Raw genomic sequence first — 141,691 nt, forward strand, 5'->3', positions numbered from 1 at the left:
TGTGTGCGTGCAACGTACAGTTAGTTGAACAAAAACCTGATTTTATATCGATACGCACGTGGCTTCGTGTGCTACTGCCCGCTGTACGAGTGAATTTACAGAATTTTTGTGTACAAAGTTTGCACTTAACATATGTTCGTTGCATTTTCTATTTTTCATGTGTTTCTGGTGAGTCAATATATCTCTCTTGCTCTCGCTCACAGTTTTTTCTCTTGCTATCTCGCTTTTACTTTGAAAGCGTTTTAGTTTTGTAAGCACTTTTTACATGGGGCCAAAATTTGCTCCAAGGCGCCATCCATTTAGTTCGTGGGATAAAATTTGATACTTAATTTCAGCTTTATAATTGGAAAACTTCATAAGGCGATCCATTTCAGAAAAAATAGGGCCTTTTTCTACCCCCCCCCCCCCCCTAAATCGTAAACCGTCAAAATTAAAAATTCAGTGGAAATTCAGAACATTCGAACAGAACATTCAGATTTTAACATTCGTTTTTTAGAACCAATATCAAAAAGCCTCATTTTTTAAGAAATGACATCTAAAAATTCAGTGGAAATTCGAAGAATATTTAAAAATTCAATGAATGCCCTTCCAAATTTTTTTCGATGTTTTTGTCTCAAAAGACAAAATTTTAACAATTTTTGATCATTAATTAAAATTTTAGTTGTTTTACGGTAAAAATATTGAGAATTGATAATTTAAAATTGATCTTAGACAAAAAAAATTCACAAAAATAACTGTCAAAAAATTTTGAAAAATGATCTTTTTGAAAATATTTTTAGAGAAGAAAATGTATGTTAAATTTCGTTTTTCAATACAAAAATTTTTGAAAATTAAAAATATTTTGAAAACTTTTAGGAATTTTTTTTTTATTAAATATGGAATAAGACCAAAAAACAATTCAATTTTGATGAAATTTTCAACTTTTTTTTAAATTTTCCCGAATGAATTTTCGACTCTTAAATGGGATAAAAACCTCGATAAATTTTGAAATAGTCTAATTTCAAAACAAAAATAAAGTTAAACTCAATATAAAACTTTTAAAACGTTGTTCAATTTACTGACGCAGTAAATGGATGACGCCCAAGCAGTTTTTTGTAACAACAAGCAGTTTTAACGGACATTTGTATGGAAATTCAAAATCAAAAAATGTAAGCATTTTTAAACTGCTTATTTACCAAAAGCGAACCTTCGAGCAAAAAATCGATTTTCAAAAACTTTTGAATATTTCTTCAACTACAACCCCTTCAATGATCCGAAAATTTCCAGTTAGTTTTTCAATGGAATCATTTTTATTTTGAATTTTGTAATTTATTTCTCTCAATTTTTCAAATAGATGACGACAAATTTCCGCTAATACCTAAAAAGTTGAACACAATTTATTTGCATGATTGCAATACTCCAGCTTTTCGCATGCGTTCGAAGGCAGCGTTGTCATCGTAGGTCCTAAAAACAAAAGCAAAAAAAATCATAAAAACTCTCCGATAAAAAAAAACCCTCAACACTCACTTGTAGAATTCAGCATAATCCCGTTTGCGTGGCTCATTGTGACCGAATTTCAAAGCAAGACCGAGAGCTGTACAAACAAGTGTGGTAATACCCAAGCTCTTTTTAATAAATTCAACGTGCAAGCCACGCAATTTGGGCTTTGGGATTCTTCCAACTTCGGACATTTTCGGAGCTGCAAGAAAAACACAAAAAATTACGTAATTTATTTAGAGTTAAATGGAAGATTTATCACGAGTGCCGGCAAGAAATTTGTTGATAAATTCAAAGACGGGCAAGAAAAATGATTAAATTAGATGAAAAACGGAAAAATAGACGGAAAATTAGGTACAAACCTTTTGAAAATAGATTTTCCTTCACAATGCGACTGAAAAAAGTAAAGACAAATGCGGATTGCCTACTAGGACTCACAGTTGTCAAATGAAAAAAAGTCAGAGGGGAGAATCGTTACCTCATTAAATCGGTTATTCAAATAATTTTTAATTTTTTTTTTATGAAAAATTTGATTTTAAACATTCAAAATATTATTGAAATCCTATTAAAATTTGATAAATTTCAAAAATTTTCGAAAATCTGGCCAAAATTTATTAATTTTAAAATTAAACGTTCAGTTTAAAAATCAACCAAACCGTGAATTTTAAGACGACTCCCTCATGAATCGGTTTTCCGGTATAATTGTCAAATTTTTACTGGGAATTTTCCCGTTAATACACTTTTGAACGCCATCTGCCGGGATTTTTGTTGTAAATGTGCACTAGGCTGACAGCCAATCATACCAAATTACATGGAAATCCGGCACGCTCATTGGATACGCCGGAAAACGACTCGTGATTGGTCGAAAGTTGCGCGTGAAAACGAATCGGTGCATGGTTCGCGTGAGAAATTACTCACCGGGCACAAAGTTGGCCCACCGCGCATTTTGTTTAGTCAGTAAAGAAAAAGAAAATGGAGAGGAAAGATGTTATTGTACAAAATTAAACTCCATCATTTCGTCTAAACGGTATTTTATAGATGAAATTAACTGCTAAAATCGGAAAATTATGTTAAAAGACATTGAATTAAGTGTATTTAAATTAATTAATCATAATTTCTAAGTGTTTAAACAGTTGATTTCGTGGCATAATAAAATCAGTTTTTTGCATACTACACCAACCAACCAACCAACCGTACATACACACACACACATACGGGTGTACACGCGACGACATGTGTGTCTGTATATGTCGTGCAGCATACATATGAAGAAAAAACTGAGTGTGTTTCTCCGTTTCATCGCAATGTCAAAAGAATTATATTCGAAAAAAGGTTAGCAAGAAAAACCTATGAAAACTTGCGTGAAACCCAGCAAAAGTATGTGAAAAATGCGGCACGGAGTCTCAGCTGCGACATTTGCATAGTTTTGCCCGGAATTTGGCAACATTTGACTCGAAATTCGGGCATTTTCGCCGACCATTTCCCGAGTAATTTTTTCCTCAAAACAAGATGGCCGCGTTCATACGCCGTACGTACGTACGAGACGCACGCACACTATCACACCACGTATATACGTCGACGTACGACGCGCTGCTGTAAACATGCATGACATACGATCCTTTTGAGGTTTTCAATTATTATTACAATCTTTTTCTTTTTTTGATAATTCTCTGGCCTCGCCTCCAAAAGTCGAACGAAAATCGCGGAAGGGCATGCAAAGCGGTCTGAATTCACGCAACCGGGGACCAAATGGCGGAAATTTCCACGCGATACACGCGAATTATGTAATTTTTGAGCAGTGGCCGTTTGATTTGACTCCGTTTCTGACTCGGTGCTTCATATTGCTCGCATCACAATGACAACTCGGAATTTCGGTCAAAAACTATGCAAAATTTCAGCTTTTTCTCCGATCGAACACAGTAACAATAAACAAACAAACAACAGAATTCTAATCACGATGCTTTTTTTCAAAATATTTACAGAGTAAAATGAAACGTTTAAAAATAAATAACAATAAAAAGCAGAAAATTTCAACGGAATCTTGTTAAAAAGAATTAATAAGAGAAGAAAAGTGAAGGAAATTCATAAAATTGAAGAAGTAACAACAACAACACAGTAAAAAATATAAATATTTTGTGAAATAATAAACCTTAAAGTCCATTGGAAAGGCATGTGAAATAATAAAAAGGTAAAAAATGTGAAATTCTCGAGTTCCGAAGCAAAAATGGTGTCAATATCTGTTTATTAAAACAAAAAAAAAATAAATCTGCTTAGTAATTGTGTGCTCAACGCAATTGGTGTCACACAAGAAGAAGTGTATATGCCCATAAAATAACAAATAAATTCAAGAGTGTGACGACCGACAACTCCGCGCGCGGAAATCGGGTGAAAAATGTCGCGCGGTGTCAGAGCACTGTGGTGGATAAATATTTTTTTACTGCTGCTTCCAGTCATACCATCCATCGGAGCAGCCATGTTATTATTATTATTGTTATAAGCCAACAACATGCGAAGTGAAATTGCGTAGAAAACTTCGTACACGGAGCGCGCGATGTGTGTTTAGCCCACGATATACACTCGCAGCAGCAATATGAGAGTGTATATAAGTAAATATTAAAAAAAAAACACAACATGTTGTATATAAACAAGAGTCATATCATATTTTTTTCGTTCGTTTTTTTTTTCGAAGCACTACTTCCCCGCATAGACTCGCTGCTAGTGCTGCGGCTGCTGCCTCTGTAGCGACCCATGGAGTATATCGGTGTATGCGTATGTGTGTTCTCATGTGTGGATCATAGCTGAATGAAGTGTATATGAATGAAGTCAATTTCATATACACTCACTCACACATGAAATGGAAATCACACCAAAAAAAATCGTGAATGAACGTGTGTGAGAGGACTGTGGACTTCAAATGGGTCAAAATCAAAAAACGATTCTGATTTACTTCAAAAAATACTCAATAGGATCTTGAGATCCGCGGAGGAGCCATCCATATCTATCTATCTACTTCAGCAGAGCTTGAATCTTTGGATTAATTGATTCATTAGTTCATCGAGCTCTGAATCGAGTTTATCAATAAGCGCCATAGAAAGAAGAAACGATCACGAAACTATTCTAAATAGCTGTTTTTGAAGATCGCGGTGATGCCATTCTCAAACCTAACCTAGAAAATTAAACAAAAGTCAACATCCATTAGACAGAAGTTTCATATCATCGATTAAAATTCTCAGCATGTGAACGAACATAAACAAGCTGTAATATTTCTTGTAACGAAATTTTAAAGAAACTTCGAAAGAACTAAAAAATTTTAAACACTTTAAAATAATGAACTTTAGCTCTCATGATATTTGAAATATTTGCATTAACGATGTAGAATCTTTGGAACATATATTCTATTTTCTTACCCGGGATTAGACAACGAAATATTTTTTAACAGAATTGATGGCCAAATTAACCCAACTGAACTGAAACCACAATAGGATCATAGAGGTCCGCGGTGGTGTCGTGTCATATCTATCTAAGCCAACGGAATCCCTGGAATACAATATAATTGAAATCTGGAATTGAAAGTAGAGCGTTAAAGACTATTGTAAGAGTAAACAATGTGAATGACATTACACAAGAAGTCCAATCTAAAGGACTAAAAAACTAAGAATCATCGTCATCTTCAATGCACTTTTTAAGAATTAAATACTGAAGTGACCTTACCGAAGTGAAACTCTATAAGCCAACCAAAAGTCAAAAATACTCTGTGGAAGGATTTGCATAGTAGTAAAGATTTTAATCTCAATCCTGAGTCTCGTTCTAGTAGATCACACTGATTGTGGAGTTAGTAGCTACATATTCGAACAATTTGTTCTTCTTTTCTACCTGGAAAACTTTTTTTCTCTTGAACCAAACTTTCATTTCTTAAAATTGAATTTTTAATTTTATTCCTGAACTTTTATAAACCTTACAAAATAAGTTGTTTAAAACTTTTGGTTTTGTTTCGTTAAAAACAAGCTCAATTCGTAATGATTTTTCTAAGAAAACTACAAAAGTTCAAAACTTATAATGTCAATATGAGAAAACTTTACACTTTTCCCAATAAAAAAAAATAGAAGAAGATTATTAATATTATTATTTTGTTTTTGATGAAAATTAAACATTCATCCACAAATAAAATCAGATAAAATTTTAATTTTAAAACCGGTAAAAAAAAGTTAATTAATGGTTCCCAAAAACTCCAGGTACACAAGCCTATTTTTTTGTCAGTTGAAATTTACATGAGGAAACAGAAAATAAAAACCGTTTTCTTGGCGCGATCTTGTAACAAAACCTTAATAAATAAACGAACACAACATACAATGTTGCTGTCACACATCCACTACCAATACTCGCCTTCATATACTAGGGCACACACATATGATTCTAGAACGCCAAGTGTATCTCGCGTACCGAACTATGTACAATTTTTTTTTTCATTCATATTCTATTTATTAACGTTTAAAATTACATATACACGCGACACGATCACTACCACACACGAATGCGCCGCACAACACGGCATGACGAAATAGAACAACAACAAAAATAATGGTGGATGCTTGCCTCCAAAACGGCGAACCATGCGTTGTGATTGATGCACATCTAAACATGCTTGCTTCCTCGTTTGTTTGTTATGATTTTTTTTTTGTATTTTATGACGTGCCTATCTTTATTAGGTATATATGACAACAATCATCATAAACAGTTTGCAGTAAATAAAAATACTGATTGGTGGTTGACATGAACGAAAAATGCGTCCCTTATCAAAAAAAATATTGAAAAAAAAGTTCAAAAAAATAATAACAACATTGTTGTTGGCGCATTATCGAGAAAAAATATACAATTAGGTAGAAAAAAAATAATAATCATTAGTCAATTTCAGTAAATAAGGGCCTCTATTGCAGAGTAATTGTATATGCATTGCACATGATAATGCTAGAGAGCGAAAAAAATAGACAATTGGCCCCTGTTTAACGTTGTTCGTGGTCGTCGCGCAATTGTGTACGGCGAATATAATAACAACAATTATTTACCTAATAAATAATAAAATAAATAAAATTAGACAAATTACTATCATTTATATTTATCTTGCAACCTCAAACAGGCACAACGACAACGATGAGAGGTCTTGAGTCAACTTTTGGAAAAAAAATAATTTCGCATGAGAAACGTTCTCAATGACGTCATGTTGTGAAGCTTTTTGTGAATATTTCTTATATCTTGATCTTGCAAAAAAAAGATAAAGAATACGATTTTTTTCTATTCATAAAAGAAGATAAATCATTTAATTTAATAATAAATTAAAAACTTTTGAAATATTATTTTAAAATATTTATTTAATTTTTAAAAATTATTTTTGAATTAAATTTTTATTTAGGTCCTTAACTAATTTTCAATTTTCTATTGCATATTTTTTGAGAAATTTCCAAGAGAAATATTTTTACTAAAATTTAAAAAAAGATAAAAATTTTGGTACAATTTTTTACCTCAATTTTTTGAAAAAAGTAATAAAATAAAATATACATATAATAATTTATTTTACTTATTATTTTATTATAATTTAATTATACCTATTTAAAAATAAAAATTCCCTTAAAATAATTTAAAAAAAAAATAATTTTTAGTTTTTAATTATTTTTTGTTAAAAATGTGGGGAAAATAATATTTTTTTTAAGAAAAATGTTCATTATTTTAATTTTTTAAATTAAATTTTTTTTTTATTTTTATGATATTTTAAAATTAGAAAATTTTTACATGCAAAATATTCCTTATTTTTATCAACGAATTTTATTTTTTAGGGAAACTTTGAACTTTCGTTAGATGTCTCTGAAATTAAAATTAAATTAATAAATAACTTGACGTAACTTCAAAGAAGTTGTCAAAAAAATTAAAATTTCGATCAAAAACTGTCATTTTCATAAAAAAAATTACAAGAAATTTTTACATCACACGACACGAAATCATATGTTTCTGTCATAAATTGAGAAAAAAGTACCTTTTGTGATCTCCCCAGTTGTCGAGTAGCAGCAGTTGATCATTAATAAAAAGAAATAATAATAATAATCGTCGTTTTCTTCAGCAATAATGACTACCAGCACGACAATACGTGATGAAAGAAAAGAAACTTTCCATTATTATGACGAATGAACCGCGCGAGACTCGAACATTAGCGTGTAAATATGTGCCGAATAAACATTAACGATCAATTTTTAGCAGTAACGAAGGGTCGTCATGTCACTTCCTTCTCACTTTTGACCTTTTTAAGACGAAAAATTCTTTCGAAATCAGTAAAATTAATTTTTATTTATTTTTTGGATGTCATTTTTTTCGTTTTTTCTGTAAATGATGACCGATATTGCTTATCACGAGTCAGAGAGGAGAAAGAGAATGAAAAACCAAGACGTTGATCGATGTCTGAATAAACAACGGAAAAAATGTTGCCGGCATAGAGATGCCATTGGCTGATAAGATGCGAGCGAGTCCAAACAATGCGCGCTAGAGCGTCACGTTTTCTCTCGTGTAACGTAACGTAACGCGTCGTTATCAGTGTTGACACGATGTTTGCTTCAATTTCAAATCGTAAAATTTTTATTGTGACCCATTTATTAACCTACAACTCGTTTGTTTTTTTAGGATGGTGGCAGATAGTGATGGACAAACATTGACAGCAGTCGTTATCTGTGAAGGGAATATAAGTGATCCCGATTTTCCGGACAGACTAAATGATATTGTCGGGAAATTATCGTCTCTAATAACGCCGGAGGACGAGGAGGGATATGATTCGGATTCTTCCGCGTCGTCCGCATCATCCTCCGCTACGGCGGGCGATGAAAAAGCCAAGAGCAAACGAGTAAAAGTAGCAAAAGTGAGTTTTTTTTTTAAATTTTTTCCGTAGAATTTTTAATAATTTTAATTTTTTTTCGCAGGTTGAGCCATGGAACAGTGTGCGAGTGACACTTTCCATTCCAAAGGAGGCAGCAACGAAGCTGAGAGAGCTTGCGTCTGCTGGCAACAATGCACTGCGAGCATTAGGCATTTTATCCGTGCAACTTGAGGGCGATTCTGTGATATCATTACGACTAGTAGGAAGAGAAATTGTGTTAAGAACAGGTAATTTTCGGATTTTTTTCTGTTTTAACCCTTATCTTGGCCCTAGCAGTGTTTTGTCAAACTGTGAAGGGAATGCTAATGAGGGAAAAGAAATTTTGGAAATACCATTCGTTGATCAAAAATTTGTTTCTATCACTTTAGACGTTTTCTTTTGGTCAGATCCTCACATTTCCAACATTTTCTTATGATTTAATTTGTTTTAAATTAATTATTAATTCCAATTTTATTTATTTTAAACTTAAAAAAAATAAATAAAATAAAAAATATATAAATAAATAAAATAAAAATAAAATAAATAATTAATTAATTTAAATTAAACTAAAATTAATAAGAATTAATGAAATAAAAAAAGCTTAATAATTAAAAAAGAAAATAATAATTTTTTGATAAAAATAATATTTTTTTTTGACAATTCTTTCGGAAGAAATTACAAAAAAATAATTAAATTGAATTTTTAATTAAATTTTTTTTTAAAAAAAAATAATAAATATCAAATATATGAACTCAAATATTTATGAATTTTTAAAAAATAATAAAATAATGAAAAAATATTTTTAAAAAATTTTATTTTTAATTGAATATTTTTCATTTTATTTTATTTTTTTTTTAATTAAAAGAAAGGCAAAATTTAATTTTTAATCAAATTTTTATTTAAAAAAAAAAATAAAATTTAAAATAAATTTATTATGTTAAATTTTGAAAAAAATGTGCATTTTTTAAATTTTTTCCTCAATTTCTCCTCTTTACAGACGGTGCACCCAGCACTTCAAACACACAACAAAGCAGTTCCGCGACAAGCGAACTCGCAAAAATCTTTCAACAACAATCCAGTAGCAACAGTGGACCGATTCACGACCCAGTGCCAGGTACTTCAAAAGTAATTCCGCAACAAAATGGTCCGTTATCGGCGCAACAAGCAGCCGCCGTCGCAGTGCAACAACAACAAGCGATATTCAAGTCACCAAATACCGTGTGCCCAATGGACGGAAAGTTGCCGGTGCACGTACCGACGAATCTCGGCGCCGCGGAAAATGCCGCTGAATATCCGTTCGAAAGCATGATTCAAGCACGTGTGATTCAACGACGCGAAAATACGCTCGGCATGAGTCCGGCGTCGTCGCCAGCGACAACAACGTCTCCGAATGCCGCAGCGGGAACGTCATCATCATCGCAAACATTTGTGCAACCAGCTCCTCCGCCGCCATATCCAGCCAAGGGAGTTCTGGGATCGCCAAATGCCGCAACGAATGCGGGCAATAACAACATCGCGATATCGAGCCCGCTGCTCGTGAATTTGCTGCAAAATGAGGGAGCGGGTCCGAGTAACGGCAAGCAGCAAGTGACGCCGCAAGATCGTGTAAATAGCGCTAACATTAGTAATAGTAGTGGTAATGGTGGTAATAAATGTACAGTTAATAATAAGGGTTTAATGTCAAAGTCGACGCTAGTTACATCACAACAACAGCAGCAGCAGCAGGTGGCTGGTACACATGATAAACAAGCAATTGTTATCAACAATAATTTACTACTGAACAAGTCTCCAAACAGTAACGAGTTAAGTAATTCGCCTTTGCAACAACAACAACAACAACATGGAGTCGTCGTCGCGCAATCATCTCCAGTGCCTTTACCAACAAACGCAAATAATGCTGGACAGATGCGCCGTCAAATGTCTGGCAATCAAATTTCGTCACTTCCAATGCAGCAACAGCAAGTGCGAGCGCAGCAATTGTACTTTGCTCGTGCGCCGAACAGCAATCAGCAGCAATTTGTCGTGCCAAATGCGCTACGACAGCAATTACCGCAGCAGCAGCCAGGCATGAACGCCACTTACGGCAATGTGCGATGGAAGATGGAGCAGCAGCAACTGGATCCGGACTGCCAGGAATTCGATCGGTTCCAAAAAATGTACAATCATAGTCAGCAACAGCAAGAAAATACTCAAGGAACTGCAGATTTGCCACCGAGCTACGGGCAGCAACAAGCCTCCAGATCTGCCGTTTCGCAACAACAACAACAAAACGCCGATCCGCTGGGCTTGGGCAATCTCGCCGACCTGGCAGACCTCACCAAGAACGATCTAGACTCGTTATTGCCTTCCTTACATCCACACGACCTGGATTCCGCCTTACTTGCCTTCGACACGAAAGGCACCTCATTAGACTCACTCCTAGACATAGATTTGATAAGTAGCTTAGACACGACGACGACGACGACGCCGATGTCGGGGAACTCCGCGGCTAATCATTCGCAGCAACTCACAAATGGTCCAATCGTAGAAACTAATCACATCTCATCATCATCATCATCCAACAACTCACCTCAAGTGCAATTGAAACAACAACAACAACAACCAGCAGCAGCGACTCGCGTGACGAACGAAAATCCGCCGCCGCAGCGATTTCTCATCAACCCCCTAACTGGCGACATGGAGATCACACAAGTGGAGGACACGAGTGAGCAAGACGCTAACAATGTGGCTTTAGTAGGGGCAGATTTTCACGAGACATACAAGAGTGACGGCGACGCCGACGACTACGACGACGAGAGTTCACGCGGCACAAATTTCTCCGCGAAATATCTCACCTCGGACATGAGTGACACGGAAAAATCCAACCAGTCCGGCGACATGTTCTTGCAGGCGCAAGCGAAAACGGGCGCCAAAAAGGGCGGGCGCACGAAAAAGGAGAAAGTTTTGAATCCGGATGGCACGGTGGTGAAAGTGGTCAAGGAGAAACCGGCAAAAACGCGCGTGAGTAAGGTGAAAAAGGCCGTTATTACGCCGGTTCCGTCGCCAACGGGAGGCGCGAATGCCGAGTTGAAGTTGCGATTGAAACTTGAGACGAGCGGAAGTGGAACGCCGACAGCGAAGAAACCGATAGCGTCGAAACCCACGGCAATGGTAGCGCAACAATACAATTTTAATGCGAGTATTGCGCAGCAATTTATGCAACAGTCGCAAACGACGCAGCAGACAGCGACGACGGCGGGAAATGCGGTAAATTCTGTGGGTAATGTCGCTCCTGCCAGTGCTGGAGAACAATCTTCGACGGAGGAGCCGCGAGTTCCGCCATTGCACATTAGCATAAAGAACAAATCGGTTGTTATCAAGTCGGGAGCGTCGGGACATAAGAAGGAGAAGAAACGATTTCTAAGCGTAAGTTTTTATTTATTTATTTTTTTTTTAATTTAAAGTCGTTACAAATTTTTTTCAAAAATTTTTGTTCTGTAAAATATGAAAATTCAGGGAATAATTTTAAAAAAATATTGAAATATTTTTTTAATACAAATTGACTAAGAATAGTCGAAATTTTTTTTGCAATTATCAGGAATAATTAAAAAATTATTTAAAATTAAAAAAATTTAATGTATGAAAAGTTTAATTTTTTCAAATCAGTGAAAAGTTTAATTTTTTCTTAATTTAAAAAATTTTCTGCGAAAAATATGCGTTGTAAAAATTTAAAAAAAAAGTTAAAAATTTCGTTTCATTTTTTTACTTAATATCTAAAGTTATCGATTTTATCTAATTTTTTGAATATTTCCGCTAAAATGTGAAAAATTATTGAAAAAATAATTTAAATAAAAAAAATTAATTGAACTGAAATGAAAATAAAACTTAATTTTTTTTTTATTTAAAAAAAATTAGAAAAATTTAAAAATTAAGATTCATTAATTTAAAGTTAAATTACAAATATTAAAAATAAAATTGAATTCATTTTAAATTTAATATGAAATTAGTGAAATAAATCTATGAAAAAAAAAAACATGAGAAAAATCTATATGTAAAAAAAATTATTTTTTACCAAAATACATTTTTGGATAAAAAAAATCCTTGAAATTTTAAATTCTCAAAAAATTTATAAAAAATCAAAATTTTTTCAAAAAAATTCTTGAAATATTATGAAAAATAGCAATTTTTGGTCAATTTTAAATTAAAAAGGACACAGAAGAAAAAAGTTTGAATTAAATTTGGAACGACCTTATAAACCCTTATCTTGGCCCTAGCAGTGTATTACCAAACTGTAAAGGGAATGCTAATGAGGGAAAAGAAAATTTTTGGAAATACCTTCATTGATCAAAAATTTGTTTCTATCACTTTAGAACGTCTTGTTTTGATCAGATCCTCACATTTCCAACAAAATATAATTTTTTTTTCAAACATTTTAAACTAAAATTATTTTTAAAATTTTTTTTTAGCAATCGGGAAGTGAATCTGGAGATGATGCAACACTACGACTGAAGAAGAAAAATTCTGAATTGCTGAAAATGATGAATGAGGAAGGAGATGCAAAACGTTCGACGACAACACATGAGATATCTAGTCCAAATGGGATGTTGGGTCCGGATGGTAGCAAAAAACGACGCTTAAGTACAGCAGCAGCTGACACCGCCGACAATCAATCCGTTGTTGGTTCCACAAATATCGGCACCATCGGTTCCTATTCCCTGATAAATCATCTAAAGGAGAAAAGTAACCTGCGAACGTTACTGAAAACGGGCTCGATGACGAATTCGGCGACAAATCCAGTCACGACGGCGCAAAAAGTCGACGCGTCTCAAGAACAACCAGCTCAACAAACAGCGAGTCCAGTGAAAAGTATAATAGTGAATTCGATGACGGCGACGACGACGACGGCGCCCGTTGCCAGTAGTAAGACGACTTTGAAGGCGTTGTTGACGCACGGCAGCGACAGCATGATAAACGAGGAAAAATTTAAGCAAAAGTTGTTGGAAAATAGTGAGGTGGCGGATGCGGGCGGTGGTGGAATTACGGAAACGTCAAAAGCGTCGACGGATGGGACATTTCAGAACAACGTCGCGACTAAAGAATGCGTAAAAACGACGCCAAGTGATACTTCGACGAATGCCGGTACGAATATGCAACGACCGGTGCAAAGTTCGCCGAAGCGCGAAACAATCGGAAGTGGCGGCGGCGTGTTAATTGATCCGTCGTTGTTGCAGCAAAATGTCCGCGGATCGCCAGGATCTCAGGCACAAGGCGAGGACAGCGGGATCGAGTCGATGGATGCGTTGTCGGAAAAATCGCCGCACCAAAACAGTCACAGCCCCCAGGGAGGCACCAACGAAAATCTGTTGCTGAGTAGTCGTGCGCCCGACGCGACAAACGCTGCAGCCAACAGTGCGCCAAGCGGCGTCGGAAATAGTACAAATAACAACAAAGTGAGTGTATCGGACATGCACTCGAGTGTCGGAGGCGACGCTGGTGCGCCAGACGATTACTACGAGCCAAATGATATTGAAGCAGCTCTCGCCAACATGGAAGGCATAGACGAAATTGTCGCGAACGAAGTTTCCAGTTACGAAAAAGAGACGAAAATCAACGGGGATCACAGTGCAATAGTCACATCCAAGTCCAATCTGCTAGCGGATCTCGGCGAACCGAAAGAAGACAAATACGAATTTCACGATTCGCCGCAGACGCAAACGCTTCTACGCCCAAGCAAAGATCTGAACGAGAACAAAAACGAAGTTATCACGAAAGACGAGTGTTGTAATGTGACGCCAAGTGGCACGGCAGCAAATCCAGGCACAAAACCGACGATCAAGAAGGAAGAAAAGCCGGAAACGATCAAAGATGAGTTACTGGAGCCATGCCCGGTGCGAACAACACCCGCTTTGTACACCTACTCGAATAGTGATAAATATCGCGGTGACATGAACGACACGCCAGACATCAAAATCGAGACCCCATCGCCCTCGGATAAGATGTTACAGCAACTTTCGATCGAAATTCCGCAAAATAACGAGAACGACAACTCAACTCGAATACGTACTAGAGCCAGCAGCAAGCTCGAGAGTCCCCTCGATTCGGTGGGTGCCAAGCAAAGTCCGCAAGACTCGCCCGCTGCCAATCTGAAAGCGACTCTCTCGAAACTGAATGCGGCGGCAATCGATCGATTAAGTCCCAAGGGCGGCAATCAGGTGAACAAGAAGCGAAAACGTGCCGGCTCCGAAAGTTCAAATCAATCCTGCGTAAGTGATGACTTGCAAACACGAACAAAAAAATCGAAAAAGACGGAAAATGACACGAGCACCGCGCAAAATGCGACTCCAGCGAAAGTGGCAGCGAAACCTGTCGTTAATGCCGTTAAAGCTGCTGTGACGAACCAAAAATCCGCTGTAATTGATGGCACCCCGGCAAAAACAGTTGTTGGTCGAACCCTCAAACGGAGCGAATGTTCGTCGGATAGTGACGAGCCACTAATTGAAATTGCCGGCAAAGTAAGGAATTCGAAATTGAATCGTTCAGCGTCGTCATCGACGTCGTCTTTAACGGGCGATTGCGAAAAAGTGCTGCGAAATCATCGAGTTGTGAATGCGAATAATGTTCAGCCACAAACGCCGAATAAAGTTGCGACGAAAGCTGTTGCCGCGCCAACGACTCCCGTCAATTCGACGATCGGAGGAGGCGAAGAAAAGATCAGTACGAGAAGGAGTGTTCGAATGACAAGTTCTGCATTGTCGACGACGGCAATCAATCAAAAGGCGAAAATACAACAACAGAATCCGGGATTGCAAAATGTGACGAATACGCCAAATAAGCAGGGAAATGGAACGTTGGGTGCTGGCGTGAAGGAAGTTGCTGTTGAAGGGACACCAGAAGCACGTCGCAAGACACGCAGTGCAGGTAATTATCAAATTTTCTTAAAAAATAATTCAAAAATTTGTTCAATTTTAAATTTTTGTTCTAAAAATTTTTACTAAATTTTTTAAAAATATAAAAAAAATTAAAAATTTTAGAGTTTTCAAAAATGCGAAAATTTAAAAAAAAATCATTGGAACTTTTTTTAAATTTAATTTTCGTCAAAAAATGGTTAAAAAGCTCACTAAACTTAAAAAAACTTTTTTCTGATTTTTTTTTATTTCAAAGTTAAATTTATTAAATTAAATTAATTTTAAAATTTTTCTTCGATTATTTTTTTTACGAACAGAGGAGAAAAAAACATATACCCATTTAAATTTTTTTCAATATGAAACGATTAATTTCAAGTTTTGAGAAATTTTGAGGTTGAAATTTCTTAATTTTAAATAAAATTTTAAATTTTTTAATTAAAAAAAAAAAAACATAAAATACGTTTAGTAGTTTAATTCGAGTTTAATAATTTTTTAAAATATCATGTATAATTTTTTAAAATTATATATTTAAAATTAATCAAATAAAATCTTCTTAAAGCTAAAAAAAAAAATTATAAAAAAAATTACACATTATTAATCAAAAGAAATTTTTTAAATAAATTTAATTTTATATTTCAGCAGGACTCGATGGCACCGAAGGACGTCGCCGCAGAAATTCGCGTGACGGAAAGTGACCTTCAGAGTTTGGCTCCTCATCCTCTCCGCTCTCGCCAAATTCACCGACATCGCCATCGTCCTCAATATCAATATCATCCGCATCATCGACGATGGACAGCATGGGTGAGGTGCCATTAGCATCTTTTGCAGCCGCTGCCAACAACAAGCGATTACAAGCGCCCACAACGAGCGCCACTGCGAACGACAACAACAACATTTCGAACAACAACAACTTCACCAACAGCGATTGCAGCTTGGACGAATTCGTCTCCAGTGACGACAGTAATCTCGAAGTGTCCGTAGTTACAATTTCAATGTATTAGTGAGCAAATAGGAAGAAAAGCAGAAGACGCGACAATGAAATCATCCTCCTCCTCCTTTTTAAGTGTACCAAAATTTTCCTCAACTTCTTAAAATAACTAGAAATAATACTTTAGAACTCTATTACTTTATTACTGCAAGAAAAATAAGAAGAAAACATGAAAATAGGCAAGTGACAGAAAAACACACAAGAGAAAAATGAATAAAAAAGTGTCTTACTATTTATTATTATTATCAACATATTAAATAATAATAACATAAAAACAAGTCGTTTAGTCTGTAAAATGTACTGAAAAAATATTAAAATAGTGAATATAGTTGTTAACAAAAACAAACAAAATATAATAATACAAAATAATAGCAAAACACAAAAAAAAATATTAGGACTCATAAAATAATCAAGAGAAAGGTACAAGAACACATTTTTAAAAATTAATTAAATTTCGATGAATTTTTTCAAAAATTATAATTTTTTTCAAAAATACTTACTTTTTCTTCTAATTTTTATTTTTACAAATTTCTTTCAACTTACAAAAAACAACATATACAATTAATACTATATAAAAACGAATGAATTGATTTTATTACCAGAAGTATTATTATTAAAACATTTATATATCATATATCTTTTATCAATTACTTTAACAATAATAATCACTTATGTTAATAATTAAAAAAAATAATAATCATACAAACTTCATATTTTACTTTCCTCACTTACTCATATATTCACTCAAGAAAAAAAAAGATTTTGGTATTTTATTAGTAGGAAATGGACGCTGTAATCGATTATTATTATATTAAATTGATAACAAACTGCTTAAAAAAATATAATAATAATTATAAAGCTTACAAAACAGCAAAGTTGCTTATAAAAACATGAGAGCTTCTATGTTATATATAATTATTTTATTTCTTTTTAAATGAAATGATTACTACACAAATTAAAAAAAAAATACGCAGATATTGACTTGTGTAAATAAATATAATTTTTTTGTATATTTTAGACTTTTTTAAATTTCATTAAGATTTATTATTAAAAATAAACAAGAAAAAAAAAAGAAAAATTATATAAGTTATAATCAAATATAATTATTAATAATGTTAATGTTGTAGAGAAGAAACTTGCTTATATTCTGTGTAAATATTAATTTTTAAGGTTCTTTATATATTTAATTATTATACGAATCGCTTTCATTTTCTTTCTTTTTTCAAAATTAAAAAAAAATATAGAAAAATTTAAAATAATAGAACAAATTCTCTTTGATAAGTTTTGGCTCAAAGCTAAATAAATTTAATTTTGAATATCATAGATATTTTTTGGACAATATTTTTTTGGAAAATGGTTTATTTAAAAATTAACACTTAAATATTATTAAAAAAAAATATATAAAAAATAATAGAAATGGAGAAGTGGTAATTTTTTTCTATAATTTTTAACATTTTATGCATAAACACAACAACATTATAAAATAACATTATAAATGAAAGAAACTGAATAAAATTAGTATATAAATAAATAAAGTAAGTGAGTAAGTTCTCTGATTATAAATATATATTAAATATAATATAAACTTTAAATAAAACAAAAAAAAATATTAATAAATAATATAATGATTAAAAATTGTTGAAAGCATAGATTTATCAAGAAAAATAATAATAATAATTATGAAAAAATGGTAATAAATTGAATAAAAATTATTATTATTATTAAAGTCTAAGAACATAATAATGATAATAATAAATGCAAAAAAAACTGAAGAAAAAAATAAATATTGTGTTAAATAAATTAATTATTAATATTAACTAAAAAGATAATAGAATGAAATGAAACATTTTCAAATTCGTGAAATTTGGAAGAAAAAAATTCAAAAAATAATAAAAAGAAGTTGTTTTATTTTAAAATACACAAAGAAAAATAAAAATCTGGATAAAATAATAAAAAAAAATATTTGTTTTATTTTCAAAAAATTTTCTTTCTGATGAAATCCATTCGATATTGCTCGGGGGCAGTGGTGATAGCTGTTGTGACCATTTTTTTCACACAACCAGCTAACCACACTGCCAATGTGCAATATCATTGCACTTTTTTATTTATTTTTTTTTGATCGATTTTTTTATTTATTTATTTTAATTATACGCACGTGTTTGGTGATGGATGTTTCCCCTGCTTTATTAAGGCAATGCCGATAGCCGTTGTGACTTTTGACTTAACACACAACCAGCTAACCACACTGCCAGAACACCGCAAGGATCTACAAAAAACAGCATCAAAAGGAGAAAAATTACACATTTTTGTGGATTTTTTATTAAGTTATCGCGGCAATGCAAGTAGCGGTTGTGATCTTCAGTTTTGTGAACTTGTGAAAATATTTTTTTTCAATTTTTTAAATGAAAATTAACATGAAGCTAACAACACAACCAGCTAACCACACTGCCAAAATACCATAATTAGAATTTTTGAAGAAGATTTATAAAAAAAAAATAATTAAAATTAAAAACTTACCCAAAAACTGAATTTTCTGTTAAAAAAGTGCGAATGATTGATTAAAAGAATGATATTTTTAATGAAATTTCCAATTTATTTGTACAAAATTTACGGTTCTGGCAGTAGAAATATTCAACAGTCTTCAAAAAATTTTAATCCTAATAAATTTTGCGTATGACTTAAATGACTATCAAGTTCTGATTTCAAGCGAAGCCTGATCAGTACTGAGAATGTTATGTAATAAAGACTCTTCAATGGTGTTGGTGAGCTGCGAGACTTGCGTTGAACGTATGGAAGAAAAAAAAATATAATACAATCGAAATTATTTCTTAGATTCATTTTTTTGTGTACTGTGTTGTAAATCATCATCGTCATTATTATAATTTGTGAAGAAAAAAATTCCGTGGAACTCACAGTGGGATGATTTTTTATTATTATTTTTTTTTTTTTTGCAAAATTTTTAATATTTTTTTTATTTTTTTTTTTTATTAAATTTTTAAGGATTTTTTGCTTAATTAATTCATATAAATAAATTAAAATTAATTTTTGAAATATTCACTTCAACATTTTTAAAAGTGGGCAAAGTGGAAATTTTTGTATTTTTTACGAAATTTAATTTTATTAAATTGAATTTAGTTTAAAAAAAAATATTTTTTGAAATTTTATTTTTTAAAAAATTAATTAAAATAATTTTTAAATTTACTCTCTGAATGATTTTTGAATTTTTTTTAAAGAAATACTTTAAATTTTTTTTTATTTTTTTTAATCTCAAAATAATTCAAAAGATTAAAGTTTCAGACAAATTTTTTTTTTATAAATTAGGCTTTAAATTTTTAATTAATTTTTTTTTTTTAATTTTTTAACATTTTTTTTTTATTTTCAAAAATTATCCCACTGTGTCCGTACTCCTTCAACCTTAGCCACGCATGATAGAAAAAAATCGCTAACAATACATTCGTGAGTCTACTTCCCGCGTATCTATTCAAGTAGGAGAAGCAACAAGAAGGAAGTTTTTTTCAGTTCTAATTTAACCGTTCAGGAATTCGGCAAAAAAAACTTTTTTTTTTAAATCACCAACACCATCAAAGTCTTCTTAAAGTTAAATTGAGATGAACTGATGAATGAAATAGTAAAGTGAAGAAGTGAGAATTAAATGAGTGAATTTCCTTATTCCGTCTGAATGAGACCCTTCATCTCCAGAATCGCATTAATTTTTGCCTTTTTCGTGTCCTCATCCACGTTCTCGAGCACCGCCTTGAGCGCTTTGATGATATCGCTGGCCTCGCACAAAAGTCGCATCTTTTCCACATGATTGAGCTGCACTTTTTCTGGAAATATTCCAATTTAACTTAATTAACAAAACATCGGTCTGGGACTACTTAGCATTTACAACATTATTGTTGTTCGGATTGATTGTTATCATTATCATGCATTAGCAAATTTAATTAAGTTTTTTTAATGTAATTATCCAATCTGGTCTATATTTGTCTATTTATAGCGTTGTAGCGTCGTCGTGTGACAAAATTTGTACGGCTCGACGGTGTAAATCTACGAATTTGTAGAGTAATACGGAGGATTAGTCATGTTTTTGTTTTGTCATGTCCTAATATTGATTATATCGTGAACGGATTTTGAACCGCAGCGAAGGATAAATTATTAGAATTAAATGAATTCCGGGAAATTTACACGAGGGCGGGTAACGAGGTCAAAACTTAGTTATCTAGTTGAGGTTAAATGGATTTTTTTTCTGTTTTTGGATCAAAACTTGTTAATTGACGATGTGAAAATTGACAAAAATGATAAAATCACTGAAATTTTATGGCAAAAATTCAAAAACTAATTGAATTTTTACTTTTTTTAAGAAACAAATTAAAAGAAAAAAATTTTAAGTTAAAATTGTCTCTGCCTTTTCAAATTTTCTTAGTGAAAATCATAAAATTAGTCGAAATTAGGAAAGAAAATAAAAAAAATCATAAAAATTATTGCAAATATTGATATTACAAAAATATTATTGGCTTTGTATGAACGTCAAAAAACTTTTAAAAATTCGAATTTTTAAAATTTTTATTTTAATGAATTATTGCTCGTTATCTATAATAACTTTTTTTGTAAAAAGTCATGAAAATTAATTAAAAATGCGGTAATAAAAATTTTTTGAAAAATTAGAAAAAACATTTGGCTAAAAAAAAATGAAATTAAAATTAATAATTTTTAATAAAATATAGAATTAATTTTTATTAAAATAATTTAAAAAAAAATTATTAAAATTAATTAGACAAAATTAATTTAATCGTAAAAAAAAATAAAATTTCTGTCTTTTTGATCAAAATTCTCTAAAAATTATCTCACTGTGTCATCAAAAAGGACCAATTTCGCGATAAAATCGTTTGGTGGTCCAATAAAACGACAAAAAATCTACATCTTCCATGTAATCGAAAACTAATAAGTCACAGTTGACGGCAAAAAAAAGTCGATCAATATATCATTTTTCCTCCATATTCTCTCGATACATGAATAAAAACGACAAATTTCCGTACCAGATTACGACAAACGAAAAAAATTGCAATAACTCACCTATGGCAGTTGTGGATGATGTAAATAACATCTGTTTCTCATTTTCCGATGCCAATAAAATTTTCATCCGTTCTGTAATGACACAAAATAGGTTACAGCACAAAATGTTACAACAAAATCGCAAAACAGGCTTTAATAAGTCATGTAACTAACTCTCCATATCACCACATCGCAGCAATTATTATTATGAATCATCCAAAACGCGCGCGCAAACATGTTCTTGAATCGAATTGAATTTGAGATGTAATTAACGAGATTAAACTTTGTGGAGGCGTCTTGTTAGCGAAAAAAACCGGTTCAGGGATGCAAACGCGACTTGAATAAAATTTTCCGATTGAGCTGTTTTCTGCAGAAACAATGGTCGTACGTAGAAAAATCCGATAAATTGTGACCGTACAAGGCACGTCGTTGCCGTCTTCATCTCAAATTACAAAAAAAAATTGCATATAAAGTCATGGCACGAGTATTTGTGTCTCCACCTATAAAACTGCATTAAATTGCATTCGATATAATTTTAAATAAAAATTTATAAGGCAGGCAGGCTTCGAGATTCAACGATAACGATGACTTGATGTTAGTTAGAACGAGAGAGAGACGATAAAAATCAAATGATAATGGCTCATAAAAAAAGGATTTAAAAGTGCAGTAATGGCATCCTTTCATGGTGTTGCATGGAGACGCCGAGCATTTTTTAAAAATTTTCTTTACCTCCTTAAAAAAGATTAATGAACCGTTCTTTTGAACTTTGGAAACAAAATTGGTTTTCCCAAAAGAAATTCTCTTTTGCGGAAATTTAATGAAAAATTTTTTTCAAGGTCGACTTTACTTACATCTCCACTACAAACACACTAATTGCTCATTTTTCCTACAGATAGACCTTTTTGTAGACTCGCAAGCTATAGATATTGTTTCATTTATTGTATAATTTTTTGCTGCATGAATACCTCTTCTTTTCAGTCGTTCCGTGTATTTATATTAATTTTACTTTTGTGTGTTTGAGTATAACTTTGATACACATTACTTAACAATTTTTTTATTATTTTTTTTGTTCGTATCGTTCGAGTTACAATTTGTGTTCTAACGACTAACATCCAGGGGTTTGGATAGGATGTCCCTTTAAAAAAATTATTTATTTTTTTTTTTGCTGGACACATTTTTCACATTTTAAAAAAAATATTCAATTATTTTTTTTAGTTTTAAGAAAAAAAAAAAACATTAAAATAATGATGAAAATTAAATTCAATTTGAAATGTAATTTAATTTTTTACTGTTTATCAATTTATATTTTTTTTTTTTGTTTAAAAAAAAAAAATATTTTGAAAATATTATAAAAATTTGAATTAACCTAAATGTATGAAAAATGTTAAAGTAATCGAAATAAATTAGGTAAATAATAATTTTATTTTTTTTTTGAAAATCCTTTTTTTTTCATTTTTTTTTTAAATTGGTCAGACGATTAAAATTTAAGAAAATATTTTTAAAAAATTAAAAAGATTTTAAAATAAAAATTTTAATAAAAAAAAATCTATTTTGCCAAAATTTAGTATTTTCAAATTTTCTTCAAAATTTGAGTTGAAATTTCAATAAAATTTATTTTACATTTTTTTTTTTTTGAGTTATGATGATAAGAAAAAACGAAAATTGCAATGAAAAGTACTAGGTATAAAAATTTCTATTTACTGAACTTGATTTTTTTAAATTTCAAAAAACAATTTTTTGTTTTACAAAACTGTTTTTTCAATTAATTATTTTTAATTATTAATTTAAATAAATTTAATAAATAATTTTAATAAATTAATTTTAATAAATAATTGTAAACTAAATTTGTTTTTGAAACCAAAGTTATTTTTTAAAAATCTTAATATTTATAAATTTTAATTTAATTTTGCAATAATTTTCATAATATTTTTTTTTAATTTTTAACTAAAAAATGCTGAATTTTTTTTAACAATTAAATTTTTGAAAATTTTTTAACAGTTTTTTTTTTTATCAAAAATACATTTTTTATAATAATATTTATGAATTTTTAATTTTTTTTCTAAGCAGAAAATTTTCAAATCAAGTCCACCCTACAAAGTTCCAAGCCCAACAATTTAGTAAAAAGTATGACTTGTCAATTTTTTTTCGCTTCATTTTTTCATTTCATAACAGCAAAAATAATAAAAAAAAAACTACATACATCATCAACACTCAGAACAAACAATTGAACCGATGAGCAACGATGATTGTTCCTCCAAGCTAAGCTCATATGATGACTTTTTTCTGCTCCAAGTACTCGCAGCTACAAAAATTCTGGCATCATTCGGGTATCATTCTGTCGTCGGTCGCTTACGAACACATGTAAGTGTGTATTATTATAACCTTTTATGATCTTCACCTATTCGCAGAGCGATGTGTTGAGTAATGAGTGCTTGAGTATTTGTTATTATTCAATATTTTGTACTTGTACCAGCATTTGAACGGAACAAAGAGAAAAAGACGTCACTACTTTGGGATAAATTCTGTGTGTGGGTCGATTCGTGATTCTGAATAGAAAAGAAACTCGAGTGACGTCAATTTTAATCAAAAAATCTAGTTTAGTACAAACTTTTTTTTATCTTTTTTTTTTAAGAAACATGCAATTTCTTTATATTGCCTCATTGTCTAATAGCACGTTTTTTTGTGCAGCACTTTTATATACGTTTGCTTAATAGATTAGCGCAACAATACTAATAATAATACTTTTTGCAGCAAAAAAGTGTTTTATAATAAAATATTGCGATAAACATATGACTCAAAGCCAAAATATTCTCGCTGTATGTCTATGTGGATGGCATTGACAATGAAATTTTCATTTTTTAATGAAACTAGGTGAAAATTTCTTTTTTTCTAGGGTGGTGATGAAATACTGAGGTGAGGTTTCGTATTGATTTTTCTTTGTCCTTCACGATTTTTTTCTTTGTTTGATTTTGTTAATTTTTTTTTGCAAATTTTTGAAAATTTTCTGTCCACTCTATTTATTTATAAATGAAAACAACGAACGAACGTCAATATATTCACGTTAAAATACGAAAATTTCTCCCTGAACTTGAACGGATAACTCTTGTACATGTGTTTTGGGTCTGTATAGCTAGCGCAACTACAAGCAAAATTCTTTATTTGTGCAATAATTAAATTGATGTACTTTCGCATGCCTCTTGCATATTTTTATGGAACCTTTCCAAAAAAACCGACGTTCATTTTCAAGATCATGGCAATATTTTTTATTGAAAAAAAAAAAGAATTTTTTTATGGTTTGTCGTTTTTTTTTCGAAAATGCTGCCTTTTTTCAAAAATAAATGATAAATGTTCCGAGCTCGAAATTGCTGCGTTATAGCTATAGCTGTTTAAAAAGCGGTCGGATTGCATTCTGATGGCACGTGTTTTAAATTATTATTATTGCATTTCGTGCTCATTTCGTGTACGAGTTCTGTTTGTGTGAAAATACAAAAAAAAAACGTGAACCAGGCGTCGTCACTTGTTTATTTTGTAAGCGGATCAGCTGTTTAAATTTAATGTTTATAAATAACAAAGACGAATATTGTTACTTTTCGAGCGTCAAAAGTGATTGGGAAGTAATTTGAATCGCATATTCGTATCGATTTACGGTGCAGATTGATTTGCAAAAGAAAAAAATAAATAATTTGCTTTGTGAGCGTGCCTTATCCGTTTTATTTTAATGCATGGTGATTTTTTTTTCGAGGTAAGAAAAATCCAAATGAAATTTATTTTTATATTTTTCCAATTTAATATTTTTAATTTTTGAAGAATTTTTAAAAAGAGTAAAACGAAAAAAATCTTTAAAATGCCAAATTATGACAAAACTTATAGTTTTCAGCCATTTTAATTTTTTTCTGAATTTTTTCTATTTTTTTAGTAAACTTTTTTAAATCATTAAAATTGTCAGTAAAAAAATTAATTTGTTAAAAATAAAAGATTCAAAATTTTTGAATTTTTTTAAAAAATCAAATTTTTGAAAAATTTATAAAAAAAAATTATAGGGACGAAGAAAAAAAACTTTCATAAAGAAAAATCACTTTCCTGGAAAGTAAAAAAAAAACGAATAATTTGGTAAAAACTTTAATATTTATAGAGGAAATACTTTTAAATTTTGTGAGGCAAAAATTTTGAATTTAAATAATTTTTTTTTTTTTGTAAATTGAAGTTTTAAAAACAAAATTAGTTTGAATAAGAATTTTTAAAAAATTGTCTTGTGATGAAAAATTAATAATCTTATTTTTGAAGGAAATTTTCATGGGTCTCTCAAAAATACACTTTTTTCAATTCTGCCTATGAAAAATATTGAAAAAAATATTTTTTAGAAGAAAATTTTAAAAAAATCATTTAAAGTCATTTTTCTTAAAAATTTTTCTCAGAAAAAATATTTTTTCACTTTTTATATAATTTTTTTTAGTTGATTTTCTTTTGGTACAGCCTAAGTTTAATTTTATTTATTTCTCAAGTAATTTAAATTACTCGGAAAACTTTTCTAGAAATTAATTAAACTCACTTTTTATGCATTCAAATTGAATGCCTTTGCTAGAAATGGACTGTAATCAATCAACTTTTCTGTCTTAATTTGATTAAAAGCATGAGTAATGTGTCCTTAAGCGACCTCTTTCATCGTTTCTCGCTTATTGTGACACTTTTCAGTGGAAATCAACAAAGGTACATTTTTTTCCTCATCATAACATATGTGTTAAAAGTAATGTTTCTAGCTTTCCCTTTGCAATATTCATACATCACAAATTGTACAAAATGAAATATGAATTCATTTCGGAGAGGCGCAATACATTCTTGTGCGCAGTTAATACACAAAATCTCGCTCTACTTGGTGCACACAGCACTTACCTATCCCTATAATTATATGACGACGACTCTCGCAGTAATAATAACAACAATAAAAAAAAGTACAAAGAATTTCATAATACAAGCTGGAAATGGGAGAAATGATGATGCAATGGGGGAAAGAGTTACTGACAAAGAAAAGCCTTTCTTTTCTCGATTAAACTAGTTTTCCTACCTTGATCGATGGCAGTTTTGAGTGCTTCGGATGAAACGGGCTTTGGTGTGTACTTTAACGTGGTGCTCGATGAACTGGCAGAATCTAAAAATTGAGGTTTTTTTTGTGTCAGAGAGAGAGGTACAAGTTAGCTTTTCACAAGTTATGGGTGCAAATTTAGCTATTATTAGGTATAACGTTTTATCACACATCAATATATATCGCTAGAAGGTAGTCATCATCATCATCGCAGCAGTACAAACCGCTAGATAGATGCCAGAGAGGCACACACAAGCACACGACAGGCACCCGTGTCGTAGAAAATCCGTCGTATGCTTAGTGTATATATGGAAATTTGTTACAACTGCGCCATATTTTATTTTTCAAGTTCAAGATCAATATTTTCATTTTTCTTTTTTTTCTATTCGCAGTTCGTTTGTTTGCCTTTACATAATTTTTCGCCCGTTTTGATCCGTTTAGCGATATTTATTGGTTTAGGACTTTCGTAATGTGTTGATAAATGTCAATATTGATTGCGATTTCCTTTTTTTCCGTTGAAACATAAGGAATATTTTTTTGGATTTTAAACACCTGATCAAAAATATGTTTGTTTTTAATAGAAATTACCTTCACTCTTTTCACTGCTAATTATTTTCGTTAATTGCTTATCTAAATATTCGATGCAGTGTTTGTTATTATTTGTATTTTTGTTGCCATCTGAGTTATTTTCACTGCAATTTTTGTTGTTGTTGCCAAATAAAGTCAGTTCGTTCAGTCCAAGTTGGGCAATCAGATGATTTTCGTCGATAATTTCACCTACATCGGAATTGATTGCCGTCGATGGATTAAAAAGATCTTTTAAGGCACCACACTCATCGCCATTTATGTTGTAAAATTTATTTCCCAAGAGTTCTAGCGCAATTTCCGTCAATAAAAATGGGACTGACATCGTGATTTGTGATTTTGGCGTTTGTTTACTTGCACTTTTTTCACTATTTTGCAATGAAATTGCGGATTTTCGCGTGGATTTATTGATATTTTTACCTTTGTTCTTTTGGCTTTAGCACAATTATAATAATATCAACACTTCCAAGTCTCACAATAACACAAGTTTTTACTTAAAACGCAATTATCAAAACACGAGAAAACAGTGTTTTCGAGAAGACGGCTGCCGATACTCTACTACTGCCGAATGTTTGTTGGCTTTGCTTCCATATGTTTTTCGGTGAGAATGTGTGTGTATGCGCGGTACATGCGAATAGGCAATGTGAGTGTGTGTTTGTGCATTAGAGTGGAACGTTTTGAGAATTCAGATGAATCATTCTTAGGCAAAATATTATGAAATCAATATTAGAAAAGTTCGAAAGGAATTTTTAAAATAATTTTTAAATTTTAATTCTTTTATTTTTTTTTTAGATAAACAAAAATGAAAGTTAAAGGAAATTAAAATTAATGGGAACTAAAAAAAAATCTTATAAGAATTCATTGAAAAATACATTCCCTTGTGAAATAATGAATTTATTTGGAGATTGTGTTAATTGCAATAGATTATTACTCTAAAATAGTAGAATTCTTTTGAACGTTTTTTTAAGGACATGATCCAACCAGGCTTTTGTACAGTATCAGCTTTGTCTACCTTCAATATTTCTATTTCTTGTTAGGAAGCCGTTATTTATTTTATTTATTTATTGCAACAATAGGTTTAAAAACCCTTGGTTACATAAAAATTAATTTTCATTTGGGGCGAAAAAGCCATTGGAGAATTCGCCGGCATAAAAAACACATCTTTTCAAAAAACATTTATTCATAGTGTCATCCTTCTCAGAGTTATAAGTTCTATTTAGTTTTATCGTATGTAAAAATTATATTTGTGAGAAAATATCTATCTTTGCAGGCGAAATTCATTCTTCCTGATAATTTTCTTTCCACTTGTTACTTACTTAAAAAATTTTTAGGATCATGTTCATTTTACTTTTATTGTTTGAACTGCGAAAAATTTCTCTGGGCACGTACTTAGCACTTTAATTTAACTTTGAAGTCTCAAAAATAAGCTCCATATCTTTAACTTATCGTATTTCATATAAGGAAATGAATTCCTTCTATTTTTTAAAATCAACTGCTTTTGTTTTTTTTTTGTAATCTTAAAATCCATAAATCCAATGTTTTTTGACAGCGAAGCCTTTTGTAAATTCTTTCGATAGGATTATCTTCTGTGAAATTTAACCCTGTAACTTCGGAGATATCAATGAAAAATCCACTAGAAAATGAATTTGATAAGCTTTCACATAATTTTCATGCGACATGAAAATACTTACCAAAACATTATTACTTTGATCCAGTCTAACGTTCTATATTTGATCTAATCCATGTATACTTTTGCGGCTTCTTACCCACACTCACACACGAGCTAAATAATAAAATTATTGGTTTATTGATGTAATATCACAATTTCTGCCAAAAACAAAAAAAAAATCTTTTCGTCAACACACCCAAATCTATTTTGCCCTAAAAATCACAAAACGCAACCATACCGTTAATTTTACTTTTCCCTTTTCAAGGTCGCTCATTTTCCTGAACGTTACTTTTTTTCGCGAATTTTCCTCAACGAAAATTTTTCACGACGATCGCAATACTTTTTAGTTGCAAGCCCCGAGCCTGCAATGGACGCGCAGCAAGAATCTTTTTCACAAGGCCAAGGTCAGGATGTGCATATATAGTTGTGAAATTGAAATTTTGTATGTCCGTAGCGTCGTCATCGCTTATGCATATCTCCGCGCGCCATATGAGAGAGATCCGAACAAGTGTATACCGAAATAAATGCACATTTATAGATATGTATGGCCAGCTCTTTTTCAAAAGTGCCACACATGCGCACAACTGCGGAAAACCCAAACATGTATTGGAATTTCGTGCATCTACGGAGAGATCAGCGACAGCAAAAACCAACAACTAACTTACATGGATGCAAAATTGCTTTGATGAAATCTATATAAAAAGATGTATAGACGTCGTAAATTCTAGAAAAAGTCGGAAAAATGAGATTTTCAAGACATTTTGGAAGGCGACAAGCACCTGTCAGGGCTTCCAAGGCGATCTTTGATGTTTTTTGCTTTCGAGTACAGCATAGAACAATAACACCCACCCATCTTCGTGAAAAGTTCAAGTTCATGGCAACATTTTTTTTTTCGTACAACTATCGTCGTTATTCGTTCAACTAACCAAGTGACGTACTTGTGTGTTAGTTTTTGCACTCGTTTTCCGCTGCTTGCGTCCCCCTGCCGTCCAAATACTTATCTCTCTCTATCGATTTGTTTGTATTTACACTGCTGATGCTTTGTTTTTGTTTTGTTTTTAGCAATTTTAGTTTTGACAACAACATGAGTCACTCTCAGCGATGCCTTCTCGTCGAATGTTCGGTCTCCACATGCAAAAAAGGGAGAGATATCATATGTTGACTCATAGATAAAATTTTTGGAATAAATTAAATTGTTTATTGTTGACGTAATAAAAACATTCCGGACGACCTAAAAGTTCGTTTCAAACGAACATTACTGACTAGCGACTGTTTTTTAACTGCCATATCCACAAAGTTTCTCGACCATCTTGTAGTAACAGTATCTCGCATCGTAGTCCATGTCGTACCAGAAATTGAGACTGATATTTTTGTGACTTTGTCGAACGTGATGATACCACATACTTGGCAGGTACAACATGTCGCCAGCATTTAAGCGAACTTCGTATTTGATTGCTTCGTCATACGAGGGATATTCATCCAAATCGGGGTTTAAGGGGTCTATTGAGACCCATTCAATGACAATTGGCTTCTTGTGGTCTGGAAAAAGAAATAAATTTCATCAGGACTGAAACAATTTTTAATTTTAACTTAACTTTAGCTTAAGTTTGAGTAAAAATTTTAAAAATAATTTTACTTAAGAGCTAAATTTTTGGCATAATATGGCATAAGTTTAGTTTTAATTTAAAAATTAAGACACATTTCAAGAATATTAATTTTTTTTTTATGGAAAATAAGTTTTTTGTATATATGATTTGCTTGATTTTTCTAAAACTTAAACTTATTCCATTTTTACCTTATTTTTTTTTGGTTCTAAATTTCATAATAAAAATAATTTTTTGAAGCAAAAAAATTACCATCAAAAATTGGTTCAACCTCCATTTGGCCATTTCGATTCGTTTTGTACACTGCTGACTGATATTTCTTCCTTGGCACGTTCGGAACGTCTGTTGGCGGGATCAATATGAAGTCCTTATGTCCCGATACAACGAAGTAAATGTTTTCGTAGGGATCTTTGTGCATGGAAGTCACTGCCCGTTCATCGCCCATCCAAAAATTACAAGCGTCAGGTGATTTGTTGAACGCTTCCTTGGCGAAATTTAATAAAGAATCGTCGATATCCACTAAAAGCTCTTCAAAATCCATTATGAGGTTGTTGTTCTGTGTCTGGATGTAATTCACAGGAATACTAAAAATTAAAAAAAAAGTTAATAAAATATCAAATTTCAATTTTAAAAATTAAAATAAAATTTAAAAGCTGCTACAAATTAAATTTATTAATTACTAATGACTTCTAATGAAATGAGAAAATTTTACAAAATTAAAATTTAAAATTAGAACAAAAAATTTTGAAAATTTAAAATACTCGAATTTAAAAAAAATAATTTAAAATCAAAATTAAAAATAAACTGAAATGTTTTTTTGAATAGAATTAATTTTAAATAAATAAATTCAAAATAAATCTGCAATTTAACAAAATTGCTTGAATTAAAAAATTTAATTTAATTTAAATATTTGCAAGTTTTTTTTTTATTTTATTCGATTCTTGGATTCCAAAAATTTAGAATTTTTAAATTTAATTTGAAGCGGATTAAAAATTGAAAAAAAAATTACCTCCTTTCGTTCAAATTATCCAAAAATTGTCCCATTGTCATCGTCTTCTCTTCCGGCATGACAAAATACTCGATTCCCTTGTACTCGGCAATCCCGTCTGCGTAACCATTTGGCGTCAGTGCCACCTTTACCGGTTTATTCTCCATCGTTTCTCTGCCGAAGGACTAATGTTTAAAATGAAGCAAAAATTCAAGTTCATTCACAATCAAAAAACCGATTTGTTTTTCAGGTGAGCCAATTAAATTGCATCAAAATCACAGCAAGTGCATTTATTGTGTTCCAAAAACGCCACACGCCTTACCTAAAATACTGCGAACTCCATTTCGTGATGCAAGGCCACGTGCATCCCTCGCGAATGATCAACGGAATATTTTTGCTGACATAATCTCGCAGAAACTCCATCGCCGTGGGCACTTCGTAGAGTTCGGGAATTGATCGCGGCAAAAACAAGTCTGTGAATTACAAAAATTTTTTTCGGGTAAGTAATAAATTTTACATTAATTTACATGTTCAAGGTCTCGCAAGCTATTTTTAGAATTATGTAATTTTTGCAAGGCGCGATTTAATGAGATTTTGAGTTTTCTTACCTCGAGACTCCTCGTTGAGCACGGCGAAAGACTCCTCGATCGTCTTCTCCATTTTTAGCAAGTCAATTACGGAATCTTTCATCCGTTGTAGTTGGACAACGACTACAGGAAAAAAATTTGGATGGCTTTCAGGAAAATTATTTTAATAAACTGTTGGGCGAGACGTTAAAAACACAAGTAAAAGCACGCTAAATTTAGTGTTCGTGTCGTTTAAATGCTTAGGGCTGCCATAAAATGTTTTTCTTTGATTCATGTGTGAATGATTTCAAATAATTTTTAACTTGGAGGACTAATTCAGGTATTTTAAATAAGAAATCGTCGTAAAATAAAGTTAAAAACTTGTAAAATTCGTCAAAAATGATGAGAAAATCGCAGTAACCCTATCGCGTGTTGTTTTGATGTACCACCTGATTTTGACGTTTGAACCCTCTGGGACAATTTAATTCGACAATTTTTGATAGGCGCCATTCATTTATGGCGTCAAAAATTTTTTCAAGCAATTTTTGGTGAAAATTGAGTAAAGTTGTCTTCAAAAAAGTATTTTTCTTGCTTCGGATTATCAAAATATAAGTAAAAATAAAAATAAATAAGAAATTTTTTAGTATTAATCATGTTGAAAATTTCATCAAATTTAAAGAAAAAATTATTGAAAATTTATGAAATTATTTGAAATTTACGAAATTTTTAAAACTTATGAAACTTCTCTAAAAATTTTCTTAAATTGTTCGAAAATTGATTTTTTTTTTAAAATCCAATCATTTATTATTTTAAATTTTTGTCAATTTCATACGAAAAAGTTTAAAAAATGTTTTGAATTTTTCAATTTGGAAAATTTTACTTTTGAATTTTTAGACAAAAAATTTTTGAAAAATGTCAAAATTCATGTGACGTCATTTATGAATGGCGCCCTAATGATTAATTTTTGATAATTTTTTATTTTGGATTTAATCATAATTTCTAATGAAATTTCGTATAAAAATTAAAATCTAATACACTCACAAATTTTCATAAAATTTAGACCGAAAATTGACAAATATTTCATTCATAAAAATTAATTTTAATACAAAAAATTAGAAATTTCGCTCAAATTCTGCATTTGTCATGCATTCAAATGTTCGTTAGGGTCACGAACTGCTAGGTGACGTGGAAATCGTTTTCGTCAAGAATCACTTTCCATCGCTATTTGTTCGAAAAAGTCCTTAAAACTCCACGATTTTGTCTCCAAATTATGATAAAATTGTGAATTGCGAGACGAGGATACCAATAAAACTGTGAGTGTCACGTGAAATGCTTTAAAATTGCGTAAAAATAACTTTTTCCGTGTGTGATTATTTTGCTTTCGAAAAAAATGGATTATGTGGCTAAATGTTAATTTGTATTTTTGTGTCTGGAATTTTTTTGTAGATACGAACGACTGCATCAAAAAGCAAGACAGAGAGGATGAATCCGCCGCAACCAAACTTTTACAATCCGCAACAACAGCAACAAAGTTGGGGAGCTCCTCCACCAATGACATCAGCTGCAGGTCAAGTACCTTTTCAGAATGGAAATCAAAATGGGGCAAATGTAAGATTATCTCGCGTTATCACCAAAATTTTTAAATTTTAATTTTTTTTCTTGAATTTTTTTAGTTCATGACCCAACAAATGGCTGGAATGAATTTAAATGGACCGCCAGCACAATCGCCTGGACAATTTCCGCCTCCAATGAATAATGCGGGAGGTCCTCCGCCACCCATGAATGCAGGACCGCCAAAACAAATGCCTCCAATGGGCTTTCAAGCGCCTCCGCCAATGTCGGCGAATCAACAACAAGCACCTGCTCCTCCCCAACAAACTGCCCCGATGCCGCCAATGGCAAATCAACAGAAAGTTGCGCCTCCCCCAATGGCAAACAATAATTTTCCGGCACCAGCAACTGGCGCGATGCCTCCAAGTAATAATTTTAACAATAATTTGCCGCCTTCTGGACCGCCACCAATGAATTCAAGACCTCCTCCAGCAGTCAATGGAGCCAGTTCACCTCCGTCAATGAATCAAAATCAATTTTCACCGCCGCCGCAACAACAAACGGCGATGGGAGGACAACAGGCAACGATGAGCCCTCCGCCGGCGATGGGAAGTCAACCTCCTTCGATGGGAAATTTGCCGCCGCCGATGGGAAATCAATCGCCGATGACGAATCAAGGTCCTCCAATGGGAAATTTACCTCCTCCGATGGGAAATCAAGCTCCCCCGATGGGAAATCAAGCTCCCCCGATGGGAAATCAAGCTCCCCCGATGGGAAATCAGCCACCTTCGATGGGAAATTTGCCTCCACCGATGGGAAATCAATCGCCGATGACGAATCAAGCTCCTCCAATGGGAAATCAAGCTGGTCAACCTCCAATGGGCAATGCAATGATGGGAAAACCTCCAATGGCGAGTCAACCCCCGATGGCAAATCAACAACAGCCTCCAATGGGACAACCACCAATGCCAGGAAAGCCTCCGATGATGAATCAACAGCCCCCGATGATGGGTCAACAGCCTCCAATGCCGGGACAACAGCCTCCAATGCCCGGACAACCGCAAATGATGAGTCCCCCGATGTCAAATCAACATCCCCCGATGCCAGGACAACCTCCAATGATGGCTCAACAACCAGGAATGTATCCAAATCAACCCCCAATGTCGCAATATCCTCCCATGCCCGGAGCTCAACCACCATTCCAACAGCAAAACGCCTACAATCAGCCGCAACAACAAATGTATCCGGGTCAACAGATGCAAACGCCTCCCTTCCCAGGTCAACAACGCCCCGGACAGATGCAATACAACCAAATGCCTGGGCAGCAATATCCCGGAAGTCCCCAATATCCCCAACAACCAGCTCAACCGCAACGACGTCTCGATCCCGATCAAATGCCGAATCCCATTCAAGTCATGAGCGAGAATCAGCGCACGGCTGGCGGTGTCTTTTCGACAAATCAAGCAGGACTCGTTCCTCCATTGGTGACAACGAAGTTCGTGACGCAAGATCAAGGGCAGTCAGGTCCGCGTTACATTCGTTCGACAATGTACAATGTTCCCGTCAACTCGGATATGATGAAACAAGCTGCAGTTCCGTTTTCGTTGATCATCTCGCCCTTGGCGAAGACCGTGGAGAACGAATATCCGCCACCAATTGTCGATTTTGGCGAAATTGGTCCCATTAGGTGTATTCGGTGCAAGGCTTATATGTGCCCGAATATGCAGTTTATCGATGCGGGACGTAGATTCCAGTGTTTGTTGTGCAAGGCAACGACGGAAGTTCCCGCGGAATATTTCCAGCATTTGGATCACACGGGACAACGTGTCGATAAGTACGAGAGACCCGAATTGGTGTTGGGAACTTATGAGTTTGTCGCTACGAAGGATTATTGTCGGGTAAATACTTTTTTTTTATTTTTTGAAGAAAAATCTAAATTTATTTAAAACTTTTCCCCGGAAAAAAAAATTTTTTTGACTTCGGATTATTTTAAATGAAATTCGGACAAAAATTTTTTGAAATTTTTTCAAAAAAAATTTGAACATTTATGAATATTTTTCTTAATTTCTTTTAAAAAAATATTTTTTTATTCACAAAAGATTTTAATAAAAGTCGAAAAAATATTTTAAAAAATTTTAAATAATTTTGTGAAAAATATTTTTGGAAAAAAAATTAATGCTAAGTTTTAAAAGAATTAATTTTTTACAAAATTTTTATTGAAAAATTATGAAAAATAATTATTTATCATTTTTAGAACAACACTCCGCCAAATCCTCCAGCAATTGTGTTTGTCATCGATGTTTCGTATAACAACATCAAATCCGGACTTGTTCATCTCTTGTGCAGTCAAATGAAGGAAATTGTCAGGAATTTGCCCAAAGATCAAGGTTACGACAAATCCGTGATGAAAGTTGGATTTATCACGTATAACAATACTGTTCACTTTTACAACATCAAGAGCTCATTGGCGCAACCCCAGATGATGGTTGTTGGTGATTTGCAAGTAAGTCTCCTTATGACATTAAATTAATTTTCTAAAAAAATTAAAAAATTATTAAATTTTTGATAAAAAAAAAATACAAAAATATTCAAAATTAATCAAAATTGTTGTCAAAATCAGTTTAAAATTCAATATTTTCTTCCGTTTTTTAATTTTTTAGAAAAAAAATAATAAATTTTGAAAAAAAAATAATTATTCTTATAAAACTTAAAAAAAAATTTCAAAAAAAAAAACAATGAAAGGTCTCTAAAATTCCAAAAATTTTCTGCTAAATTATTGCCCGGGACTTAAATTAATTTTTTAAATTAAAAATATAAACTTTTGAAAACCATAAAAACTCAAAAACTTCAAATATTTGTCAAACTTTTACTTTTTTGAGCAATTTTACCTCAAAAATCAAATATTTTCATCAATTTGTCTAATTATTACCATTTTTGACTCTAAAACTAATAATTTTTTAAAAATAATTTCAGGAAATGTTCATGCCATTATTGGATGGATTCTTATGCGATCCCGAAGAATCGAGCGCCGTCATTGACGCTCTCATGGAACAAATTCCCAAAATGTTCGCCGAAACACGCGAAACAGAAACAATTTTGTTGCCTGCAATTCAAGCGGGCTTGGAGGCATTAAAAGCTTCCGAAACTACAGGAAAACTTCTTATATTCCATTCAACGTTGCCCGTTGCCGAAGCACCAGGCAAGTTGAAAAATCGTGATGACCGCAAATTGCTTGGAACTGAAAAGGAGAAGACTGTTCTCAGTAAGTTTTTTTGAATTTTAACAAAAAATTAGAAAAAAAAAATTAAAAATTGTATTTTTTGAACAGCTCCTCAATGCACCGTTTACAATAACGTGGGACAAGATTGCGTTCAAGCAGGCTGCTCGGTGGATCTGTTCGTCTTCAATAATTCCTACATCGATTTGGCTACAATTGGACAAGTTTCGCGTCTCACTGGCGGTGAAATCTATAAATACACATATTTCCAGGTGAATTTTTGATAATTTTAATAAAATTTCGGGGTTTTTATGATTTTTTTGTTTCAGGCTGATATCGATGGTCAACGTTTAATTCAAGATATTATCAAGAATGTCTCGAGAAATGTCGCATTTGATGGCGTTATGCGTGTTCGAACATCCGCTGGCGTTCGTCCAACTGACTTTTACGGGCATTTCTTCATGTCAAATACGACTGATATGGAAATTGCTGGAATTGGTGAGTTTTTGTTCAATTTGAGTCAATTAAAGTTGTTTTTTAATCGATTTTTTGTAGATTCATCGAAATCTATCGCCATCGAGATCAAGCATGACGATAAATTGTCACCCGATGAGAACGTTTACATCCAAGTTGCCCTTCTCTACACATCGTGCAGCGGTCAGCGTCGTCTCCGCATTCTAAATTTGAGTCTGAAATCGTGTACGCAGCTCGCCGACTTGTTCCGCAGCTGCGATCTCGACACCACGATCTTGTTCCTCGCGAAACAGGGACTCTTCAAGTTGCTCGAGAACACACCGCGTCAAATTAAGGATGCCCTGGTGCAACGTGCGGCGCAAATTCTCGCCTGTTACCGCAAAAACTGTGCAACGCCATCATCCGCGGGTCAACTCATTCTGCCGGAATGCATGAAGCTGTTGCCATTGTATATTAATTGCTTGCTAAAGAACGACGCCTTCTCCGGTGGCTCGGACATCACACTCGACGACAGATCGTACGCCATTTATTTCGTTCTCTCTATGGATCTGCCAATTTCCGTGGCGTTCTTCTATCCGCGTTTGATACCCATTCACGACGTCGATACCGACACGGACGACATTCCGGATGCCATTCGGTGTACGGGCGAGAAAATTTTGGACGATGGCGCTTACATACTCGAAAATGGCGTTTACATGTTCTTGTGGCTTGGGTTGGCGTTGTCGCCGGAATTTACGCAGCAAGTTTTCGGAGTGCCGTCCGCACAACAAATTGACACGACAAGGAATGTGTTGCCGGTGTTGGACACGAAATTGTCGCATCGTGTCAGAGGCATCGTTGATCGGATACAGAATGAACATAATCGATGCATGAGGGTAATTTTTCTTAAATTTTGTATAAAAAAACTGAAAAATTATCGAAAATTTTTATTTTAGTTAACAATCGTTCTCCAACGTGACAAATTAGAAAATGTGTTGCGTCACTTCTTGGTTGAAGATCGTGGTTCTGATGGATCTGCCAGCTATGTTGACTTTTTGTGTCACATGCATAAGGAAATAAGAGCACTTTTGTAAGTCATTCACTCCTAAAAAACGTTCCAAATTAATTTTAAACTTTTTTTTCAATTGGCCTACTTTCCCAAATTCAGATTTTTATTATATAATTTAGATAATTTATTAGAAAAAATTGTCCTTTTTTAAAAAATTTTCCAAAATTTCTAAAAAAAAAAAAATAAAATTTTTGAATTGAAATTAGAATTTTAAGAGATTTTTTTTTATAAAAGTATTTTTTTTACAAATTTTCTGAACATATTTTTTTGTATTATGAATTTGTTTGACAATTTTAGCATTTCTAGTATTTTTTCATTATAAATTGTTAAATTTTTTTGTTTAAAAAAAAATCATAAAATTTATTTTTAAATGCCAAAAAATTTTTGATCTTTGAATTTTAATTTCTTTTATTTTTTAATATTTTTTTTTTGTTTTAAAAAATTTATTTATAAATTTTAATTATTTTAAAAATTTTGAACATTAAAATTGAATTTAATTTTGCTTAAGAAAAAAATTAATCTTGAGCAATTTCCTTTATAAAAACTTCAAATATAAAATCTAAAATTTTTTTCAGACCTTCCTAGCCACAAACTGAACGCTGGGTACCGCCACCAATAAACAACAATCGCGGCAATGGCAGTGGCGTCGACAACAGAAGTATATCTCAAAAACAATTTCATCGAAATCGGTATCGAAAGGCTTTGTCTGGCAAGTGGTAACAGTTGTATGGGAAGTGAAAACTTGTGTATTAAAAAAAATAAATAAACAAATAAAATATTAAAAATTATATAAATATATCGCTAAATACTACATACATAAAGAAAACACATTAGGGTACTTTTTCTAATAAAAAATAAAAAAAAATAATTAATTAAAAAAAATCAATTGTTACAAGTAGCAGGAAGAAATTTTAGAAATATGAATTAAGAAGGAAGCTTATAAAAATGTTCCAATGCAATTGACAGAAAAATCTTTATATATTTTTTTTTGAAATGAGTTTTTATTTTTTTATTATTTCTAATATTACTCTATTAAATATTACAATTATATGTTGTTGTGGTAATTTTACGTACACTTTAGTAATGATGATAGTTGATAATAATACAAATAAATTTTTGTTTTTTCCATATATCAATATATATTTTTTCATATATTTTAATGAAAAAAAAAATGTTAAAATTCCTTTAACTTTTTGTGTTTGGCGATTCTTTTGAAGAATCGTCTGCGAAGAGCTCTGATTAAATTCTATATCTCTTAAAGTTAAGCCTTAATTGTATTTTAATAGTATTTTGACGATCGATTCATTAATTTTATTTTTTAGGAGATTGGATGAAAATTAAAAACTTATAGAACATTCATGTCATTTTTATGTCACTTATTAATATTATCATCTTCAAAACTAATTAAAAATATACAAACTTGATATATACTTAGAAATTTTTTTCCTTAGATTTAAGTTTTTTTTTCTACAATTTTTTTCAAGAATTTTCTTTTTTTTTAATAAATTTGATCGTTAGATATGTAAAAATTACAAAAAAAAAAATGAGATGAGGTCGCTTTAATTTTTGTTTTTTATTGAACTTTTTGCCCCAATTTCAAAATTTTAAAAAATTAATAAGACAAAAAAATTTTAAAATTTTCACGTAAATATTTGGCCTTTTTTAATTTTCTAGATTTTTTTTTTAATAATTTCTACCAAAATTATTATTTTTACTTTTTTTTAAATACTTATTTTATCACAAAATTATTTTTATTGACTGAACTCAATTTTTGAAAATTTTTTACTGTTATTTTTTTTTCTTTAAATTCTTAAATTATCAAAAATATTAATTTTCGTTCAAAAATTGTTTGAATTCAGTTATTTTTTATTTCAGTTATTTCAAAACTTATTTTTTTTTTTAAATTTCATATTATAATTCCCATTCAGAAAAAATTAATTTTTAAAATTTTGGGAAAAAAATTCAAAAATTTAATTTGAAGCGACCCAATTTTTGTAAAAAAATGAAAATTCTTGAAAAATTGCAGTTAAGTGTCTCTCTTTTCCTATTCTCTACTACGTAAATATTTCAAATATTTGTTCTTTCGTTATTTTTTTGCTCTCGAAGATTAATGAATATTGCATCTTAGAAGATTCTTTGTCGTGAGGACGAATGACAAATGGGTTTCATGGAGATCTATACGTTAATGATTGCTTTTGTCGACAAGAAACAATTAAAATTTTGATTGGTGGGCGCGAGATCGCGATAATGATCAAAAAAATAAAAAAAAATTTTCAAAAAAAAATTTAACGCGGAGGTCTCCGTTCGTTCTAGGGATTATACGAGGTTTTTCGTCGTCTCTTGTTGGCATTAAGAACGTCATCGTTGCCTCCCTTGTGCACCGTCTGCAGATGCATATTCAAGTCGGTGGCATCGCAAAAAATCCCGCCGTTGCACAAATCGCACGAATACGTGTTCATACTGCGACACGAGTGCTTGATGTGATAAACGAGCTGCTTCGTCGTTTCGTATGTGCGCAGACAGATGCCGCATGCCAGATGCAGAAACCCGTTGTGTTTGTTCTTGCAGTGCGACTTGAGGTTGCCGAGTTGCGTAAAGGACTGTTTGCAGTCGGAACACGCGAACGCCCGGAACGTCTGATGAATGGCAAGATGTGTCTGGAGATTTCCGGGCTGCGAGAAGCTCTTCTGGCACACGGCACACACAAAGGGCTTCTTGTTTTCGTGCGCTGCAATTATGTGGTACTTGAGGTTCGCTTGTTGCACGTAGCATTTGGAGCAGTAACTACATCGATGTTGTTTCTTGTTCAAGTGCAGCAGGTAATGTGTGTCCAATGTAGCTGTAAATGAGAGAAAAAAAATTATTTAGACACGAAAAAGCGAAAAATGATGAATTTAGTTCCGGGAAACGCTCGCTTTACCTTTAGTCTTGAATTTTCGCGGGCACTGCGGACAAATGAATGCATATTCACCTGGCAATGTCTCGGTCGGCTTCACATCCAGTGCCAATGGCGGAATGTGATAGCTCGGCTCTGGCTTGATGATAGACATTTTTCGCCTTTGTCGTTTTTCCTCGTCGTCTTTATTGTTATTTTAATCGACCCGAAATTGGTTTTGCGCTTTTTGCGTTTTTCTCACGCGTTTGCCCAGGTCCAAGTGCTCCGAATGAATCCCAGGCCCGAAAACTCGCAATTTCACAGGAATTTCCTTAGTTTTGAGTTATTTTTGTCACGTTTTTTGGCAAAATATTCAGCTTCGTCGCTGGCTTGTTTATTTTACGGATCCCCAGTGTGCGTCATTTACAAGAATGTGCCTTGGGTCAAATGCATCCCAAGGTAAATTGTTAAAATTTTAATTTCGCATCGGGTTTTTGGCCAAAAAATTTCAAAACAAACCGAAATTACGCCAAAAATCGCTTGAATCCGGTCACTTGGAGCAATCAACTTCGTCTCCAAAGATGATTCACGACATTCTCTTATCGCTCATCAGTGCCGATACGGAACCCTTGCCAATTCTCGAGTTCACAGTGAGTATTTTTCGCGTCTAACATGATTTTGCATAAATTATTCGATGATTTTTTTGTAGATTTCAGAGCTCTCGAGTAACTTTATTCATCCGGGAGAGGCCAAAATTCTCGAGGATATTGTCAAAATTGCCGGTCAGTACAAGGATATCCGGAAATTCATCACGAAATACAATGGATCGTCGCCAGCCGGGTTGTCGCACAACGAAAACGCGAATGGGAGTGTCGAGGAACCGTTGAGCAAGGGCTTGTATTTGCAGGCGTTCTGCGATGGCATGGATGCGTCGCTGGAAAAGTATCGACAGCTGGTGATTGATTTGGAGAAGCGTTACTTGCGGGCACCAACGAACTCGTTGCTGTTCATTTTTCATCAAATTGATCGGTATCAGCCGCTTTTGTGTTTTTTGTTGAAGCTCATCAGTGGGATTCGATCACAGCGGTTGCATGGATGCATGATTTTGGATTATTTGCAGCGGAATTCGCTTCATGGGAATAAGACTATTTGTGAAGCTGTGCAAATGTGAGTGATTTAAAAAAGTGTAAAATTGGGGTATTTTTGAAATTATGAAAATTTTAAATAGTTTTAAAATTTTAATTCAAATTTTTAAATTTATTTTTTCTAATCTAAATTAAAAATTCGGTTAAAATTAGGTTAAAAATTCAAAATCTTCAAAATTAAAAAAAATATTTCTTTTAAATTTAATTGTATATATTTGATACATTTTTTATACATTTGCGAATTAATTTTATGCATTTGATTTTTTTTTTAAATTTCAAGTCAATATTATTTATATTTTGATTTTTTTAGTTTTTTATAAATTTTTTGAACTTTTATTTTTTCCAAATTTTATTTAAAAACTTTTATTTATTTTTTTTAAATTTAAAATGAATTTTTGATATTTTATCCCAATATTTTAATATTTTATTGAATTTAATTTTAATTTTTTTTTTTTTAATTTTTTAAATTTTACTTTTTTAAAATTTATTTTGAACTTTTTTTTTATTTTGAAATTTTTATTCATAAAAAATTTTCTTTTAATTAATTTCCATTCCTTTAAATTTTTTATATTTTTTCTAAAAATTAATTTTTAATAATTTTTTAAAATTTATAAATTTATTTTTCTAATTTTTAATTATTTTTTTTCCAGAATCCAACGATCAGTTTACGTCGTCTTCATCAAACACTTGTATCAATGGCTCTTATACGGGCGTTTCGTCGATCCATATGGCGAATTTTTCATCCAGCACGTCGGCGACTCGATTTCTCACACTTCCACTGTCAATCATTCGTCTTCGATGAGCGCTCAAGCAGCGCACGACAGTCATTCCATCCAAGCAACGATTGCTTCCGACACCAACAGCATCAACACCGAGTTATGGCGCTACGAGGTGGCAGTTTCGATGCTTCCGTACTACTTTCCGTACACCTGGGCCGAAAATGTCCTCATGACTGGTCAAACTGTCCTCACTTTCAACTCGAACCCAAAAGATATGGCCAAAAAATTGGATTTTCTCGATGACTCGAACGACAAACCGCTCGAACATGCCTCGTTGTGGGGCGATCAGGAGTACGAAATCTTCCGAAAGTTCTATGAGTTGCAAAATGAGGAAGTAATTAACGTCAGCAAGTTGGAACAGATCGTAAATGTGATAAAAACGTGCGTTACGGAGCATTTATTTGTTATTGCCATGCACGAAGCGAACTTGAGTCACCAAATGCGACTCATCAAGGACTTTTACTTGCTGGGACGCGGCGAACTCTTCCACGAATTTATCAAATACACGAAAACTTTGATGTCCAATCCGATTAACGAGGCATCCACGCGAGATTTGAATCGCGCTTTTAGCTCTGCCGGCAACATGGTCGGCATTTCGGAGGATATCGAGCAATTTTCCATGTATGTGCCCAAAGATAATGCCAGTAGCTTCACCTACGAAGCCAATAATTACATAAATTTCATCACACTCAAGTACAAAGTGAAATTCCCCTTACATCTGCTTTTCGCGCCCAAAGTTCTCGATCGTTACAATGAAATGTTCCGATTTTTGTTGAAAATCAAAAAGACGCAGTTCGATTTGGAGCAAGTTTGGACGCATCATCGCGAAATTAAATTCGAATCCAACACGAAAATCGTGCAATTTCGCAATAAATTGCTCTTTTTGATCGATAATTTGCAGTATTATTTGCAAGTGGACGTCCTCGAAAGTCAGTTTAGTATCCTGATGAATGCGATACAGGAAGCGAAGGATTTCGAACATATCCACAAGGCACATTCGAAATTCCAATCGAGTATTTTGGGACTTTGTTTCCTCATACCGCAGACAAATGCGGAAACGAACACCACAAAAGTCGATTTTAATGGGTCAGTTTACGTCGATAATCCAGTGTTGACCATATTGAACAAAATTTTGGCCTGTATTCATCTTTTTTGTACGCTTTGCATGTCGATCGAGGATGAGGTCAATAATGCGCAGGAATTTGAGTTCCAGAAACAGGAAGAAGCGTAAGTTTTATTATTTTTTTTTAATTATTTAGGTTTGCACTGATCGATTAAAAAATTTGCGATGTCTAAAAAATTATTTAAAAAAAAAAAATTAAAAAATGGGAAATTTTGATCAAAATGATCGATTTAAAAAAAAAAAATTACTTAAGGCCGCTCCAAATTTTTTTCGAACTTTTTGTCCCAAAACTTTTTTTCAAAATGGGGGGGGGGCAAAATAAAAAAAAAAAAATTTTGAAATACTTTTTCATACAAAATGACAAAATTTTACAGTTTTTTGTTTTTAATCATAATGAATTTTAAATATTTTTTTATTTTTATGGCATCTACATTAAGATTTGATAATTTTTTTAAATTTATCTCAGTATTCCAACAAAAAAATTTCGAAAAAAAATTCATCAAAAAAATTTTCTTCGTTAAAAATTTTCAAAAAAATTTTTTTTGTTAAAATACGATTTTTAAATTTTTTGACAGTTTTTTTACGAAATTTTTAAATAATTGTCAAAAAAATTATTTAAAAATTTTTGAAAATTTCTTGAAAAAATATGAAAAAAAGACCAAAAAAACGGTCAATTTTGATGAAATTTTTAACTTTTTTTTTTTATTTTGCCCCATTGGATTTTCGACTTTTGAAATGGGGCATGGGACAAAAAGTTCAAAAAAAATTTGGAGCGGCCTAATTTACAAAAAAAAAAAAAAAAAAAATTAGTTTTTAACATTAATTAATTGAATTGAATTGAAATAATATTAAAATTTTTAATTTTTATTTTCAAATTTTTACTTAAAATTAAAGGAAATTAAGATAAATTTAAATTTTTTAAAATTCATTTTTGAAAAATTAAAAAAAAATAGGTAAATCAATAATTGTAAGAAAAATATTTTTAGAGGAGAAATGATTTTGTTGAAAATTTTCAACAAAAAAATTATTATAAACTAAAATTTTATTTTTTAATTTTTTAAAAAAATTTGAAAATAGAAGCAGCCTAAAATATTTTTAAAAAAATAATTTTCGTTAAATCCATGAAAAATCGAAAAATTAAAAAAAAAATTAATTCCCACCAAAATTTCTAATTACTTTGAAAAATTGAATTTTTTTTTTGAAGCGGCTTTAAAAAAAAATTTTTTTTTCTTTACAGATTCGACGAATTGATGGACTCACTCTTGAAACTATTGGTCGGCATGAGAGTTGGACCGCTTTCCCAGTTACTCTTGAGATTGGATTTCAACTATTGGTTCAGTTTGCGAACGAAATCTAACAAAATTCACACTTCTAGCATCACTGTTTAAAGTTTTTTAACGTTTTTCCGTCACAATCGTACTAACGTCATTGGCATTATTAATAAAAATTTTGTTATTTTAAATTTGTTTATTTTTATTACATCCGTATTTACAGTTTTAGTGCTTTTGCCGTTAATCCATTCGACGTTTCCATAAATTTCTTCTTTTTCTGGTTTTTCTTTTTGTTGCCCAGTGCCGTGTTTTCCTCCTGCAGCTTCGAAAAGAATGTCGATGACGAGGTGATATTCACTCCTTTTGTTTCTTTCATTTTTTCTACATTTCGATTCTTCATGACCTCCTTCATGGCCTTCTTTTGTTCCAATTTTTTGTTTGTTTTTCCAGCCTTTTCGAGTTCCGCTTGTTTCTCTTCCTGCATTTTTCGCTTCAACTTTGCTTTGGCTTTCTTTTCGCGTCGCATGCGATTTTTGTCGGTCTTGCTCATCTCCTCCTTCGCTAAAATCGTTTCGCCCTTTGTCTTTTGCTTGACTTCTTCGGGTGCCAGCAAGGCTGCTGTGCTCATCGTGACCGGCGCAACTTCTTCCATCGAGATCGCCGGCGTGTTTGTGATAATTTTAACTTCGGGTGCGGCAGCTCGTGGAGTAATGTGGTAATTTGACAAGGCATCGAGCTTCGCGAAGAGCGATTTCAGTGATTTTCGGATTTCTTGGTGTTCCTTTGGCTCGTCGTCGGGCTTGTCATCGGCATCCGGATCGAGTTTTTCTTGCTGTTTGAGGAATTCTTTTTCGTAAATTTGCGCGAGAGACTCTTTGCTCTTCTCCGAGTCCAAAACGAGCGTTTTTCGGTACTCTTGAACGGATTGCGCCGGTTTTACTTTACGGACGACATCGTCGAAGGCACGATCTTTCACGCGTTGCTTGATAATTTCCTCGAGTTCCATCGTCGTTTGTTCCGTGATGATTGGGGCGGGACGCGTTGCCGAGTCAAATTCCAAAAATTCTTCAAGAAGAGCATTTTCGGGACGAGTTTGAGCGGAAATTTCACCCTTGAGCTGCCAAGTTTTCTCTTGAATCGCTTTTTCTTCGAGTTTTTCGATTTTTTTCCGCAACGCAGCTTGATGTTTTTCATAGGAAGATTTTTCGGTGTCGTCTTCTTCGTCATTTTCTTCATAATTTTCATTTTCTTCCTCTTCCTGATCGTCCTCTGAATATTCATCTCGCTCAAAAGTCGTTTCTTGATTTTTCGAAAGGTCAAATTTGACTTTTCTCGATGAATTTTCGTCATTTTCCTCTTCGTCTTCTTCATTTTCTTCAGAATCCTCGTCGTCGTCTTCAGATTGATCGAAATATTCCGAATATTTTAAATTTTCTTCCTTTTCAGCCTCCGAGTCGTCAGTCTCTCCAGGGTCTTCGAAGTAATCAATTTCACTTTCATCGTCCTCATCTGGAACTTTTTTGCCTTTGCGCATTTCTTTCTTGTCTTCTTGCTCCAGGAATGCTTCCATTTCCGATAAATTGAAGAATTTATCGTCGACTATTGAGGATTTTTCTACAATTTAAAAAAAAATGTCAGAATTTCATTAAAAATTGATTTGAAAACTCACTTTTTCCAGCTTTTTTCGTCTTTTTCTTAGATTTTTTGACTTTTTCTTCAACCTCTTCTTGTTCAAAGTCTTCATTTTCGGACTCTGCATGACCATTTGTCGGTTCTTCTTCTTCCTCAACTTTCTCGTATGGCAAATCCAGCTTTAATTGATTGATCGACAGCAGATTTGAGGTCAAACTGAGACAATTTGAGAGAAATTCTTCATTCTACGAACGAAAAAAGGTCAATTTTTGTTGAAAAAATTAAATTTTAAATGAAAACTCACATTAATTTCCATTTGTTGCCATATCTGCTCCTCATCCATTTGATCGATGATCAATTCATTTAACGCTGACGACTTGTTTTCGCTCTCCACTTGAACTGTCCTGCCAAAATCATAGAGTTGCTTGACCGTTTCCTTCAATTTTTCGGCCTTTTCGTTCTGGATTCTGTAAAAAATATTTCCTGAGTTAAAAAAAATCAAATTTTTCATGGAATTTACTTACATCAGGAACTGTTCGGGGCTCGATGTGAGCTTCTTAAGCTTTTTTGTCGTTTTGTGCAGCATTTTGGGGTCCATTTAACTAGAATTACTCGAAAAATCTGTCTTAAATTGCCAAGGAATCAACACTGCATGCAATAATAAACAAATACACGAGGGCTGGACAACCTAGCACGCATTTGCCGTTACCGAGGGATGTTGGACCACGGCACAAACGCAAATCGCGTCGACTGTCAATATTACCAAAAGTGTTGTAAAGTGAAAATAATTCGTGTTTTTGGACGGATTTTGTGTAAAATAGTGAGCGAAAGTGATTTTTCTGACAAATTAAGAGACTCTTGTATCTCGTGAGACAACTACAAATTGGTTCAAGTGCGGAAATACATGGCATTAGCACATTATCCAGGTTCGATTGCTTCCACTACTCGACCTAAATATATTTGTTTGGTCCGTTTACGGTGTATTTTCCGATTTTTTCCGCAAAAAATGTCCGACTGCGAAGCAAAAGTCCCCAAGTCATGACTAAAAGTGCCGAATAATGCGACTTTCCAGTGCAAAAGCGATAATTCGAGCGAGAAATATCGCTCCAATGTCATTGTACATTCTCCATCTTTAAAAAATTATTATGCAAATGTGAAACACACACAAACGTACGGGCCCGTTGCATACAGAAAACACAAAGTGAAAGACGGCGAGATTTTCGGAAAATTGATTTTCCGGCATTTTTGCTGCGTACTTTGACTTTTTCCGCTTGTGACGATGAAAAAAGTCAGAAATTTTCATTTTCTAATTGAAGAAAAGAATTTCAGAATAAAACTGAAATGCAATAAACAATGAAATATTCATTCATTCAAGTCATTCATAGAAAGAACCACACAAATACACATGCAAGCAAACAAAAAAAATAGTTGAATGAATGTAACAGTAGGTGGTTCATAAACAATTCTGTTGATTTTTTGTCTGCGATTGGGAAATGAAAGTCAATTTTTGTCCTTTTCTGGTGAAAAAAGGTACAATCGATCATTAAAAGGACCGTAAATTGGGAAGTTTAATGCAGGAAATTTGCATTAGAATGGCACCATAGTCAATCCGGAATTTGTTTCTTCGTTTTTTCGGATCAAAATTTATATTTTTGAGTTACTTGACGAATCCAGGGACTAATGAATGATATTTTTTCTTATAGGAGCTGAACCAAGTAGAGAGATTGTAAAGCGTCGCAGCACTAGTTTTGGGTGAGTAACTCAAATTTATTATAAAATATTTGTGGATTTTTGAGTTTTAAGTGATTATTTTAAAAATCTGGACGTCGAAGGTGTATTTAGAAAGAGAAAATTTGTGAAAAATTATATTTTTGATAAACGAAAATTTTGATTTTTGAGCAATTTTGAGTGATTTTATTTTTGACAATTTTCAAGGATTTTAATTTTTTTAATTAATTTTATCCTGATTTAAAAAAAACACGAAAAATTATTAGAATATTTATTTATTAAATATTTATTAAATATTTATTTATTCAATGCCAAATTCTGGCAGCATCATTACAAAATTAATATACATTCATATTTTAAAAAACATATTTTACATTTAAAAATGCCAAATATACAATAAAAAAAATTTAGAAACAAAAAATTTAAAAAGTTAAAAAATTTGCAAAATTATTTAATAGACAAATTTGGAAAAGTTATTTGATGTTTCTTATCTTCGCCTTCGAAATTTTGCGGAATTTAAAAAAAAAATTCAATTTAAAAAAAGGGAAATTAAAACTTTTTCATTTCGATCTCGGATAAAAAGTTGGCTCCCGTAAAAACAGCGAATAAAATCTTTCTTTTCAAAATTGAAAATTAAAAATAAAAACGAAAATTTCAAATAAAATTTCTTTCAATTGAAAATTATTGATATAAGGAATGTAAAAAAAAATTAAAAAATTTTAAAAAATATAAAAAAAATTATAAATAAATAAAAAAATAAAATCGTGAAATTTTTTATATTAATTCATAATGACTTTTTATCAAAAATATTTCGAAATTAATTTAATTGTTTAATTTACTTCTGAAATTAAAATAATTTTTTGTAAAATTTTATTAATATATTTATTTTATAAATTTATTTTTAAAATTTAAAATAACCTAAAAACGAGAAATTTATTATTTAAAAAAATAGTCTATAATTTATGTAATGTAAAAATATCACTCACCTACTATTTATTCAATTGCAATTAAAGTTCCATAATTTTCCATGAATTATCGAGAAATGTCTCGATACCGACTGAAAAAAAATCCAATAAGGAAGCATTGATAACGTTAAAATGCTTTTTATCTTTAACAATTTTTTTGCTTGCATTCCTCATCAAAGTCTTAATTGACAAATTAATCTATGTTGATATGAGGTTGCTATTTTTTTTTTGTTCTTTATCTCTTATCAGTGGAACGTGATTTTTTTCAAGTTGATTAACGCGCACCTCGATGTACTTTAAAATGACATAAAATCTTGTTGGCGACAACATTTCGTCCTCAAAACTTTTTTGTTATATGCCTTTAAACTCTCATTAACGATTAATTTCGTAATCCCTTAATGTTGATGTCTTCCTTTTGCGTATTTGCATAAACAAACATGAAAATCCACACATGAAACGTTCCTCGTCCTCGTGTTGAAATGGGATGCATGTTCCTCTTATTGAAATAATAATAAAAGATTTTTATTACTCTGGCATTTCGTGCATGTTCTAAGGAGCATTTCCCCCTCTTTTGTTGTAATCTCTGATAGTGGTAATGATTATAACTTTACTAAAAAGACGAAATTCAGTCGCTAACATTTTTGGCGAAATTGGATTAAAAATCGAAGAGACGGAATTTTAGCATGCAGAATATTTAGGTCATAAAATACGGAATCAGCTTCGGTTTTTTTTTTTTTTATTAAATTAAACTAGAAAGGGAGACACTTGTTCAATCATCACTTCGTTATATTACGTTCGGAATTGGAGCTTATGTTATGGCTTTTACTGGTAATTGAAACAAGAAGAAAGTCAACGCCGCGTCATAAAATGTCTCAAAACGTCGCAAAAAAATAAAGAAAAATAAAGTGCTAAACAAATACAAATAATAAAAAAACGAGAGAAAAATCAAACATGACTTCAACGACGACGTCGACGACGACGGGAAAAAGAGAAAAAGTTAAAGCGACTCACAGGAAAATTCAATTTTAAATTCAAAGCAAATAATGCATTTATATTTTTTTTTTGTGCCTTGTCGTCGTCGTGTTTATCTTCCAAACAAATTTCCTTTTATTTTTTTCCTGCTGCGAAAGGAGTGTCGCGTCTTTAAAAATCATTTTTGCCCCATTCTGACCGACATTCATCACCATCAATTTTATTTTCATCAAACACATATCACAAAGTTTACGAGCGCCGCTCGAAGATGATGATGAATCGCCATCTCAATCAATCTCAGGCACTTCATAAAAACTGATAGTTTGAATAGGCAAGACATGTCGACGTCTCGTATTTGAGCAGAAAAGCAAAAAAAAAATAACAAAATATCGAGAAAATGAAAGAAACGAAAAACGTAAAACCAAAGTCGTAAAAATTGAATGAATGACGGAGCCAAGGAACTGGAAATATTTTTAGTTTTACGATTATTATTACACTTTTTGATGGTTGTTTGAGTTGTATTTGACGTGCGGCGTAAGGATGTGTGGAATTTTTGGTGGAGGGAAGGAATTTTATGCAGACTGAGACTTGGTAAGGAGGTTTTTTGATTGAGTTCTGCGATTTTTTTGTTTGTGAAGGATTTTTATGGCAGTTAATATTGACTAAAGGCCTTTAATGGCTTAATTTTCTCAACTTTGAAGTATTTCAAAATATTAAAAAAAATACTTGCACATATTAAAAAATACTTTTTTTAAAAAAAATATATTTAAAAATTTTTTTTAAAAATTAATAATAATTTTTATTTCAAATTAAAAAAAATTAAATATTTTAAAAAAATATTCAAAAATTAAAAAAATGTTAAAAATATCAATTTTACTCTAAAAAATAATTAATTAATTTAATTTTAAATTAGTCACATCTTTAAAAATAAAATAAAATTTTAATAAATTTTAATTTAAATTTTTTACATACTTTTTTAATTTTTTTTCCCACGAAATTTTATTGATGAACCAAAAAATTTAAATACCTATTTATTATTTTGTATATAAAAAGACTACAAAAATAATTTCTAACCGTCATTGGATATTTTTGCTAAATTTAAAAATTGTTAATTTTATATGTATTATTTTTTGTGGATTTTATTAAAATTCGGTGGATTTTTTGTCAAAAAAAAATTGTGTAGTGGAATTTCTTTATTTGAGCAAAATAATTTTTAGAAAAAAGCTTTTGTTAAATTACAAATTTTATTACATTTTTTTTTTAATAAGGAAAAAATAAAAATTGAAATGCGGTAAAAATATTTTTATTTATTAAAAACTATAATTTTTAAAAATAATTATTTTGTTCAGCATTTTTGCTGAAAAAAAATTTTTTTTTGATAAAAAGTTTGAAATAAATTTGAAGCAATAAAAAAAATTAAATTTAACTAAAAATTAAAAAATAATTAAGTTAAAATTTTAAAAATCGACCAAATCAAAAAATTTGATTAAAAATCAAAAGTTAAACTTTAATTACCTGAAAATTCGTTCAAATTAACCCACTTCTGCCACTTGATATTACACTTTCAACCGAAATTGGCACGAAAACATCTTCCAAGCACCCTTCAAACTTTTTTAAAACTCAACTTTAACCCTTGACCTTCAAACTCCAGCCAAAAATAACGAAACATCTTCCCACACACTTTCTAATTGTTACTCCAGACACCTCATCATGTAAATTAAACCCTTTTCAACGATCGCCCGATGACTGACATCCACCTGAAATGCTCTTGAAATCCACTTGTGCACTAAAAGCGGACATAAAATGAACAAAAACTCTCTCCACTTGCATCTTTTCTAACATTTTCTGTTTATTTATATTTTTTTTTCTTACTTTTTATCGTAAGAAGTTCCCCAACTCACACACACACTTTGATGTCGAGAGTAACTCATTTTCATTCATTCATTCTTCACTTATACAAACACGACGCGCACTCAACTCCGATACGACGTCGACGACGACGTGTTTTTGTTGTGCTTGTTGTCGGTTGCATGAGTTGTTCAGTCGTGTTAATACTTTCATTCGTGGCGGACGTGAATTTTAATTCGGATTAATACATTTTTTTTTGCCTTGTAGATTATTTATTATTGTAACTGTGGCAAGAAAAAATAATAAATAAAAAAAAATTAAATAAAAGTAGAAAAAATTGAAGTTCAAGTTTACTCGTGTGCCACGACGAAGGACTGTGTCCACGGTGTCAGTGTCTCGTTATCGCTTCGGAATTAAAAGTGAATCCAACAAGTGGCAAATTTATCAAAATAATGAAAAATTCCGATTAAATAATTAAAATAATAATAATAAAAAATATTTTGAACCGTGTCAAAAAATTTTTCTGTCAAACAATTTTTGAGGAATGTAAAAAATACGAAAGAAGTGTAAATAAATAATCGTCAAAGAAAATAAAAATAATTGAAACAAAAAAATTTCAAACGCAACATTGTAATATTTTTAACATAACGTTCCGTTTCAAATAATAAAAAAAAATAATATATAAAAAGAGCACAAGAAGCATTTTGTATTTACATTTAATTTTCTTTTTTAATATTTTCTGCTGCTGACGACGAGAACGACCGCGAGTGTGCACTACAGTATTTTTTTTTATGACTCTCTGACATTATTTTTAATGTTAATTCACGAATAAACTGTACAGTTTGTTGTCGCTATAAGTCATGCAATTAAACATTTAGATTTTTTTCTCCCGTTCAGTGTGACAAAGAAGCTTTAAGCAGAAAAAAATAAAATAAAAAAAAACTTTCGTGATGTCCTTTTAGTTTGTGGCTTCTAATTAAATTAAAGTGCTCCACGCCAAAAAAAAAAAACGAAAAAAAAAATCGGCAAATTTTCTACTTCTTCCCGCAATTAATTCGTCATAAAAACCGTCAAACTGGAACCCTATGACGTTAGTACGATGTATGCGTACGCGCAAGCAGGGGCCACATCGCATCACTACGGGCCAACTGCCCCGACGTACCTTACGCCGCACCATCAGCTAGCAGCCGGGCCCGTCGCCGATCCCACCGGCTTAAATAGTTCCTTGACGACACTCGGGGCTGCCAGCATGGGCGGCATGTCGCAACATCATCCCGCCGCCGCCGCCGCAATGCACATGGGCGGCTTACACCATTTGCCCGATGCCGCACAATTGACAGAATTAACGGCGCAAAGTAAACGACGGAGGTGAGTCGATATCGGTTGGCATTCAAAATAAATTTGGCACTGTGGAGGAAAAATTGGTTAAATTAAGTCCTTAGGAGTGAATTTTAACTGCAGGAATTTATTTGACTCCTAAAAAGGTTTTTCCGACTCCTTTTGGAATTTACAATTTCCAGCAATCCCAAAAAAGTAATTTATTCAGAGGTCAATTTGATCCCTTGAGATGTTATTTAATCAATAATAATTAAATCAGCCTCTCAAGGGATCAAATTATCCTCATTCTTAACGAAATTTGTGGGATCTGGAAATGGTAAATTTTAAAAAGGGGTCAAATTAACCTCTTTAGGGGTCAGATTAGTTCCTTAATGAGTTAATTTACCTTCAAAGGACTTATTTTGACTCCTAAAGGACTAAATTTGATCCGTTTTTTGTCCCTGGGATAAGTTCGTCCAAAAACATCGAGCGAGAGAGAGAGACATCCCAATCAAAAACAACGGCCGAATGAACTCATGCAAATCCTTTAAACGTGATTTGTTGTGTTGATTGAGGGTTCATTAGCAGGTGTACGATACGCAATTCAAAATGCGATATTTGCTTTAAAATATACGAGCTACGGGATAATTGTTGTTATTAAATGCATTTGTTTATTTTAAATAAAATATACAGATGATGTTATTTATCTTTCTAAAAACTTTTACCTCGGCACCGCTCGTTCGTTGTGGTTCTGTTCCTCTTTTTATCGCTTGATGGATGTCATAATATAATGTCTATAATTAACATCTCATCACTCTCCATTGTCACTCAACACTGAAAAATGAATGAAAAGATGAAAAATATGTTATTTCTTTAATACAACAAAAGTCTTCTTTTGAGGTGATTTACAACCATCTGGATGCAGATTTTTTTTTTTTCATAAAAGTTGACTTACAAGACATTGAGTTGATAGTAAAAATGAAGTTTACGTCGCTCGGTTTTTTGGTCGTGTTCTTGAGTGATAAATTTAATTGCTTGGTAATTGAGGGACAGAGAGACAAAGAAAAAATAAAAAAGGGGCAAAAAGTCGAGTCAATCGATTAATATTATATTGAAATGAATGAACTACGAAATTAATTAAAAACGTAATTTTTATTATTATTGAGACACGATAAGTTTTTACTAATTGCCAGTTTTTTGGTGTTGCTAAGTAGGTCTTTAGTGGGTTTTGGGGAAGCTTTTTGACTGATTTTTTTTTTAATTAATTTTTTCTGATAGAAAATCTTATATTTAAAAAAAAATAATAATAATAAAATAAAATAAAATAAAAATTTTATTAAAAAAAAAATATTTAAAAAATAAATAAATATTTTATTTAAAAAAAAATAAAAATTCAAGATTTATTAAATAAATTAATTTGAATCCCTAATTAAAAATAAGTCATGATTTTCTGAGAAAAATATTATTATTTTGGTAAAAAAATTATTTAAAATAACAAAATCAAATAATAAAAAAATTAGAAATTTTTTTGGTCGAAATTATATTACGATTTTTTTAATTTTTGAAAAAATGATTCTATGAACATTTTTATTTGAGAAATTCTATTGGTTTTGAAATATTTTAAATTTTCTTTTAAAAATTTTATTATTTATATTTGATTTTAATTTTATTTATTTCAATTATTTTATTTTAAAAAAATTAATTCGTAATTAAAAGAATAATAATTTTTTTAAATTAACAAAATAAATTATTTTTGCAGAATTTGAAAGATTTGAAATAATTCTAAAGTAAAATCTCTAAAATAAAAATCTAAAAATTCATGCAAAACTTTAATTTTTACATCGAAACCATGAAAAAATACTCCGAACTCGTAAAAAAAGCTCATTAATTTTTTGTTTCGTAAAGCTTCCTCAATTATCGCATTTTAAGTGATAATAAACACACTTTTTATTGCTGCCATAATTAATATCAAACAACGATGACTTCTGCATACAAAAAATAAAAGTCTTTTACAGCAAAAAAAATGTGTCTTCTCCTCCACTAAAGGAGTTATTTAATCAACAATCAATAAAATTTTTCCTAGTATTTTTTTTTGTTTCTTTTCGTAACCAAAAAGTCAAGAACACAGAAAAAAATGAAATTAATGCGGCAACCAATAGATCTTCTTCCAAAGATAAATGAAGAGAAAAAAGGTAAAAACGAACATTTAGAAACGACGTCGAGAGAAAAATACAACCAAGATATTGTCTTTATGAATAAATAATGCGGAAAATTGTGTGTACGACGAAATAGAGGAAAAAAAGAAGTGAGTTTGTTCCGACAAAGATTTATTCTCCTACAACAAGTTTGCTATATATTTTTTCTTGTTCCGACATTATTTTAACACAGGATTGTACAAAAAAACGGCAAAAATGATTTTTTTCGGTTGTATTTTATTAAATAAAAGCGAAACAACAGACACTAAATCGATTTGAATAAATACGATACGGGCATGAACATGCCAAAGACGATCGACGACCGACAAACTAGACAAATTATTGGCAAGCAGCACCTGAGAAATTGCCGAATGACGCAAAATGTTTCCTTGCTAATCGTTCGAGGATGACAACGGGCGTGAGAAATATTAATAAACTTCACTCTCGTGTGATGGGAAAATTCATTTTGTTCCGGTTTCGGTGGCAGATAGGAACTGAATTCGAAGAAAAAAATCTAAAGTGGATGCAATTTATGCGGGATTATTGGTACGTGTCGTCAAATCTTGCGATGAAAAGTGATTGAGCGTGTGAATTTTGTTAATTTGATCGACAATTACTCCTTAAAATAGGACAAAAAAGTTCCAATAAGAAAAAAAAGTTGAAAATATAGGAAGAGGAAACATTAAATTTGTGCCCAAAGTGTTAATCTCAACTGTTTCAACAACAAATCAGTCGCTTATTTGCCCATAAATCACAAAATATCACCGAAAGTGTCCCTTTGCTCGGAAGTCTTGTCAACCAAAAGTCGATTTTTCAAAAAAAGAAAAATATTTCATCAACACCTGTACGTCATAATTTACACACAACAACAAAAATAACATGAAAACAGATGTTCCTTAAAATAAATTTAACTTTTACAAGGAACAAGCATCAGGGGATCTCGTCTTGTTTTTTTTTTCTTACACATCCGAAGTCAAGTCATTAATCAAGAATTGCCTTGACTTCGAAATAATTTTTTAAGTAAGCATCAAGTGTGTTGCTAAAATTCCAATAAAGTCATAAAAATATTAAAAATTTGTAAAAATAATAAAAAAATTTAGGACCTCCCATTGTTTGTTTGTTAGAAGAAAGAATCTACAGGTACGTTGTTCGGGGTATTTCCTTAAAAAAAAAAATAAATCATAAATAATAAATGCAATTTTACAACTTTGTACGAAAAGTCTCTTTAAATGGACATCCAACAAACACTTGCAGCTGGAGACCAATAAAAATTATTATTTTGCTACGAGTGCAGCTAACACGTAGATAATTGTTTTGTTGCATCGAATAATAATAAAATAAAAAATATTAAAATGATTCATTTATATTAATATTTAGTGGCATTAGAGCTCATGTACCTACAATTACAGAAAATTATTTTATTTTAAACTCTAAACAAATAAATGGGCGTGATTATCGGTCGAGTCGTACTCGTAAAATAAATAAATATTTAATAATTTATAATGAAATTGTCATCTATATTTCATTTATTTTATTTTATTACATGCTTTTTGTTGAGAATTATTTAAATATTGTCACGTTTTTTGTTTTAAATATTTTATTGATTAGTTTAAAAAATATTTAAAATATTTCTAATGTTTTTAAAGCTTCTAAAATTAAAAAAAAAATAAATTATTTAAATTTCATAAGGTATTGAAAAAAATTATTAAAATAAAAAATTAAAATTTTTAATTTTTTTAAATAAAAAAAAATTATTTTATTATTTATTTATTAAAATTATTTAAAATAAAATTAAATAAAAAATATTTTTTTTATATTATTTTTATTTTATAGATTAATAATATTTTTTTAAATTAAAAATAATGAAAAAATAAAATAAAATTTTTAAATTATTTAAATCATTATTTTAAACTTGTAAATCATTATTTCACATTCTATGATTTTTTAAGTATTTAAAAAAAAATACTTTTTTATAATTTTTATTTTATTTATATTAATATCATTAGTAAAAAATACGTAATAATTACAATTCGTGTCCCTATTTTATTTATTTATTTTTATATTTTACAGACACAAACCGTGCACTTGTGTTATGGTCATAAATAATTTTTTTTTCTTAATGATAATAATAGCACAAAAATTGCATTTTATTATAAATATTACCATTATGCAACTAACAATAGTAGAGGAACGTTAGATAGTACGCGACATCGTGCTCCGTTCAATTACAATCAATTTTATCAATTTCAATATTATTATTATTAGTTATCATTATTTATGTAAAAAAAATCTCGTTAAATTCTGCATTCTACGCGAGACAACTACTTGCGAGTCCAACTATTCAACCAAATTCGAAAAATAAACGTCCCAGAGTCATTTGAGCATAAAATCGAAACAATATGTGATTATCATCATTCGCCGAGAGTAGCGCAGCGCAATGTGTTCGCATTAGTAATTAGTAATCAAATGATTGGAAGCAGTATAATAGTAGTAATAATGATGGAATTGGTCGAAGCGAACCGTCTAATTGCTAATTGTAGAGTGCGGTGCTTGTGTGGTGTATGGGATATTTGTTCGTTGGCTAGTTTAACTAATTATAGGTTTATGTGTGCAAATTATGTGAGTAAAGTTTTTATTTTTTAAAAGTTTTCAAGATGAAAATGTGGTTTTTAATTAATTTTAAAGAAATAAAAAATTATTTGAGAAGAAATTTATTTGAAATTTTTAAATTTGCCTAAAAATTTTTGTTTTTCTAACGAAAAATTAATAAAAAAAACTAATGTCAAAAAAATTTTACTTTTAATATTTTGTATTGAAGAAAATATGTAAATGTTTTTTTTTAATTTTTGGTAAATTTTTAAAATTTGAAATGCTAAAAATTTTTTAAAAAATAATTTATAAAAAATTAATTTTAAAAAAAAAATTCATAAAAAAAATTCAAATAAAAAAATTAAATTAAAATTAATTTTAAAATTATTTAATTAATTATGAATTATTTAAAATTAATTTTAAAATAATTGTAAAATAATTTCTTATGATGATTAATTTTACTCAAATTTGTTCTCATTAGTAGATTTTTTTTTTAAAAAATCTGAAATTAATTTTCGAGATTTCGTGATTCTTAATTTTTTTTTAATATTTTAATTATTTTTTAAAGCCACAAGTTAACATTTTAACATTCTAAATATTTTTCTGCAACACAAACTTTTATAAAACTATAAAAAAAAATCAAGCAACACTATCAACTTTAAAACATCAAGAAGTTACGAGACTTGCCTCTGCACGATTTCACTCGACATTCATTACAAATATTAAAACTACAATTTAATTTAAAACTAATCTCGCATCGCTTCCCATGCCGCCCAATCACTCGTACTCGTAGCACATTAAAAATCACTGATGTTGTCCTTCTTAATTTTCACTTATGGATTATTACTATTTTTGCTCCCCATTAAAAGTAAACTTGTGCCGAATGTGTCCTCCGGCCAAAACACAATAACTTCTTCTTCTTTCTCGTCGTCGTCGTTGTTGTTGTTGCTTCGGAGGAAAATCAAAACGAAATCAATATTGATCACACTTCTCACGTACTAAATCCTTTTGTTTTGTTTTAATGTGCCCGCTGCTGAGACACTGCGATTGGCCAGTTGTTATTTTAACATCGAATTTTTTTCTGTTGTTTTCCGTTTCATTTCGAATCTGAAGGAAAAACAACAAAAAAAAAGTTTTATCCTATTATCATGACTTTGTTTTTGTTCTTGTAGTACATCTGTTGAACAAGTCTTGTCTTTTGTTGTAAAAAATAGATAAACTCTTATTATTAGGAGAATACGCGTCGTAATAGTTGATGAATGTTTATCACTCTAATCTGTGAACAAAAGAAAGAAAAAAAGATGAGAAAAGTTTATTACTTTGCCATTATATCGATGTTTTTCATTGAAGTGTTTACTTGTTATACGACGACCGGTGTAAGCATAAAATAATAATTAATTGAGAAAAAAGGAGAGAGAAGAAAATAAAAGGAAATCTACTGATTGTAGATGTTACAAGTGTCTTTCTAATGTTTGTTGTTGTTGTGGAAAAGGCTGCTAGAAAAGTCACATCCATTGATCATTATCGATATTTTTAATCACTGTGGTTCGAAAGAGGACGAAATTTATTCATAAAAAAATTTAAAAATTAAAATTATTTTTTTTCAACCAAAATTATTATTATTTGTTTTAATTTAATTTTTTTCTAGTTTTTATATTTTAATTTATTTTTTTTTATTTTTGAATTTTTTTATTTATTATTTGGTTGATTTTTTTTATTTTATTTTAAAAATTAAATTTTGATCAAAAATTGACCTAAATTTGTCAAAAAATTAAAATTTTTTCTAAAAAATTTGTAAATGTCAATTCAAAAAATTGCCGTTAAAAATTTGAAATTCTCTTTTTGCTAATTCAAAAATTTTTAATTTACAAATTTTTCAAAAATCTTTTGATTTTTTGTTAAAATTCACATTTAGTAACATTTAAGACGTGAAATTTCGCAAATTCTGACCAAAGAGTCGTAAATTGAAAATTAATTCAGAGAATGGGGAAAATCAAAGAAAGGAAAAAAACAGGAAACACATGTGGTAGGAAGACACTAATTGAGACAAATTATTAGCCATAATCCACTTTGTTTATTATTCGCATGCGTTGGTTGAAAATAAAATAAATTGAACTACTGTGCAAGGTGATTTATTCTGTAAAAATTTTCTTCTGAGATAAATTTTCGTACAAAACTTGAAATTTCAAGAATTTTTATAAAAAAAAAAAATAATTAAAATAAAACAATAAATTAATAAAATTATAAATAAAAAAATAACGAAAAATTAGCAAAATTTTTAATTTAAAAAATAGAAAAACAAATTTCGAAAATATTTTTTTTACGTTTTTTAGTCACTTTTGACACAAAACATTAGCTACTTATCACTTTTGTTTTATTGAACTTTAACCTCTAAATCGTTTAGCATTAACATATTACTTCAATTTATCCCTTCTTTCGTCTCTTTCATGCAAAGATTATCAGTTACAAGTTACCGAAAAAAATAAAAAGTCGGCAAGTATCCGACAAAAAAGACAAATTGGACACATGAATGAAAGGTTGATAGGGCAAGTACCATAACATGTCATATTATTTACTACAAAAATATCTTCGTCTTCATCATCATCAACATCTTCTTTTTTTTTGCTCACTTCCTTTGTGAGTAAGAACTCTCGTATTAAAAATAAAGCGTCCGGACAGGTTTTGACTAAAAGATTATTTTGGATAATTCAGTCCATTACGTGCTCCGTAAAAAAATAAGATAAATAAGCAACAAACATTTCTTTAGCTTTTTTCTCTTTTCTACATATTTAACATATTACGACGCTTCAAACACTCACCACTCCGTTTTTTTGCTGCTTCTTGCAAGTAAAAAGGTAGACTTTGATAAATGAATATCGCAAGTAGTTCGGTCCTTGTTCCTGCTCTGCAAAAATAAATGAATATGCAAAGTAAATTCTTTCACACTTCTTTCGAGGAGTTTTCATTCTTGCACTTTTCCTCTCTCGCTTTCTCTGTTTCGCATTAAAAATGCAATTTTTTGCGCTGTACTTTGATGCCACACGTTCTTCCTCCTTGTCGTCGTGTCCTGATGAAGTGCAGGAAACGATAAATGTACAATAAGTTGTATATTATTATTTGAATCTCACGACAAAAAAAAACGAGTACGAGGAAAAGATTTTGTAAACAGAAGATTTTCGTGTTGGGCTTATATGCAGGTGTCTGTCAGAAGAAAAAAAAATGTATGCAAAGATGGCAACACGTCGGAAAAAGTACGTTTTTCATCTCATAGACGTTTTCGGAGGAAAAAAAAGGGAAGAAAAAACGTAGAAAATGTGCATTTTTTTCATTATACGTTGAATTTAAATAGCTTTTCGATACATGTTTCGTGAATAAAAGGGGCAAAAATGTACATTTTAGTGCAAGCTGTTTATTTCAATATCTTTGTAAGTTTTTCAAAGTAGCTCGTTTTTCATCAGAGAAAGATTAAAAAACAGTGTGAGTGAGAGAAGTTGTGCAGCGACGCGACATGACGTAAGAAATGGAATTTTGTGGAAGTTTCTTTGAGTTCTTATCGCTTGATTTTTTTAAAACAATTTTGAAATGAGGTCTGATAACCTCTTTATTTTTTTATTTTGCTATTTTGGTCAAAATATTTTAATTTTTTATATTGTACCTCATTTAATTTTTCTATAAAATATTCATGAAAATTTTAATAAAAAAAAAATTAATTAATAAATTAATTTAAATAATTAATGAAATTGAACCAAATTAAAAATTTTTTATCTCAAAAAATTTTCTAAATAAAAAAAATTAAAATTTCGAAATAAAAAAATTTAAAAATATCGAATTAACTAAAAATTAAATTAATTTAATTTTTTTCTAATTAATGAAATAATTTTAAAATCAAAAACTATCGAATAATCATTTAAAAATAAAAAAAATTATCTCAAAAAATTTTCTAAATAAAAAAAATTAAAAATTTCGAATTTATTTAAAATTAAAAAAATTAAATTAATTTTTTTTAATTTCAAAATTAAAAATATCAAATTAAATACAGATAAAAAAAATAAAATTAAATAATTTTTTTTCGTTTTTTTTTTCATTAAATTAACAAAATTTCAAAATTCGAAATGTGTCAAAAGGTGACTTTACCTGCAAACTATTTCCCCATCACCACTAAAAAGGTCGTCCATGAGTCTTGAAAAAAAAATAATAATTTAAATAATGAGGATCGCAATAAAAATTCTATAAATTGCTGTCCACGAACGTGAGTCAATTGATTTCTAATGCAAGAAAAGTGTTTCGTATTTTTTCCCGTTCGTTCTTCATTCATTCATTAAATGAATGAGCAAGTTGTTACAATGATGTCTTGTCATTTTTCATCTCTCTCAGTAGTGATAGTTGTTGGATCGAGTGATGCTGAAAAAATGAAACAAAACTAATTTTTTTTTATCTTCCAAATGAGCATTTTTGTGATCGCTTGAGTGAGAGAAAGAATCAAAAAATTTCATTCCTCAACAAATCTTAAATTGGCCTCTGTTATTATTTCGTAATTATGATAATTTTCTCTCGTTTTTCGTATCATTCCTCATCCAACTAACTGATTGCTGACTATAAATGATTATTATTACACACACACACACAGAGTCGCTGTGGCAATAAATCATACATAGACACGTCTTCCTTTTCTCGAAACAAAACAAAACTTGAATATATTTTGAAGAACGTTATTAAATAATAATCATCCACACACAACTTTTAAATAAAATAATAAGACATCTTCGCTCATCTTTTTGATTGAGACTGAAGGTTTTTTTTTCATCATCTAAGAATCCGCCTGCAGCAGTGTTTGTCCGTTAGAGAATCTTGGTCAGTAATAGCGCCATTCAATCGTAAAATACCGCGCGCGACCAATTGTATGCTAATTATTTATTTTTCATCAAAAGTCAACAGTAAAATTTTATTTAGCACATGCCTGGATTACTTAATGAGCTTCGAGTTATTTAGTGATAAGTCGTAAAAAAAATATTTCGAAAAGTTTAATGACTCATAATCCTACTTTTTTTTGTGAGTGTAACGACAACTTTCTTTTCAAAAAAAAAACTATTTACTTATAGAGCAACGTATGGAAATGAAAGCAATCCTAAGTAAAGTAATGCAAAGTAAAGTTGTCACCTTCTTTGTCGATTCCACGACTTTGCTTGACGATTGCAGCTCATTATTGTATTTTTTATTTACCGATTCTTTCATTTCTTTCTTTCTCTCTTGACTTGAATGGACGTTTGGTGTGTTTATGTGTGAGTTTCTTGCACAAAAGAGTGTTTTAATTTACACACCTTGTTTGGTATCACTGAAGACTTTACCGCCCAACTTGTAATAAATCAACGAGTCAGAGTGAGAGAGAGATTGCACGGAAAAATATTTATTTATGGACTTTATTTAGCTTCTAATGAACAAAAACAAAAAAAAAATATAAGACGAATGGAAATTGTTTCGTATGTGGAGAAGAAAAATGGAGCGAAAGAAGTGTTAATTAATGATAAATGATGTAATTTATAGTTGCGTCGAGTCGAGAAGGCAGTGACTCTTTTTAGGTTTGATATGATAAATTAAACGAATTTTAGTCAAGAGTCTTTCTTTCTAGTATTATGGTCCATTTTTACGGATGATATTTCCTTATTTAATTCAAAATTTGGCTTAAAAGAATTTGGAAAATCTAACTTTTTAATATTCATCAATATTAAAATAATTCAATTCAAAAATATTTTAAAGATGATCCAGTTTTGTAGTTGACTCATGTTGCCTCTTTCTGGGCCATTAACATAGTTCAAGTTAAATTTTTTGTTATCACAAAAATAATAAAAACGATAAAAAATAAAACAAGAAACGCATAAAATCAATTCAGTTAAAAAATTTCTCTCTCATCTGTAAGGTGCAAACTGCAGCAATTTCAATTTTTAAGAAAATCTTGGCAATTGTAGATTTGACCCGAGAAAAAAGGCAATTATAGATCAGTAGAAGTCGTTTGTCAAAATTTTTTGCAGTTAAACTTTGAAATGAATAACATTTTCGGTACATCTGATGTTCGTAGGAAGCCTATTAAAGAAATTTAAACCTTCATACTCATACTTCACTACAATGCCGTGAGCAAATCCTTCGAGATAGCCTGATTTGGAGTCCTGATCTTCTTCTTGTGTTGGAAATGAATGGAACAAGAGGATCAGTAGAAGTCGTTTTCGTCAATTTTTTGTTCAGTTATTTGCTTTGAAATTTTTTGCATTCGTTATAACATTTTTTTGTACGTTTAAGGATTTCTAAGTTCACGTGACTGATGTTCCAATTGAAGCCATATATTTAATTGGCTTAGCTTCAAAGGATTTTATGCCAACGAGTAGAAATCGCTTCGAAATAGCCAGATTTGGAGATTTTTGATCTGCTTCTTGTGTTGTAAATGATAAAAATTAATAATAAAATCAATTGAACAAGGGGAAAACGGTTAAATTCGTTTTCCATGTAGCTTGGAATCCTTTTAATTTAATGTTAGTCAACTTTGCTCTAAATTCGTATTTGATATAGACGATTTTCCAAAAAAAAGTCACACGGGGCAAATTCGATTTTTACGGGGTAGTTTCGAACAGTTTAAAAAACGAACTTTATTGCTATATTTTAGAAGCGTTAAAGGATTTCTTGTCTAAGTTCACGCCACAGCCAATTGAAAAAATTGAACGTTTTATGTAATAAAATTTGCTTAGCCAAATTGTCAACTTTTTTCGGTTTTTATCGACATTTTTGTTCGTAAGGTTTATTTTAAATTTATACTGATACAACGATTAACAGTAGAATTTGCCTCAAAGTTAGTTTTAGACCTCTTTATTTTTCAAGAAAAAAGTCGAAAGTTGGAACCTTCTGAAGTGTTTCTTCTTTCGAGAAAATTTGAAAATTTGTTTTAGATGTTTAATTGCCTTAAAAAGATAAAAATTAATAAATAAAAAAAATCAATTGAAAAATATTTTGTATACTTCCTGTCATTAAAGTCATCCTGATGAACTGCAATCCGTTCTCTCCACAAAGCAAAAAAAAAACAAGTTGTCAACTGAAATTCTTCACCATCATTAAAGTTGCTCGCTTTGTATAAAAAAAAGAGTTCTTCTCTCGGTTGTTATTATTTATATTTTGGTTGATTGTTTGTCCGTGGTAATGACCTCGAAACAGAAATATTTTACAAACAAATTAAACAAAAATTGATGATGAAGAGACACATGCATTCACAAAAGCAGCAAAGTGTCATTGTGTGTGTTCGCTACTTGAAACCACGTTGCTCGTTTTCTATTTAGGTTTAGGTACAGTCAATATTTTTGTTGTAATTTGTTGTTTATGAATAAAAACACGTTTTCACTACGTTTTGTATCCAATTGTTTTTTTTTCTTCAACACTCACTTCACATTTTTATGAAGTGATATGTTTATTTATTTTTTTTTTTTGCTTAGTTTAATTTTTCGCAAATAAACAAGTTACTTTGTAAGAAATATTTCTCTTTCTATTTTTAAATGCCTATTTAGAATACAAATTTGATAAAAAAAAACTCACCTGTTCTAATTTTTTTCAATTTTTTTTTCTTCTTATCATTCCAGGTCAGATGAGGAGGACCCAAGCGGGAACAAATACAGCAGAATGGAAGATGAAAATATTCAAGACAAAGAACGTTTTGCCAGGTTTGTATTTTTTAATCGACATTATTTCATTCATAGCGCAATTCAATAACTCAAAATATGCGATTGAAATTGTTACAAATCATCTTAATTGAGTCGAAATTAGTTTGTTTTTGTATTCGGTTTTGCGCGAGAATAACGAGTTCCGAGAAATATTATTGTTTGTAATTATTTGCCTCTTTGTTGATTGTCGGTAATTATTGCTATTATTACATATTTTTAAAAAGAAATAATCAATGAAGCGAGATTTTTTGATATATTTAGATTTTTTTTTCATCAGATGAAATAGTTGATAAAATTTTAATTTCGATTGAAAAGTGTTACTTTGTTAATAGAGCTTGAGAAAAAAATACAATATTTATTGTTGTAAGTTATTGATGCTGATGAATGTGATTCTTCAAAGACATTTAAAAAAATTTAAAGTTCTTATGGAAAAGTTTCCAAGGCCGAAAATACTTTTTACTGTGCACAATCTACTATTACAAGCATTCGAAATGGACTGGTATCATGAAACTTTTTGATGAATTGAGGATTTTCAAATTGAATTATTTTAGATTATGAGATATATTTGTGAATATTTAATAATCTTAAGTTGCTTCCATTAATTTCAATTTTTTTTTCTTTTCTTTTTTTATTGCTGATTGAGTCACTGAAATGACAATTGTTAAAAAATTATAAAAATAGAAAAAAATATTTTTAAACTTAAACTTTGAACTTTAACTTTAAAACCTTAAAAGCTGTAAATATCACTTAAATAAAATTAAAAAAATATTTTGTAAATTTTTTGACTTTTTGAAGATTTTTGATCCAATTGTAGTAAAAAATGCATTTTTTTTTTGTAAATTTTAAAATTTTTCTGAATTGAGTGAATTTTTTTTGACTTAAGTCAAATTAAATGACTTTTACTTAAACTTAAGTCAAGCACTAAATTTTAAAAATTTCATGAAAAATTCAAATCATCTCAAATCAATTTAATTTTTATAATTTTTTTTCTAAAAATGTTTTAAAGTGGAACTTTCAAAAACAGACTTAAAAGTATAAATGAAAAAAATTTTTGTGCATTTCAAAAAATCTAAATCTAATCGTAACTCTCTAATCTCTTTGTCACTAAAAAAATTTATTTGCTTTTAAAAGCATTTTTTTGCCAAAAACTTGTTTGAAATCCTCTATCAGCTGTCACTTCTGACAAGGTGCTAATTGATATTGGCTTGATTTATCTTTATTGCAGTCTAGTTCTTTCTTATCAAAACTTTTATTACCTAATTTCTTAGAAAAAAAAAATAAAATCAAGAATTTCGAGATTTTCAACATTCCAAAAAATTCCACTTGTTTGACTCCCTTCTAATTCTTTTCCTTCACTTAGTAGAAGTCTTTTAGTAAAGCACACTATCATCTTCTTATTCAATGTTCTTGTTGTTGTTGTTGTTGCTGCTGCACGAAAAAAAAAAGAAGAGAAAAAAGTGAAACGCAAAACTACAAAATAGCAACATTTACATTACATTCTCACATATCTTCGGTATACATGAGAAAATAATAATGTTTGAGATCATCATCAGTTTTCATCTGTTCTCTTGTTACACATCTTGTAGACTCTTCTTCGTTTTTTTTTTCTTTTGCTTCTTACAATACGAGTAAAAATGATAAAATAATAAAATGCAACAATATTTTGTGTGTTTGCCTCTATTTATTTTTTGTTTTGCTCCTTCGTCGTTTTTATCATCTAGACATTGGTACTTGGCTCTGTTAGTTGATGGAGCTTCTTATATCATCTTCGTGTGCTTTGTGGATAAATGCTAGTAAAGAGAAGAGCACTCGATGGTAATTGTAAGACAAATGTCAGTTCAAATTTTAGCTTAACATGAAAACCATTTTATTTATTTGATATATTTTTCACATCCTTCTCGCATTTCGATGGAGATGCTGCTGATGAGGACTGACTTGTTGTCGTTTAATGTGTCTCTCTCTCATTATTGTATGCTTTTTATTGAAATTCTAATGGTGTCTGTTTGTCGTGCCCGTTTGTCCTGGTGTCACGCTTTCAGTTCCCTAAAGATGGCGTTGTTAATTTTCAGCGCACTTAGGTAGAGTGCTTATTGGTAATTCCATGAGGGGGTCAAATACAAATGTATATGGGGTCAAAATTTTAGAATGTACATTGGGGCAAAGTTTTAAATTGTGCATTGGGTCATACTTTTAGAAGGTGCATTGGGACAAAATTTTAAAATTTTCATTCTTTATAGAATTTTCGAGAAACATCATAAAAGCTTCGAAAAACTTCGAGATGTTCGAAAAAACTCTCAAAAAATCATAAACATTTAAAGAAATCTGACATATTTTGTAAAAGAATGAAAGAATAAAATAAAAAAATTATAAAAATATTTTGAAAATAAGCTTTTTTATGAAAAAGAGCCCCAAAAAGTTAAAAATTAAACAGCAAATTTTCATAATTTTAGCATTTTTGGAACTTTTCCATAAAAAAGCATATTATTAAAATATTTTTTTTTTGTTATTTTTTAATTTTTGTCCACGTCTCTTGTTCTTTGTGGAAATTGTGTCAATCAGCCAGTTGATTGATGGTGTCTTCTCGGACTCTTTTTCGAGTCAACTTGTGAGGAACAGAAAAAAATCAACTTTCTCATAATAAAATTTTTAATAAATATAAATAAGTAACGTAGCAGAGATTTTTTTGCGAGTTCGAGAGAAAGAGACACGGACAAGATTATCTCGTAATAGCACAAAAATATTACTACCATTCTCCTATGGTTACTTTTATTTGAGACAACAAACGATATATTTACAACATAACATAAAATCTACCCTAGACATGTTTTAACTAACTTTACCGCGCGCTGCTCGGTCGTCGTCGTCGTTGTTGTTGTTGTAATAATGTGCAATTTATAAGTTACGAAAAAAAAGAAGAAAACGCATGATGCTTGATATTTTTTTCCCGTACGTTAAAAAATAAAATTTAGTCACGATTAAATTGTACCGTGGAGAGAAAGAAAGAAGTGAACAAACGGTGAGTTTCATGAGCAGCAATGTCTTGGTACTTTGCTGGCTACTCTTCTGCTCGTCGTCGTAATAATTAAACGCTCGTCATTTATCAAAAACAATAATTTCGAACTCGTAACCCATCATTTACGAATTAATATCAATTAATTACATTTTAATCACATTCACACACACCAAAATAGCGAGTTAAAGCATGAACAAACGTAGAATCTTGAAAACATCTCATCATCACATTCAAGCGTTGAAAATTTGAGAAGTGTGCTAGTAGTAAAGTTTTTTTCGAAGTAAATTGTCTGGTGATGCGTAAAATAAGAAAATTTTCGTTCATGACGAGTAACAGCTTGGCAGCATATTAGTTGGTTATTTGGGATTTGTTGTCTCGGTAATCAATCGCAAAACTAGCAAGTTTTTCGATGATGTGTTGAAGTGCCTCTTCGTTAAATAGGTTGCAAGTTGTAGGTATCTAGAAATGTGAGTAGAAATAAGAAACATGGATTGAGAGCATGAAATCGAAATTTTAATGGAAAGTTTTGGTGATTGGATGCGATTTGACGTGTCATGGAGCTGGAAAGGAGATTATTGAACTTTAGAAGAAAATTTTTAGAGGAAGGTTCGATTTTAACAAAAATTTAAAATTTTTAAACGTTTTAAAAGTTACATCGTTCCAAAAGGCCAAAATAAAAAAAAAAATTAAATTTCATCAAAAATTGACGTTTTTCGGTTTTTTAAAAATATTTTCAATTTTCATTTTCTGAGATTTATTTTTAATTATCAAATCTGAACAACAAAAAAATTTATAATAACTAAAAATTGTTTAAATTTTTCAATAATAAGAAATTCAAATACTATAAATGACTGCCAGGTTTCTTTAGAATGTTAATTAAAAAAAATCAGTTCACAGAGATGTAAAAAGTGAAATTTTTCCTGAAACTTTAATTGAAAGTACCAAAATTAGATAATTTTCGATTTAATAATTTCAGATAATTTTGAAAAAAATCGAAATTAAGCCAATTTTTAAAATGTTTACCTCAAAAAATTTAATTTTTTTTTTGATTTTTGTAAAATTTTCGCAAACGAGATTCCATTCAAAAAAATTTATCATAAAAGTGTATTGAAAGAAAATTTTAGATTCTAGAAATTTTAAAAGTTAATTTTATTCTGAAATATTCTAAAATGATTAAAATTTAAAATTAAAAAAATTAAAACTTAAAATTTGAAAAATTGCATTTTTGGGACCCTTTTTATAGAATTTTGTGATAAAAAATGTTCAGAGTCTAAAATTTAAATTTTATTCCGGCCCCAAAATTGATTTAAGTTATTTCAAAAATTAAAATTACCTTTCCTCGCCTTGAAAACTGCCTCAAACACGAACTTTACTTCATTTTTCATCATTTCAGTAGCAAGTTTTGTTTTTAAAGTTTCTCCATGCGTCGTCGTCGTTAAATATCTTTCACACAAAGTGATTCCTGGAATTAAGAATTCCTACCTTTCCCTGTATTACGCGCGTTCCTTTTCTCACAACAGCAGCAGCAACAACAACAAAGTCAAAACAAAACATCCATAAGTTTCCTTTATTTCTCTCTGTGCCTTATTTCCATCCACAAGAAGCAAAAAAAAGCATCTTACAATTATTATTATGTTGTAGCATCATCGCATCTTCGAGAGCGAGAGAGATAATTGTTGCCTGTATTATTTTTTTTTTCGTTCACTTGAAGCACAAAAGTGCAGTAATCTTATTTTGTTGCCGAGTTGTCGTACTTTTTTTCTGTTCTCGCGTTCCATTTTAAATCATAATTCGTATCTTTTGTTCGTTCTCTCGGTTTGTTGTGATACAAGATAACGCGCGGTGTTACAAATAATCGTTGTTGTAATAAGAAACCGGGATTTTTTTTTGTATGAGGAAACATCATCGCCTTCGCTAGGATTAATTTGTACGACGATTCACGTGAAATAATTACCTATTATATATAAATTGATTGATTGATACGAAACCGCGCGTGTAATTATAATGATTTCTGTAGAAAATATTCTTTTTTTTTATTTTTTGTTGCAATTACTACATGTCGAATTGTGTTTTTCTCTTGGAATCTTTGCAGCAGGGAAAACCACTGCGAAATCGAGCGTCGTCGTCGCAACAAGATGACTGCCTACATCACGGAGCTGTCCGACATGGTGCCGACGTGCAGTGCGCTCGCCCGCAAACCGGACAAATTAACGATCCTGAGGATGGCCGTGGCACACATGAAGGCACTAAGAGGTGAGTAAAGGGACCTTTTTACATTAAAAAACATAAAAATTATCTTACAAAAGTAATAATCATAATTTATACGAGCATTAAAACGACAAAAAGATAAATAATAAATGAACTGCAGTTCGTCGTCGCTGTCGTCTTTCACGTGCAAAAAAAAGACCATAAAATGTTTAAAAAATAAATTTTAACATGAAAAAGGGTGAATAAAGCGAATTCTTTTATTGTTGCTCCCTAAATTGTAATATTTTTTTTTATTGCGAACGCCTCTCTCCTAGAACTTGAGAAATTGAAAAAAATGCTGATTTTTTAGGAGATAATCGCGCTTCCGGGGAAGATACAAAAAATTTACAAGTTAAAAAATCATTAATTGCCCGAATTAATGCCTTGAAGTTCATTTAATTGCACAACTTTGGTAATTAAAGATGTTCGTTTTTTATTTGGTGAAATTTAAAGGAAGATTTAAAGCGGTTATTATTTATTTGTTTAACGAAGTCTAAGTAGTACTTTTTAGTTCAAAAGGGTTTTATTTTTTTTTTTTTTAATAAAATTAAGTTTTGTGACTTGAGCGTGTTTTTTTTCAAAAAAATAAAAATCAGTAAAAAAATTAAATGATTGCTTTTTACATATTACTTAATTTTTTTTATTTCTTAATTTTAAATTTAAAAATATGTAATTAAAAAAAAGTAGAAAATTTTTTAAAATAATATAAAAAAAAATTAAAATTAAATTTAAAAAAATTATTGAAGTTAAAATTTAATAAAAAATTTAAAAAAAAATTAAATGATTTCTTTTTAAATTTTTTAAATTTTTTATTTAATTAAATTTAAAAAAGTAGAAAATTTTTCGAATAAAATAAAAATTATTTTTAAAAAATTATTAAAGTAAAAATTTTATTAAAAATTTAAAATAATTAAATAAATTAACAAATAAATAAATAATTAATTAATTTTTTATCAAACTCCTAAAAATGAAAAAAAAATTACACATTTTAAATCATTTTAATTTTTAGTTTATTTTTTATTTTAAAGAAAATTAAATTAAAAATACAAAATAAATAAAATTAAATTAATTTAAATCAAATAAAATAAAAAAAAATTGACTTGGATCTAAAATAAAAAAGTGAAATTTCATAGAATTTTTGTCGATTTTTTTTTGTTTTAAAAAAAATAAAATTAATTAAAAATTTAAAAAAAAATAAAATAAATATTAATAAATTTTTCTCAAAGTTAGTTTTTTTTTTAATTTTAAGTCTGAAAACGAAGGAAAAGCATCTAATTTAGAAATAATTTCATATGAAAGTAAAAAAAAAACAGACAGACTTTTCACCTTCAAAGCAAAATTTTCTCCTAATCACTCGAGAGATGCATTAAAAATGAAGTGCACGCACGCACGACACAAACTTTCAAATAATTTAAGATACACACAAAGTGATAAGGGATATAAAAAATGTACAACAATAAAAAAAAGAGCAACGAAAAAAATGAGAAATAATGTTGTCATAAATCTCTTTATGAAACATTTATTTTTTAACAAACAACTTGCCATTCATCCGTCGCGTTCGCGTCTTAAACCTTTTTCTTTTATTTTTTGTTAGAGGATTACTTTCATCGAAAAATTTTGTCGTCTTTGCATTGATGACGTTCTATCAAAACACTGTTAATTGAGTCATGAAATATTTTTTTTCAAAGAGAATCACATGAAAAATGATGACGGCAACAAAATTGATGGTGATGCTGATGCGAGGCTGATGATGATGATGTGTTAATAAGGAAACACACACACACCGGTTTTAATTAGAATTAATTATTGCTTCGAGTTATTTTTGTTGTTGTGAGCTTATTCATATGGGAGACACCACGAACGATTTTTTTTTTCGATAAAAATCTATCAATATTCATTCGAGAGAAGTCCTCAGTTGTTGTCATGACTGTGTCAGTCGAGAAGATCCCTATCATGATTATTTATTTTTATTGTTATTGTCAGACATCTACCGGAGAACAGGTAGAGCGCCACTGTCGCTTCTCTCCAATATTGTTCCAAAACCATAAATTTTGTTTTATTTTTTTGTCTCTTTTATAATTTATAACATTTATTACTGATATATTTTATTAAGCAAATATCAACAACGACGACGACGACGAAAAAAAAACAAATAAAGAGAAAGACACACACACACAACAATTTCAATTCCAAGTATTTAATTTTTTTTTTGTATCATTTCATTATTTATAGATTTATGTTTAAGCTTTTAAATATTTTCTATTGTTTTGTTTGGTCATATTATTATTTTTTTTTATTATTGTCATCGTACATACTTTACGGATGATATTTGTCGTATTTTCAAAATGAAAAAAATACGATAATTCTTATGTGTGTTTACTTTGATTATATTTAGTATTCAAGATATAAACTTTATTCGTGACCATTTATTTGCTTGAAATACATTTTTTTTTCGTGTACATGTGTGTATGAACGAAAATCCTGGTAGTTCATACTGGAATGCGAGTTGTTCAAATTTTTAAACACAAAAATGAGAAAAAATAAAAATAAACAATGTACGGTAGGAGCAATGTTGATAATTTTGAATACGTGGAGACTTGTGGGAAAGGAACAATTTTATTCAGATTTTATTTTAAATATAAAAAAATTTTTTTCGAATGAAAGCTTTCACTGAATGATTCAGAAAATTTCGAAATTATGACGATTTTGTTACTTCTTATTTTTTTAAGATTAATTTTTCGAGCATTTAAGTTTGTTTTTATTTAATTGTTATTAAATTATTTTGAGTTTTTTAATAAGGAAAAATTTAAAAAATATTATTTTTAAAAATTAAAGAATATTTTTAAATAAAATTCAGATTTTTTCTAACATTTTAAAAAATTGAAAAAATATTTTTTTTTTATTTTATATATATTTTGAAAAATAAATCTTTAATTTTAAAAACATATTTTTATGCAAGTACTTTATTAATTATTTTTAAATAAGTTTAATTAAGTTTGTTTTTAATTTTCGATTTTTTTTTAAATTTTGAAAGATAAAAAATTAATTGTTTAATATTGAGATGCTTTTTTAAATTTATTATTTTTTTAACATTTATAAAAGAAATGTTTTTTTTTATTTAAATCCTTATGAATTTAATTGATTTAAAAATTTTTTAAAATATTTGAAATTTTTTTATTTTTTTAAAACTAAAAAATACAAATATTTCTATTATATTTTTATTAAAAAATATTTTTTTATTTAATTAAAATTTATTTAATTTAATTTAATTTATTTATTTTATTTTATTAATGAAAACTGTGATATTAAAATTAAAAACTGATTAATTTTTAATTTAACTTCATATTTGATTTCAAAAATCAATATAAAAAATATTTTAAAATTTTCTAGTAAATAAAATAATTTATAATAATGTTCCTTTACTTTTCCTGTGCAACTTCAAATTACAAATAATCAATACCGCGACCCAAAAAAAAAATAATATTTTAATATGATATAAATAATAAATAAGTCACCGACATCAATGCGGCATGCAGCCCGTCATTATATGCCACAAAATATGTCTCCATCAGTATCATGCAATTATTTGGCAGCCAGCTATACATTACAACAGCAGTTGTCATCGTAAATATGATAAAACGTTGTAAAAAAAATCGCTACGCGGATCACATTAAAAATTCACAACAGGTACAATATGGCATCCGGCAAATAATGTAGTTATTATTTTTTTATGAAGACTTATTTTATTATCTTATTTTTGTTTGTTTGTTCGGTATTTGTCATTATTTACCTACCTCCACACTAAAAACTTGTCATATTCGAGCTGGAACCAAAAATCAATGATGACAACTTTTAATCAGGAATAAAATCTAAAAAAGAAATTAAATTCCTAGAAAAACAAAAAAAAAATAATAAATTCACAGAAAAAAAAAATTATTTATAAAAAAATAAAATAATAAAATGTGATTTAACTGATTTCGACGGAATTTTTATGTTAATAACTTTAAAAGACATGTCCTGAATATTAATCAATTTTTCGTTGTAAAGCTTAAATGTCTGTAATTTTGATTATCTCCATTTTTTTTTTCGTTGGTACGATGAACTATTCCGTTATGGTTTCATTTCATCACGAGTCTCAAAGTTGTCCATTAATTTTTTTTCCGTCATTTCTTAGCGCTTAACTTTAATGCAAGTGCGAGAGAATGTTTATTTGCAGCTCAGTGAACCAATTAATTTATTATAGCTAGTCGTGCTCCTTGCAATCCACAGGTGTGATAAAGTTATGGCAGCGCGCAATTTTTTTTTTTTTGTACTTTTAAATTATTTACTCCGACGACTAGGTGGTAACGGAAGGAGAAGTTGAAAATTTCTGAACTAGAAAAATATTTCATTAAGATAAATGGTTCAAATTAAAAATTCCTTGAATTTTTCATTCGCACTGCAGTTGCTGCGCTGCACAAGATAAGCAGACTGACTGACTGGCCTAGATGAAAAATAAAAAAAAATTGCAAGAAAATGGACAAATGGCACGATATTCAGCTACAATTCTAATTTTTTTTCTTGTTCTCGAATGTGAAGTCGCTTCTCGAGCACATTTCACAATTGAACTAATTATCATAAGTAAAAGTTTTGCACCTTTTGGCGTCTCACTCGCTGCTGTGTGTGTGCATGCGAAAGCCCTTAAATCTTGTGCTCACACTTATCTTGTTCCGTAAACTTTGCCTTTAAATCCTTTTAAAAACATTTTAAACACTTTTCATGCACAGAAGGCACGTGTGAGTGTAGAACAGGGGAAAATTTTTGTTTTATCTCCCTCATAAGAGAGACATGTAATGTCTGCTTTATGTTTAAACACTAGGTACCGAACTTTATCTTTTTATTACTCGTTGAAGAAATCTCTTCTCATATTTTTTTTTTATAAGAAAATTTTCTTCTCTTCACTCATATGTGAACATGAAGACATGTAGAACGTACCTGGAAGCTAAAAACAAATTAAAGAAGTAGCAAAGGCACCAAATAATAAGAAGAAAAAAATAATAAGGAGGTTTCTTTTGTGGTGCGTCTATGCAAAAAAAAAATCAGAACGTTATTGACTAAAAATATATCGATATTAATCGGTTTCGCCTGAATTTTTTTCTTTGTAGCATAATTTATCCGTCAGAATCAAGTGAAATATGTGAGAATCGAGCTTCTGAAATTAAATTGCCGGTGGCGACGTGTTTGTTTCTAGTGAATTTAAAAAGCGAAATTGTAGAGTTTTGTTTTGTGTCTGGAAGTTTTTGCAAAATGACTTCTTCAAGAGATGCTAAATTTTTAAGTGTCTTATGATATGTCTTATAAATGGAGCTTTTTGAAAAACTGAAAAAAATATTGATAATTTTGATAATAAAAAAATCCTGTTTTAATTTTTATAATTTTGACTAAAATTAATTCAGAAAACTCTTTTGGTAGAAAGAAATAAAACTTTTCAAACTTAAAAAAATTTTTTGATGGAAAAAGAAGTTTTTTTTTCATGTTTTAAATTTATGTATTTTTAACTAAAATAAATTCAGAAAATCCTTTTGAAAAACCATATGGGACTGTTTTAAAATATTTTTTAAATTTAATGTATGAAATAATTTTTTATGGAAAAAAAATTTTTTAATTAATTTAATTTAATTAATTCACATTTTTATTATTTTTTTTTTAAATTTAAATTCTAATTGCAAAAAAATTAAAAATAATCATATTTTCTGAGAATTTTTAAAAAAGGATTAAAAATTAAGTTATAATTAAGATAAATTTTTAAGCTATTAAAAAAGCCGATGATTAAAATTTCATGAAATTAAAAACAGCTCAAATTTTGTCTGAAATTGAGCGTAGAAAAAGATTTTAAATTTTGACATTTTGGTTCAATATTTTAGTTCAAAAACGCAAAAAAATAAAAATCCTTGCTTTTTTCGAAACTTTGAACCCCCTGAGCATGGTGAATTGAAATCTGACTAAAATTAATAAATTCTTTTTATTTAAAAATGTTTTTTTTTTGAGAAAATAAATTTAATTTTGATTGTAAATTTTATCCTGTATAAATTTTTATTTCGTTTCCCTATTTTGTTTTATTTTTTTTTTTATTTAAAATTCATTAAATTTTTTTAATTAAATCCAAAAAAATCTTTGAACAACCATCAAAACAACTTCAGTTAACATCAAATGTCCATTAATCGTGAAACGGTGAAATTTTGCTTTGCAGTTATCCAAAACCAATAAAAAATAATAAAAACAAAACTAGAAAAAAACAATAATCTTCATGTTAAACGTCTATCTATCTCTCAATGTTTATCTCTACTCAAACTCACTGACTTGCCGTTGATTACTGAAAACACAAAAAAAAAACTTGCAGAAAACTAAGACACATAAATAATGTGCATCGCAGCAGTGGCAATCTAAAAATTTAATTGATGCACTCTAGCGTAAACTCTAACTCAAAATAATTGGCATAAAACACTTTACTTGCTGTTTCTTCGGTTTTTTTTCACGTTGAGCTAATGAATGACATGATTGATGAAATTTTATTTTTTTTTCAGGTACGGGCAACACCAACACAGACGGCTCCTACAAACCCTCCTTCTTAACGGATCAAGAACTGAAGCATTTAATTTTGGAAGCAGCTGACGGGTTTCTCTTCGTTGTCTCGTGCGACACCGGACGAATTATCTACGTGTCGGATTCCGTAACTCCCGTGTTGAATTACTCGCAAAATGAGTGGTATGGCTCGTGCATTTACGACAACATTCATCCGGAGGACATTGAGAAGGTGCGCGAACAGCTGAGCACGCAGGAGCCCCAAAATACCGGACGAATTTTGGATTTGAAGACGGGCACGGTGAAGAAGGAAGGACATCAATGTAAGATTTTTTTTTAATTTTTAATGAAGTTTTAAAATTTTTTCAAACTTTTTGTCCCTACAACAAAAATTGAAATATTTTTTCGAAGTTTATTGGATTTTTTCATATAAAATAAATATTTAAAAAAAAATTAAGCAAAAAAAAAATCAAATTAAAAATATAAATTTAATTAAAAATTATAAAATAACTAAAAATATTAATTAAATAAAAAATTAAATAAATAAAAAAAAATTAATTTAAAAAATAAATTAATAAATTTAATTTAAAAAATAGTTAAAATAATTTGATAAATAAAAATTAAAATAAAACCTAAAAATATTTTGAAAAAATTTCAGTAAAAAATTTTGTGAAAAATATTTTAACAGAAGAAAATTTCAAAAGAGAATTTCAGAAAAAAAAATTAAATTTTAATTAAATTTAAGAAATTTATTTTTTTAACTTCTTGAAAAATTAAAGAAATTTTTTTAAATGTAATTTTCAACATTTTTTGCTCCATTGGGTCAAAGGATTAAAAGTTTGAAATTTAATTTAATTTAAATATTTTAAAATAATTGAGATTTTTTTTACCTTTAGCTTCGATGCGAATGTGCATGGGATCTCGCCGAGGATTCATTTGCCGCATGAAAGTAGGAAATGTAGCGCCCGAAAATATGGCCGTTGGTCACTTGAACCGACTCAAGCAACGGAATTCTCTTGGACCATCGCGCGATGGCAACAATTACGCCGTTATTCATTGCACGGGCTACATCAAGAATTGGCCACCAACTGGTAAGTGTACCGATTTTCATGAGTTTTTGGTACATTTTCTTGTTCTTTTTGTCTCTTTCTCGTTTATTTTGTGAGCTTCTCTTGCAAATTCAAAATTCCACAAAAGAATGTAACCGAATTTCGTAATAATCCGCCCAAAATTCTGTACAGATATTTTTCCAGGAGTACAAATCGATAGACAAACGGAGGAAGACATGCATTCGTCGCACTGTTGTTTGGTGGCGATCGGTCGTCTTCAGGTCACCTCAACAGCAAATGCTGCCGACTTGGCATCATCCAACAATCAAAATGAGTTTATTTCACGGCATGGCATGGACGGTAAATTTTCGTTCGTTGATCAGCGTGTGATGAATGTCTTGGGATATGTGCCCACCGATTTGCTGGGCAAGAGTTGCTACGACTTTTTCCACCCCGAGGACCAGAGTCACATGAAGGAGAATTTCGAACAAGTATTAAAACAAAAGGGACAAATGTTCTCGGTCATGTATCGCTTCCGAGCGAAGAATCGCGAATGGATTTGGCTTCGCACGCAAGCTTATGCATTCCTCAATCCATACACCGACGAAGTGGAGTACATTGTTTGCACAAATAGCTCAGCAAAGTAAGTTTTCGCTTGATTTTTTAAAAAAAATTAAATTTTAACCGAAAAAAAATTTTTTTAGAACTCTTCATTCGACACAAGAACCGAGCGCAGATCAGTCTGAGCAAGTCTACCAAGCACCTGGTCTGGATTACTCTATCCCGAATCGACGTGATCAACCGTACAATCCACACGGAATGATTTCGCAGCACATTCCGGCCCAAACAAGACCGAATGATGGCACCACTGGCGTTCAATATGGGCAGTATGAACCAACGCAACCGTCTCCCATCCAGTAAGTGCCTGAATTTGTGATTTTTTGTTCGTTTTCTAACAATTTTCTTACAGATATGGCAGTCCTGGAGCTCCAAGTGGCTCAAATTCTCATCTAAATCGCATTGGAAAGACAAATACGACATCACCCACGCCAGCAGCTACAGCCTGGTCCTTGAGACAAGTGAGAATTTCCCTTTCTTAAGTTGAAATATTGATTTTTATTTGATTTTTTGTCATTTTTAGCAACAACCAGTATCGTCTGAAGGCTATCAGTACAGTCAACTAAGTCCATCTCGTTCGCCAAGTGGGCCCACATACACCCAATTGAGCGGAAGCAGCTCGCGACAAGGACACACTACAACATATCACAATACAACGACTGCGCAACCGAATCCAGGTAAGTTTTTTTCTCGAGTCTTTTTGATTTTTCAAAAATTTTTAATGATTTTTCTTTGTTTTAGGCATGTGGGGATGGCAAAACCCGAATCAAGCAGGCGATCATGGTGCGGGCACCAGCTCAAGTACAAGTCATCCGGGTGTCGTTGTACCTGGAGGACCAACGGGCCCTCAGCATCACCCGGGAGGACAGCCGCAACAAGGCCAGGAGTTGTCCGACATGCTGCAAATGCTCGATCAAACAAGCGGCACCACCTCTTTCGAAGACCTGAACATCCACATGTTCAATACGCCGTTCGAATGAAATTATCGTGGCTCTGCCAACAATAACAACAACAACTTCTTAATGAACAACAAATACAATTAAATTTAATTTTTTGTCTGTTTTTAGCGTAAAAAAAAGTATTTTAAGTAAATAACAAAAAAATAAAATAAATCTAGCTTTATATTTGAATGAGAGTGCGTATGAAAAGTATTTCAAAAAACAAATTAAATGTATTTTAGGACAGACATGATAAATAAGACTTACTTTTAAGGGATGACGAATAAAAAAGATGGAATAGACAATTTTTAGCTGCAACTTTCTTATAGATTTTAGTTTTAATGCATTACATAGACAGAGCACAGAATCCCGCAGTATTTGTGAATGACAGCTTTCTTTTTTAAATTAAAAAAAAATAAATCAAAAGCATTTATGACATCATTCAACATCGAATGAAGTGCAATAATTTTATTTGCTTTTTTTCTCAAAAAAATATATTGAATTTTGCGCGCACAAATATTTAATCAAAAACAGCTCTTATAAATAAATTAATATCATAAAAAAAAAATATTTAAAAATATTATCACAAAAAATGCTGCTAAATACTTTATATATATATAAATAAATAAATTACATTAATATTAATCTAGTTCATAAAAAAATTTTTAAACATTTTACTCTAAATACTTTTTTCATCACATTTCATAACATCACCCCACACAAAAAACACACTTATCTTTAAAAAGTAAATTTAGCTCATAAATAAATGATTCTAGTATTAAAGAAAATATTTTCAAGTACATAAATTTTAAGTATAAAGTAAAAGTAAGAGAGTGACGTCCATATATTGTGAAAATATATAATTATTATTATTACATTTATTTAAAGAAACATATGAAAGAAAAATGCAAAAGATATGATTTGAATTGAAAATAAAGCAAACAAAATGTATAAGAAATTTGGATTTTTTATTTGTGGCTTCATAAGATCACTGAAAATTTGCTACCTTATGTTAATTGTCTGAAGTTTTCAACGAACTTATATTTTAGCCTCTGATGTACGTTTTAATTTTGGTTTCAAAAGTTCATGATGAATAGTGCAATTTCGGTTCAAAATATTTTTTATTGAAAAGCTACTGGTATTTGTTTCTATTCTTTTCATTCCATTCCATTCTTTGTTTAGTGATAACGATAATTTTATTTATACTTGATAATTAATTCTATAGATGGTGTTACTACTCACTTGACTCAATCCTTTGTAAAAAAAAGAAGCTCTGTTTTTAGCTCGCCAGATAGTTTGGCAACTTAAAATTGCTTCAACGTAATTCGCCCATCGTTGCTAATCATTGAATCAAGTTTTCCGGTAGCAGACTATTTTTTTGCTTAGTTGAAAATATTTTAGAGCGTTAGGATCTTCGATCATCAAATCAGTCAAGTCAACAATTCCCATCGCTTCCGTTATGTATTGTGACTAGGTATAGGGAAAATCGCTATTCTGCAAAAATCATTGCAAATACTTGGCGAACTCGTCGTCGCGAGTATGGTTGTTGCAGAACGACTGAATGTATCGACCATGATGTTCAACATGTTGTCGGCGATATAGTTCTTCGTTGACAAGATCGTCCCAATGCTGATCCAGGAATTCGCGCAACATTAAGTAGAAGATTGGGTAAAGCCATTTTTGAGTCGAGTTAGCGAAAAAATTTACAATGGTGATTTGATTGAATATACATATAATCTTACCCGTTCATTATGATTTATTTTTTACTGACTTCTTTTTTATTTTTTCCTCATCTTTCCAATATCTCGTGACTTTATGGATGATCAATTGAAAACATGAAATTTTTGCAATTTTAAGCTCTTCCTTTGGATATTTTCTTGTGGATCCTTCTCTTACTAATTCATCTGCTATCTAGACATTAATCCACATTAAAATTAATTTATTTTTTAAGCCAACATATTTATCCTTTATCCTTCTTTGTTTTTTTTGAGCCTTAAACGTAGTATTTTATAACGTCTGTAATTTTAAAATGTGAGACGAATAAAAATGATACCCAAATAAATCGTTATCACTTTCATTCGTCTCAAATTTAAATGTAATGTGTTCCTTTGAACAAAAAAACCAAGTTTAGTTGTTTTGGTCGGGAAAATATTTCGCGATTTTCAACACAAAATTACGAGAAATCGGCGACTCTTACATAGATTCTGCTTGTCTTATTGGAAAATACAACGGCAGAAGTCTATGTGACGCAAGGAGATTTAGAGTTAAAACCATTGGAACAAGGAGCATTCAACTAAATTTGGTTCGTGCTTTGCGGAGACCAAACGATTATGGAACGAATAAATTATATAAAGCCAAATTTGACGCCGAAACTAACAAATGGCCCTTCAAACACCGGTAAGCATTTTTGTTTTCTTGAATTGAATTTGTGAGAAATAAAAATTTTTAAATTTTAGGAACGATTCTGGTGCGTTTGGGCGAATCCGTGAATCAGACGCCGCCTACTGCACAACCAAAAGTTTATCGGAAGATTGAATTGTGCTCAAAGAACAACGCATCGAACAATTGTGATATCAATAAAAACCTTCAGAATGGAGATATTTCGAAGCAGCTGCAACGACGCGACAGCTGTTCGAGTTCAAGTAGCAACCAGCAACCCGAGAAAAGTATGATCATGGTTAGGAAGACTTACAAAGAAATTGAGGCAAAATCTCCTGTGATGGCTAAAAAAGTATATAAAAAGCGAATTTTCGAGACGACTCCGTCGGAAAAGAAAGAAACACTCCCTTACGAAAACAGAGAGGAATTTTACAAATACTTAGGAATCGACACAAAACCACCCGAAAAGCGAGTTTGCAGACCCGAAATTACTAATTTAGACATTTTTAAACGACGATCGTTGCGTGTGAGATACTTGAATATCCAGAATAAAGTACAAGAGCAGGTCCATGGAAAATTCGAAGTCAAAGAAGAGTATTCAGCGGTAAAGGAAAGTCCTGAGCGACGAATCAAAACGCCATCGAACAAAAGTCCAGTAACGGTGAGTGAGCCAAGACCTCACGATGTCAAAGTATTACGGTCATATTTGAAGCCAAAGGAGAAGAAGACTGCGAATCTTGCAAAAGTGCAGCCTGAGACGGAAAAACGTCAATCTGTCGTTCTACTGAAGCCCATTAAGAAAATCATCAAAGTCGATCATCATCACAATCATGCCCCAGTAAAGTACCTCATGCGATCCAAAATTAACTTGAGTGAGTCTCGACTACGGAGTGGCCTTCAAAAGAAAGGACTTTTGCGACCGGCGCGATATTTGAGTTACTTCAAGAACAAACGACAACTCCTAAGGCAGCAACAACAACGAACAACATCAAAGGACAAAATAGCAAAGAAAATCGACAAAAAACCCTCAGAATCAGACGAAAGTACGGAGAAAAAACTTGCCGTGAAACCAGTAGAAGTGAAAGAAGAAACGACGCCGATACCCATTGAACTCCCCAAAAGTCCCGTGTCACAAGTTCCTGACTCGACAGTTAATTTTCAAACGCCTACAAGTAGTAGTCATTCTTCGACTATTCCAACGCATCACGTTTCAACTATCGATACAGTGACCAATTCCGCGCATACCTTGAAGAATCCCCTAAATAACGAGGATGGAAGTGTACTGTTCGCATACGCTTTGGACTCAACATTAGTAATTGTTCAAGAGCGAAGTGTTAGTTTCTGGAAATACTCACCTTTTAAGCATCTAGTTGGCATGGATCAGACATGGGAGTTGATAGGAAGGACAAAGCGACATGATTATGGTAAGTAAAATATTTTTAGAGCTTTGAATAGCTCGCACCGCGATCTCTAAAGAGTCCTATTGTACTTCATACTGTGAATAGTGAGTTAACTGGCAATCGGGCCTAAGGCTATTGGGACTTTTTCAACAATTTAGGGGCCTATTTTAAAGAATTTTGTTCTACAGAATGCTCGAGACCTGGGGCTTCAGCCTTATTAGCCTGCCTGTTAATCCGCCACTGACTGTGAAATCGTAAGCTTCCTCAGTAAATGCCGAAAATGGGTTTAAGCTCACTTGGTTTTAACCACAAGACGCCATCAAAATTCACTCAACTCTACCAGAAGGTCCCAAAAGGTTTCTAAAAGATCTTAGTAAATTCTAAGCACGATTGGAGTCAGAAAAGTTTTTCATGATTTTGAGTCTCGAACCGATGATCTTTCGTCACTAAACACATTTTTTTATCGAAAACAAGAGGAGTCAGTTTATTTCCAGCGAATGTTTACTTTTTGTTGGCATAATCCATGATCGTTGTCTCAATAATGCTGATACATTCCTTGATTTGTGGTTCGGTGATAACCAGTGGAGGAGCAAAACGGATGATATCGCCTTGAGTTGGTTTTGCCAATAATCCATTTTGCATCAAGTTGATACAGATGTCGAGGGCATCAAAGTCTAAAACACGTAAATTGGTTAAAAAATCGTTTTTCCCGAGAAAAAACCAGACTTACTCTCATTGATGACAATCGCGTTCAAAAGACCTTTGCCACGAACGATTTTTACAACTTCCTTTGGTAACTTGGAAAGTTCTCGTCTCAAGATTTTTCCCATTTTATCGGCATTTTCGCACAAATTCTCTTCCTGGATGACATCGAGAGCGGTGATGGCAACTTTAGATCCCAATGGATTTCCTCCGTACGTCGATCCATGCTCTCCTGGCTTGATACAGAGCATAACTTCGTCATCGGCGAGCACAGCAGATACCGGATAAAGACCTCCACTCAATGCCTTTCCCAACATTACCTGAAAATATTTGCATAAAAGTCATGTTTGAACTAGATTAAGCACAAAAGTGACTCACAATGTCTGGTTTCACGTTATTATGATCGACGCACAGCATCTTTCCAGTTCTGCCAAGACCGGTTTGTACTTCATCTGCAATCCACAATACGTTGTATTTCGTACACAATTCACGTACTTTGTTCAAATATTGTTCGGATGGCACGACAACGCCTGCCTCTCCTTGGATCGGTTCAACCATGAAAGCGCAAACGTTTGGATCTTGCAATTCTTTTTCGAGTGCTTGAACATCGTCATACGGGATTTTTACGAATCCCGGCATAAAAGGTCCAAATCCGCTGTAGGAGGATGGGTCGGTACTTGCTGAGACAGCTGCCAATGAACGTCCCCAAAAGTTGCCGCCAGCAAAAATTATTTTAGCTTGATTCTCTGGGATTTTTTTCACTTCGTAGCCCCATTTGCGAGCCAATTTGCATGCAGTTTCGCCCGCTTCGACTCCCGTGTTCATTGGCAGAACTTTGTCATAGCCCAAGAGTCCGGTGATGTATTCTTCGTACTCGCCAAGCACATCGGAATAAAAGGCACTAAAAATATTTTTAATGGAGATCATTAATTTTTATGGAAAAATTTCAACTTACCGAGAGGTCAAGGTCAATTTTTCGGCTTGATCTTTGAGAGTTTGGACGATTTTTGGGTGGCAATGCCCTTGATTGACCGCTGAATAGGCACTTAAAAAGTCGTAATATCTACGTCCTTCGACGTCATACAAGAAAACGCCTTTGCCTTCGGTGAGAGCAACCGGAATCGGGTGATAATTGTGTGCCCCGAATTTACTTTCGCGTTCAAAAACTGCCGCAGATTTCGTGGGTTTTTTCGATTTATCGAAATTTTCGGCAACTACACCGCGATTCGCGGCACTCGTGACGATTCCGCGTTGAAGAGCGACGCTCTTTGTTTTTGTCACAATATTTCTCAACATTTTTATTGATTTTTTTTCGCTTCTTTTTGTCCTTCCTTCGCCGAAAGCCGAAACGCAACTAAACTCTTTATTGGTTTTCGTAACTTCTTAACTTACGTCGTGCCTGCTGATAACGTTCGCATTATCAAATCTTGTTAAAAATAGTATTATCAATGAATTGTTTTCTTCCTCCGGTGACTTATCATGCGCGTTTTGGCCTGTCATGACATAGAAATAACATCTGATGCCCTTGTTATGCAGTTTTCTTTTATTCTTTTCACATTCGATAATTTGTAAGACACCTTGAACATGGAATTTTCCTGTTTTATCGTGCGAATGGTCTGTTTGTTGTCAACACAGCTTATCTGTGATATAAATTTTTGCGTTTTGCTTTGAATGAACGAGCGAGATAACGTTATTATGACATAGATCGTAAACTTGGGAAACATAAAACATTTTTGATAAGTGTCGATTTTGATGATCCAACGCAGATTTCTCGCCTCGCATTAAGATTTCTCGTGAATTTATGATTTTTCAACTTTTTTTCCTTCGCAGATATTGAAATTGACTGCTGCAAAAGTGATCGGATATGCTTCAACGACGAGAATCCCACGTACATCGAATTGCGAGCGACTCAAGCGAAGGACAACGAAAATCGGCAGTGTCCGCTGAGCTCTGTTTATGTCGTGGTGTACAGCATTAGTGGCAAGCAGGAGTTTCCCGGATGGACTTGCGGTCCCGTCATCAAGAATTTTGTGCAACTTGACTCGGTGCAGTCGTAAGTATCGTTATCAAGCGACTTTCTTTTGTTTGTAAAGAGACAAGGAATTGAATTTCTTTTTTGTTTGTAGGTCAACGAACGACATACATTTCATTGCGTTGCCCGGCACACGGTACTTCATCATAAGTTGGTATCAGCATCTCATACAAAGTAAAAGTAGTGGACTGTGCAAATATAGTTTGACCCCGGATTTGAGGACGTTAGCCAGTATTAGAGAATTCCCGCATGCCAAACATAATATTTACGATCTCAAGTGCTTTGAAGGTGAGATTTTTTCTTCTTAATTTAAGACTTTTTGAATGATATTGAAGAAAAATGTCAAAAATATATCAAATAATGACCAAAATTTTAGACTCTACAATGTTTTTAAGCCAAATTTTTCGAAATTTTTCAAACAAAAAAATGTTAAATTGTCGAAAAACGGAAAATTTTTATTTTGGAGGGAAAAAATTTTAAATTTTAATTTGTTAAATTTCTTAAAAATGTATGAATTTGGCATATTTTGAAGTTTTTCAACAGAAAAAATTAAAAAACTTTTTTTAGAAAATTAATTTGGAACTTGAGAAAATTTATTTTTTAATTTTTGATGGTATTCTAAATCAATTTTATGATGAAAAAAAACTTTTTAAATTTTATTCGGTTAAATATTTTATTTCTGATTTTTTACTGAATTTTATTACTTTTAAATTAAAATGTTTGAAGAAAGCAAAAAAAATGTTTTTTTTTTTAATTTTCTTTTTTTTTTTAAATTTTGTAATAAAATTCTTCATTGATTTTTTTTTCCATTTAAAATTTTTTTGACATTATTCTTGAATTTTATTTGAGCTATTGAAAAAATATATAAAAATATTCTAAATTTATTTTTTTTCATATTAGATTCTAAACTCATTGGCTTCGGAAGCACGGAATTATCAGTGTGGAACCACAACACGGGAGATTTAATCATGTCGATTGATTTCAAGATGCCACTTGGACGCAACATTTCCATGTTTGAGTTCAAAAATCAAGTATGTTCATAATTTTCTCTTTCAAAACCCAATTTTTTAATAATTTTTTCATTTCAGGTCATTAACTGCATGTTCCTAACGCAAGTAATTTCCTGCCCCCAATCCTCGTATAAAAGTATTAAAGTGCTCGGCATCAACTTGAGTGACGATTCGTGGAAAATCCTCAAGACGCACGAGTTGCCACTGACCTTCAACGAGACATGCTCAAAAATAGCAACTGCAGACACCGCAAACATCGCCATTTGTTCGATAGACAACGGACAAACAATGTTAATGATGAGCAAGCACGACCTGCACTGGATAAAGCTGATTCAGATGGGACAACGAGCGAATTCCGTGGACATGTGCGACGTTCAATTGTTCTTCAATGGCAGTCAAGTAGTGGAAATTGGCGAAAATATCTTGATCAAAAGTCTCGATGAGTTTAGTTTGACGATGTAGAGCACTGTGGAGTGTTCAAACAGTTTTGCACATGTTCCTCTTAAAGTTTTATTAGAATTTTTGCCTCATTGATTGAATGATTCGCGATTTCTGTATTAGAACAAAAAAAAAATCACATGAGAGGTTGTTGTTGTAATATTGAATTGATATTTAATTTGAAATTTTGTAAAAAAAATAGTTTAATTTTAAAACAAATGAAATGCTATAAAATAAAATTTTAACATTATTTTTTGTAAAGAACTTTTAATTTACTGTCGAAATAGGGTAAAAGTCCAATTCTGTTCTAATTTTAATCCTTTTACCTGCATTTCACCTGAAATTTAGTCTAATCCTGTTGAGTTTTGTTTCGTTGACATGTACTGAGTTGCATGGAGAGCGCATGCGTCGACACACGAAATATTTTATGAACTTAAATTTACTCAGAATTTACTAAAAATACTCGAAGGGGTTTGGAAAGTCGGAATAACAAAGTTCGAGATATTTTGTAAGTTGCCAAGTTTTTGGACTTAAATTTAATTTCTTGGTTTAAGTCGAAATTTTAATCGTTTTTACATTGTTATATAATTTTTTAAAAATGATTTTTTGCAAATTAAAATTTGTGTGCCAAAAAATGTTAGAAAAACTATTTCGAAAAATTTAAAAAAAAATTGCCAAAAAATTCAACCTTAACCTCTAGCCTTAATTCTATTAAAACGTTAATCGAATATCTCAAAAGAATTTTTTATTTCGCAAATTATTTTTTTTAAAATTATTTCTTTTATTTTATTTAAAATTTCTTACAATTTTATATTTTATTTGATCTTTGATTTGAATAAAGGAAATTAAATTTATTTTTTTAATTATTTTAATTAATTTTTAATTTAATTTTAATTAATTAATTTTTAATTAAAGATCAACTTTATTAGTTGTAATCAATTGTAATTAAATAAATTTTAAAATAAATTTAATTTTTTTAGGATATCAAAGTTAAGAAGCAAATTTAGTTTGGATTTTTAAATAATTTTATTTACATTTTTTTCTAATTATTTTTATTATTTTGGATAAAATCCAAATAATAAAAATTATGAAATCGCTCAATTAAAAAAATTTTGACTAATTTTTTAAAAAAATTTTAAAACAAAAAATTATTTCAAAAATTTTTTTTTTAATTTTTGATAAAAAAAAATATTTAAAACAAAATATATTAGAAATGTAAAATTATTAAAAAAAAAATATCGAAGTAATTTTTAAAAACTTTAAGTCAAAACCTTAAAAATCTTATCTAGAAAAAAAACTTCGTTCCTTTAGTCCGTAAATCTCCAATCCCCTTTACACTCGTCTTCTGTTTACATTTTTTACTCACAATTCTAACACACATGGAAACGGCATGGCTCCCTATCTAACACACTGCACACCAACATACCCATTACTGATAATGAAAAATAAAGTGTAACATTATTAGTGAGCAATAAATAAATACTACGGGGATAGTACGCACGAAACAGAAGCAAAAAGACTCAGTTCGATTTCAGTTGTACTCGCGTCGTCGTCGTCACAGTTCGGTGCAGAATTTGAATATTATTTTAGTTTTTCACGTCGTCGACGACAGTCGTGTGTGTATTTTACTCTTCTCTTCATGTTTATAAAAAAAATAAAAATAATTTTTTATTTCACCAAAAATTTTCAAAATAATTAAATAATAACACATCAACATCTCGACGACAAACTGTCAGTCACGCAAAAAATTTTTTTTTATTAAATTAAAAGGAGAAGTTAGAAAAAAAAATTAATTAAGAACAACCCGCTGTTTGAAAAAATCGACCTCAATTGAAGTGCTCTTATAATTGGCCTAAATAATTAATTTTTTAAATCATTTTTGGTGCTTTATCGAAGAAACAGTGAGTTTTTAACAGATAAGATTCGATAACACATTTCCGACTGACGTCTTCGATTTTTATTTTTATTGAACTTCAACTTCATAATATTTGATTTGAAAATATTTTTGTAACTTGAGAAATTCTATCGCATTGCACGTGTCGTCTCGACAACAACTCGATAAAAAAATTATTTAAACAAAAAATAAAAAAAAATGTCCGATACCACAAACAATTTATCATCGAACTTGATAACGTCCGGCATCAAAGCGAGCGTTGTGCCGTCCAAGAATGACACAAACACCGTCAATAAGCCGGCATCGGGCGGCGATACGTCCTCCAGCGATGATTCGTTGAAGGAATTTGAGCCGCCAGACGGGACATGGCGCGGTTGGGTCATCATGTTGTCCGCTTTCCTGTGCAACGGCGTCATTTTTGGCATCATCAACACCTACAGCGTGATCTATTTGCGGCTGCAGCAACAACTGGAAGAGAGCGGCGACAAAGAGGCATCCAGCAAGGCAGGTGAGTGAGATTTTCATTCATGGAAACGGGATCGCGCCGCCGAGAGAAAGTGGGATAAAAATTATGAAAGAACCGTGAATTAATCGACACAATTCTTGTCGCGGGTACGGGTCCGTAGCACGAACGACGATGTGTGAATTTAAAAATAAATCTCTATGAATATTCTATTTTAAAGAAAAAAAAATTAGTGTAGGAATTCTTGCAGCAGCGGCGCGATGTGTGAATGAGTGAGAAGTGAGTTAATTCTACACAGAGAAATATGATTCCATGATGCAATTCTGAAAATTATTTCAAACCGTGTGTTTTGTTGTCTTTTTTTTTCGTCTGAGAGACTAAATAATGTGTCAAAGTCACGGTTGTCGTAAAATTTGAAAAGACGTAACCGTTTCACGAGTGAAATTTTTTACGGTTTCATGTCAGGAGGAGCTTTTTTAATAAAATTTAGTTCAAGAGATGTTCCAATAATTCGTTAAAGACAATTCATCTAGAAATTTTATTGACTTTTCTTTGTTTACATTGATTGTTATTAATTTTTATGCCCATTTTAATTGTTGATGAACTTTTGGACCTAAAAATTTATGTTTTTAGGACAAAAATTTAAGTTTTTGGGACAAAAATTAAAATATTTTTAAAGACAAAAATTTATTTAGACAAAATTATTTAAAAAACCATGAATATTGAAAAAAAAAATCGCTGATATTTAATGTTTTGATGATTTTTTTTTATAATTTTTTGCATGAAAAGAATCGTTAAAAATTAGAAAAAAAAATTAAAAATAATTTATTTTGTTCAAAAAATGAATTAAAATAAAAAAAAAAAATAAAATAAAAAATAAATTAATTTAAATAAAAATTTATTTAAAGAAATTAAATAAAAATAAATTTCATTAAAATTTTAAAAGATTTTACTTTAAAAATAAATTTAATTAAAATTTTAAAAGATTGATAAACTTTAAAAATAAATTTAAAAAATATTAATTTACTAAAAAAAATAAATAAAAAAAATATATTTTTGTGATTTTTTCAAGAAAAAAAAATTGAATAAAAAAAAAATAATAAAAATCAAATAATTGTTTGAAGCATTAAATTTCTATCAAATTTAAAGCGAAAACTGCTAAAAAATTACGAAAAATAATTTTTAAAAAATTATCTAATTATTTTTAACATTATTCTTAAATTTTTCGTATCCATAAATTAATTTTATTAACAAACTCGCTTCCTACATGCGTTTCTTGCAAAAAATAGACGTTATTTAATATTTATTTTGCTACAAAATAAAAAAAAAACGTGTCATCCACAACTTGCACACGAGTGTCTTTTACTTATTTACGTGCTGCACTTTGTTTATTTATCTACGTAATTTTTCACACCGCAATCGGACACCTTCCTAAGCTTTTTCTTATTATTTCCATTTGTCACCGACTCTTAAATAATTACCTTTCCAATTTTCTTTATTGCCTTACTTGAAAAAAAAAAAATTATTAATAACTTAAAATGATTACTGTCATAAATTTTCTATTAACAAAAGACTTACTAAATAAATTTCTGCAATAAAACGCACGAAAATGCAATTAATTTATTCAAAAGACGATAAATTAAGAAGTGAGTGGCCAAACGAGAAATTCCGCTGAAAAATATCAGATAATCGGAGATAATTAATGATGGTTCCTACTGGACTGCGACTCATTGTTATGCAAATTCGCAATGAAATTTATTGTCTGGCCAAGACATGCGACATTTGTGCGAAAAAAAAATTTTTTTCGTGATTATTCAAAAAAAAAAGAGGCCGAAAAATTAGATCAAGTTCAATGTTATCGCGATGATAACGCGACTTTTTTGTGACGTGTTAATTTTTTTTGACACTTTTTGACAATTGATAATTTTTACGCCAAATATTACGTTCGCCCTTAGAGAAAAAAAAATTTTTTTCGGCACAATTGCGAGACCTTTGTATGGTCATTGTTCGTGAATGACCGGACAATAAATATTAGAATTAATTTTTTTTCTTCGAAAAACGTCGCGTTAACGATCCGACGAGCCGAGTCGCCGAGAGATAAGCGAAACACTTCAATTAATCTATTTTGATTGAACTCGAAAATATTTCAAATGTCGAGTTCCTGAAGTAACTAACGGATTTAGTGGATCACGTACTAAATACACGACCACAGCGAAAAAAGTGCCGCTGATTTTTTTTTATTATTAATTGTTTGCGTGCGATGTTATTGACTTTTTCGGTACGTGTGACTGTGTGCAAAAGTTCATCAGATGCGAGTTGCATCATTTTCGTTGCTGGATTGTTTGAACATGTTGATAAGGTATCTGTTGACGTTTTTTGTGTTCTTTTGCATTTTTATGGTTTCTTCCGTACTTTGACAAGTTATTATAATGCTCTAATTTGCATTTGCTCTTATCACCATCACAGTTGCGTTGGACGTTCAATCGCTCAGTTACTGATAATATTGTTTGGGTGACTACAAAAATTTCAAAGTTAATTAGATTATTTTGTGATGTGACAAGAGGAGCGAAAGGGCCGTAAACGATTTCGCTGGGCACGTTGCAAGTTGTCTTCGCGTAAAAATAGAAAAAAAGCAATTTATTTTTCGTTCTCATCAACGAGTTCAATTTGCTTCGCTAATAAGGCTTCTTTTGCTATTCTAGAAAGCGCATAGAAAAGCCAAATCAAAGGCTTATTAGTTAGAATGTTCTATGCGTAATCTAGAAATTGGCTGTTGTTTTGTTGCGTGTTAAGACATTTTAAGATATTGAATTACAAAAGTGACCAGCAACACCATTTATTATCAGTAAAAATGGGTGGAATTTTGTGTAATAGTAAAATTTGGATTTTTGCATAACAAAATATTTTGAAATATTACATAAAAACTATAAAAAATCAATGTAGGTTAAAATAAAAATAATAAATTAAAATAAAATTACCACTTTTTTTAAATATAAAATTACTGAATTAAATTTTTCTTACTCGCTTATTTAAAATTGAATTTAGAGTAATTCAAGATGAAAAAAAAAATTTAAAAAATGGCTTAAAAACCGATAATTGTTTGTAATTATTTTTTTTAGTTTTAACTTATTTTTTTATTATTATTTATGAAGAATTTTATTATTTATAAAAATTAAAAATATTTAAAAAAAAATTTTTTTAAACGTCAGAAAAATGTATTGATTTTTATGTGAAAAAAATTGATAAAAATTTTTAAAATACCTAATTTTATTTTTTTTAAATTTAAATTGAGATTTACTGAAAAATAGAAAATATATTTTAATAAATTGTCAATTAATTCAAAATTCAATTATTTTAAAAATAAATAAATAAATTTTTTGAAGGATATCCGTAAATCTAAAACTTGTAGTTTTAAAAAAAATCTTGAATTGTGATAATTTTGTGATTTTTTTTATTAAATTCAAGTTTATATGTAATGTTATTAAAATTATTAAATAATAATAATTAATTATTGATTTATAAATTTATTTATTAAGGCCGCTCCAATTTTTTTCTATGTTAAATCCAATGGGGCAAAATAAAAAAAAAAGTTAAAAATTTCATCAAAATTGACAATTTTTTGGTCCTTTTCCTTACTTTTTCAAGGAATTTTCAAAAAATTTTTTAAATATTTTCAATTTTTTAAATTTTTTGTGTTAAAAATCGAAATTTTACATGAATTTTCTTCTCTAAAAATTTTTCCTAAAATTTATTTTTCAAAAAATTTTGACAGTTATTTTTATGAAATTTTATTTTTAAAATTTTTAACTTGAAATACTTTCAGATCAAATTTAAATCATCAAATCTCAATGTAGATACATCTAAAATATTCATGAAAGACCAAAATTTGTTAATATTTTGGCATTTTGTATGAAACAGTATTTCAAAACTTTTTTTTTTATTTTGCCCCCCCCCCCATTTTGAAAAAAATGTTTTGGGACAAAAACATCGGAAAAAATTTGGCATAATTATTTGTTTAAAAAATATTTTTAAAACCGAAAATCTCCAAAGATTTTTTTGGAAAACCCAAATAATTACAATTTTTAAAGAAATTTTTATTTTCTCTTATTTTCGATTTTTCAACGTGAACAAAAAAAAAATATTAATTTTTTTTATACTAAAAGTGTGAAATTGATTATTTTAAGGATTTTTTTGTCATGAAAAATATCATTTTTGTAAAATAATAAAATAAATAAAATTTTTCATTTCTTGGTTCTTGTAATTCAAAAAATTATTGCAATATGAACAAATTAATTTTTGGTATGGCAAAAATTTTCACCCTTACATATTTTAAAGTTAAAACTTATAATCTCACCTGCTTAGCAATTAATGGCGCCATATGTCTCATTTTCCTCTTTAAATTTTCCACACATTCAAAAGTACAAAGAAATCACTTTCGCAAGAATGCAATGCGGATGAGTGTCGTCACATGTTTTTGTACTTTATTTTTTTTTCTAGAGACAAGACAAAGCATCGCACGATTAATTTTTCATCCGAAAATATCGCTCTTTGTTGCGATACGCCGACGTTCTTGAAGATTCATATCAAGAGCAAATAAATAATCATTGGAGACAATAATGATTAAATTGAAACCGTACAAAAATATTTGTCATCTCGCATCGATCATAATGTGCTCTCATAATAATTTTTACTTTTTTTTTTACGTCAATCGCCTCAAGTCGTCGTCATATTTGGGTGGCTTCTCCAATAAAAATTAATGTCTGTAAAATGCTCAATTGAAGTGCACGACGGCGCGCAATTTAAATTGAGAGACGTGCGATACACGCAATTCAATTTGAGACAATTGATATTTTATTATGAAGATTATGATCGTTCTGGAGTTTCTTTGGCGAGTTGATCACTTTTAATTTCAATTTATTGAAAATGTCCGTTCAGTTGCAACTTCTTCGAGGTCATTACAAGTAATAAAATTTTGTTTGTTTGTTTTTTTTCTTTCGAACGTTATCAACGGTGACGCTGTTCGATTATCAGATCCGATTACAATTTAAATATTTTTTTTTTCGTGTCATTTTCAGCACTTGTGGGGAGTTTGACAATTGGATCAACGTTTTTCCTGTCGCCCATATCCGGGATATTGGTTGACAAAATAGGAATACGCAAAACGACGGTTTTGGGTGGCGTTTTATGCGCTGGTGGCATGTTCTTTTCGTCGTTTTGTGCCACGAACGTTATTGGTAAGTAGCATTTTTATGAAATTTTTGAAAAATATTGGTCTAAAATTTTAAAATTTGCACTAGGGATAAAACTTCAAAATGTAAACTGGGATAAAATTTTTAAAATGCGTATTGAGGCAAAATTATAAATTAGCATTAGGTCAACATTTCAAAATATGCACTGGGGGAGATTTTAAAATTGTCACTTGATCCCAAATGAAATTGACAAATTTAACATTAACGAGAAATTTAAAAAAAATTGCATTGGACGAAAATTTCATAATGTTCATTGTGCCAAAATTTTAGAAAGAACATTGGGGCAAAATTACAAAATTAATATTAGCCCAAAATTTCGAATGTGCATTGGAAAAATCTTTAAAATATGCATTAGGGCAAAATTTAAAATTAGCATTGGGTAAAAATTTGCATTGGGGAAAATTTTAAAATGTGCACTGGGCTGAATTTTTCATTATTCTCTTAATCATTTTTAAACGATTTAATAATTTTTAATTATTTTTTAGCTTTGTACTTCACATATGGCGTGTGTTTCGGTTCAGGAGCAGCTCTGGCGTACACCCCATCCCTGGCAATTCTCGGACATTACTTCAAAAAGTACCTCGGCATCGCCAGTGGCATCGTCACAGCAGGATCTTCCGTGTTTACTTGCGCTCTTCCCATCTTACTTAATTATCTCATCGAGAACACAGGACTTTCGAACACGTTCCGTCTCATCTCCATCATCGCTGGTCTCATGATTGTAGCCGGATTCCTCTTCAAGCCACTTGCACCGCCCCCACCGAAGCCCATCAAGAAAGAAACTCGTTCGGCAGCTCACAACTTGGCACGATCTCTCATCAATTTCGACAACTGGAAGAAACGGAAATACGTGATTTGGGCATTGTCGATCCCAATTGCGCTCTTTGGATATTTTGTGCCTTACGTGCACATTTCGAAATTTGTCGTGGTGAATTTTCCGGGAGAAAATTCGAATATTCCGGTAATGTGTATCGGGTTTGCGTCGTTTTTCGGACGACTTTTGTTCGGCGTGATTTCGGATGTGCCGCAAATTAACAGGATTTTGTTGCAACAAGTGGCTTTTGTGATGATTGGATTGATGACGTTACTTTTGCCGTTGACGGATTCGTTTTGGTTGCTGAATGTCTTTGCACTTGGCATGGGATTGTTCGATGGATGTTTCATTTCGTTGCTGGGACCGATCGCTTATGATATTGTTGGCAGTGCCGGAGCGACACAAGCGATTGGATTCCTTTTGGGACTTTGTTCCGTGCCTTTGACTATTGGACCACCGATTGCTGGTAAGATTTTTTTTTTAATTTTGAGTCGCTTTAAATGAAAATCTAAAAAATTCCAAAAAAAGGACAAAAATTAGCAAAACAATTTTTAAAAAATAATCAAAATAATTTTTAAAAAATGAAATTAAAATTAAAATTTAATTTTAAAATTATTTATTTAATTTAAAATAATTTTAAGATAAATTTTTAAACTTATTTTTTTTTATTTTAATCTGATATTTTTTCTGAAGAAGAAAAATTTTTTTGTTAATTTTGACCTTATTATTGAGTTTCATTGAAGCGGTCTAATTAACTAAAAATTTCAAAAATTAATCAAAAATTATTTTTTAGGTCTCATTTTCGATCACACCGGTTCCTACACTCTTCCCTTCGTCCTAGCTGGCCTTCCACCGATTATCGGAGCTGTGTGCATGTGTTCCATCCATTTCGTGAAAGAGAGACCTCCAAAGGGAGCAGTTGCTGACACCGATCCCAAACATCCCACACAGAACGGCTTCGTGGATGCAGGTAAGTCGAGCCTTGCCCGAATTGTTGCATCCCCTTCTCGATGTTCTTGCATGGCCAACTTTTTATTTTTTCTTTAATTTTCCCTCCTCTAATGATATTTTTCAATAAAAAAAAATTTACATGGACCTATAAAAGCCGAAATTTTGTTTCCAGAAAATGCATCCGAAACTAAAACTTTCCTTGAAAAGCCTCTAATAATGACAAACCCGAGCACTAACTTTACTACTACCACTACTACAGCCAAAGAAAAAGCCAAATTTCTCGCTAGTTCAGGTATGAGAAAATTAATAAATATGAAAAAAGAACAAAATACTCACAAAGTTCCTGACATTAATACACCATTATTGCTTAAACACACTTCGTGCTTGGTGTCAGACAATTTTGGCAACTTTTTAATAACAGATAAAATTAATTATAGTCATAAAAATAAATATTACACGTAATTTCTTTCGTCTTCTAAGATTTAGCACCTTTTTAGTCTCTTTTATCCAATTTTTTATTATCTTAATGCAATAGTATTAGACACTGAACAAAATGTCTCCGAATTTATTTCTTTACTTTTAATATTAAAAAAAAAATTGTAAATAAAAATATTTTTAAAAACTTTTATCATTTCGAACGAAAAACTATAAAAATTAATTTTATTTCTTTTTATAATCCTAAAAAGTATTCCTTCTTTCTCGAATTTATTTTGCAACTTTTTTCTTTAAATAAAAAATTAATATTAATTTTTGTAAATTATATCTTGTACATAATTGTAATATTTTTAAACATGTGATATAAAAATTTATTTTTAAAATTAGTTTTAATTATTTTTTTTTTAATTTTTTGAATAATAATAAAAAAAATCAAAATTTGTTATGTTTAAAAAAAATTAATAAATTTTCATATAATTTTTTAGTGTTTGTGTTTTTTGTCCTAATATTGTAAATAATCACTTTTTTGTATAAAATCAATTTTTCAACATAAAACTTAATTTTTTACTATTCTTTCTTTCTTCACAGAATCATTAAATGATGTAATTGATGAAAATCCAAAAGCGTGCTAATTTGTTTCACCCAATCAAAATAAACTTTATTATGACCACATACAAAAAAAAACTCACAAAATATATATAATGTTAAAATGTGCACCATTCCGTCATTAAACTGCCATGCCATGCCATGCCATCATTTGTATCATCTACTCTAAATGGTAAAACAAAAAATATCATGAAAAACACAAGGCTTTATATATTTTTATAAGAGAATGCAATTGGTTGATGGGTAGTTTTTTTTTATTTATATAATTTTCTTTGCAAAGCTTAAAAATTAATATCATTTTTACAAAAAAAAAAAATTACTAACAAAAAGCATTGTTTGTTAAAATTTTAGAATCATTTGTTTATTTTTTTTACTAATTTTTTGTTATTTATAAATATTTTTTATTACATTCATGTATACTAATTATAATTTTTATTAATTATATTTAATATTGTAGATCAATTTTTTTTTATTTTTATCAGAATCGTAGATATTATTATGATAATTAATTAGATATATATTATTTTTTATAGAAAATATATATTATATATAATGCTCGTACTATATTAAATAATTAATAAACAAAAAAATATTTATAATTAAAATTGGCCTTAACATAAATATATATGGAGCTTTTACACAGGAGCTTAATATTGACGATGAATGTGAAATTTTTACAGGTATTTTCAAGAAAACTTGATATTGGAATGATATATATGATAATCGTCATGTCAAAAACATATATTAATATTAATCATAATGTACTTATGATGTCTTAATATATTTAATTTTTTACGTAACGGTTATTATTTTTATTAAATTTTACAAAAAAATATCTCTAAATATATAAATATGGAAATTTTTTATAATAAATAATAAAAATATATACATTTAATATAAAAACCATGGCTTTTTATTTTAAAATTTTGGGTTGTAAGTTAATGCATATTTAATTATAATGGCTTTAATGGGGCTTAATGCAGTAAATTGGCATGAAAAGTGAATGAAACATGAAAAATATAGGTCATTAATAATAACTATATTTAGTAAATTATTATGAAATAAACAGGATTTGTATGTTTTCAATGAAATTTTAATTTTTTGATTCACAAAAATAACTTTTATTTTCTTAATTTGTCCATTAATTTAAATTAAATCTTTGAAATTTTATTTAAAAATTTTTAATTTAATTTTTTCTTAATTTTTGAATAAAATTTTACACAAAAAATTAAAAAATATTTTATATGAAATTCAAATTAATTTTATTTAATTTTTGTACCTATTTAAAAATTTTGTAAGAATTTGAAGATTTTTTGAAGAATTAATTAAATTTTTATTTGAAAAAAATCAATAAATTCTAAAGTTTAATATTCAAGTTATTTAAAAAATCAACCGTCATTTCATTCAAATCTCTAATAATAATTCTCTGTTCATTCGGATTCATTCACATTTCTTGTACACTTTCAACGTTTCCGTCTATTTTTAGATTGCCGACTCATTTCATTCTGGTTTCATTCATTAATTCAAATGTTCATTACCTCTTTCTCTCTGTTTATTTTTTTTGTCCGTGAATTCCAGATGAATCGACCAGCCAGAGAGGCGCAAATCGTTTTTTGTTACTTCAAATTTTGCAAAGAAGCGGTTAATCATACCCAATGCTGAATCACTTTCGTAATATTTATTTTTTGTGCTGCTGTTCAACTAACAGCTGAGCAGTTGGTTCGCTGTCAATCATGATTTGATCACAAAAAATGCAAAAAAGTTTCTTTACCTTTTAAGGTTTTGCGTTATGTCATGTCGAATGGAAAAAACCATGCGATTAGAACACGCGACGTTTTTTTTCCTTTGTGTTCAAAGAATCCTTATCGCAGCATCAGGTGATCGTCGATCATGATGACCCTTTCATGTGCAAATGAGTGCGATGGGGAAATTGTGATTTATGAAAGTTTTTTTTTGTAGAAATTCCGACAGTGTCATCGATGGATCGACAACTACGTCACTTTCTACTTACATCATTTTTGCGTCGCATTTTTTTGATATGCGACGATGTTGCACACTACGGACAAAAAACGGGTGAGATTGATTCCTCTTAGGATTTAATTTGATCCCTTAAGTGAATTTTGTGATCAATTAGGGGATTAATTTAAATCCGTGAGGAATCAATCTGATCTTTCCCAGTGGGACGACATGACTTTTTTAAAGGGCTTCGGGTCGTTAAAATAAGGTCCTTCAACTTTTCATAGGAAGGCCTTATTTTTAATCCCGGAGGCCTTATAAAAAGGTCATGTTGTCCCACTGACGCTCAAGAGATCAACTTTACTCATTTTTAAGTTGGTCATCCGCAGACCCAAGAAGTTGATTCGATCTCTGAAGAGGTTAAAATTATCCCTTAAGTGATCAATTTAAGATCTCAAGGGATCAGATTAACCTCTTGAACCTCTTAGATTTTTGGGTCTGCGGATGATCAACTCTAAAGTGTTGATTGAGTTGATCCTTTTAAGAAATGGATCAGATTGATTCTCTAAGGAGTCAAATTGATCCCTTAAGTAAAAAAAATCACTTAAGGGATCAATTTGTCTCCTTAAAAATCAATCTGATCACTCAACGGATCAATCTCACCCATTTTTCGTCCGCTGGCTTTCAACCTCTCTTCTTCATTATTTTAGCAATATGCTAATGAGTGACAAACATTATTAATAAAAAAGAAAAACAACTATTAAAAAGTCACATAGAGTCGGAGAAAACTGGTTCTCGCTGACTTTTGTTGACATTTTGGTGACATTCAAGCAGTTCCTGTTACAACTTTTCGGTCAATGGTCAAACGGATTGACGTCGTTCAATATATCTAGTTCAAGGATACCGAGTGCAATTGTTAAGTGCATATACATAATCTTACTTCCTCCCGGCAACCTTTCTTCTAGAACTTCCTCTATTATTTAATTCAACCTAAATCAATCCAATTCATTCGGTGCCTTTGTTTGCACATTTCTACCGAACGAACAAAAGTTTATTAATAAAATATGATAATGATTATTTTTACTCATTTAAAAACTTGTCGATTAAAGTTATGTATGAATGAAAAAAAAAAAAAACAAAAATAAAAAAAAGAAAGAGTCGAGCTACCTTCGTTCGTCCGACTAGTTGACATATGTATAGTAAACACAAGCGGAGCAAAGCTGCGGTACAAGTTCATACACATTAAAAATTCGTATGACGACATGATGACGTTAGTTGTGATGGGAACAAGATTTTTACTTGCTTTTATATTAAATATTATTAAATATACGCGAATATTTTATTTGGGAGGCGTGTCGTTGTGTATTTTGTTTTTCTGCGGCAAGTTTTTTCGATCAATTTTATGGTTTTGTTTGTGTCACCTCTTCTTTTGTGCCTGCTTCACTGGCTGGTCATCAGATCATGACGCTCAACGACAGCTTTTTTAATAATAACAAGTTACAACTCAATCATGCAAATTGCATCAGCTCGCATCAGCTCCTAGGGCGCAAGTACAACACGTGTCCCGAAAGTTCGTGAAGAGCTTGACGCCATCCATCTCAAGGAGTTATGTAAGAAAAAAAGCTGAAGATAAGTTTTTGGCAAAAAAAATGATGAAAGCAGGTGTGCATTTTGCATGTTTTAGTCACACACGTATGAGATAACCTCTCAAGTGGAGCAAAGAAGAGATGTTTGTTTGTTATTTTAAGATAAGGTTGTTTGAGGATGATCATCAATATATTCGTGTGTGATCATCCACAGTCACGTAGACATTGAAATTTGGCTGTTTTGGTTTAAAAAAAAAATATTCTAGAATGTTTTGGAGTTCTGTGGAGAGTTTTCGAACTCTTTTTGAGAATTGCAGATTTTCGACGATAATTTTTGAAATAAACATTTTTTTAATGAACTTATTTTTTCCTGTCAAATTTCAGCTGATCAAACTTTTTTATTTTTCTTCAATAACACGAGAGATCATTTTTAGGATTATTATTATTTGGGTTGATTTGGTTTTATGATTATTTTGGGTTAAAAGAGATACATTTCGAAAATCTTTTATATTTAGAGCAAAAAAAAAACAGGGGTCACGGACAACCTCATCTTTTCTCATTTGTAATTAAGTCTAATAATGCTTTTCAATTCATTCTTAATTTCAATTCTTTTCTGAAGTCCATTGAAGTCGACAAGGTTGGTGAAATCATTGTAGAATCAGTGCGTTTTCGAGGTACTTTCTTGTAGTTGTTGTCTGGAAGAGCAGAGTCTGACTTCTTAAGTTATTCTAATGGTTTCTTTCAACTAATATTCAAAGCAGTTTACAGGCCTGAAAATAATTCGTTGTTCTTGGGAGCAAATTTTCAATTTCCAAAGTATGGTTTTGTGAAACTTGTGAAAGTCTCAGGGCTGACTCAGAACTCATTAGTTATTTTCCTGTAAGTGCTGAAGATCATATTCTAGTGGTTTCGTGATATCATCACAAGGGCGGATCGAGAGGGTTATCAGCGGATCACGAAGGGGGGTGCAAATCTATATAAAATCACCTTTTTTGTTAAATTTTGTGTCATTTTTGTGATTTTTAGTGCTTTTCCAGCTTCAAATGGGGGAGCAATTGCCCCCCTCTGAATCCGCTGTTGTATCCTCAATAAATCAATTTTAAATGCATTTGTAGAAAAATATTTTTAGATGCTTCTTCGTCTCGAAGGTTTCAATTGGTTTCAACTAATTCATCTTCTTTTCAACTTAATACTTTTTGCCAAATTTACGTTTATTTTAATTTTGTTACTCACTGTTTTATTATCTTAATCGGAACTTCTTTTCTTCTTTTTAGAATATCTTTGTCCTTGTTTTTTTTTTTTGCAAAATGGACTTTGTTTAGTTCATTTTTTGCGTTGTTTTTATGACAAGTTTTCGAAGCTTGTTTTGCAAATGAAGTCAAGTATTTCGGGAAAGACCAAATAGAGACTATCACTGATATTTTTACGTTTCTCTGAGGGTTTTTTCCCAATATATACCGATCGTTACTCCATCGGATCTTAATGACCAAAGTGAAAGTTATTCTGACGTGCATTGAAATGTTTTTAAATAAAAATTTCAAATTTCCATTTGTTCGTTTCTTCTAATACATTCTTCATCCATCCTTCATCAAGCTAATCCAATATTTATGTTTCCATTGTTTGCTCCTAAAAATAAAAAAAAATCTGAATTTTTTTGAAAAAAAACTGATAAATAAAAATAAATTTATAAAAAATTAGTCTGGTAAGTTTTTTTCACCATCGAAAAATCTAGAAGTCCCCCAAAAATGCTAACGACACGTCATTCATTTTCTTTTCGTTTTTTATACGAAATTTGTTAATGACTCTTTCAATCTACCAAAAGTTCAGCAATTTCAGTCACGTTTCAATGTCGAGATGTCAAAAAAACCGGTCGACACGCGTAAAAATGTAGCAAGCCTAAAAAATGTACCAAAGTTGAAAGTCACACAAAATAACAACTAAAACCACAAATTATGAACTCTACAACCTTTTCTAAGCCACGACCACACGTTGATCTATTTTTTTTAGACTTTCAACAGCAATTTATTTTAAATTTGCCTGAGGACAGAATTATTTTTTTTTCATTGCTTCGAGAATAAAGATCGATCGATCACATTTAAAAAAATCTTCCGCAAATCTAGATCGTCTGTTACCAACGGAGAGGACCATTTTTCTGAAAATAAATTAATTATCAACATCAATAAATTACAAAAAAAAAAAATATATTAAAAAATATTCAGGCCTTTAACCTTAAAAAATAAAAGTGATACGGTATTTTTTTGTTAACCGCAAAGATTCATCATCGTGAAGTTCACCTACTTTCTGAATCACTTTTGCAGAAAATTTTTGGTGCCAGGTAATTAAGCATCATCATAAACAGTCATCGACGTCATATCAGGTGAGTTCTCGTTAATTTTATCATATTTTCGTTTAAAACACAATTTTTGAAGTGGTTCTGTTTCGAGTGTTCTGTATTTGCTCGAACATTTTTCGTTATGAGTCACATCGAAACGCCATTCGTTTCTAGTTCCTACTTTTTATTGCGCTATGTATGTTCTTTTTTTTCGTATCGTACGCATATTCATATTTCATTCATAGTGAGACGAGCGGCGATTTATACAACGTCCGTTTTGTTTCGCTGCTGTAGTAAATATCGCTACATGTTTGTTTGTTGTTGTTGTTGTCGTCGTCCCCGTTTAATTCATATGGTGGATCCACGAAGATATTTAATCGCACAATCACAATGATATTCAAGTGGCGATGGCTGCAAGGTAGTTTCCTGCGTCGGTCGTCTCAAGGAGCGGAAGTGGTGTCACGTGAAAAAGTAAGTAGTAAAAAGATGTTTTGGAAAGTTTGTTGACGTCAAATTGATCGAACTTGAGGATGATTAATTGTAACCTGAAATATTTTAAGATATTTATTAGTCATTAAAATGTTTTTGGGGGATTTTCGGATACGTCACAAGTTGTAAGGTTTTTTTGACCAAATTTTTCCATTGACCTACTTTTGTTTTTAGAACATTTAAAAATTCATGATGGAAAAATTAAAATTTTATAATTTTTTTTGTAAAATTTTTAATATTTTTACTCACTAAAATTAAATTATTTTCGATAAATTCGAGTTTTCGCGATTTTTTCTCAAATTTCAGAAAAATATTGGAATAAAATTTTTGAAAAAATTAGTAAATTATTAAAAAAAAAAATGAGAAAATTAGGCTTTTCTGCAAAAATTATGAAATAAGTAAAATAAAAAGATTTTAAGTTATTTCAGATTTTTTTTTTTTAATTTTAAAATTATTTTTTTTTAATTTTTAATAAAATTTTGTGATTTTGAGTCTTCAACTGACTTGAATTCGATACAAATAAATTTGTCACCTTAAATTTAAAAACTTTTCACTCATTAAGGCTCATTAGAAATTAATCTTGAATTAACTTTAAAAAAATAAATTAATTTGACTTAAGCTAAAGTTTCAAAAATTAATCAAATATCATATTTTAATTTTTTTTTATTTTTTAAATATTTGACTTTATAAAATTATTTATTTAATAATAAAGAAGTCAAGTCACTTATTTTTTTCAAATTTTTCTAAAAGAAAATTAAATAGGTAAATTAGATTTGACTTTAAAATTTTTGCAGCTTAGCCTGATATCACGAATAATTTCTTAAAAAATATTTTTTTAAACATTTTTCGATGTTTATAGAAATTTTACAAATATTTAATGGAACATATCAATCAGATAATAAAATCAGAACCTCATTTAAAAGGTTTCAAGGGAAAATCCAAAACTAGTAACTCGTCAATGACATAACAAACATCACCTAAATTCGTTCAAGATAATTCGTTATCTTTAATTTTATAAAATCGAAAAATTTTAAAACAAATTGAAACTCATTGAAATCCACACGATAAGGTTCAAAAAACTCGAGAGTCTCATAAAACACTGATAAACTTACCCACAACTGCTGATAACCGTCCAACAATCATAAAATTGGTTATCTCTGAAACGCACACACAACATTCACTCGTGAACTCGCCATTCACCGCAATTCCAGATCAATGTTAGTTGGATTAAGCGACGACGACGACGATCTTCAGTCGACCACCATCTAAACAAACATTCGCTTGCATCTCGGTTGCATTGGCAAAGCAAAAAAAAATTAACATACTCTTTCATCGCAGAAGGAGGAGAAATTTGAAGTGTAACAATTATTAATAAATTATTCGCATTAAAAAGAAACTTATAACGTAACACAATTATCAGTGTCCGGTTAACTTTTTTGACCAACATCCGAAGTGTGAACTCGACATGATCACAAATAAATGAAAAAAAAATAAAAATAAGGAACAAAGACCCTCCTACAAGAAATACGTGACTGGAATCTTGATGATAAGTATGATATTCAACATAAAAAAAAATATAAAAAAAATATAATTAAACATTGGAAATAAAAAAGAGTCTTTGAAATGTGTGCTGTTTGATGTCTACAGCCACAAATACGCGTAGTGAACATAAAAAAATTGAACGAGGTACGCGCGCGATCTTCAACATGTTTGCTTGTGTGTGCGACGGAGACAAGTTGTGTACGGGACTACACACACGGAATAATAACTGAAAAAGATTGACGTCAATAGCCGATTTCAAAATTATTGTTTTACATCTCTCGGCGTGGAGTACGACAACGCACAGCTTCAGTATGCTGCTCAACTTGATACGTGCAAGCAGTGCTATTTTTTTGCTCGTCAGACCTACTAAGGAGGAATATTGAGCCAAAACACAAAAATTCGCAGTATGTTACTAGAACGCCGTAACATTTAAAGTATTATTGTCACACATAAAAATAAAAAAAAAAATAATAACAAAAAAAAAAAATGAACAAGACAATAAAAACAATAAATGCAGAAATTATCGTCTCTTGACACCAAGTCTCACATTAAATTAAATTAAATTAAAGTGTTAGTCACCAGAGACGCTTTTTAAAAAAAAGTTATTAGCACCAAACAAAAATAGAATTAAAATAAATAAAAAAAAATTAAGAGACTGATAATTATTAAAATAAATAAATAAAAATGCCAGCAATTTGCAAGCCAATCGCATGGACAAACGAAAAGCTCCGACCGTGCCTGGATAGATTGGAACGGTCCGAAAGCAGTAGTGCGATACGAAAATGTATTTTAAATCTGTTATTTGAGGTAAGTGTCTGCATATTATTTTGTGTTCTCGATTATTCATCGGCGTCAATCGACATTTAACAGTCACGTTTGATGTTTCCGATTTATAAACACACACTCGAAAAAGGCGGAAATTTTTGTTTAAATTAAAATTTTAAAATAAATCAAAATCTGGAAAATTGAGCGTGTCTCGATGACTTACAAGTCCCGGATTTACTGAGAAATCTTATCAAATTTTTGGGGTAGTTAGATTTCTTCTTGAGTTATCTAAATTGCGGGAAATTAGCATTAAGCATTTGAGACGAAGACAAATATTTGCGTCACATCTTTGTGTGAATTAAATCCCACGCAACACTTAAACGGGACAACAGACGCTTTTTATGCATTTTTTTTTCTACGGTGAATGTCGTCGGTGATAATTCTAGGTTTGTTCTGTGAAAAAATAAAATTTAATTTTATTGGTAAATGTTATGAATTATTGCTACTGTATTTATGAAAGACATTATTATGCAATTAGAATGGCGTTAAAAAATAATTTATTTAATTAGTTTTTGATGGAATATTGCGGTTGGAATGTGAAAGATGAACTTTGCGGTGAGAGTCCTAAGAAATAATTAAATACCTATTTCTTTTGAATTTAGGGAAATAAAAATTATTGGACAAAATTGGATAATCCCTAGCAACCGGATTAAAGTTTTAATTATGCAAAAATAAAATTATTGCACTTCGAATATTTAAAAAATCTAAAATTATGTTTTTAATAATTTAAAAAATTGTAATTTTTTGTGAAAAAATATTTTTTTATGTTATATTATAAATTTTTAATTATTGACAAAAATTAAGTAGTAGGTGTTAATTTATAAAAAAAAAAATATTTTTTACTTTTATTTTTTTTAATAATTTAAAAAACCTTCAAACCTGTGAGAATTAAAAATTAAAACCTTTGCAGTGCCGTCCATTTTTTTGAAATCTTTTTAAATAAAATAATTTTTGCATTTTTTAAAAATTCATAATTTATTTATAAAATTTCAGTAATTCAGTAAAATTTAAAAAAAAATTAATAAAATTAAATAAATAAAACAAAAAAATAAATAAATTAATAGAAAAAAATTTTAATAAAATTTAATTAAAATAATTCTAGAAAAAAAAAATATTTTCACTAATTTTAATTTATTTAGAATCATACATAAATATTTTTGATAGAAATTTAAAAAAAATTATCATTTAAAAAAAAATAATTAATTAATTAAATTAATTAATAAAAAATTAGCGAATATCGTTTAAATTTTTAAAATTTTAAATTTAATTAAAATTTAATTTAATTTAATTTAAATTTAAATTTTTTAAATTATATTAAAATTGCAATGGATCAAATATGTTGAAAATTTTTTATTAACTTTTATAAATTCGTTTGACAATTTTTCAAAAATTGTCGAAAAATAAAAAAAATTAATTAATGAAAAAAAATATAAATTTTGTAAAAAAAATCAATAAGAATGATTCAAATATCTTATTAATTTTTTTGCCATTTAAAATCAAAAAATAACATTCTCTTCGTACACTAAAACAAAAAAATAGCGTGAAAAATTAGCTATTGAATAATAAACTCTAACATTAATGTTAACTTTAATTTATTTATTGACAATAATTTTTAAAATGAGCAAACAAAAATATGCGCAATAAAAATTAAAGACACTCGTAAAAAATTATTATTCTAAAATATAATTAGAAAATTTCTCAAAGACTTGCGTCATTTGTTTTTTTTTTATTCTTCTAATCAAATCAAAAAATAAATTATCTGCGTAATTTTCGACTTTGCTCTATTAATCGTTAATCACGAAAAATCACTTTAAATTTATTACAAAATATCTTTCCACTCTATTTTTTTATTTTTTCAAGTGTTGAGCCGAGCACATCCCATGCGAATTTCTTCCTCATGTTCACACTTCGCTGCGCACTCGAAATGTTTGTGCACTTCAAATCAGACTAAGATTTTTTTTGTTTTGTTTCAAAAACACACTACACATTTGTTTGTTGTTGTTGTGAATATATAAAATGTTAATCTTATCATCTTTGAGATAAGTTATTCCTCATAAAGTGATATTCGTCTCGGACGACATTTCAGCAGATAATATCTTTTGATTGGAGTCAGACGTGTTTTTAGAGAGTTGTGTCGCAATTAACCTCTAAAAAAGTTCCGATCGACAGCAAATAACAAAAATATTCGATAATTTCGAACACATTTAGTAGGTAATGAGGTTATCGTAGAGAAAGAAAATAAAAACAATGCGTACTTTTCGAAGGCGAAAATATCGAAACAATTAAACGCAATTCGTTGTATTGACACAAAAATGACTAATTTCTGAATAAATAATTATTGAAATTAATATTTCCATTGAAAGATGTGACTTTTACGCAGAAATTAATTAATTTTTCTCTTCTTTGTATTTGCAGTTTCTGGATTTGAATCAACAGCAGGAGGAAGAACAAGAGCTCTTAAAGAATCCGCCGAGTAATATGTCACTGCCTTCATTCCTAGCAATTGTAAGTTTCGCCATCGTGTCTTTGTTATCTCGCTCGAGTATTTATCTTTCATTTCTTGCGCAAACAGAATGCTCTCGGATTAAGTATACCAGCAACGCCTCGTCTTCTGCACAACAAATATCTCTCGTGTCCCGAACACCTTCAAATTTCCGGGCACCAAGACACGGTAATTTTCCAGAATAGTCGAGTGCACAAGAAAATCAAGGATTTGAGTGATCCCGAGTTGGTGGCGTACCAAAAACTAACGGAAGACAGTTCCGCATACAAAGTTGCTCCGAGATTTTATGGCATCAAGACGTGCGACGACGGCATCTTCATCGAGCTGGAAAATCTGCTGAGCGGGTTTAACGACCCGTATATGATGGATATCAAAATGGGGTAAGAATTTTTGCATTTTTTTTTTAAATTAAGGCTGTTCCAAATTCAAAATCAAATTTTTGTTCAAAAAAATTTTTTTTTATTTCTGAAATGAGAGCTTAAATTTTTCAAAATTAAAAAATTAATCAAAAAATTTAATGAAAATTTATTAAAGTCACAAACGGAAGTTTTTTATTAAATTTAATAATTAAAAAAATATTAAAAATTAAATAATTAATTAAAAATTTTATGAAATATTTATTTTCGTTAAAATTAGCTTTTATGTTGAAAAATTTTAAAAATAATTTTTTTTTGAATAAAAAAAAAATTAAAAAATAATCAAACAAAATAATTTTTAAATTATTTATGATTTTTAATTTTTTTTTTTTTTTTTTGAATAAAATTAACTTTAAATTTGTTTTTAATTTCAAATAAATTTGGAGCGTATTAATTTTTTTTTAAATATTTCAACATTTTCTCATAAATTTACCTTATTTTTTCAGTTGTCGCACCTTCGTCGAATCCGAAGTCTCCAATACGGGTTTACGCAAAGACTTGTACGAGAAAATGAAGAGTATCGAGCCCAGCACCCTCAATACCGAAGATCACGCTTTGCAGGCTGTCACAAAGTTGCGCTACATGCAATTCCGCGAAAAAATGTCCTCGTCACATGAACGCGGCTTCCGAATCGACGCCGTCAAACTGCGTGGCTTATCACCAGTGCGCGATCTCAAAACAATTCGCAGCAAGGAGGAAATCGAACAACTTATCAGCATTTTTATGAGCATGCGACCGGCGGCGATCAAAGAAATCTACAGAAGACTGAAGTCCATGCGGAGCGTCATGGAGCAAAGCGAGTTCTTTAAAAAGTTCGAGATTATTGGCAGTAGTATTTTTATCGTGTACGACGAGAAGAAGGCTGGCGTCTGGTTAATTGATTACGCAAAAGCGAATCAATTGCCCGAAGGCGTGACAATTAGTCATCGTAAGCCGTGGCAGCCGGGAAATCACGAAGAGGGACTCTTGTATGGCATGGATCAGCTCATCGGAGTCTTCAAAATCCTCAACGAGAGAATAGAAAAGAGTAAAAAGCGCCGCTTTTCCTACAGCAAAACAAAAAATGAAGAAGCTACCGAGAAAACTATTTGATTATCGCTAGTTTTTAAGTATTTTACGTAGTTTGTAGATGAAAAATTGTTGATTTTTTTTTGTGAATGAATGTTACAGGTCGTTTAGAAAACGATAGCCATTTAAGTAGAAAATGTCGTCATTTCCTTTTAGTGTTAGCTTTTTAAGTCAATTTTAATTATTATTAATTTATAAATCGGTCTTTCTTGAGAGAAAAAAACTCGAATGTCAAAAAAAATGATCCACTAGTCCTATGAATCCAGCTCGCAGAAGAGCGTAAAATATTTACACAAGTACGATAGTTAGCTATTAATTACACAAATATACTGAAAAATAATAAAAAAGTAATGTTAAAATATTTGAAAACAATTTTTTTATTGATTTATTTCATTTCAACGCAAATTGTTGTAATTAAAAGTGCTCGAAGATGACACCAAGTGGCACAAGTTTTTTTAAGGTAACAAAAATTCTGTATTTTTTTCGCCACCTGCTCGGCAATGTTTTCATTCGAAATATTTGGTTGCTGACGATTTTTGTTGGTTTTGTGGACAGTTTTGTGACGAGTCATTAACGGAATGCGTAAACAAAAGATTTCGAAATCGAGCACCATCTGTGAGTACTTTTTAGCAGTTTTGTTGTTGTTCTACTGTATAACTTGTGTGAAGTTGTTAGTTATTTTATAACAGTTTTTCACCTGGAGCTTTAGTGTTTTTGTTAGTTAAAAGAATATTGTTTAGTCTTAAATAAAAATTATTTAAATAAATAATTTATTTATTTTTTTATTTATTTCAAATAATAAATTTATTATCTAATTTAATTTAATTATTTAATTATATTCATTAAAAATATAAAAAAAATAAATAAAATAAAAAATCTTCTACTTCTACAAGCTTCGTTTTCAACAAAAATAACAAAAAACAAGTAATTTTTTAAATTAAATAATTGACTTCGAAGCTTCAAACAATTTTTGATTTTATTTGTTCTTTTTAAATTGTTTCTTAGTTATTTATATTTAACTTTGAAAGAAATAAAAAAAAAACAATGTGTAAATATATGATTTTTGCTGTTTGATAACTGCAAAAATATCTTTAAAAATTTAAAGTTTTTTCCTTTTCTTAGCTCTGAGGTTTTAACTTTTTAAATTCAGTTTTTTCAGTTTTTTAAATATTGTTTTTTTTTAAATTGCTTTTAGCTATTTTTTTAAAAAATTTCCCAAAATTATTACTTTTCAAATATTTTAATGTACATTTTTTTACTGTTTTTTCACCATTTTTAATATTTTTTTTTAATTTTTTTTTTAAATATTTGATTATTTCTAAATTTTTCAATTTAAAATTTCGAAAAAAGTAGGTAGGGTATTTGTTGGCTTCCACCGCGGTCTCCAAAGAGTCCTATTGTGGATTAATATTATCGAAAAAAGTAAGAAAATTAAAAAAATGCGAGAAAAAATAATAAAATAATTTTTCTTTATATTATATATCATATTATATATATTTTGACTATTTTTGCAAAGCGATAGTAACATAATACCTTTAACCTTCAAAAAAAATAGTAATTGGGAGAATTTTATTTTTTCAAGTGAAAAAGATACAAGTTTTCTTAATATTTTTTTTAAAATAAATAAAAGAAATGTTTTTAACCGATTTTTGCTTTATAAATTTATGAAAATTCATATTTCATATATTTAAGTTATATTTATTTTCATTATTATTTTGTCTTTTTTATTATTTACATTCAATATTTATTTTCATATATTCATTCATATTTAAGGTAATTAATTCTTTATATTTTATTAATTCAATAATTATACAAAATTTTAATATGAAATCACCTAAAACTACCAAGTTTTTTTACTTTTTCCTAGTTTTTATACCAAAAAATTTTGAATTATTAGAATAATATTTTTTAAATGAAAAACATAAAATTTTTTAACAGGCTTTAAAAAGCAATGCAAACTTGCATAAAATCATTAATTTGGATTAAAATCTCTCTCTTGCATTTTACATTTTATTAAAACCTTGATTTGAGCAATTATCATCGCCAGTAATTACATTCCATCGCACCAATTTCAAGTAATGCACACATTTTTTTCTCTTGATTTTACGCATTACCTTACGATTAACCAACAATTAAGAAAGAAAAGAGAAAAAAAAAGTTGAACTGGAGTAATTTTTTTTTTCGTTAAACATTCATCATCATATTCAACAACCAGCACAATTTAATTCTAATTTTAATCAATTTGAGTTACAAACGAAAAAAAAAGCACGGAGAAACTTATGCCTGCGCACAATGAGACCACCTGTTTAACTTTATAAATAGTGCGCCGTTTTAATGTGCGTTATTTTTCAAGTTTCTCGCCAAGTTTTATCATAATAATGATTTTGATTTGCTCTGTGAGTTTTTTATTTATTTTTATAATTTTATACGATTTGTGTGTAAAATAATAGTTTTTTACGCATTAACCGACAATTTTTATTTATATCATTTCTTAAATCGTTTTTTTGCCTCCTTTTCTACGACTCTTTGCTAGATAAATGTGTTCAACTCGTGTAATTTCTTACACTTTTTTTTCGTGTTGTTTTGATGTTTATTAGGATGGACATCTTGTCAAGTCGCACATTTAATGCGAGTTTTTTGGAAATGGGCACTGTACTGGCTCAGGATCAGATATTTCGTTGAAAGATGAGCTACGGTGGTTGCTTGAGTGTTGAAAAACAACTAAAATTATTATAATCGTTGTATAAAGTGGAATAAATAATAATAAGCTTCATGCTCAACACCATGTCAAATTATTGTCTTATGGTTTCGCGTTTGAAGAATTACGATTTTTTTGTTTATAAGTCCTGGTTAATGTTAATTTTTTACGCGCACAAGAAAAGAAAACTCATTAAACATTTTTTTTGTGGAAAAAAACATAAAATTCACTCATTAACAAACAAAAGTTCAATTTCATCTGATATGATATCATTTGATGATTTTTAACATCTAATTACTAAACATTTATTAGCATATAAAAGAGTTTGAAAAAAATTTAATGAATAAAACTCTCGGAAAATAAAGTTATGATTTGATGCGTAAACAACATGCGCGCACATTAATTACCATTTATGTTAATGAGAATTTAATGTAGGAGCGGAGAGTTTGTGTTCGTGTAAAAATGATAATAATTAAAACAGGAATATTTTGAATTTTTATAAAAAATAAAAATGAGGAAAGGGACCTAAGTTCAGGAACAGAAAGCAGGTGTCAAGAAACTCTGGGAACTAAATAAATTTTGAGAGTTTAACGAAGTGAAACTAAATATAGACAACATTCCTGCAATGAGAAATTCAGAGGATTTTTGTAAAATGTTTTTGTTTCGAAAAAATGAAGTTTCACGAAAAGGGAAATCAATTAAATGGAAGTCTTATTAAATTTATGACATGGTTCGATAGGTGTAGAGATAATATCTGTGACATGAAAGTCAAGAAAAATTATAAATTTATTTCTAAGTAGCATGTTTTGACGAAAAAACAAAGTTTAATGAAGACAGTTGAGAGATTCTAAAAATTAAATATATTTTTAATGTTAATTTATTTATTTTTATCAAAAAAATATTTTATTTAGTAAAGACTGTTAATGAAATATTATATCTTAGATCATTCAGATACAAAATTTTTTTTTTCACTTCTAAAAAAATGTTGTAAATTTAAAATTTTTGTTTTTAACTTTTTTAGATTAGTTGATGCAAATAAAAAAAAATAAATTTTTCAATTCGTATTTCTATATTCTTAAAAAGAGTTAATTTAATCTTAGGCCGTTACAAATTTTTTTCGATGTTTTTGTCCCAAACGATTTTTTTCAAAATAAAAAAAAAAAAAAATAGTATTGAAATACTTTTTCATACAAAATGACAAAATTTTAACAAATTTGGGCCCTTAATAAATATTTTAGCAGCTTTAAAAAGATTTAAATGAAGGGCTAATGTGATAAATCGCACAAATGCATTTTTTGCAAGCTGAGAAAAATCAATAATTTTAAGTTTAAATCAAAAATAAAAGTGAACTCCAATATCGTAGGGAGTTTTCGTTCTTCCATGATTTGTTAAGCTTTGTGACTTCTAAGTTTTGCTGTGTTTTATTTTTTTCTTCCTGTGAACCTTATAGCCAATACAAAGGAAAATAATGCATATGTGCGATTTATCACATTAGCTCTTCAAATTGAGATTTGATGATTTAAAATTGATCTCAGAGTATTTCAAGTTAAAAATTTAAACAAAAAAATTTCATAAAAATAACTGTCAAAAAATTTTGCAAAATATTTTTAGGGAAAAAAATTCACGTTAAATTTCGTTTTTCAATAAAAATTCTTAAAAATATTTTGAAAATTCTTTGAAAAAATATGGAAAATGGTCAATTTTGATGACATTTGCAACTTTTTTTTTATTTTGCTCCATTGGATTTTCGGTTTTTGCTTACATTTTGGATACTGAGTAATGGAATTTCTCAAAAAATTAGATAGAAAAACAAAAATTAAAATAATTTAAAAATTATTAGAAAATTAAAATTATTTTTTAATTGAAATAAATTTAATATTTTAAACTTTTGAAAGTTTTAAAATTTGATTCGAGTAATCTTTAGAACTGTAAAAATACCGAAAATGACTAAAAAAAATTTCATATTTCCATATTTTTCTAAATCAAAATTTTTTGACAATTATTTATTCAAAAACTAAAAAAAATCAAAAAATTAAATTTTAAAACTATTTTTTTTGAAATTTTTGGATTTTAAATTTAGTACGATTTATAGAAAAATCTTTGATCTATGTATTTTGTCATATTTTATTTTTTATGAGCCAAAATTGATTGAAATAGAAGTCCAAAGCAGAAAATTAATAAATGAATAGCATAAACTTTAAAAATAATACAATTGATTGAACTTTGTTAATTTTCATTCATCTATAAAATAAAAAATTACAGCGAGACAAATTTGTAGAAAATATGAGAAATTTTTTTATTGTTTCAATTCTATCAATTTCTTAAAAACTATAGAAACTCCGTTCCGTTAGTTTCTTATAAAAAAAACACATTTTTTCTTTCACACGTTTAACATGCATTAACCTGCTCTTCCTTCCTGTTGCACTTCGTGTAAATATTTACACCTGTAAAGGATCAAAAAGCTCTTCATGTACGATCGATTCATTTCAAAAAAGTTTTTTCTCCTTTTCTTTAACTTGCAACAAACACATGTCGTTCATTCACACATGCAAGTCACATATTCATTCGTCATGTGTGTGACTTTCTTACCTGGGGAAACGAATTTGCTGCGATCGTGCAACGAGAAAGAGACAAATCGATATTTTGCGGTTCTTTTCCGATCAATTTGTGATCCACATATGTCAGGAAGTGTGAATATCGTTATTAATTAACTTTTTTCCTTCGTTCTCGTCGTACATCGGGGAGAGTCTCTTGAGAAGAAGTGAACGTAGAAAGAGATGAACGCGGTACCGGCAAGTCAGGCGAAATATTTTTCGTATAAAATAATCAAGCGTGTACCCCTATTTGTTCATTACCAAGTCGAATGTATCGAGAGCCAGAGTTAATGGCCTTCTTTTTTTCTGCTCTTCTTATTCAGTACAAATTTTTTTTTCGCCGTACCGCAGTGAATAAAATATAATTGTATATAATGTACAGGTGAAGTCGAGTCATTAAAGTGTAGAGAATAATCGAACCGTGAAGCAAAGTTTGTGTATGATAAACAATTTTTTTGTTGAGCGGCACATACACGCGCGCGCTCGTTATACGATAGTTACAAGTTGTAGTGAGCAGCTTAGAGATCAGCATGAAGTATAAACAATAATTGTAATTCAACAAGTTACTTCAGTTGTGTTTAGAAGATTGTGCTGTTTAGACGTTTTATTTTTATTTTTTTGTCTTTTCATCATAAATATTTAAATTTCTATTGTTCAATATTTTTTTTTTATTTAAAAAAAATTTTTTTTTCGAAAGTGGTCTAAACAAGACAAAATTTTTGTGATAAAAAATTCAAGTAAGTATAAAAAAAATTAAAAAAAAGTTTCCCGCATGGAAATTAACTGTGATAAAAACTGCGACATGTGTGGACGAAACCCCTATTTATTTAAGTTCTAACTAGCCTCATAGCTTGCTCGCTAAAATAATGACTCAGATCAGATTAGGAACTTTTTTATTGTTTCAAGTGGCGTTCAATATCGTTTTACAATGAAAAAAAATTGTAGTTTTTATTGCTTTTGATAAAAAATGGCAATTAATGGAACGGTTAGTCGAGGTTAAAGGCACAGGGCAGGTGAAAATTTTTATTGTGAGACCACACAAAAGGGAAATGTGATCATTTTTTAATTATTTTTTTTAGTTTTTGGCAATTGATATTTTTGAGTTTGAAATTTAAAAAAAATTATATTTTTGAAATATAAAAATACGCTTTAATAAAAAATTTCAGTTTTAATGTCAGTTCAAAAGTTCATAAAATTAATTATTTGTGGGATTTTTTCATTTAAAAAAATAAATTGATAAATAAAAAAATTAAAAAAAAAATTAATTTGAATAAATTTTATTAATTTTAAAAAATTTAAATTAAAAAATTTGATAATTTTTCTATTAAAAGATTTTTATTAAAATTTTAAAAATTAAGTAAATATATTTTATTTAAATAAATATTTTTAATACAAAAATATTAAAAAATATTAATAATAAATAAATAATTAATTAATTTTAAAATATTTAATTTTATTTTTTAAAAATTTTAATTTATTTATTATTTATTCAAATTGAAGGGCTGAAAGGATAAATCGCACATACGCACTTTTTGGCAAAATTGAGTTAAGAATGAGAAAATATGCTGAAAGACGAGTACTTTCAGATACATTAAGAAAATTTCAAATTTTTTTCGAAAATGTGTGTTTTATTGCAATATGCCAGATCGCACATATGCAAAGTGAAAGGATAAATCGCACATAGCCATACAAATGGGTAAAAAGTAAAATTTTCAAATTTCTCCAAATTAATTTTTTTTCAACTTTTTTGTGTTCTTTATACTTTTTTAAGGCATAAAAAGTCATTTTGAACCAAACATTTCAAGAAAACATTGAAATTAGAAGACCTTAAAAATCTCATTTTTTGCTTCATATGTGCGATTTATCCTTTTTTTCGATAAAAATTGCCCAAAACGCCTCCTTATTGTTGAGGTAGGAAATTTTTAAGCATGAAAATCGTTTTTATTGACCACTAATTAGTGTATATCAGCTCAAACATGAAGAAATTATTTGAAAATCATTAAAAAAACAGATAAAAACTTTATTTAAAAAGTGCGTATGTGCGATTTATCCTTTCAGCCCTTCAATTAGTTTAATTTATTTTGAAATAACTTAAATATTATTTTTTTTAAATATTTTTAAATTTTTTTATATGATTTGAATATCATCCATCATCATTAATTAAAGCTTTAATGAACTCTTTAACACCTCAAGAGTCAATAAACATTAATTTTCGTATTTTAAAACGAGTTTAAGTCAATAAAATTGATATTTTTGTCATTTTTTCTGCCTTTAAAAAAATTGAACAAAAATTTTATCACTAAAACTCACAATTCCCGCCATGGTTTGCTGGACAGCTGAACCATCATCACCAATCACCCTTAAAAACCGACAACGACGACCCTTATACACGCACCTCAGCTGTTATTGAGCGTCTGTTGTTGGTCTCCGATGCATTTTCTTTCTTTTTTTGTGTCTCTCAAGTTCATTTCTGCTACAAAAACAACAATTTTAATTAATACATTCGATCGTCGTCGTCGTCATGTGTTCAGGTGAAAGAAAACCGTTTAAGGGACCGCACCTGTTACATGCGTTTGCCGCTTCTTTTTCTCTCGTATTCGAACAAAAGAAGTTTATTTTAGAATTTTAAATAAAAATTTTCTCGTCAAATTAATCCGTGACTCATGTTTTTGACTTCCTTGTCGCTCATTTTTTTTATTGATTTAAATGTAGAAAATTATCACTTTTAACAAGTGATGACTTCAGTAAATCGTTCGTAACGACGAAATTCAATACAGTTTATTACGGTACACACACATCGAGGTAAATAACACACCTGACATCGACAATTCACATGCACCTCTCTCCGTCGCACCGGTTCGCCGTAATAAAAATATTATAACAAGTGACAGGCGTTCAATATGTTACTTAATTCCGTTTCGCATACAAATGCATGCGAAAAAGTTCTGATGACACAGCTAATAATAAAAAATTAAAAAAAAAACATGCAAGTTCTCGTACGTTCAAGATAATTTATCGTGCGATCACAGCAAATCGATTTAAAAAAAAACTTTTCTTTTTATACTCAAGCGAGAGAGAGAAAAAATACATAAACTTTGCAAAAATAAGTGACATCGGAAACGAAATATGAGCCGTTCTCGTGCATTTTTTCGGTACTTGTACGGCTTCTCACACTTGTATTTATTTTTTTTTATCACCGGTATCGACCGGATTTTGCATTTATTTTAAGAAAAACTTGAAATTTGTCACTTTTTGCGATCCAAAAATTTTTTTGAATTGAAATTTTTTAATTTTTCGGGAAAAAAAGCACGTGGAATATTTTATAACACATTTCATTGTTATTAAATTAGTTTTTCATTAGCACATTTTGTTGTTGTTGTTGTAACAAACGTTTTTTTAGTCATGACTTTAGTGAAGTATCACACCATCTTACCATATATTACCTCATCAGTTCGTTTATTTTTTTTTTTCGTTCGATTCAAGTCCAAAATGCCGGTTCACAACTGAGATTTTGAACCACGCATTTTGCTTCGTGTATTATTTATAGAGTTCATCATAAAAAAAAATAGTTTTGTATCTCTTCTAATCTCAATTATTATTATTTGGTCTTCCTGTGTGAATGGAGCGAGTTTGTTAATTTTTTGTTAAACAATATCAGTCTTTATGAGTTTTTTTTTCATGGGTTGTAAAATTTTGTGGACTGGACTGGTTGCGTGGTTGTGGGTGAAGATGAGTAATTAACCATTTATGATGGCAGTTAATATGTATACACAAAAGAGTTGAATGATCGGATGTCAAAAAAAAATTTTTTTTTGGATAAAGTGGAATGAATAAAAATAAAAGAAATGAGGTGAAGGCGTTTTGTTAGGTTTTGTTACGTTTTTTGAATTATTTTTTTTTTATTGAGCTGAGTTTCTAGGGGAATTCAGCAAATTTTTAAGTTTATTCAGCAAAGTATTGACTCAGAAATTCAGTTTTAAAATTTTTTTATACTTGATTTTGAACTTTGATATTTAGCTCAAAGTCCTACTAAGCTGTTCAAATGTTCATTTTTTTTTCAAAATTAATTAAATAAATTAATTCAGCTGCTTGTTAATTGTATTCAGCGAATTTCAGACTTGACAAATAATTTTTCATTTACTTGCGAAGGTTGAGTTCGACTGATTTCGCCAATTTAAACAATAAATTTTACGCAAATTTTTGAGTAATTTATGAATCGGCAAATTTTTTCGATCAATTCAGCAATATTTTGACATTGCTATTTTTGTAGCTTTTGCATTTTTCAGCATTCTTTTTTTTCAGCAATTTTTGATTTTGAATTCAAAGCTGAAAATTTTATTTATATTATCAACAGAAAATTTTCAACTCAGCAAATTTTTTGATTTCTCTCAATTCAGCATTCAGCTATTTTTAAAATTTTGCATTTCTTTTGAATTCAAGGCGTTTTCAGCAAATTTTGATTTTTCTTTTGACATTCAGTAAATTTTTGCATTTTATTAAATTCAGCAAATTTTCAATTTTTCAGTTTTTCAGCAAATTAAAATTTAAGTTTTGAAATATAAAGATCACCATTTTTGCAAATTTCTATTTTTGTGAAGCTCCTTTTGAATTTAGCAAATTGCCCCCCTTGCAAAATCTTAAATTTTATTTGGCAAAAATTGAAGTGACTTCTTTAAAAATTCGGCAAATTTTGAAAAGATTTCTTTTGAATTCAGCAAATTTTGAAACGATTTTCTTTGAATTCAGCAAATTTCTAAACAACTTTTTATTTGAATTCAGCAAACTTTAAATTGATTAAATTTAATTCAGCAACTGAAATTTTAAATTAAAAACATATTCAGCAACTTTTATATCATATTATTAATTTTTAAGCAAAGCAAAATTGATTTTCGATTCATGAAATTTCCAACAACGCCAACTATTGATCCAAAATTCGCCTCTCAGGCAATTTATTGATTCATTGTTGTGATCAAAACACCATCATCATGATCTAGGCTTTTTGGCAAAAACGAAACTCCGCACAATTGACGACGACACGATACATTTATTCACCTTCCCGTATCCAAGTTCAAGGCTGTTCAAATTATATACTAATTTACAATGAAATAGAAATAATAATAAAAAAAAGTTGTTGTTGTTACTGCTGCGGATCGGATGATGATGATGATGCTGTGTTAACGTAGATTTTTAGATGATTTTTTTTACGCACTACATCGGCAACAACCACACCGACAACAAAAGAGGAAACAATATCCAACTATTATTTTGTTAGAAAAAAAAATAACTTCACAAGAGAATAGAAACAAAAACTCATTTGAATTGACTTTTGAAGAAAAATAGAAAAAAAAAACAAAATTGGAGCGAGATCGACAGAGAAGTTTACGACGCGCAGTGAAGAGGAGATACAGTCACGACTCTTTTACCTTATAAACTTACAACTTGTACGAAAACCACTTATTTTGTTTACATTTCTGTCTCAAGACACGATGAAAAAAGTTTCGTTTCTGGCCTCCGTTCCTCTCGTTGTGGTGGTGGTGGATGTCATGTAGCAACGCGAATTGTGATGAAAAAATTATATGATTCGAGCAATCACGACAATCAATAATCATTCAAGTCATAGGCAATAAATGTGACTTGATTGAAGTTTTTATTTTTTTTTCGTTCTATCAGTCACTCGTTTCTTTGTTTTAAGTCTCTCGATCGACCAAAAGTTGGCAGCAGCAACGTTCTGTGTGTGAGAATGCAGATAGAAAATTAGTTACCGTTACTAAACAGAAACGAAGAAAAAAAAATAAGTTGAAAGTTAACAAAGACCGAGCATTGAAAGTAATGACTGTTGAGGCAATTACCTTACATTTTTTTTCTCTCTCTCCGAGAGTTCAAAGGTTCCGGTTTTGTGTGTCTGCGTTGTGAAAGATAAATGGATGGAAATAAAATTAGATATAAAATTATGTTTGGATTGATTGGCTACAAAAAGGAAGCCTCGAGATATTTATGGAGACACGAAAAAAAAATCGATCTAGGGCAGCCAGATGTCCAAACTCCAGCAACAATCAACAACAATTGTTACAAAAAGCAAACACGTACAAGTCAAATATTATTTCGTGTCAATATTTGGTAGTAATTGACGTTATTTGACGGTAAAAAAAAAATAAAAATACACGACAAAACAAAAGTAAAGTACAAAAAAATACAGATTTGTTGACTTCGCACTAAAAAAAAATTGAAGAAAGAAAAAAAAACTGGTGACAGAACAAAAAGAATTATTATCTTGTAACAAATTGACGTATAAATTACCTTTTTTTTACACAATAATTTTGAAATTACACGCTTGTGTCACTTTGCTTCACGATATTTTTTTTTGCTTGGCGGTGGGCATTCACGGAGCGGATGTTTTTCGGGGTGGCCTTTAGACTTTCATCCATCGCATTTCGTGTCTATTCTGATGTCATTAAAATAAAAAAGTCAACTTAATCGATCATAATGACAATGTGAAGATACGATTCGATTAAAATCGATCAATCTCCTGATGGCAAAATAACCGTTTTGTGCGCCGCGTGGTGTAATAAAACACTCGGTTTTCATCACTCGCGATGGTTATTAAAAGCAGAAAAACTCCGGTTCATCCGGTATTTCTTTCGCGATTGTGCTCTGTGTGTGACATCTATCAGTCTTGCATTTATTTACTCTTGACGTAACTTTTACATGACTAAGGCCAATGTGATAAAGGAAATTTTTCATGCTGAAAAGATTTTTAAATTTTTTTTAATTTTTTAAAAAATTATTAATTATTTTTTGTTCAAATAAAAATACTTTTTTTTTTATTTTTTAATTAAATTAAAGTTAAAGGAATATTTGAAAATCTTAAAAAATTATTTTATTTTTAGACGAAAAATTTAAATAAAAAAATTAATTAAAAAAATCGAAAAGTAAAAAATGAAACGTTTTTTATTTTTTTTAAATGATAAATATTTTTTTTGCAATTTTTTTTATGTTAAAAATATTAACTAGGTATATATTTTTTAATTTTTATGTTTTTTAAATTAAAATTATTTTATTTAAAACTTTAAAAAATGTTTCATTTCTTAATTTTTAATGTTTTTAATTAATTTTTTTTTATTTAAATTTTTCGTCGAAAAATAAAATAATTTTCTAAAACTTACAAGTATTTCATCAACATGAAATTTAGTTAAAAAATCAAAAAATATTTCTTAATTTGAACAAAATATTTAGTAATAAATTAATTTAAAATTTTGATTTTTAATTTTTTTGAAGCGAAAGAAATTTTTTAAAATATTTTCTATGAAAAAAAAAAATATTTTAAAATTATTAATGAATTTTTTAATTTTTTTTTGTAAATTGATGTTTACGAATTATTCATTAAATTTAATTAAATTTGAATTTTAATAAAAATTTTTTTTTTAATTATTTAAAACATTTCTGTTTTTTTTTTTGACAAGAAAATTTTCAAATCAGAAGGATCAAAAGTGAAAAAATGTTAATAACTGTACCAACCTTATTGCATAAATATAGTTCAGCAAGTTCGCTTCTATTTATAGCGACAATAATAATCACAATTACAGAGGATATCAAACGTGTGTGAGCGAAGAAAGAAACCCAGAAAGAAAAAAAAACTTGTATCGCGACCGGTAACTAGTTAACTTTTTTTCTGTTCAATTCAATTCAATAGAGAGTGCCTTCAACTCCAGTTTTAGAATTCCTTTGGCAAGCAGCATCAACAACAACAAGCACCATCATGGTATCATTAAAATTCAATTCATCATTAATTGAGGAAAAAAGTGATTATAGTCAAGTTCTTCTCTCGCTCTCTCGTTTCTATTTTTAAATGCGAGCGACACACACTCGAACACGTTGCCGTTGTTGTTCTTGCTGCGCTAGTTGTTGCTGAAGCTACTTACTTTATAAAGAGTCGCTTTTGTATCATTCGCTGATATATATTTCGCGTGTATTTTTATAGAGCAAACGGGTGTTGCTCGACAGTTGTAACAGAGCTCTATTAGTGTCAGAAAAATGAATATGGAAGAAGATGTGAAAGTAAGATAAGATCATTAAATGCTCTCTTGTATGTGCCTTTTTGTTGTTAAATTGTCATTGCGATTCCCATTTTTAGTACATTTGGCGCGGTAACTACCTGTTGGACTTGTAATGGGAGATTGCTAACTAGAATTCATTGACTTTTAAGATGATTTTGTTCAAGCTTGATATTTTTACAGATAAAAGATCTGCTAGAACGGAAAATTTAATTTAAATTTTAAAAAATTATTTATTTTATCAAGAATAATTCTTTAAAATTTTTTTTGAGCTTAGATTTTTTTCTAAATTAATTTTTTTAAGTCAAAAATAAATTTTTTATTTTTTAAAAATTTTTTGATATAAATTTTTTTTTATCATATGGAAGAGCAATATAAGAGCAATATTTAAAATTTATAGATTTTGAAGCATTTCAAAAATCGTTTGAACTAAAATTTTAAATATTTTAATTTAAATTTAATTTTTTCAATTTTTTTTTTAATTTTATCTAATTTTGAATCAAATTTTATTTATTTTTTTTTATTTTTATTTATTTTTTTTATTTTTATTTATTTAATTAATAATTATTTTTTCTGATTTGTTTAATTTAAGATTCAATTTCATTTATTTCAAATTAATTTTTATTTAGTTTTATTTTATTTAAAAAATATATTTACTTACTTTTTTTTTTAATTCTTTTAAATTTAATTTTTAAAAAAATATAAAAACCCAATTTTTTGTTCAATTTCAAATTTTCTAGACAAATTTAAATTGCTTTTTAACTTAAAAGAGCAAATTGTTGCTTTTTGCGAGGCTTTTTGTTCTAAAAATAACTTTTTTGGTAATTTTCAACAACTTTGCGTAACAAAACATGAACAACAACCTCGACCTTGGACGTGAGATTTTTTTTCTCACAGTTCTGCAGCAAACCACACCAAACCAGAATCGATCTCAAATCAATTTTATCCGCTCTCTCAACACTTGAAGCCACGACAACCGACCACGAAACGTACTCATGGCAAAAAAAAAACGATTGATTGGAATGGAAGTAATAAACGTTTTTTTCGTCATCATCACCGTTGTTGTAACTCTTTTTTTTATTTTTGTTGCTGCCACTGCTCTTACTTATTTCCACCTACATTTCTTTCATTTTTTGCTGTAACACTCGTATCCGGTGAAAAAACAAACTTTTTATTGGAGCACTTGGAGATGCATGAAAAAAAAACCCGTCCGTTGTTCGAGATAATCTTTAATTAAGCGATACTTTGACGTGATGACGACGATCGATTAGAAAGCCCTTCAATTGCTGCAAGAATCCGAGAGAGACCAAAAAATCATCTATCTGTGGATAATTTAATCAGTCACGCCCTTTTTGCATGAAAAATAGCTAATAGCTACCAGCAACTGCCGTTTCAAAGCATCAAACCTCAACGACGTTCTTGCTCGTAGATCGTGTGAGCGAAAAAAAATGAGTTGGAAAAGAAAAAAAAATAAATCGTGTATTATATTGTGTTTTGTGAATAATAATGATCATAAAGTATATTTACAGTAATTGTTGCGCCTATTAAACATGTGAGCTATAAATATTTACATTGTTGAATCTGGTGTCGTGTTGACGAGCTGTTGGATGTGTGTGAGAAGATATTCAAATTTTCTACAAACTTTTGAAGAGTATCGGATTTTTTTTTATTTTTAAGAAAGTAGATTAATTGCCGAACATTTATTAGGTTGTTTTAACTGGATTGTGGTAATTGAAAAATATGAACGTGATTGATTTATGGGATTTATTATTTTTGAAATCATAAAAAGAAAAAATTAAAAAATAACAATGAAGCTTTAGAGTTTTAGATGACCTTGAGTTCTTTAAGTTAAAATAAAAGATTTAAATAATTTTAAGAATTAAACTTTAAAAATTTTTTTTAAATATTTTTTTTTTTATAAATATTTAAAAATTTATTTTCAGTTTAATTTTTGTTTAAATTAAAGCAAAAAATTTTAAATGTTTTTTTAAATAATAAAAATTTTAATTTAGGTATTTTATAAAATTTTACATTTTTATTTAAAAACTTAAATGAATTGAAATTTTTAGTTTTTTTTTAAACTTTTGTTTTATTTAATTTATTTTAATTTTTTTTATATGTATGTATTATAATTTTTTTTATAAAATTTTTAAAATTATTTTTTTTACGATTTTTTTATATTTTATTTTTTAAATTTTGAATTTATTTGAGTAATTTTTTTATCAACAAAAAATATCTATAAACTCAAAATAAAATTGAATTAATTTCACTTTCAGAACCACTTGAACATTAATTTAGGTCAATAAACTGAAGAGGATCTCGAAACAAATCGAAATCGGAAGAAACACTTTTGACGCATGACACATGTCAAAAAAATTCTACCTCTCCGATATTCTTATTCCATTGAACTCTAAATAAAAATCCGTCAAACAAAAAAAAAATCAATCAAAAAAAATCACGGCCGCCCAAGAATGTGGTTTCAATATAAACTATTTAATTTTTTTTTTCATTATTATTATTTTTATATTGACTCTCTTATATAAAGTGTAGGTACCACTCCACCATCCCAAAAAATATAAAAATAAACTAGAGAAAAAAACATGATTAAAATAATTCTTCTATCAAACAACCCATTTGTTCGATTACAAATATTTTCTTTTGTACGCATTCCGTGTACGCAAACCGAAAAAAGTTGAAAGTCATTAAAGTTAAAAGTTGAAATTCCTCCGTGTGTTTGTTGCCTCGCTCGAGTCGACTTGCAGAGTAACTTTGTTCTTCGGGGCAAACAAAACGAAGAAAAAAAAAGAGTTTGAATTGAATTCAAAAAGTCACACTTGAGTTAATTAACCTCGATCGGAAACACTTTCTAAAAGTTTTATTTCGCAAGAAAAATATTCAATCAAATAATATAATTACAAAAGTCACCACCGATCGATCGATGGACGTCACAATTGACTAGTTGTGCGTTTTTTTTTCTTTGCTTTGTTGCTGTGTTAATTGTTTACAAAACAGGTGGCTTTTAACGCCTCATTGCAAGCAAGTTTATGTCTTACTTAGATGGAAAATTTTTGTTCGCAATTCTATTCAATTCGAAAGATAACAAGAGCAGCGCATAAAATAACAAACAACATATGTTTCGTTCGTCTCTCTTTCATTTCCCTTCCATCCATGGAGATATTTAACATCATCGGTGTTATTATCTTAAACCCTTTTTTAATGCATTTTTGAAGAAAAAATTAATTTTTGTCCGTCCGTTAAAACATTTTTGATTATCGTTCCATAAAATGAGAAAAATAATCCAAAAATCCATATTTTTAAGAAAATCAAAAAAAAAAAATATATATAAAAATAAATCTCTATCAAAATATTCGAATTTTTTTAGAATTTAAAAAAATATAATGTTAATTAAAAATAATTTTAAAACCTATATTTTTTAATAATAAAAAATTCTAATTTTTTAAATAAATTTAATATAAAAATTTACAAATTTTAGTTAGAAAAAAATAATTACCTAATTTAAATTAAAATAAAAATGTTATTTTTTAAAAAATAAAAAAAATAATAATAATTTAGAAAAATTAAAAATTTTAATAAAAAAAAATATTTTCAAAAAATTAAAAGAAAAAAATAACTAAATATTTTTAATAATTGTAAACTTTTCGCAAAATTAATTAAAATGCGCTTAAGAAACTTATTTCAAGATAATTTTTATATATCGTGAAGCTTTTTGTTGTTGTTGCTGCTTAACATTATCCGAAGAATGCGTCAGTCGTCGTTTCATCGTGCGAGAGTAGATTATTATTTATCTCTTGTATATCACTAATAAAAATGTTAAAATGCATGCCTTTTGAAATAGCTTTGCCTTTGCACGAAGGAAATATTAAATAAAATGTAACAATCATAATTCATAAGAATTTCTCTCTCAGTCTCATGTACATTTTGTACGATAGACGTCTTTTGTTCTCCGTTTCATCTTCATTATATATTTATGAACGATTCTAAGCAGCTACTGTTTTTTTCTTCCTCCTCTCCGTTGTTCTTCTTCATCATGAGTATCTTCAAGGAATTCTGAAACGCGGTAAAAAAAAAGAACAAATGTGTGAGTTCTACTTTAAATTATTTTTTTTTTGTTCTTTTTTTTATTGCTGATGTGCTAGCTAGGAAGATGATGAGAAAATTCCCATGCACATTGCTTTTAATTACTCCCAACAACAGAAAAAAACTGTCTTCTTATCTTTTACATTTATTTACATTTCGCCGCTTGCTGGTGTAATTTAATTAAAAATTCTATCAAAAAAAAGTATCTCGTTGCCAAAGGTGCGTGCAGAAGAGAAATAATTTTTGCACAAATTATTCAAATAAAATTCTGCCATGTGAAGTGTGTTGCTTAGATGACGACGACTTCGTTGGTAATCCATTACTCATTGTTCGGATGTGGGAAAAATGTTTTCAATGGAAATTCGAATCGGAATTCGCATTTAGAGTTAATTAGATGATGAGTTGAGATTTGTTGCCCTATGACAATGAAAAATTTAACGGGAGAGGTTGAGATTTTTTTTTTGCTGTTTGTTTAGTGTTAAATTTTTGAACTTTCAAGGCAATTAAAAGATTTTTTTTATGTTCTTGCCGGAATAATTAGTCAAATTAAATTACTCAAAAAGAATTTTTCTGTCATTAAAACGCGAAATTTTAACTAATTTTTTTTCGAAAAGTTTTGTAATTTTTAAGGCTTAAAAATTCGTAATCTAACAAAATTAATTCTTTTTTTTAAAAATTAATATTTTTTAACATTAAAAGAATAAAAAAAAATAAATTTATTTTTCCTCATCGATTTTTTTTTAATTTTTTTATTTGACAAAAATGATTTTTTATCCGATAATTCTATTTTTTGATTAATTAAAAAGAAATTAATAAATAAAAACTCGGTATAAAATCCATCAAGTTTTAAAAAAATTAATTATTTTTTTTTTATTTTAACAATTATTAATTAAATTTTTTAATTATTAATTAAAAAAATTAAAAATTAAAAAAAAAAATTAAAAAAGAACTAAAATTATACAAAAATATTTAAAAAAAAACATAAATACTTAATATATTCGAAAAAAAATAAAATTAAACAAATATTCAATAATATCAAGAGAAAATCGAAAGACTCTTGTTAAAAAATAAATAAAATAAAATATTCAGTTAATTTTTTTTTAAATATCATTAAAAACTTTTTTAGTTTACCATTAAAATTGATCAAATCAATCCCAAATTAAATCTGTGAGAAAATTCAAATCACTCACCTGCTTATTCCACTTCCAACAAGCAACGAACCTGCCATAATCCCGGCATGAAGTTAAGAAATCCAGCATGAAATTCCCTCTCATTGCACGGTATTGTTCCACCGTATACCGTAATTTTCCCGTCAAATATGTAAAATAATAATCCGTGAACCAGCATTCCATCGAAGGTGGTCTCCAAGTCGCGAGTAGGTACGAACGAGTCAGTCATCCGCATTTAACCCATGAATGCGATTAAATAATAATTTACGTACAATTATCTCTTTCTCTCCGCGCGGTACTGCCTGGCATTTTGCGTTGTAATCACCTCCGAAAAAAAAATTATCCAAAAAATAACTGTAGATGTAGATCATTTATCAAACAGTTGATTAAAAAAATGAGATTTGGACTAGAAGATAAGGGTCTTCAATCTGCGTTAAAAATCGATTTCTTCTGTTTTTTTCTCGTTTCGGAGTGTTTTATTGAAAAATGTGTGTACACGCATCACAAAAATTCATCATCATTCATTGCAATTATATGAGAAACGTGGAACAAAGTTCATTGTTCGAGTAATTTTTTTATTTTATTTTTTTCTTGATAAATGTATAACAAAGTAGTGAAAGAAGACCAGGGACTTGTTTGTTCATTCAGATTTTTTTTTTGTGAAACATTGTATGTATCTTGGAATTATTTATTTTAAAATAAAATAATAAATTCTTCACTTCTTCACGCACAATGCACGCACGAAATCAACATTTTTTTTCGAAGATTACTACTAATCATCATCATCACGGGAAGAATGCTCGACGTTAATCGTAGCGAGAGCGGAAAAAGCCACGGTGAAAAAAAAATTCTATAAAATAATGTAAAGTATTGTTTGTGGTTAATTCATGCTAATTATGTTTCTTGTGAATGAATGTCTTCGGTATCTACGGAGCTGCCATACACCTGCCTGTCTAAGTACTTATATGCTTGAAATTCCCCCTTCTTCCACTTCTTAAAAAAAAATATATAAAAAAGTACATGAGGACCGTGTCTCTCTCTCCCATTATTATTATTATTAGTACAATTTTTATGTGATTGTTGTTGTTGTTGTGTATTGTTACACTAGATAAACTTATTTTTTTTTTTCGTATCTCGCATGTTCTTATTCAATTTTAAACATATACAATACACAACATGAAAAATTTTATATACATTTTTTTTAACTTATTTCGTATATTATAGCATACACGGATAGGAAATTACCCGGCAGAGTGTAACGAACGTTAAAATGTGTTTTGTGGATTTTTTTTTTCGTTGTTGTTGTATATTTTGATATTAAATTGCTAGATAGTTTTGAATTCATTTCATCACAAACCGGCAACCAGTAAAGACGTCTCTTCAAGTTCTTTCTAAACAATAATAAATAATTATTTTTATTATTTTAGAAAAAAAAAGTTTAAAATAAAATAAAATAGAAATAAAGAGAAAGTGTAGAAAATAAAAAAAAAACTTAGAAAAAAATAAAAGAAAATAAAAGAGATCAACGGAAATCAGGAAACGAACCTCTTTTGTTTCTTGATTGTGGGTTTCAATAAATCATAAAACAAAACAAAAATAAATTTATAAGAAGTTTTTAAAAAAATATATAAAAACATTAGAAAGAAAAAAATATATTTATTAATATTTGAAAAAAAAGTTGTTAATGAAAAGAACAAACAAACAATTTGAAACTTTAAAAGTTGAGTCAATAAAAATAAGTTTTTATGGAAGTTCAGTAAATTACAGTTAAATAAGTGTGTTTAAAAAAATGTATCAAAGTTGTTTTTTTGTATTTTTTATGTTCATGATTTTTATTTTTTTTTGATAAAAATTCGTAAGTTTTATTTTTAATTAAAAATAATTAAAAAAAAATAATTTGAAAATTTTGAAAAATAAAAAAAAATTTTCGAAATAAATATTTTTTTTAATTTTGGTAGATTTTAAATTTAAAAAAATAATTTAAAAACTTTTATTTTTATAAATATTTTTTTTTAATAAATAAAAATAAATTAATAAATATTTTTTTTTTAATTTTTATTTTAATAAACATTCCCTTTAAATAAAAATTTTCATTATAAAAAAAAAATAAAATAAAAAAAAGTATTTTTAAAATTTAAATCAGTAAAACTTAACAATATTTTTTTTTTATAAAAAGTAAAACTTTAAATTAATTTTTTTTTTTTTAGATTTTTATAAAAAAAAATAATTTTTAAACACAAAGTGATAATCAAGTGAAAAAAAAATAAGTTTACCTGAAGAAGAAGCAGCTCACCATCCTTATGTTCCTTTGTACACGGAATGGCACTGGAAGAATTCACGGGGTTTTAATTTGCTTCCCCGTGTTCTCTTAGTGGCATCACTAGTGCAGGGCATTTCAACATATTCCCACGAAAAAAATTCATCAAAACTACTTAAAAAGTGAAAAAAAATCCGCGATAAATATTATTTACACAGCACAAAAAAAATCTTTTGGGCGACTTAAAGGTCATTCATTCATCATCCACAGGAAAAAATAATAAAAAATTTGATCTTTTACGTGTTCTTGTAATAATAATCCTCTTACACATTAAAATGAAAGAAAAAAAATGAAGAAAAATCACTTGTAACATTTGATGACCTTAGTCGTGTAAACACGTAACTGAGTGGTTGGTAACGGCAGTAACGGAAGATGGAAGTGGATTAATGATATTTTCCCATGAAATACGCGCGTTTTTTTAATGACTTTGAAATCCATTAGTAGCACCTTTCTCCATTTTTCTTTCTAGCGAAATCAATCTCTATCGTAATTTTTTTTTTTTTGAAAAGACACACAAAATCCATTTCAAGTTCATTATTTCTCTCGCCGTCTCTCTCTTTGCTTTACAACTTCTACTAACATTAACCATTAAGCCCATTTTTTCTTCCATTAAATTATATTGTATTATAGCAGCAGTGACCAACTCAATCATTACCGGATTCGAACGTGATGCAAAGAACAAAACTGCGCGAGAAGGAAGAAAAACAATCAATTCGTTTTTTTTTGTGTACGGAGCGAGGTGAGGCAACCAACCACACCGACACAGCAACAACAAAGCGAGAAAAGTTACCAGTCAAGCGAGTTTTGTTATTTTTTTCCTCTCTTTCTTCTATACAATTACACAACAATAATAATAATAATGTAATGATAATCATAAGAAGCAAAAAAAAAGTATAAGAATGGGAATGCAGCAGGAATTGCATTAAAAAAAATATGTTTATAAAATTATCTCTTTTTTTTAGTTGCGGGATGGATGGATGGATGCATCGCAAGAAGAGTAATGATTGCTGTTACTTTTTCTCGTCTATCTCGTTTTTCGAGCAAAAATGACCTAAAGGCCAAAAATAAATCCGATGCACTGCGACAACTCTGTTTTTTCACTTTTCAGTTTGGCTTTTGTTGGGCATGTTATTTCACAGTCTGGCGAGCGCCGAACATAATTAGCATCGTCATACAATGCGCTTCTCCCCTCATTATTAACTGGCAAAGTGCATGAAAGTGTCATAAGAACCATTTTTTGTCTGTTCTTCGGTCGAAAAATGAAAATCAGATATGAATTGAACACGTCCTCCCAAGAATTATCTATTCGTCAAGCGTTGCAGGTAGGGATTACAGTTACTCGATGTTTTCTTTCCCGGTTAAATATTTTAAAATACATATTTGAGTGTCCGTCAAACTTTTTTAAGGTAACTTTTTACTAAGATAAAAAATATTTTTAATGAAAATATTGCAATTTTTTTTTTTATTTTCAAAAATGACTTTATTTTTAAAGTTTTTATGAAAAACCGTACCGTAACATCAAAATAGTTTTTGATAAAACAAAATAATTTTTTTGAAAAAATTTTTAGAGAAGAAAATTCATGTTAAATTTCGTTTTTTTTATACAAAATAATCTTGAAAATTGAAAATATTTTAAAAATTTTTTGAAAAAATATGGAAAAAGATCAAAAAATGGTCAATTTTGATGAAATTTTTAATTTTTTTTCTGTCCGATTGGATTTTCCAAAAATTTTGAGCGGCCTAAACTTTATAAAAATATAAATTCAGAAAAAAATTTCATGTAAAAATTAATTTTTTGTAAGACTCGTGTTTTTTAAAAGAGAATATTTTGACCCATTAGGTTCAAAAAAATAAAAAATATATTAAAATCCAACTTTGATGAATTTTTATACTTTATGTAGGTGGGTACATATTTTGAAATATTTTAATTTTTTTTTTACAAAATATTTGAAATAAATAGGTTAAAATCTTAAAATCAAAAATCTTAAAAATTTTCATTTTGCACCAATTCTCAAAAAAAAAATAGTTAGAATTAATTTAAAAAAAAATAAACAATTTATTGAAAAAAAATCCTGAAAGAAATTAAAATTAATAAATTTTAATGATATTTAGGTATATCAATAAGTTTATTTTGTTTTAAGTTTTAAATTTTTGCATGGAAAATTACTGACTAGATTATTAAATGCTCCCTCAAGAATAATTTACAAATAATCAGGTTTCATATAATCGGTCTTGCAGTCTCTAATTGCAGGTGCAGCTAGAAAGATGAATAGTAAACGAGCGAGCAACACCTATCGTCGTTGTCGATTGTAACACATATTCCAGCAAAAAAATAAAAATAAACGAGAGAAAACGCAGAACGATTATAAAATATAAGAGTAAAAAACAGAAGCACATTTCCTGAAATGATCGTCATCTTCGCTGTTTCTCAACGTGTTAAAAACGGATGAGAGACGCGCGTGTAGGTGATATGTGCGCGAAAACGAGAAACGAAGAAGAGATGTGTAAATTTATTATTTATTGTGACTTAACCTTGCCTAACAGGATTATGCGTTGTTGAGTTTTTCTTTTCTGCACATGTTACTCTTGACGTTTTGTTGCATCATCATCATCATCATCGTTGTTTTGCTTCTTATCTCTTTTTATCGTTAAAAGATCAATTTAGTTCGAAAAATAGCCGTTCAAAGATGGGGACGCTGCGAAATTTTGGTTTTAAACCGCGCCACTTTAGATTTGCGGCTATTTTTCGTACTAAATTTACGAAGAATAAAAGAAAAAATTTCATGAAAATCAATTAACAAGCAAATCCTTGAAATGTGTTTGTAACACTTGTTGAACCACAAAGTCTCCTCATTTCTGTTTACAAGTTATAAACCAGGTTTTTTTTGACGAATACACATAATTTTTGTTATTTTTGAACGGTTGAACGGAAACATTTTTGTGACGCGTCGGTGCTCTTCGTTCCACTTCAGCTACTTCACCGCTTTAATTTTTATACACTTTTTTTTTCTTTCCATCATCCAACATATGAAGTTTTCAAAAAAAAGTTTAATTTTTTTCGTGGTAGTTGGTAGCCTCGTAAGTAAACAGGTTGTTGGTTCTTTTGATACGCAGTCATTTTTTCAAAAGATTTATTTATAAATAGCAATTCGTCTAAACATAAAACTACTTGCTAATCTACTTTATCCCATCTGCTTTCCCCACTTAGATATATTTTTTTGAAAAAATAAAGTTAAAATGTGATTTATGGTAGAGTGATCACCAACAAACAACCAACTTTTTACCATAGTGATCGTTCGTCAGAAATTCTTAGAACTAAAAATGTTTCTCCATATACTTTTTTTGCTGCTGTTTTGCTTTGCTTTGATGATGAAATTATCATTTTTTATTATATTATTATGATTAGCATTATTTTCTCTCTCTATATGAATTTTTATTTAGTAAAGCAATTTTAGTTACGGATAGTAATTCAATTATGGTTCGATGCGTTTTTTATATAAATAATAATCATGTTATTTTTTATGATTATTATTATTTTAATTAAATTGCTTAAAAGCATTACACCTGTTCAAGTACAGGAGCATATTATTATTATATTTCTATTTATGCTTATGATGGTGAAAAAAAAGAAGAAAAAGTATTTACTGTATTTATTATTTTTATTACTGCAATTGGTTGGTTTGGAGTTTCGAGAAGAATGAAAAGTGGTTAGAGAAGCATTAAGAGAAAATTATTTATTAATGAATTAAGAAATAAATAATTTCGTGGAACTGGAATATTTTTTATTTATTATAATTATTATTTTTTTTTGCTTTATTTTTTGTGTTTTAACATTAAAAATGTTACCACAAAAGTAATGAGGTGATGTTTTTATTATAATAAAAATATAATTATTTTATTAAATATGTATTTTATAATTATTATTCACACATTTCATATTTTTATTTTTTATGTGCTCATGTTTAATTATTATTTTTTTAGCTAACGTTATATTTGTATACCTACTTTACAAGATTAAGCAGTAAAAAATCAAAATTTATTCTTTTTTTAAATTATTTTATTTTTATGAATATTTATTTTAAATGAAAAAAAATTAATAAAATGTCTTGTAGGACCTTTTTGATGATAAGATTTATTTAATATTATTTTCATTATTTATTTTAATTATGTAGTTTTGTAAAAATAAAAAAATCTTTGGTATGAAAAAATTTTTTTAGTCTAAAAAAATCTAGCTTTAAATTTTGTGAAACTATTTAACATTAACTTAATTAATAACTAAATAAAATAAAATATAAAAACTAAATATAAAAGAAAAAATAAAATATTTTTGATAAAAACTAACAATTTTGAGCTAAATTTTATAAAACATTAATTAGTTAATTAAAAATAAATAATAATAAATGAAACTCCTGAATAATAAATACATACAAATAAAACAAAAAAATAATTAATTTGAAATTAATAAAAAAATAAAAATTAATTTACAAAAATAATTAAATTATTTTAAATTCTTAATTTAAAACCATAATATTTTATAAAATTTAAGTAATTTTTTTAAAAATTAGACAAAAAATTCCAAAATATTTTTGATAATATCTTTACCAGAAATCCGTGATATTTTTTATGCTGTGAAAGAAATTTCCATCGTTTTGCGGTCTCAAACATTCAAATTCATTCCAAAACTCAGTTTTTCTTCATTCACCGTGGCACTTGATCGCAACTCGCTGGTGGTGTGATATTCGTTCGTGACTGCAAATGACTCGCGGGAAAGTGCACTCAACCAGAACATTTTGGACGACGACCAGGAATTTTTAATTTATTTCCCTGTGTGATGTGATGTCTAAGTGTACGGAGAGTATGTGACTCTCATTATTTTTTTTTTAATAAAATGGGTATAAACATGCCATTGCTTTTTAGTTCTCTTATTTTACACGATGTGAATGTTTTTTTTTTCTTTTCATTCATTCAAAAGAAAATTCTTTGACTTTTGTGAACAACGAAAAAGAAGTCATCATTAAGTAACTAGAGCTTATTATTATTGTAGTTGTAATTTCTTGTCTAGGGCATTCATTAAAAAAAGCCGAGATTGTGTGACAAAAATTTTTTAAAGCCACAAAAAATGATTAACGTCCGTTTTTTCTGGATAAAAACCATTATTAAAATTTTTAATTCACATTTAAACACACAAAAAAATATTTTAAACCTAAAATTGTTTGAAGCATTTTTTTTTACATATTAATTTATTTTATAATTTTACACATTTTTCGTAGATTTCTTCTTTTATAAGAGAAAAAACAGAAAAGAATGAAAAAAAATTCTCTTTTATTTCCGTTAATTCTTTGTTTAAGGTAAAAATAGTTCATTTCAATTGATGACGATAAGTACATTAATCGATTTTTCTTCTAAATTAGACAATTATTTACTCCAAATCAATTTGATTGTTCCATTACATTCCATCTCGTTCGCAGCATAAAAAGGGTCACATCGTTCAACGGCGATTGAGATACAAAAAAATCTAAAATAATGTAAAATAAAGTGAGAATCCTCACACTTACCGAGTGCAATCTAATAATAATTTAAGATAATTTGATATGCTTTTGTCCGATTTGCTTTGAGAGATTCACCTTGATACGATATTGATGGTGATCGCATCATCATTAACATCACCAGTCAGTCACTCAGTCAGTATTTTTTTTTTTGTTTTTCGAATATTCGCTTCAAAGTTTGTTCCCAAGAAGGGCAACGCACTATCATCATCAGCATCACGGTGATCGACCATTGATTGGATTTAGTTACGTTATATTATTATTATTATTTGTTTATATATGATTTCTTTCTTTTTATTTTTTTTTTCTAGTAAGACACACAGACGAAGAGGATTTTTTGCTGATTCTCTAGATTTTATGGGAAATTGATTTGATTGAATGGCAATTTATTTGTGCTTTTATTGCGTTGTTGTTGGAGGTAAATTGAGATCTTAATGTTAATCGGTTTTGAGTAATTTTATTTATTTGCTCAATTGAAAAAAAAAAGTTGCAGAGCGCAAAAAAAAAATAAAACAAGTTAAATTGTGACAAAATAAGGCTAGAATTACAAAATAACTGAATTCCTGATACTGATACAATCGACAAATATTTCGAATATGAGACAGTGGTTCGGCTTATCAAACTGAAATTGGACACCAGTGGCCGCTTTATTTTGAACTTTTAACATGTGCAATCGTTTTTATTGGAATATTTTGACGATATTTTTTTTTGGGACGCCAATGCAAATTTTTGAAAATAAAAAATATTTGATGATCTTTAAAATATATTTTTCAGTTCAAATATTAGAATTTATTTTTTTTATCCTAAAATTAAAAAAATATTTATATCAAAATAAATTTATTAAATTAATTTTTTCTCATAATAACTATATTGTTTTGGCAAAATCAATTAAAAAGATTTTAAGCTTTTTTATTTAATTTTTTTTTGTTCTAAAGATTGTTTGAATGTTCGAAGCTTTAATTATTAAAAAAAAAATAAATAATTAATATTTAAATTAAAAAATAGAAAAAGTAGTCGCCTAAAGAACGACATACTATACCGCATTTCGATATTACATACTTACTCTTTATTGAAGTCCTCACTTTACAATTTCATACTCCTCATTTCAATTGTCCGAACTTTTTATCAACTACAGACTTTTTCCATTAAAATGCATATACTTCATAATTTGGTACCCCAAATTTCACATTTTTGTACTCCTCATGGCATTTTCACAATTCCATACACCTCACAACCCAAGGGAAAATTTTTCTTGACCGAATATTCAAAAAAGAAGAAAAATGGTCAAGAGATTTTTCAAGTCTAGTTTTAACAAACTTTTGATGGATTTCAAAGCTGAAATTGAATGAACAAAAGTTTCTTATTTTTGGATGGACATCATGATAAGGTAATCAAATCTGGACTTTTATAGGTAAATTGAAAATCCGGTATTTTTCGGTATTTTTTAGAATGAACTTCTTTTTTCTCAAAAACCTTTAAAAATTTTTTTTTCTGAAAAACATTAAATACGAAATTTACAAAATTAAAATAATTAAAAAAAAAATTAATTCATTTGTGAAAATTTTGTTGAAAAGTAACCAAAAAAAGCTTTCTACTTGCAATTAGTCGTAGCTAAGAAAATTTTTATTTCCATTTTAATTAAAAAATTTTTCTTACACACAATTTTTTGATGATTTTTAAAGTTTTTTTTTATACAAAACATTTTTATTCTAAAATTAATTTTATCTCATGATTTAAGGAAATTCGACAAACATTTGCAGAATTTTAGATACCGTGTGTTTTCCCAAGCCAGAAAAAATTTTTAAAAAATCTCAAAATACTTGAAATTTTTAAAAATAGGGCACGAGAATGCTAAAATCTTAAATACAAATAAATTAAATATTTTAATTCAAAACAAAATTTTAATTTTTTTCAAAAGTAATTTCTAGCTCAATTTCACGCCTTTTTTAATTGAAAAAAAAATCCAATTGCAAAACCTACGTGATTCGTGTCTTCCTCAACGCTTTCTTAGATCACTCACCTCGTAGCTCGCAACTCGTGTCACTGTCAGATAATCCCATTCAGCGTTAGATAAGCTAGCTCAAACATCGCGTCATGACATGCCTTTCGAGCAAATTCAAATTTGCAATTCATCGATCTAAATACGAAAAAAGTAAGTAATTTTTTTTTTATTTTCAAAGATCAGGTGAATCAACAACACAAAAAAAAGTAGTGAAAAAAAACTACTTAAAAAACCAGAACAACAAGACAAGATAAAAGTCTGTGTTTTATGGAATCACGGTTCCAGAAGAAATCACAACGAAATTAAAAAGTCAAGGCACATTAAAACGATATTCAACTGATGGAAGGCACATAGATCGACGGCAGCAGCAGCACGAGAAAACAAGACAATGTCTTTTCAAAAAATTTATTATGGCTGTGGATGAACAACTTTGGGGAGGAAATTGCCTTGCTTCTTACGCATCTCTCGTTCGTTTCGTCGCTCGACGGTCGGTAAAGTTCTTTATTTTTTTTTTCTTTTTTTATAGCGCATGATCATCCGACTGTGGCAAAACTAAAGACGTAATGATGACAATAAAGAACGTGGCGGCAGGTGAACGAACGGGGCATGTGGAAACTTTCCTAAAAAATCTCGTGTTCTAATCGAGTGGTTCAAGGTTTTTTCTTCTTTTGTTATTGCCTCATAATTTGTCTCATAAACTAATAATTGCGGAAGCAGCGACGACGACGCTTACGATGAGCAAGAAACGGTCAATTACCTCGAGAATTTCTTCAGTTCTCGAAAAAAATCACAAAAAAACGACGAAAGAAAGAAGAATTACTTTTTGTGCAAAAAAACACACAAACACTGGGAGAGAAAATTAATGACCCTTTATAGACGTCCATCACAACACCGATAAATTCCGAGTAAAACAAAGAATAAATTAATTCATTAGTGTCGTTGTTCGCAGCAGTCATCAACAGTCCTTTTACCTCAGCCAAGCCAGCAATTCTTTCGTCGTTGTACTTGTTGTCAGCTAATGTTCAAATGTAAATTCTCACGACTCACAATTTTTCGGCTGCGGAAAAAAATTGCGTTGTAATAATTATACTTTAACTTTTTTTCGGGCACACAAAAGTCCATTGAAGCCCGTGTTTAATCACTATTTTTACATTGTCTTTGGATGTTTTTTTCTGTGCTTCTGTTGAACCGGATGATGTCGTTTAACTTTTAAGACAGCAGTTTCGAACACAAAATTATGAAATTTGTTCGTTTTGAGGGTTCAATGCTCGTTAATGTTGGTTTTTGGTAGGAAGTGATAAAATTTGTTTTAATTTGTCAAGAAGTTTTTCGTGGCGGCGCCGATGACTTATTATGAGCAAATGGAAAATAGATGGGTGGTCTTGTGGTTTAACTTAAAATTTTATTTTTAATTTCAAATTTTAATTATTTCCTAAAAAAAATAAATTAGGCCGTTTCAATTTTTTTTTTCAATGTTTTTGTCCCAAAAGACT

At 29.6% G+C, this 141,691-nt stretch overlaps 13 protein-coding genes and 1 long non-coding RNA gene across 33 annotated transcripts; 7 read left to right on the forward strand and 7 right to left on the reverse strand.

Moving 5' to 3' along the window:
* Positions 1-1,266: 1,266 nt before the first annotated feature.
* Positions 1,267-1,927, reverse strand: LOC134831491 (cytochrome c oxidase subunit 6C-like). The gene is made up of 3 exons (XM_063845226.1): positions 1,839-1,927; positions 1,507-1,678; positions 1,267-1,443 (listed from the first exon to the last, which is right to left on the reverse strand). Exons 2-3 carry the CDS (start codon positions 1,668-1,670, stop codon positions 1,377-1,379), a joined length of 231 nt encoding a protein of 76 aa, XP_063701296.1. The 5' UTR covers positions 1,671-1,678; positions 1,839-1,927; the 3' UTR covers positions 1,267-1,376.
* A 522-nt stretch (positions 1,928-2,449) lies between these two features.
* On the forward strand, positions 2,450-16,679 carry LOC134830397 (uncharacterized). Of its 3 annotated transcripts, none has more exons than XM_063843863.1 (7): positions 2,450-2,853; positions 3,459-3,664; positions 8,140-8,371; positions 8,433-8,616; positions 9,366-11,773; positions 12,814-15,265; positions 15,895-16,679. In XM_063843863.1, exons 3-7 carry the CDS (start codon positions 8,141-8,143, stop codon positions 15,945-15,947), a joined length of 5,328 nt encoding a protein of 1,775 aa, XP_063699933.1. In that variant the 5' UTR covers positions 2,450-2,853; positions 3,459-3,664; position 8,140; the 3' UTR covers positions 15,948-16,679. The 3 variants fall into 3 exon arrangements, with proteins under 3 accessions (XP_063699933.1, XP_063699931.1, XP_063699932.1); XM_063843861.1 differs by having other exon boundaries at positions 15,892-16,678; XM_063843862.1 differs by having other exon boundaries at positions 2,450-2,808; positions 15,892-16,678.
* A 2,114-nt stretch (positions 16,680-18,793) lies between these two features.
* On the reverse strand, positions 18,794-27,510 carry LOC134830227 (probable serine/threonine-protein kinase DDB_G0291918). 9 transcript variants are annotated; one of them, XR_010161958.1, is made up of 5 exons: positions 26,961-27,510; positions 26,355-26,438; positions 21,314-21,385; positions 19,693-20,067; positions 18,794-18,936 (listed from the first exon to the last, which is right to left on the reverse strand). XR_010161958.1 is itself a non-coding variant. In XM_063843638.1 (4 exons), the coding sequence occupies exons 1-4, from the start codon at positions 27,280-27,282 to the stop codon at positions 19,907-19,909; spliced, it is 639 nt and encodes a 212-aa protein (XP_063699708.1). In that variant the 5' UTR covers positions 27,283-27,510; the 3' UTR covers positions 19,460-19,906. The 9 variants fall into 9 exon arrangements, 1 of the variants encoding a protein (XP_063699708.1); XR_010161957.1 differs by having other exon boundaries at positions 18,794-18,963; XR_010161963.1 differs by having other exon boundaries at positions 18,794-19,007; positions 19,772-20,067; positions 26,961-27,388.
* Positions 27,511-28,490: 980 nt separating this feature from the next.
* Positions 28,491-29,071, reverse strand: LOC134832104 (uncharacterized). The gene is made up of 3 exons (XR_010162042.1): positions 28,865-29,071; positions 28,649-28,784; positions 28,491-28,590 (listed from the first exon to the last, which is right to left on the reverse strand). It is a non-coding gene; the product is annotated as an uncharacterized LOC134832104 (long non-coding RNA).
* Positions 29,072-29,802: 731 nt separating this feature from the next.
* On the reverse strand, positions 29,803-32,219 carry LOC134831223 (bifunctional peptidase and (3S)-lysyl hydroxylase Jmjd7). The gene is made up of 5 exons (XM_063844897.1): positions 31,827-32,219; positions 31,541-31,691; positions 31,240-31,392; positions 30,483-30,814; positions 29,803-30,165 (listed from the first exon to the last, which is right to left on the reverse strand). The coding sequence occupies exons 1-5, from the start codon at positions 31,906-31,908 to the stop codon at positions 29,903-29,905; spliced, it is 981 nt and encodes a 326-aa protein (XP_063700967.1). The 5' UTR covers positions 31,909-32,219; the 3' UTR covers positions 29,803-29,902.
* Positions 32,220-32,968: 749 nt separating this feature from the next.
* Positions 32,969-39,278, forward strand: LOC134832804 (protein transport protein Sec24C). Of its 2 annotated transcripts, XM_063846970.1 has the most exons (10): positions 32,969-33,097; positions 33,231-33,392; positions 33,458-35,233; positions 35,590-35,838; positions 36,309-36,597; positions 36,664-36,824; positions 36,882-37,050; positions 37,108-37,901; positions 37,962-38,095; positions 38,650-39,278. In XM_063846970.1, exons 2-10 carry the CDS (start codon positions 33,267-33,269, stop codon positions 38,657-38,659), a joined length of 3,708 nt encoding a protein of 1,235 aa, XP_063703040.1. In that variant the 5' UTR covers positions 32,969-33,097; positions 33,231-33,266; the 3' UTR covers positions 38,660-39,278. The 2 variants fall into 2 exon arrangements, with proteins under 2 accessions (XP_063703040.1, XP_063703041.1); XM_063846971.1 differs by lacking the exon at positions 38,650-39,278 and having other exon boundaries at positions 37,962-38,099.
* Positions 39,279-39,372: 94 nt separating this feature from the next.
* On the reverse strand, positions 39,373-41,347 carry LOC134832805 (zinc finger X-chromosomal protein-like). 5 transcript variants are annotated; one of them, XM_063846973.1, is made up of 3 exons: positions 41,046-41,347; positions 40,397-40,913; positions 39,373-39,541 (listed from the first exon to the last, which is right to left on the reverse strand). In XM_063846973.1, exons 1-3 carry the CDS (start codon positions 41,122-41,124, stop codon positions 39,475-39,477), a joined length of 663 nt encoding a protein of 220 aa, XP_063703043.1. In that variant the 5' UTR covers positions 41,125-41,347; the 3' UTR covers positions 39,373-39,474. The 5 variants fall into 5 exon arrangements, with proteins under 5 accessions (XP_063703043.1, XP_063703042.1, XP_063703046.1 ...); XM_063846972.1 differs by having other exon boundaries at positions 40,995-41,347; XM_063846976.1 differs by having other exon boundaries at positions 39,451-39,520; positions 40,365-40,913; positions 40,995-41,347.
* A 101-nt stretch (positions 41,348-41,448) lies between these two features.
* On the forward strand, positions 41,449-45,458 carry LOC134829825 (gamma-tubulin complex component 4 homolog). The gene is made up of 4 exons (XM_063843100.1): positions 41,449-41,599; positions 41,659-42,116; positions 42,745-44,100; positions 45,234-45,458. The coding sequence occupies exons 1-4, from the start codon at positions 41,531-41,533 to the stop codon at positions 45,382-45,384; spliced, it is 2,034 nt and encodes a 677-aa protein (XP_063699170.1). The 5' UTR covers positions 41,449-41,530; the 3' UTR covers positions 45,385-45,458.
* Positions 45,425-47,548, reverse strand: LOC134829826 (U3 small nucleolar ribonucleoprotein protein MPP10). Its single transcript, XM_063843101.1, has 4 exons — positions 47,424-47,548; positions 47,204-47,366; positions 46,937-47,144; positions 45,425-46,881 (listed from the first exon to the last, which is right to left on the reverse strand). Exons 1-4 carry the CDS (start codon positions 47,495-47,497, stop codon positions 45,485-45,487), a joined length of 1,842 nt encoding a protein of 613 aa, XP_063699171.1. The 5' UTR covers positions 47,498-47,548; the 3' UTR covers positions 45,425-45,484.
* Positions 47,549-47,649: 101 nt separating this feature from the next.
* Positions 47,650-81,196, forward strand: LOC134829306 (aryl hydrocarbon receptor nuclear translocator homolog). Of its 2 annotated transcripts, none has more exons than XM_063842336.1 (11): positions 47,650-47,825; positions 48,603-48,651; positions 66,127-66,207; positions 71,313-71,473; positions 78,031-78,351; positions 78,925-79,119; positions 79,282-79,720; positions 79,782-79,994; positions 80,048-80,156; positions 80,219-80,372; positions 80,437-81,196. In XM_063842336.1, exons 1-11 carry the CDS (start codon positions 47,804-47,806, stop codon positions 80,673-80,675), a joined length of 1,983 nt encoding a protein of 660 aa, XP_063698406.1. In that variant the 5' UTR covers positions 47,650-47,803; the 3' UTR covers positions 80,676-81,196. The 2 variants fall into 2 exon arrangements, with proteins under 2 accessions (XP_063698406.1, XP_063698405.1); XM_063842335.1 differs by having other exon boundaries at positions 79,270-79,720; positions 80,437-81,195.
* Positions 81,197-82,763: 1,567 nt separating this feature from the next.
* LOC134830585 (uncharacterized) lies at positions 82,764-88,846 on the forward strand. Its single transcript, XM_063844120.1, has 6 exons — positions 82,764-83,030; positions 83,090-84,436; positions 86,945-87,167; positions 87,241-87,434; positions 88,047-88,177; positions 88,235-88,846. Exons 1-6 carry the CDS (start codon positions 82,964-82,966, stop codon positions 88,616-88,618), a joined length of 2,346 nt encoding a protein of 781 aa, XP_063700190.1. The 5' UTR covers positions 82,764-82,963; the 3' UTR covers positions 88,619-88,846.
* LOC134830452 (ornithine aminotransferase, mitochondrial-like) lies at positions 84,856-86,452 on the reverse strand. The gene is made up of 4 exons (XM_063843950.1): positions 86,070-86,452; positions 85,493-86,015; positions 85,143-85,434; positions 84,856-85,086 (listed from the first exon to the last, which is right to left on the reverse strand). The coding sequence occupies exons 1-4, from the start codon at positions 86,408-86,410 to the stop codon at positions 84,914-84,916; spliced, it is 1,329 nt and encodes a 442-aa protein (XP_063700020.1). The 5' UTR covers positions 86,411-86,452; the 3' UTR covers positions 84,856-84,913.
* Positions 88,847-90,134: 1,288 nt separating the features above from the next.
* LOC134831407 (monocarboxylate transporter 10) lies at positions 90,135-99,825 on the forward strand. 3 transcript variants are annotated; one of them, XM_063845132.1, is made up of 6 exons: positions 90,135-90,996; positions 96,027-96,185; positions 96,686-97,480; positions 97,808-97,984; positions 98,138-98,257; positions 98,989-99,823. In XM_063845132.1, exons 1-6 carry the CDS (start codon positions 90,687-90,689, stop codon positions 99,030-99,032), a joined length of 1,605 nt encoding a protein of 534 aa, XP_063701202.1. In that variant the 5' UTR covers positions 90,135-90,686; the 3' UTR covers positions 99,033-99,823. The 3 variants fall into 3 exon arrangements, with proteins under 3 accessions (XP_063701202.1, XP_063701203.1, XP_063701201.1); XM_063845133.1 differs by lacking the exon at positions 98,138-98,257 and having other exon boundaries at positions 98,989-99,825; XM_063845131.1 differs by lacking the exon at positions 98,989-99,823 and having other exon boundaries at positions 98,138-98,519.
* Positions 99,826-107,202: 7,377 nt separating this feature from the next.
* Positions 107,203-112,086, forward strand: LOC134829865 (inositol-trisphosphate 3-kinase homolog). Of its 2 annotated transcripts, none has more exons than XM_063843152.1 (4): positions 107,203-107,718; positions 110,152-110,241; positions 110,309-110,619; positions 111,102-112,086. In XM_063843152.1, exons 1-4 carry the CDS (start codon positions 107,596-107,598, stop codon positions 111,745-111,747), a joined length of 1,170 nt encoding a protein of 389 aa, XP_063699222.1. In that variant the 5' UTR covers positions 107,203-107,595; the 3' UTR covers positions 111,748-112,086. The 2 variants fall into 2 exon arrangements, with proteins under 2 accessions (XP_063699222.1, XP_063699223.1); XM_063843153.1 differs by lacking the exon at positions 107,203-107,718 and adding an exon at positions 109,748-109,947.
* The last annotated feature ends 29,605 nt before the right edge of the window (positions 112,087-141,691 follow it).

This window comes from Culicoides brevitarsis, chromosome 2 (assembly GCF_036172545.1).
Source record: "Culicoides brevitarsis isolate CSIRO-B50_1 chromosome 2, AGI_CSIRO_Cbre_v1, whole genome shotgun sequence".
Lineage (NCBI taxonomy): Eukaryota > Metazoa > Arthropoda > Insecta > Diptera > Ceratopogonidae > Culicoides > Culicoides brevitarsis.

Bases quoted from the DNA above. Each gene is read 5' to 3' on its own strand.
- LOC134831407 (XM_063845131.1), top strand. From the start codon at position 90,687: ATGTCCGATACCACAAACAATTTATCATCGAACTTGATAACGTCCGGC. The intron at 90,997-96,026 runs GTGAGTGAGATT...TGTCATTTTCAG, and splicing joins AGAGGCATCCAGCAAGGCAG to CACTTGTGGGGAGTTTGACA. The intron at 97,985-98,137 runs GTAAGTCGAGCC...TTTTGTTTCCAG, and splicing joins GAACGGCTTCGTGGATGCAG to AAAATGCATCCGAAACTAAA.
- LOC134829825 (XM_063843100.1), top strand. From the start codon at position 41,531: ATGATTCACGACATTCTCTTATCGCTCATCAGTGCCGATACGGAACCC. The intron at 41,600-41,658 runs GTGAGTATTTTT...ATTTTTTTGTAG, and splicing joins TGCCAATTCTCGAGTTCACA to ATTTCAGAGCTCTCGAGTAA. The intron at 42,117-42,744 runs GTGAGTGATTTA...TTTTTTTTCCAG, and splicing joins ATTTGTGAAGCTGTGCAAAT to AATCCAACGATCAGTTTACG.
- LOC134829865 (XM_063843152.1), top strand. From the start codon at position 107,596: ATGCCAGCAATTTGCAAGCCAATCGCATGGACAAACGAAAAGCTCCGA. The intron at 107,719-110,151 runs GTAAGTGTCTGC...TTGTATTTGCAG, and splicing joins TTTTAAATCTGTTATTTGAG to TTTCTGGATTTGAATCAACA. The intron at 110,620-111,101 runs GTAAGAATTTTT...TTATTTTTTCAG, and splicing joins ATGATGGATATCAAAATGGG to TTGTCGCACCTTCGTCGAAT.
- LOC134830585 (XM_063844120.1), top strand. From the start codon at position 82,964: ATGGAACGAATAAATTATATAAAGCCAAATTTGACGCCGAAACTAACA. The intron at 84,437-86,944 runs GTAAGTAAAATA...TTTCCTTCGCAG, and splicing joins GACAAAGCGACATGATTATG to ATATTGAAATTGACTGCTGC. The intron at 88,178-88,234 runs GTATGTTCATAA...TTTTCATTTCAG, and splicing joins TGTTTGAGTTCAAAAATCAA to GTCATTAACTGCATGTTCCT.
- LOC134829826 (XM_063843101.1), bottom strand. From the start codon at position 47,497: ATGGACCCCAAAATGCTGCACAAAACGACAAAAAAGCTTAAGAAGCTC. The intron at 47,367-47,423 runs GTAAGTAAATTC...TATTTTTTACAG, and splicing joins AGCCCCGAACAGTTCCTGAT to AATCCAGAACGAAAAGGCCG. The intron at 47,145-47,203 runs GTGAGTTTTCAT...TTTCGTTCGTAG, and splicing joins GGCAACAAATGGAAATTAAT to AATGAAGAATTTCTCTCAAA.
- LOC134829306 (XM_063842335.1), top strand. From the start codon at position 47,804: ATGGCATTAGCACATTATCCAG. The intron at 47,826-48,602 runs GTTCGATTGCTT...TTTTTCTTATAG, and splicing joins GGCATTAGCACATTATCCAG to GAGCTGAACCAAGTAGAGAG. The intron at 79,120-79,269 runs GTAAGTGTACCG...AATTCTGTACAG, and splicing joins CAAGAATTGGCCACCAACTG to ATATTTTTCCAGGAGTACAA.
- LOC134832805 (XM_063846972.1), bottom strand. From the start codon at position 41,124: ATGTCTATCATCAAGCCAGAGCCGAGCTATCACATTCCGCCATTGGCA. The intron at 40,914-40,994 runs GTAAAGCGAGCG...TCTCATTTACAG, and splicing joins GCGAAAATTCAAGACTAAAG to CTACATTGGACACACATTAC. The intron at 39,542-40,396 runs GTATAATCCCTA...AAAAAATTGTAG, and splicing joins AAGAGACGACGAAAAACCTC to AAAAAAAAACTTAAATCTAA.
- LOC134830452 (XM_063843950.1), bottom strand. From the start codon at position 86,410: ATGTTGAGAAATATTGTGACAAAAACAAAGAGCGTCGCTCTTCAACGC. The intron at 86,016-86,069 runs GTAAGTTGAAAT...AAATATTTTTAG, and splicing joins AAATTGACCTTGACCTCTCG to TGCCTTTTATTCCGATGTGC. The intron at 85,435-85,492 runs GTGAGTCACTTT...AAATATTTTCAG, and splicing joins ATAACGTGAAACCAGACATT to GTAATGTTGGGAAAGGCATT.
- LOC134830227 (XM_063843638.1), bottom strand. From the start codon at position 27,282: ATGTCAGTCCCATTTTTATTGACGGAAATTGCGCTAGAACTCTTGGGA. The intron at 21,386-26,354 runs GTAGGAAAACTA...GTGTCATTACAG, and splicing joins CAAAACTGCCATCGATCAAG to AACGGATGAAAATTTTATTG. The intron at 20,068-21,313 runs GTGAGTTATTGC...GAATATTTCCAG, and splicing joins ATCATCCACAACTGCCATAG to AAAAAGTGCAGCTCAATCAT.
- LOC134831223 (XM_063844897.1), bottom strand. From the start codon at position 31,908: ATGAAAGATTCCGTAATTGACTTGCTAAAAATGGAGAAGACGATCGAG. The intron at 30,815-31,239 runs GTAATTTTTTTT...TTTAATTTTTAG, and splicing joins GATAATTTGAACGAAAGGAG to TATTCCTGTGAATTACATCC. The intron at 30,166-30,482 runs GTAATTTTTTTG...TTCTTTTTCCAG, and splicing joins GGTTGAACCAATTTTTGATG to ACCACAAGAAGCCAATTGTC.
- LOC134830397 (XM_063843861.1), top strand. From the start codon at position 8,141: ATGGTGGCAGATAGTGATGGACAAACATTGACAGCAGTCGTTATCTGT. The intron at 8,372-8,432 runs GTGAGTTTTTTT...TTTTTTTCGCAG, and splicing joins AACGAGTAAAAGTAGCAAAA to GTTGAGCCATGGAACAGTGT. The intron at 11,774-12,813 runs GTAAGTTTTTAT...ATTTTTTTTTAG, and splicing joins AGAAGAAACGATTTCTAAGC to CAATCGGGAAGTGAATCTGG.
- LOC134832804 (XM_063846970.1), top strand. From the start codon at position 33,267: ATGAATCCGCCGCAACCAAACTTTTACAATCCGCAACAACAGCAACAA. The intron at 33,393-33,457 runs GTAAGATTATCT...GAATTTTTTTAG, and splicing joins GAAATCAAAATGGGGCAAAT to TTCATGACCCAACAAATGGC. The intron at 37,051-37,107 runs GTGAGTTTTTGT...GATTTTTTGTAG, and splicing joins TATGGAAATTGCTGGAATTG to ATTCATCGAAATCTATCGCC.
- LOC134831491 (XM_063845226.1), bottom strand. From the start codon at position 1,670: ATGTCCGAAGTTGGAAGAATCCCAAAGCCCAAATTGCGTGGCTTGCAC. The intron at 1,444-1,506 runs GTGAGTGTTGAG...TTTTGTTTTTAG, and splicing joins GATTATGCTGAATTCTACAA to GACCTACGATGACAACGCTG.